Below are 120,195 nucleotides of genomic sequence, written 5' to 3'. Positions count from 1 at the left end.
GTGTATATATGTCCATGCCGCTCTTTCACTTTGTCACAGCTTACCCTTCCCCCTCCCCATATCCTCAAGTCCATTCTCTAGTAGGTCTGTGTCTTTATTCCTGTCTTACCCCTATGTTCTTCATGACATTTTTTTTTCTTAAATTCCATATATATGTGTTAGCATACAGTATTTGTCTTTCTCTTTCTGACTTACTTCACTCTGTATGACAGACTCTAGGTCTATCCACCTCATTACAAATAGCTCAATTTCATTTCTTTTTATGGCTGAGTAATATTCCATTGTATATATGTGCCACATCTTCTTTATCCATTCATCCGATGATGGACACTTAGGTTGTTTCCATCTCCGGGCTATTGTAAATAGGGCTGCTATGAACATTTTGGTACATGTCTCTTTTTGAATTATGGTTTTCTCAGGGTATATGCCCAGTAGTGGGATTGCTGGGTCATATGGTAGTTCTATTTGTAATTTTTTAAGGAACCTCCATACCGTTCTCCATAGGGGCTGTACCAATTCACATTCCCACCAGCAGTGCAAGAGTGTTCCCTTTTTTCCACACCCTCTCCAGCATTTATTGTTTCTAGATTTTTTGATGATGGCCATTCTGACTGGTGTGAGATGATATCTCATTGTAGTTTTGATTTGCATTTCTCTAATGAGTAAAGATGTTGAGCATCCTTTCATGTGTTTGTTGGCAGTCTGTATATCTTCTGTGGAGAAATGTCTATTTAGGTCTTCTGCCCATTTTTGGATTGGGTTGTTTGTTTTTTTGTTATTGAGCTGCATGAGCTGCTTATAAATTTTGGAGATTAATCCTTTGTCAGTTGCTTCATTTGCAAATATTTTCTCCCATTCTAAGGGTTGTCTTTTGGTCTTGTTTATGGTTTCCTTTGCTGTGCAAAAGCTTTTAAGTTTCATTAGGTCCCATGTGTTTATTTTTGTCTTTATTTCCATTTCTCTAGGAGGTGGGTCAAAAAGGATCTTGCTGTGATTTATGTCATAGAGTGTTCTGCCTATGTTTTCCTCTAAGAGTTTGATAGTGTCTGGCCTTACATTTAGGTCTTTAATCCATTTTGAGCTTATTTTTGTGTATGGTGTTAGGGAGTGATCTAATCTCATACTTTTACATGTCCCTATCCAGTTTTCCCAGCACCACTTATTGAAGAGACTGTCCTTTCTCCACTGTACATTCCTGCCTCCTTTATCAAAGATAAGGTGACCATATGTCCGTGCGTTTAACTCTGGGCTTTCTATCCTGTTCCATTGATCTATCTTTCTGTTTTTGTGCCAGTACCATACTGTCTTGATTACTGTAGCTTTGTAGTATAGTCTGAAGTCAGGGAGCCTGATTCCTCCAGCTCCATTTTTCGTTCTCAAGATTGCTTTGGCTATTCGGGGTCTTTTGTGTTTCCATACAAATTGTGAAATTTTTTGTTCTAGTTCTGTGAAAAATGCCAGTGGTAGTTTGATAGGGATTGCATTGAACCTGTAGATTGCTTTGGGTAGTAGAGTCATTTTCACAATGTTGATTCTTCCAATCCAAGAACATGGTACATCTCTCCATCTATTTGTATCATCTTTAATTTCTTTCATCAGTGTCTTATAATTTTCTGCATACAGGTCTTTTGTCTCCTTAGGTAGGTTTATTCCTAGATATTTTATTCTTTTTGTTGCAATGGTAAATGGGAGTGTTTCCTTGATTTCACTTTCAGATTTTTCATCATCAGTATATAGGAATGCCAGAGATTTCTGTGCATTAATTTTGTATCCTGCAACTTTACCAAATTCATTGATTAACTCTAGTAGTTTTCTGGTAGCATCTTTAGGATTCTCTATGTATAGTATCATGTCATCTGCAAACAGTGACAGCTTTACTTCTTCTTTTCCAATTTGGATTCCTTTTATTTCCTTTTCTTCTCTGATTGCTGTGGCTAAAACTTCCAAAACTAGGTTGAATAAGAGTGGTGAAAGTGGGCAACCTTGTCTAGTTCCTGATCTTAGTGGAAATGGTTTCAGTTTTTCACCATTGAGGACGATGCTGGCTGTGGGTTTGTCATATATGGCCTTTATTATGTTGAGGAAAGTTCCCTCTATGCCTACTTTCTGCAGGGTTTTTATCATAAATGGGTGTTGAATTTTGTCGAAAGCTTTCTCTGCATCTATTGAGATGATCATATGGTTTTTCTCCTTCAGTTTGTTAATATGGTGTATCACGTTGATTGATTTGCGTATATTGAAGAATCCTTGCATTCCTGGAATAAACCCCACTTGATCATGGTGTATGATCCTTTTAATGTGCTGTTGGATTCTGTTTGCTAGTATTTTGTTGAGGATTTTTGCATCTATGTTCATCAGTGATATTGGCCTGTAGTTTTCTTTCTTTGTGACATCCTTGCCTGGTTTTGGTATCAAGGTGATGGTGGCCTCGTAGAATGAGTTTGGGAGTGTTCCTCCCTCTGCTATATTTTGGAAGAGTTTCAGAAGGATAGGTGTTAGCTCTTCTCTAAATGCTTGATAGAATTCGCCTGTGAAGCCATCTGGTCCTGGGCTTTTGTTTGTTGGAAGATTTTTTATCACAGTTTCAATTTCAGTGCTTGTGATTGGTCTGTTCATATTTTCTATTTCTTCCTGATTCAGTCTTGGCAGGTTGTGCATTTCTAAGAATTTGTCCATTTCTTCCAGGTTGTCCATTTTATTGGCATAGAGTTGCTTATAGTAATCTCTCATGATCTTTTGTATTTCTGTAGTGTCAGTTGTTACTTCTCCTTTTTCATTTCTAATTCTATTGATTTGAGTCTTCTCCCTTTTTTTCTTGATGAGTCTGGCTAATGGTTTATCAATTTTGTTTATCTTCTCAAAGAACCAGCTTTTAGTTTTATTGATCTTTGCTATCATTTCCTTCATTTCTTTTTCATTTATTTCTGATCTGATTTTTATGATTTCTTTCCTTCTGCTAACTTTGGGATGTTTTTGTTCTTCTTTCTCTAATTGCTTTAGGTGCAAGGTTAGGTTGTTTATTCGAGATGTTTCCTGTTTCTTAAGGTGGGATTGTATTGCTATAAACTTCCCTCTTAGAACTGCTTTTGCTGCATCCCATAGGTTTTGGGTCGTCGTGTCTCCATTGTCATTTGTTTCTAGGTATTTTTTAATTTCCTCTTTGATTTCTTCAGTGATCATTTCGTTATTAAGTAGTGTATTGTTTAGCCTCCATGTGTTTGTATTTTTTACAGCTCTTTTCCTGTAATTGATATCTAGTCTCATAGCATTGTGGTCGGAAAAGATACTTGATACAATTTCAATTTTCTTAAATTTACCAAGGCTTGATTTGTGACCCAAGATATGATCTATCCTGGAGAATGTTCCATGAGCACTTGAGAAAAATGTGTATTCTGTTGTTTTTGGATGGAATGTCCTATAAATATCAATTAAGTCCATCTTGTTTAATGTATCATTTAAAGCTTGTGTTTCCTTATTTATTTTCATTTTGGATGATCTGTCCATTGGTGAAAGTGGGGTGTTAAAGTCCCCTACTATGATTGTGTTACTGTCGATTTCTCCTTTTATGGCTGTTAGTATTTGCCTTATGTATTGAGGTGCTCCTATGTTTGGTGCATAAATATTTACAATTGTTATATCTTCATCTTGGATTGATCCCTTGATCATTATGTAGTGTCCTTCTTTGTCTCTTCTAGTAGTCCTTATTTTAAAGTCTATTTTGTCTGATATGAGAATTGCTACTCCAGCTTTCTTTTGGTTTCCATTTGCATGGAATATCTTTTTCCATCCCCTTACTTTCAGTCTGTATGTGTCTCTAGGTCTGAAGTGGGTCTCTTGTAGACAGCATATAGATGGGTCTTGTTTTTGTATCCATTCAGCCACTCTGTGTCTTTTGGTGGGAGCATTTAGTCCATTTACATTTAAGGTAATTATCGATATGTATGTTCCTATTCCCATTTTCTTAATTGTTTTGGGTTCATTATTGTAGGTCTTTTACTTCTGTTGTGTTTCTTGCCTAGAGAAGTTCCTTTAGCATTTGTTGTAAAGCTGGTTTGGTGGTGCTGAACTCTCTCAGCTTTTGCTTGTCTGTAAACGTTTTAATTTCTCCATCAAATCTGAATGAGATCCTTGCTGGGTAGAGTAATCTTGGTTGCAGGTTTTTCTCCTTCATCACTTTCATTATGTCCTGCCACTCCCTTCTGGCTTGTAGAGTTTCTGCTGAGAGATCAGCTGTTATCCTGATGGGGATTCCCTTGTGTGTTATTTGTTGTTTTTGCCTTGCTGCTTTTAATAGGATTTCTTTGTGTTTAATTTTTGACAGTTTGATTAATATGTGTCTTGGCGTATTTCTCCTTGGATTTATTCTGTATGGGACTCTCTGTGCCTCCTGGACTTGATTAACTATTTCCTTTCCCATATTAGGGAAGTTTTCAACTATAATCTCTTCAAATATTTTCTCAGTCCCTTTCTTTTTCTCTTCTTCTTCTGGAACCCCTATAATTCGAATGTTGGTGCATTTAATGTTGTCCCAGAGGTCTCTGAGACTGTCCTCTGTTCTTTTCATTCTTTTTTCTTTATTTTGCTCTGCAGCAGTTATTTCCACTATTTTATCTTCCACCTCACTTATCCGTTCTTCTGCCTCAGTTATTCTGCTATTGATCCCATCTAGAGTATTTTTTATTTCATGTATTGTGTTTTTAATCGATGTTTGATTCATCTTTAGTTCTTCTAGGTCCTTGTTAACTGTTTCTTGCATTTTGTCTATTCTATTTCCAAGATTTTGGATCTGGGAAATAGAATCTTGGATCATCTTTACCATCATTATTCTGAATTCTTTTTCAGGTAGACTGCCTATTACCTCTTCATTTGTTAGGTCTGGTGGGTTTTTATCTTGCTCCTTCTCCTGCTGTGTGTTTTTCTGTCTTCTCATTTTGCTTATGTTACTGTGTTTGGGGTCTCCTTTTTGCAGGCTGCAGGTTCGTAGTTCCTGTTGTTTTTGGTGTCTGTCCCCAGTGGCTAAGGTTGGTTTAGTGGGTTGTGTAGGCTTCCTGGTGGAGGGGACTAGTGCCTGTGTTCTGGTGGATGAGGCTGGATCTTGTCTTTCTGGTGGGCAGGTCCACGTCTGGTGGTGTGTTTTGGGGTGTCTGTGGACTTTTTATGATTTTAGGCCACCTCTCTGCTAATGGGTGGCGTTGTGTTCCTGTCTTGCTAGTTGTTTGGCTCAGGGTGTCCAGCACTGTAGCCTGCTGGTCGTTGAGTGAAGCTGGGTGCTGGTGTTGAGATGGAGATCTCTGGAAGATTTTCGCCGTTTGATATTATGTGGAGCTGGGAGGTCTCTTGTGGACCAGTGTCCTGAAGTTGGCTCTCCCACCTCAGAGGCACAGCACTGACTCCGGGCTCCTCAATTTGGGATGATGTGTTGTCTGTTCATGTATTCCGCAGATGCAGGGTACATCAAGTTGATTGTGGAGCTTTAATCCGCTGCTTCTGAGGCTGCTGGGAGAGGTTTCCCTTTCTCTTCTTTGTTCTCACAGCTCCTGGGTCTCAGCTTTGGATTTGGCCCCGCCTCTGCGTGTAGGTCGCCGGAGGGCGTCTGTTCTTCGCTCAGATAGGACAGGGTTAAAGGAGAAGCCTCTTCGGGGACTCTGGCTCACTCAGGCCGGGCGGGAGGGAGGGGCACGGAGTGCGGGGCAAGCCTGCAGCGGCAGAGGTCGGCGTGATGTTGCACCAGCCCGAGGCGCGCCGTGCGTTCTCCCAGGGAAGCTGCCCCTGGATCCCGGGACCCCCGGCAGTGGCGGGCTGCACAGGCTCCCGGAAGGGCGGTGTGGGCAGTGACCTGCGCTCGCACACAGGCTTCTTGGCGGCGGCAGCAGCAGCCCCAGCGTCCCACGCCTGTCACTGGGCTCCGCGCTTTCAGTCGCGACTCGCGCCCGTCCGTGGAGCCCCTTTAAGCAGCGCTCTTAATCTCCTCTCCTCGCGCACCAGGAAACCAAGAGGGAAGAAAAAGTCTCTTGCCTCTTCAGCTGCTCCAGAGTTTTCCCGGACTCCCTCCCGGCTAGCTGTGGCACATTAGCCCCCTTCAGGCTGAGTTCTCGCCGCCAGCCCCAGTCCTCTCCCTGCGCTCTGACCGAAGCCCGAGCCTCAGCTTCCAGCGCTGCGCGCCCCGGCGGGCGAGCAGACAAGCCTTTCGGGCTGGTGAGTGCCGCTCGGCACCGATCCTCTGTGTGCGGATCTCTCCGCTTTGCCCTACCCAGGTATGTGGGGAGTTTCTTGCCTTTTGGGAGGTCTGGGGTCTTCTGCCAGCGTTCAGTAGGTGTTCTGTAGGAGTTGTTCCACGTGTAGCTGTATTTCTGGTGTATCCGTGGGGAGGAAGGTGATCTCCGCGTCTTACTCTTCCGCCATCTTACCCGGAAGTCTCAGTGGTGACCTTTGAACAACGCAGGAACCGGACTCCAATCCAATTCCTGTGTATAAGTTATACTTGGCCTCTGTATACAGCAGACTGTGCAGTACCGTAGTATTCACTACTGGAAAAAGTCCCTGTGTAATTGCACCTGGACCGTTCAAACCCATGTTGTTCAAGGGTCAAGTATACTACTCAAAAAATAAAATGAAGAGAACAGTATGGAGGTTCCTTTAAAAACTAGAGTTGCCGTATGATCCAGCAATCCACTCCTGGGCATGTATCTGGGGAAAACTCTAATTTGAAAAGATACATGCACCTCAATGTTCACTGCAGCACTATTCACAATAGCCAAGACGTGGAAGCCACCTAAATGTCCACTGATGGATGAAATGGATAAAGAAGATGTGGTTAATGTATACATCAAAACATTACTCAGCTATAATGAAACGTCTTTTGCAGCAACATACATGGACCCAGAGATTATTATACTAAATGAAATCAGAGAAAGACGAATATATATCACTTATATGTGGAATCTAAAAAAATTGACATAAATGAACTTACTTATTACAAAACAGAAATAGACTCAGATGTAGAAAACAAAGTTTATCCCACTGCCCACATGCTCGGGCCGGGGGATAAATTAGAGTTTGGAATTTAAAAAAAAAAAAGAAGGAAAAAAAATAAAGGCCTAAGCGAGAGACTCCAGGAAGTGTGGGCACTTAAGATCACCTAAGGACCTTACAGTCTATAGGGAGCTGGGGCTTACCCCTGGGAGCTGCCAGCCCAGCACTTGGTCTCCCTGTGCGTCTGGGTGTTGCTCACGGTCAAAGTCACAAGTGCAAACAGCTGTGCCTGCAGCGCTGCCATCGGACAGGATGCCCCCTTCCCCCAGATGCCTTCCTCGTGCTGCCCCTTTGAGACCCCCCACCCCACCCTGTCTGCAACCTGGAAACCTTAGAGGTTTCCTCTCTAAGGAAGGAAACCTTACAGTCTATATCCCAAGAGCCACAACTACTGAGCCTTCGCACCGCAACTACTGAAGCCCACATGCCTAGAGCCCTTGCTCTGCAACAAGAGAAGCCACCACAGTGAGAAGCCTGCACACTGCAACGAAGAGTAACCCCCACTTGCTGCAACTAGAGAAAGCCCGCTTGCAGCAACGAAGACCCACTGCAGCCAAAACTAACTAACTAAGTAAATAAATAATTATAAAAAAGAATAATTATTCCTACTCATAAGTTGCTTATGATCTTTTTTTAATGCACTTTTATTGCAAAATTAATACACTTTAATGATAGAAAGTTAAACAGTACAGAAGAGAAAGTCACGGCTTCTCCAAGACCTAAACTTCTCAGTGATAACTATTATTAGTAGTTTCATTTGTATCCTTCCAGAATTTAGACAATCATACACAAAAATGGCATCACAGAAAACATACACTTTTAAGTTGCTTATGGTCTTATGGTAGAGACTAGGATTGCCAGATTTAGTAAATAAAAATACAGGGAGCCCAGTTAAATTTGAATTTCAGATAAACAACAAATAAACATTTTTAGTGTGAGTGTGTCCCAACTATTGCATGGGTATACTTCTACTAAACATTTATTTGCTTATCTAAAAGTCACGTTTAATTGGACACCCTGTGTCTTATTTGTTACAACATGGTGCTGTATCTGCAGTCACGGAAGCCAAGGCACAGGTTGAGGGACCACAGAGGAGAGACTGACTGAGTCTCTCAGGCAGAATAAGGAAAAGCTTACAAATCAGGGCTTCCCTTGTGGCGCAGTGGTTGAGAGTCCGCCTGCCGATCCACGGGACATGGGTTCATGCCCCGGTCTGGGAAGATCCCACATGCTGCGGAGCGGCTAGGCCTGTGAACCATGGCCGCTGAGCCTGTGTCCGGAGCCTGTGCTCCGCAATGGTAGAGGCCACAACAGTGAGAGGCCCGCGTACCGCAAAAAAAAAAAAAAAAAAAAAAAGAAAGAAAAGCTTACAAAACAGACATTTGCACTGGGACCCAATGTATGCATACGAGTTTGACAGTTGGAATAGGAGAAAAATGGCAGGAAAGGAGATATACAAAGGACAGAGTTGTGGAAAGATTTGGGTGGGTTTGGAAAATAGGATGACCTTTAGTGTCATGGAGGCTTTAGTGCCCAAGAAGTCTGTGGGTATAAAATAGCTGGAACAGGAAGAAGCAAGACCACAGGCAGGGTCAGACAATGAAGGATCCTACACACAAGCTACCAAGAGGAGTTTTTACTCTATAGACCAACATTTGCCAGCCTCTTCCTACTTCTACCTTTAAAAAAGGAACTCTGGAACCCCTTTCACAGAAATGTATAATATTGCAGATCCTTTTCGAATCATTTTTAAAATAATTTTTATGGTATATTATAAGTGAGTGAATGAAAGCAAAAATATATAACTGTTGTGTTATAAAATTTATTTTAAATACACTCCTTAATATCAGTAATATACAAAGATAAATGTTGACTATCTCCCAATTAAAAATAAATGCATGCTGTTTGGTTTACTTTTAACTCTGTAATAAGTGTGATTTATCAACTAATAAATTAGGATATTGAGACAGGCTGGAACTTGGGACACTTTACTGCAGTGCTGCAATGCTGCACCTGGACAACCATCTCCTTGAGCAGCAAAATACAAAGAAACTATAAGGGACTAAAAATAACTGCATGCATGCCCAGTTGGGACAAATTCTGGACAGAAGATACAAAAGACCAAAAAAGCCCAACTGCTACATCTGAAGAGCTGGGAGCAAAAACAGGGTGTTGGGAGCAAAAGCAGGGCACTGCACATGCCCCCTGCGCTCAACACCACCAAAGGGGTGGGCAAACCACCTAAGCCGCGCCTCCGGTCCGACCCCTGGACACACCCCTCCCCTCACCCCATATAAGGAACCAGCTCGCCCTGCTCCCCGCTGCTGCAGCAGGGGCCCCAATAAAGCCTTGCCTGAATTTCTTGCCTGGCCTCTGATCAATTCCTATTGTTTGGGGAAGGTCAAGAACCCTGGTTGGTATCAATATGACTTATTCTGTGTTTGTCTGATGCCAAGTATACACTAAAATGTTGAAATGGAATTTAATTTTGTTCTATGGCATCAAAACGATTTGAAATTCTTTTCATGACATGATGCTTGGAATTCTTGCATTTTTGCAGTTTAAAATATCAACAGGTTTGTATTTATCTTTTTATGTTTGACTTTTTAAATGACATGATAAAAGGACTTCCCTGGTGGTGCAGTGGTGAAGAATTCACCTGCCAGTGTAGGGGACACGGGTTTGAGCCCTGGTCGGGAAGATCCCACATGCCGTGAAGCAACTAAGCCATGTGCCACAACTACTGAGCCTGCGCTCTAGAGCCCAAGAGCCACAACTACTTAGCCTGAGCTCTAGAGCCCATGAGCTATAACTACTGAGCCCGTGTGCCACAACTACTGAGCCTGTGTGCCTAGAGCCTGTGCTCCACAACAAGAGAAGCTACTGCAATGAGAAGCCCGCACACCGCAAAGAAGAGCAGCCGCCGCTCACTGCGGCTAGAGAAAGCCCGTGTGCAGCAACTAAGACCCAACACAGTCAAAAGTAAGTAAATAAAACAAATAAATGACAAAAAAAGTAAATGACATGATAAGAGACAAGGTTTCAGACTTCTCTTGGTAAATAACACACGTACATGCTGTTTATATCTAGCAAATTAGAAGCCAAACGAATATAATTGCCACTATATTCCCTCTTTTTAATACTGTTTTTGTAATTCCTTGATGTGATGTCAAAGCTTTTGGTAAGAATTATACAATTTACAGATCTACTGAAGTTCCACTTGAGGCAAATTAGTAGCAGTATTATTTATTTTCCCTCATCATCTTGTTATATTTCGATACTTTTGTTCTATGGGCTTTCCATCTTTAAGCAATGGTCCTTACAGCTTGATGAATTATTATAGGGCAAACATCCTTGAAACCACCATTCATGTCAGAAGACAGACTTTCTAACATATGTCCTGTTCAACTTCAGCTCATCCTTACCCCAAGAGTAAGCACTACCTTGACTTTACGATATTTACTTCATTTTTTTAGATGGTTTCATAGCCCAAGTGTGCTGAACTAAACTTGTTAATTTAGTTTTGCCTGCTTTTTTTTTAAAGTTTGTCTTTGAGACTCCTAACTTACAGGTTTCCTCTTCACCTCTTTTTTTCCCCTTGTAATTATTTGTTATAGAAACATGCTGATTTCTCCTGTAGTTTCCCACAGCCTGAATTTTCTGGTTATATTCCCCTTCTAACATGTTGCTCTGCCCTCTGTGTCCCTGTACATTGGTGTTGGATCTTGAGGCTTAGATTCTGATTTGATTGTTTTGGCAAGACTATTTCACAGGTAGTATGATTTCATCAGGAAACACATATGTCTGATTGTCCCTTTTTTGTTCCCAGAGAAGCTATGGATGTCTAATGCCCAGATAATTTAATTCTTTAGGGCTTGCAAAATGACAATATTCCCATTCTTACTTTCCTTCCTCATTTATTTGTTGGAAATCATTTGTAAAGAGAAACTTTGCCATATCTATTATTTATGTGGCAACATAGTTCACACAGGAAAGGCAGGATAAATAATTCTTTCCTTTTAATTACCAATTTTCAAATGAATAGCACTTCCAAGGTGACCAACTACCTGCGTGTGTGTGTGTGTGTGCGCACGTGCGCGCATGTGCAGTAATGAACTTATGGATTTAAATATATTTGATGTGTTTAGACCTCTGCCAACTAAAGAATGTCCCTCACCATGTGGTTCTACAAAGATTAAGTCATTAGTCACTGCAGTCACTGACCTTTAACACACCCTGAAAGGAGTTCAGGGTGGCGATCAGGAAGGAGACACTCTGTGCTCTGGGAAAACTGGCAGAACAGGCCTTCAGATAGTGACATATTTTCAGGAGAAAATGTTATGAACCCAATTTCTTTCATCTTCCCATATTTAGAAAAGTACTAAAAGCATTCACTAAGATATCTGCTCCTCGTGACTAGCAGAAACTTTCTACTGAGATGTGTGCTTGGTTGCACATACCCACTTGGTCAAAATAAAAAATATGCTGATCTCCTTCCTTACCTCTTCTGAGTGGTCCTTCAGAGCTCTCTGAGAGGCTGTCTCCCAGGCTACAGTCCTCAGTATGTCCCCACATAAAACTGAAACTCACAGCTCTCATGTTGTGAGTTTTTATTTCAGTTGACACACCTCTTACAGATACTACCCTTATACATACGAAAATTGTCCCATCTTTGGGACAACTCTTCAAGTTGGCTCCCAAGTCCTCAAAAGATATATTTTTAAAGTCTTTTAACAACAAGAATCTGGATGTAAAAAAAAAAAGGAAATAAGAATTTTGCAGCAGGGACTTCCCTGGTGGCGCAGTGGTTAAGAATCCACCTGCCAATGCAGGGGACACAGGTTTGAGCTCTCGTCCGGGAGGATCCCACATGCTGTGGAGCAACTAAGACCGTGCGCCACAACTACTGAGCCTGCGCTCTAGAGCCTGTGAGCCAGAACTACTGAAGCCCATGTGCCACAACTACTGAGGCCTGCGTGCCTAGAGACTGTGCTCCACAACAAGAGAAGCCACCACAATGAGAAGCCCGCGCACCACAACAAAGAGTAGCCCCCGCTCTCTGCAACTAGAGAAAGCCCACGTGCAGCAACAAAGACCCAATGCAGCCATAAATAAATAAATATATATAATTTTAAAAAAAAGAATTTTGCACCAAAACGATTTGGTTTGGCTCAATTAAGGAATTTTATTTTATAATCTATGCCTCCCATATTTTTATTGGAAACTGAATATTATTCAGTATCGTCAGTTTCATGCCTGTGTGGGTGGCAACATTTATCAAAGACAAGTGACATTAGAATGTGAGTCACAGAAATTCTACCTGACTTTAAGAGAAATTAGAAGGCTGTTTGACAGATCCAAACTATCTTTCTTGCTGGGAAATGACCATGAGTGGTCTTGAGGAGGAACTGCCCTCTACCCTCGAGGATGAACAGCCAGGCTTTGACAATAATTCACAGTCTCTGGAGCATTGGAGCTGTCTGGATCCATTTATGTCAAGACTCTTTGTCCTTAATTGCAGCGTCTCTTACTAGACCCTGGGTTGAACTGCTTTGAAAGTGCTTAGGATAGGGAAATGGTTTTTTACTGAAATATTTTAAACACACAGAGAAACAGAAAGGCTAACGTTACAAACAACTGAATGGTGGCTATCTAGACTTCACAAACTTTGTTATTTTGTTATATTTGCTTCAGACCATTTTAAAAAATTTATTTTATTGAAGTATAGTTGATTTATAATGTGTTAATTTCTACTGTACAGCAAAGTGATTCATCTACACATATATGTACATTATTTTTCATATTCTTTTCCTTTATGGTTTATCACAAGATATTGAATATAGTTCCCTGTGCTATACAGTAGGACCTTGTTGTTTATCCATTCTCTCTATAAAAGTTTGCCTGTACTAACCCCAAACTCCCAATTCATCCCTCCCCCAACCCCTCTCCCTCTTGGCAACCACAAGACTCTTCTCTGTATCTGTGAGTCTGTTTCTGTTTTGTAAACAAGTTCATCTTGTCATATATTAGATTCTAAATATAAGTGATACCATATGATATTTGTCTTTCTCTGTCTGACTTACTTCACTTCATATGATAATCTCTGGGTCCATCCATGTTATTGTAAAAATGGCATTATTTCTTTCTTTTTCATGGCTGAGTAGTATTCCATTGTATATATGTACCACATCTTTATCCATTCATCTGGGGATGGACATTTAGGTTCTTTCCATGGCTTCAGATCGTTTTAAAAAAGAAAGGAAACATTAAACATATGGTCACCTTTGTTCTCTTCACTAATCCTAGTTCCCTCCCTCATTGTAGAGGCAGCCGCTATTCCAGTGTTGTTGGACATCCTTCCTGTGCTTGTTGTTATGCTAATGTTTACAGGTACATATCTGTGAAAAATACTTAGAACTGTGTGTGTTTCAAAGTTTAGATAAAAGTTATCATATTGTATGACATCTTGTCCACTAACTTGCTTTCCTCTCTGAACATTTTGTTTTTGGAATCTATCTTTGTTGATATATCAAGTTTATTGATTTCACTGCTACATAGTATTCCATCATTTGAGTATACATGAATTTATTTATTCATTCTGTTATTAGTGTACACTTATTTTTTTCTATTACAACACAATGCTTCAAATAACATCCTTGAGTATGCATGTGGTGGAGTTTCTCTAGGGATATCTGTAGAAGCAGAATTTCTGGGACACAGAGTATCATAAATCTTTAACTTCAATAAGTATTGCCAAATTACTCTCTGATATTGTTATATTAATTTACATGCCCACAAGAAGGAGTTGAAAGTTCCTATTTCCCCATGTTTGGTGTTATCAGACTTAAAAAAATTTGCCAATCTTGTGGATATGAAATGGTACCTCATTGGTATTTTAATTTTTATTTGCCTGATTACTAATGAAGTTGAATATTTTTTCATTTATTGGCCATTTCTTCTTCTGTGGGTTGTAGGGCAGGGCTCTTCAAATTGTTGGGGTGTGATGGCTGTAATGGGATGTACTTACACACTGACAGTCCTCGTATCTTCTTCCCTGATCTACATATTTACCTTACCTTGAATCTATGTGTCTCCGCATTCTTCCGTACATTTTTGTATCAGGTATCTGAGAAGATAATATAAGGCAAATGAACTGGAATAAAGAGGAAAAATAATAAGCTCAAGGTTAACAATAAAATGAAAGATAATAGAGACAGTGAAATCTACTTGGACATAAGAATTGTAAGGCTCTCTCACTCTCTATTTTGTCCATTGGCTTGAGTAGCCCACTAGTACAATATTTCACTAAAGAACTGACAAGGGAATCACAGACTTTAGATTTTAGGCTTTGCCTATACACTCCATAACTTTGCTTTTTGAGGTCTCCACTTCCTTCTTTATAGTCTTTGAAGGTGTATCTTCATTGTCTGCTGTTTTGGGTAGACGAACTATTGTCTGAGGTGGGCTATGCAGCGGGTAAGATTGGGGCTCTGGAATCTGGTACTAGGTTCATTGCTGGTTCTCTCACTTACTAGCTTTGTCAGTTTGGAAAAGTTTCTTAACCATCCTAGATTCAGTCTCTTCAAGGTAACAATAGTACCTACTTCATAGGGTTGTAGTAATGATTTATGGAGATAATATATGTAAATACTAAGAACAGTGCCTAGGACACAATAAGTCCTTAATGTCAGTTATGATTAATCATCTAAAGAAATAACACATAAATGAAAATATACTATATAAATTCAACATTCTTATCTTGAGTGAAGAACTCTGAACGTTTATATGACTTTCCTCGAAGTACATGTGCTATTTTCTGTGATTGATAGACATACCAGTAACTTCAGGGTGATTTAAGTGGAAATGATTCAACTGATGATAGAATTTCAGCCTGGTGTTGGAGAAAAGATGATGGTATTATGAAAGCAGTCATTCATTTATTTATTCATCAAGCATTTATTGAAGACTTAATAATGTGTCGTGAATCCCCTGTATAAGACAATGGGGAAATTAAAAAGTTAAATGATACTTAGTATCTGCCATTAAGAAGTTGAGTAGGGGAAATAGCCACATAAGTAAATTAATTAATTCAACAAAATTTACAACAAGGGCACAGTGGGAGCACAAAGAGGAGGTTGCCAATTCTACATGAATGCATTAGGAAAGCTTCCACAGAGAAGCAAGAAATGAGGAAGGAGACCTCCACAGCGCCTTTCAAATTCCAAGAGGTAGCTGCTGTTGCATGGAGCCAGGGGAGAGCACCATGGTGAAGGGTGGTATTTGGAAGAGAGTCAAGTTAGGAGGGTGCTTGAACCACATAATCTACAGACTCATTGCCAGGCCAGAGATGCAAGGTAGTCATTGAGAGGAACCAAAGTCATGGCCAGGAATGTGGAAGCATGGTCAAGTTCAAACAGGGCCACACACTCTCTGGAAAGGATCAATGAAGTTGGAGGTCCAGCCCAGAGAAACAAGAGTAGATTTGTGGTCCAGAGCTAGCTGCAGATTCAGGCTTGTTCAATCAATAAGGCTCTTTAGCTTTGCGAAGCACCAGCCTTGGGATGGTGTGAAGTTATTTCAAGAAGCTATGCCAAGTTGAACAGATGCCGCCTAATTTGCCATCTCATAAGTTTGGTTTTCTGGCTATTTTTCCTCTTTATTCTAGTTCATGTGGATACTATCATCCTTAGCACAATTTTTACTAACATGTCCTAAAATGCTAAAATCCTGCTTTAAAAGTCTCTTTTCCATTGAGCCATATTCAGGTAGTAAAACACATGACTAACTTGTATTCTGTGACCTGTGTACTATGGAATTGTGTCTAGTGTGTTAGATATAAAATTACACCATCCTAGTTAAGGCTAAATGAGGGAGTCCAAGAGAAGGGGAGCAAAATGTGATGATTCAATGTGGAGAGTGGCCCCAAAGAGAGAGTTGCTTGATGTCCCAGCTACTGAATTCATGGGCCAGATTTAAATGCTGCAAGCATGTCCAGTACTGACATCTATCACCAAATGCATGACAGAATTGCGGCCCATTTGGTAAATAACGCACATAGTGTGACTTACCTTCCTACTTGTGCTATTAATTTGCTTTCCATGGATCAATTACGGTAAAGCGTGATGAGAATTCTAGCCAGATCAAGAATGACTTATCAGTCTCTACAGGAATGGTCAGCTTGCTGGCAGGGCAGTAGCACTTCTGTAACTTTGCCAGAGTTCACAACTGGGGAGAGATAATTAAACCCAGGTATGAAGCTCAGAAGTCTTTGAAAGTTTACTGTAAGGTTACTTTCTGCTTCAGGATTTGAGGCTGAATTCAAAGGTCATCCTCTGAAAAGCCAGAAACCACCCAAATCAGCACATTTAAAATAATTCTACTAATAAAACCCCCAGATAGCTTTCTTATCATTAATTCAAAGAAGACCTGTCTCTCTTACATCTTCTTAATAAATTACTTTAGCCCCTGGACAAACATATCCTCTGTCACTCTGCCAAGTCCCTACCTACATGCTGGATCCACGTTAACAGAAGAACATAGATGGTGTCAATTGCTGCCATAAGAGAGCTCAGCCTTCCTGGATATGAGGAAGTTAGCTTCTCTGTGGTTTGGGCCTTTCCTGGAATCCAAAGTCAGACATAGTACAAAGCTATACTGAATCTAAGGTATTAAACTGAACAGAAAGAACCTTGTTCACATACTAAGCATAGTCTTAAAATTCTATATTCTCAACTTCCTACCCATAGTGGAAAAGCTTAGGAGAGTGAGCCCCTTCCAACTTGTTTAAATCTCTCTGACCATACAGATGAAGGCCAGTGTGTTGTGCGTGGGGACAATGGAAGAACACGGTATGGTACTCAATGTAATTGAATGAGAATCCAAAACCAAAGACAAGGATCTATGGAAATGTGAGCAGGTATATGAGGGACATTATGGGCAAATCTTGGGAGAGGCTGTGGGCACTCGTGTGCATTCCTTTGCTCTCTGTAGGGCAATATGTAGGTAAGTCAGATCCACTTAAAGGACTGGCATTGGATGTGTTTTCTTACATGTGTTTTTGTTTTGTTTTGTTTTTGTTTTTGGCCACACTGCGTGGCTTGCAGGATCTTATTTCCTTGACCAGGGATTGAAACTGGGACCTCTACAGTGAAAGTGCAGAGTCCTAACCACTGAGCCACCAGGGAATTCCCGGATGTGTTTCCTTTGATTCCCTCTGTTCATTTGGCTTTACATGGTCTGCTATATTCCGTTTCAAAGGCGAAACGCAGAATTCCGTGATTATTCTTGCAGCCCCTCCCTTCCTAGTGACCCAAGCACTGGTTCAAGCTTTGATATTCTCGGGAGCCCACTGCATCTTTTCAGTCTTGGTTCAGTGGGTCTTGACTCTGGGGTATGAAGTGAGATAGGGTTTTTGTGGCCAGCAGAGAAGAGTGGAATTTCAGTGGAGGCATGTGGAAGGGGGATTCTGGAGTACACACAATGGGCAGACTATTTCTGTTATCCAGGAGTGTTCCCAGCAGAGGTCCTCTGGTCTTCGGCAGAGGTGGGGGTAGTAGCAGCGGGAGGAGAGTCAGATGGAAGCTACCACTTTGAGTTTCTCTATGCCTCTCTGGCATGCAGGCTTTCGTGAACTGTAGGTATGGCATCTTGGCACAGACTGGCTCCTAATTATTGTGGAGGGCCACATTCTGGGTGGAGAATTGTATCCAAATGTCATGGTAATTCGATCAGCCTTTAACTCCAGGGGTTCTGTCTCAGCAGCTGTTCAGCAACTGAGCAACTTCAGCAACTTCAGTTCTGTTCAGCAACTCTGAACCCAAATGTTGTGCTCTATTAGGTAAATGGTTTATAGAGGGTGGGAAGTGGGAAGACGGATGAATGTTTTGATATCTTTGAGTGGTATCCTACAGAATAAAAATATAATGAGGATGCTAGAGTCAGAGACTGTGTGATTGGCCATGGAGACGGATGATTTCCTTGCTGATCAAAGAGGCAGAAGCTGGAATATATGATGGAGGAAGACAATGGTGAGGAGGGGACATAGCCATTCTTTTTTTTTTTTTTTTTTTCTTTTTGCGATATGCGGGCCTCTCACTGTTGTGGCCTCTCCCGTTGCGGAGCACAGGCTCCGGATGCGCAGGCCCAGCGACCATGGCTCACGGGCCCAGCCGCTCCGCAGCATATGGGATCCTCCCAGACCGGGGCACGAACCCGTATCCCCTGCATCGGCAGGCGGACTCTCAACCACTGCGCCACCAGGGAGGCCCTAGCCATTCTTTTTGAGGATACAAGTAGGAATGTCTTTGTATGGGGGTGGGGGCAGTCTTAAGTGAAGTTTGTTGCCAAAGTGTCCCCATTTAGATTTAGAACTGGGAAAGGATATATCAGATTCTTACATCACCTTGGCCTTTTCCTTTTATGATTTTTTAAAAATTGAAGTATAGTTGATTTACAATGTTGTGTTAGCTTCTGGTGTACAGAAAAATGACTCAGATATATATATATATATGTGTGTGTGTGTGTGTGTGTATATATATATATGCATATATATGTGTGTGTGTATATATATATATATATACATATATATATATATTCTTTTCCATTGTTACAGGATACTGAATATAGTTCCCTGTGCTATGACCTTGTTGTTTATCCATTCCCTATATAATAGTTTGCATCTGCTAATCCCAAACTCCAAATCCGTCCCTCCCCTCCCCTCCCCCGTTGGCAACCACCAGTCTGTTCTCTATGTCTGTGAGTCTGTTTCTGTTTCATAGATAAGTTCATTTGTGTCCTATTTTATATTCCACATATAAGTGACATAGTATGATATTTGTCTTTCTCTTTCTGACTTACTTCACTCAGTATGATAATCTCTAGGTCCATCCATGTTGCTCCAAATGGCATTATTCCATTCTTTTTTTATGGCTGAGTAATATTCCATTGTATATATGTACCACATCTTTATCCACTCATCTATCGATGGACATTTAGGTTGCTCCATGTCTTGGCTATTATGAATAGTGCTGCTATGAACATAGGGGTGTATGTATCTTTTTGAATTATAATTTTGTTTGGATATATGACCTTGGCCTATTCCTAACTCCCAAAGTCTTTGTGATTATATTAAGGTTTTAAATGGAGTCATCCAGGGTAGTTTCTGGGTGAGAGTCTTTCAGGCTGTGAAACAGAGCAGATCATCCTACTAGATTAGAGACCTTTGAAGCCCTTGACCCCTGGGCCTCCTTTGCATAGCTCTGGAGCTCCAATAAAAGCTACCATATCTTCTTGGTCAGCTGAAAACTGCGGCTGGATGATAAAAGATTTCTTGCCCCAACACTTTCCCAAGGCCTGCAGGCATCCCATTATCATCTATTGTAGATTGAATTCTCTGCCTGGTGGGGCCAGAGCTGGGCAAGGAGAAGCCAGGGATTCCACCTCAGGCTCTTGGGCACTTATTATCTGATGTGGTCCCACAGCTGTTCTATTGTCATCAGCCAAAGAATACTCAGATCAGGGAGTTTTGTGATGTCAAGATTGATGAAGAGCTGAAACTGCCATCTGTATCCTGTGGTGCTCAAGCATAGAGAATCATCAGAATCACCTGGAGGAGTCTTTGAATGATAGAATCCCAAGCTTCTAGAACTTATTTTTTTTCTTTTAACATCTTTATTGGAGTATAATTGCTTTACAATGGTGTGTTAGTTTCTGCTTTATAACAAAGTGAATCAGTTATACATATACATATGTTCCCATATCTCTTCCCTCTTGCATCTCCCTCCCACCCTCCCTATCCCACCCCTCTAGGTGGTCACAAAGCACCGAGCTGATCTCCCTGTGCTATGTGGCTGCTTCCCACTAGCTATCTACCTTATGTTTGGTAGTGTATATGTGTCCATGCCACTCTCTCACTTTGTCACAGCTTACCCTTCCCCCTCCCCGTATCCTCAAGTCCATTCTCTAGTAGGTCTGTGTCTTTATTCCCATCTAACCCCTAGGTTCTTCATGACCTTTTTTTTTTTCTTAGATTCCATATATATGTGTTAGCATATGGTATTTGTTTTTCTCTTTCTGACTTACTTCACTCTGTAGGACAGAGTCTAGGTCCATCCACCTCACTACAAATAACTCAAGTTCGTATCTTTTTATGGCTGAGTAATCTTCCATTGTATATATGTGCCATATCTTCTTTATCCATTCATCTGTTGATGGACACTTAGGTTGCTTCCATGTCCTGGCTATTGTAAATAGAGCTGCAATGAACATTTTGGTACATGATTCTTTTTGAATTATGGTTTTCTTAGGGTGTATGCCCACTAGTGGGATTTCTGGGTCGTATGTATTTTTAGTTTTTTAAGGAACCTCCATACTGTTCTCCATAGTGGCTGTATCAATTTACATTCCCACCAACAGTACAAGAGTGTTCATTTTTCTCCACACCCTCTCCAGCATTTATTGTTTCTAGATTTTTTGATGACGGCCATTCTGACCGCTGTGAGATGATATCTCATTGTAGTTTTGATTTGCATTTCTCTAATGATTAATGATGTTGAGCATTCTTTCATATGTTTGTTGGAAATCTGTATATCTTCTTTGGAGAAATGTCTATTTAGGTCTTTTGACCATTTTTGGATTGGGTTGTTTGTTTTTTTTGTTATTGAGCTGCATGAGCTGCTTGTAAATTTTGGAGATTAATCCTTTGTCAGTTTAGAACTTGTTTTATAGAAACAAAAAATTAGCCTTCATCAAGTGGTTCTTATTATCAGCCAGGTTTAGGAACCACTGTATGCAATATCTTTTACATCCAGAATATTGAGCCAAATCCTATAATTCAGCAAATTATTGTTCTTGCTAAACTGGTCAAGCTCATTGATACCCTGGAAGCCCAGCTCTGTGTAGGTCAGGGCCACCAAAAGGGCAGGGATCAGAGACTAAGTAAGTTGAAGCAGCTGTCATGTTTTACTTACACTGCTTATTTTTCTCCTTGATATTTATGGAGGCCCTTGTTTTCTGGAGTATACCCTGGTGCTGAGAACTTTCCTTGGGATCCATCACAGTACATTTGTGATGGGCAAGTATGTTGGAGGACAGTACCTCAGCTTTCTGGTCTAATGGTGTTTCTTAGTGGTCATCAGGAGCCTGATGTTCTAAGACTCCATCCTGGTTTGGATATGGAGGTGACTACCTGTCATCCTTAGTTTCATAAGAATATATTGTAATTTAAACCTGAAGTTAGAATACAATTATGTAAAGGAAATCCCTAGCCAATTTCCTTCCTCTCTATTAACTAAACATGTGGGATCAAGTAAGTAGGGAGATTTAAAAAAAAGTGTACAATGAGTTAGTCAAGGCAGAGGAAGTAATGGTGATGGTGGAGATGTTGGTGATGGTGCTGATGTTGGTGGTGGTGGAGATGGTGGTCATCTTGGTGACACTGGTGATGGACATGATGTAGGAACGGTGGTTACAATCGATGCAAATCTAGCTGTCTGAGATGGCAGCTATTGCCTAGGGATAGCCTGGGGTTAGCCTTTATTTGATCTTTTTCACATGATGACTGGAGGTGAGTCAGCTACTTTTAAAAGGCTAGGAACAGTGAACAACATATAAATCAAAGCTTTATAAATTAAATATTTCCAATTTGACTCACCATAATTTCTGAGGCATTAAATCTTTATTTCTGAATGACTGTTCACTGTCAGTGATGGAATATTTTAGCCTTAAGTTACTCTGCCCTATTTGCCTCTGTAACATCTAGTTACTTTGTAAAGAAACTCCTAAATGATTATTGGAACTCATATTTGAAGAATCATTTTGTGATGAGTAATTGGCATAGGTACAATCTATTAAATATTTCTATTTTCCATCAGATAAAAATTTTTTACACTGAGAATTCTAAGAGAAATATACTGTACCATCCCTGAGGCTACAGAGCTCATGAGGAATAATATTTAAAAGGCTTAGAAGACAAATTATCTATATATTACATTTTTTCCCTTGGGATGTTGACAGATGATTCAGTTAGGAAATTTTAAAAAGTAGCAAAAATGTGGGACTTCCCCGGTGGTGCAGTGGTTAAGAATCCACCTGTCAATGCAGGGGACACAGTTCAAGCCCTGGTCTGGGAAGATCCCACATGCCGCGGAGCAACTAAGCCTGTGCACCATAACTACTGAGCTTGTGCTTTAGAGCCTACAAGCCACAACTACTGAGCCTGTGTGTCACAGCTACTGAAGCCCGCATGCCTAGCCCTGTGCTCTGCAACAAGAGAAGCCACTGCAATGAGAAGCCCACGTACCACAACAAAGAGCAGCCCCTGCTTGTCTCAACTAGAGAAAGTCCACACAGAGCAACAAAGACCCAACGCAGCCAAAAATAAAATAAATTAAAAAAAATTAGTATAAAAGAATAGCAGAAATGTGATAATGATATTCCAGACTTTAAAATGACTAAAATAACACTTTGTAGTGACATGAAAATTTTTTACTCTGATGTTTAAAAGTGCTGAAGATAGGATATTAGAAAAAACAGAATATTTATGTAAGAGAATAATTTCACTTAAAGTAAAAATATATTCCACCACAAACTCTCTAATATAAATTTCAATAAGATAAAGCAATTCAATAAACCTATAAAGAACTTAGTTCAATAACTAAAATTATTTTAATTTTCTTATGCTCCTTTTTAGTGTTTTTTGTCATTACTGTCATCAACCTGCATTTTTTGTTGAGCAATATTGTATGCTTGGCACCACGCTGGACATTTTACATATATGGTCCTTTTGAATGCTCATAGCAGCCCTAGGTGGTATCTGTAATTGTCTCCATTTAACAGATGAGGAAACCGAGGCTCAAGGGTTTTTAAGCAGCTCACTCAAAGACACAGGGCTTGTAAGTGAAGACAGGGATGATTCCGAATAAGATCAAGATTAAGCTCTTAACTACTATGCGATGCTTGTCCACAAAAGCATACATAATTCTTAGAGTATCTGAATTCTATTTTTTTTTTTTTTCACTTAACATTATATCGCAAACATTTGCCATGTTTGCTACATTCTTAATCCAACCCCCTGGGCACATTAGCCGTGATCCTCCCCGGGGCGCACTGCCCTCTAGTGGAATTCTGTTCACAAAGCACTGTGGCCCACTCCCCAGCCCCTGGGATGAAGAGGGGTTTTCTACTGTATTACTGTCTATCGTTACTGTATTATCTTAGGTATGGTAAAATGTTAAAAGGTCTTTTTCCTAGCTCCTTTAATGTAGAGAGAGATGATTATGTCCAATTTTCTGCACTGGGGAGTTGGAAAATAAAGTGAACCCCAGAGAAGTTCTGAAATGCCCTCCAGGGAATGAGGTAAGAATTAGTTGTTATTGGTGCCGAAATCTCCATGACTACTCTGTTCCCTAAAGTAACAGGATATTTCAAACATCTCCCTTCAAATTGCAAGGAAAGGCTCGAGGATGTGTCAAACTGTGTTAACACCAGCACTGGAAGACAAAGTAAGACTTTACTGGGATCCATAAAAAAAAACTTGTAAATATATTTAAAACAGGAAATTCAAACAGATCAGGACTTGTTTTCCTCTGAGCTCACATTAATTCTTCAGTTTTCATATTCTTCTAAAGAATCTCTTTGATATTGTTAAAAATCTTCATTGGATTAAAATGCATAATTTCATGGACTTGGTTTAATTAGGAAGGACTTGGGTTAATATTGCATTGTTTTGCAGACTCACAGACATAGACAACAGACTTGTGGTTGCCAAGGGGGGAAGGTGGGTGGGGGAGGGAAGGACTGTGAGTTTGGGATTAATAGCTGCAAACTATTACATATAGAATGGATAAACAACAAGGTTGTACTATATAACACAGGGAATTATATTCAATATCTTGGGATAAACCATAACAGAAAAGATTATGAAAAAGAATATATATATATATATATATATATATATATATAAATGAATCAGTTTGCTGTACAGCAGAAATTAACACAACATTGTAAATCAACTATATTTTAATTTAAAAAATTGTTTTGGAGAAAGCGACAGGGATGGGTTTTTGTTTTTGTTTTTAGTGAATTAGGCCATTACTTCTGCCATTGTTCATCAAAAAAAGAAGCCCTGAGCAAAATTGCTGATGCTATCACACAGGAAAGGGCTAACTGGTGAGTTGTAATTGCTTTGTGTGCCGCTGGTGGGACACACTGTGGAGAGGAGGGGGGAAACCTGCCAGTTTTATCTTTATTAGCAAGCTGGATCTTAAATATTAGATGTCTTTTTATGCTTAGTGAATGACCAATATGAAAAAGGAGAAGCAGCAAAGACAGGCTTACATGGCATGTATAGTGTTGATAAGAGTTATCCAAGTGTTCTTAAGGAACTTGTATTTCTTCATGCCCTCCCATTAAAATTGCTGATTTCTTCTGAGCTTAGATTTCAGGATAGGGAAGGGGATGGTCCGAAACCTAACAAAAAACAAACAATTTTTGAGACAAATACTCCCCCAAGTAATACACAAATAAATTACTCACACAAAGGGTAAAAAAGTCCATGACAAAAATGCTTAATGTAGAAATATATGTGAAAGTCATAGAATATACATATAGTAAACTCATTTTGTTCACTGAGAGTTCTTCTTTTCCAGCTTTATTGAGATATATTTGACATGTAACATTGTGTAAGTTTAAGTTATACATGTGTTATACCTGACATATAACATTGGGTAAGTTTAAGATGTACAGCATGTTGATTTGCTATACATATATTGCAAAATTGTTGCCTCCATAGTGCTAGCTAATTCCTCCATCACCTCACATAATTACCATTTCTTTATTTGTGGTGGGAACGTTTAAGATCTATTTTCTTAGCAATTTTCAAGTATATAATACAGTATTATTAACTATAATCACCATGTTATACATTAGATCCCCCAAACTTCCTCATAACCAAAATTTTGCACCCTTGACTAACATTTCCCCATTTTCCCCACCTCCCAGCCCCTGGTAACTACCACACTACTCTCTTTTTTAATGAGTTTGGCTTTTTCTGATTCCACATATAAATGATATCATACAGTATTTGTCTTTCTCTGACTTATTTCACACAGCTCACTGTTCTCAAGGCCCATCCATGTTGTCACAAATGTCAGGATTTCCTTCTTCTCATGGCTGAACAATATTCCACTGTATATCTATACCACATCATCTTTATCCCTTGACGGAAACTTGGGTTGTTTCTATATCTTGGCTACTGTGAATAATGTTGCAAAGAATTTGGGAGTGCAGATATCTCTTCGAGATCCTGATTTCGTTTCCTTTGAATATATACATATAAGTGGGATTGCTGGATCATATGGTAGTACTATGTGTTTTTTTTTTGAGGAACCTCCATACTGTTATCCGTAAAGAACATATATATATATAATACATATTTCATCCCACTTGCTCTTCTTATAATGTGACCTTGACATGCCTCCACTGAGAGGTGTATAGGCAAGAGAGGGGGTTTATGTCCCTTTCCCTTGAATCTGAGTGGACCTTTGTAACTGCCTCACCCAATGTAAGGTGGCAGATGTGACACCGTGTCACACTGAGGCTAGATTATAAAAGGCAACACAGCTTCCCCTTGGCTCTCTCTGTGGATACCCACCCTGGGAACCTATCCACCATGTTGTGAGGAAGCCTCAGTCACATGGAGAGGCTCTGTGTGGGGCTGCAGCTGACAACCGCAGCCAGGCCTCCACCATGGCCAGCACCAACCTCCAGACTTGTGAGTAAAAGAGCCTTAGGTGATTTCAACTCCCAGACTTTAAGTCTCCAGCTGAGGCCCCAGACAAGTAGAGCCGAGACAATCTGTCCTCGTCTGAATTCCAGATCCACAGAAACCGAGAGATAGTCAATTCTTTTTATTTTAAACCACTATGTTTTGAGGTAATTTCTTATATAGCAATAGATAACTAAAATGTGTGGGTCCATATATATATGAGGGTCTCAATCAGGAGAAAGGAGTCTCAATCTTCCTGAATTTCATTAAATACAAAACAAAACAATTAAAACAACCATACCTATCCTATAACTACCAGATTCTTCCCTATACCACCATCTTTATCAGTAGTTCACAAAAACATCATGGCATTGATTTATTATGTGGCAAGCACTGTCAAACTGAATCAATTAACATTTCTGGGGAATTTTCATTCCTACAGGCAAACCACATTCATCTGCTAGAAACACATGAACTAAAGGCCATGGGTTTAGTTTTATTTTTCAAGCCACATGGGCATCCCTACTTGCTATAAACAAGAGACCTGTAAAGGTCAGACTATAATATAAAAGCCAGCTCCAGTATAATGGCAAACTCTGAACAGTGATGTCCCCTGGAATTAAGTGACTGTAAAAGTTCTAGAGTAAGATAAATTTGTTAACTTTTTACAGTAATTTATCAGTTAAGGGAGCTATTTGGTTAAAAGTAGTAGAAAATCCAACCAACAGTGGCTTAAACAAATGCTTATTTTGTTCCTGTAATGAGAAATTTGGAGACTGGGGCTGTTGACATTGGTTCAGAGGCTTGACCATTATCAGGGCCAGAATTTCTGTGATCCCTTTTTCTTTTTTCTCATGGTCTTAAACTGTGGTCACATTATGACTATTGCAGCTCTGGACAATCTGTGATCAGGGCTGGAAGAAGGTCAAAGGGAAAAAGGTAGTGCCAACAGATTTCTCCTTACATCTCAATGGGCAAAACACATCAAGGCCATTCCTATTGTAAAGGAGACTGGAAAAAAAACAGTATTCAGCTTTCACAGCCTCTATAGTAGAGGCAGCAAGGGAGAAGTTGGTTGGGACTAGATGTTGGATGAACCCGCAGCTTCGAAAATTAATACAAAAATGACACTTTACCTTGGTCAAATATTCCTGAAAACATTGACCAATAGAATGTATAGATATATCGGGCCTTCTTTTCACTCATAAACTCATCCATCTGATTATAACCTATATACATATACATTGCAGCTTCCAAAACGGCATGGATTTTTCATCGATCAATTAGTATACACCGTATAATCCTATTTTTGTGAAAAACAAACTTGAACGAATAAGCATTCAAAATAATGTGGAAGAATAGACACACACTGAAATATTGACAGAATTATGCATCTTCTCCCTTTTATATTGTCTCACTTTTTTATAATAAAACATATTAACTATGAATAAGAAAAATGAGTAATACATGTAGACAATTGGCATTTAAAATGTTAACTTTTATGAAAAAGAATATATATATGTATAACTGAATCACTAATTTGCAGTACATTGGAAACTAACACAACTTTGTAAATCAACTATATTTTCATTAAAAAAATAAAATAAAATGTTAACTTTTTTTTTTACGCGGGCCTCTCACTGTTGTGGCCTCTCCCGTTGCGGAGCACAGGCTCCGGACGCACAGGCTCAGCGGCCATGGCTCACGGGCCCAGCCGCTCCGCGGCATATGGGATCCTCCCAGACTGGGGCACGAACCCGTATCCCCTGCATCGGCAGGCGGACTCTCAACCACTGCGCCACCAGGGAGGCCCTAAAATGTTAACTTTTAAAAATATAAATCAATGAGAGATAATCTCTATTAACATTGGTATATATCCTTTCAAATGGATGCACACACACACTCACACTTTTGAACATTTAAGATATGTCAGAATCCTAATATATATTAGTATTATCTCATTTAATCCAAAATATTATGTGATAAAGTTACTTCAGAGAATCTTCATTTCCCATGTATTTATTATCGAATGCCCAGAGCTACAAAGCTGAACATGAAAACAATGGTCATAAAAAATAATCACTATTGAACAGACCCTCGATAAACCTACTGCCTAGCCAGATATTGCCCTCACTCAAAAAAACTAGCACATATTTTTGTCTAGCATATCAAGGTCTTTGTTTCTCATTTACTACTTTTGACTTACTAAGAATTTGATCTTATGTAAGGTATTAATCTCTCTGTGCCTCCATTTTATCATCTGAAAAATGGGGATGTGGAGTTAATCTACTTCATGGAATGTGTGCACAGTTAAAATGGATTAATATCTGGCACAATTTAAGCCCTGTACAAGGGGTAACTTTTAAGTTTATTATTACATGCTTAAGTATAAAGGTCAAATAGATATTGGATACAGGAGCTCTGGGGCTGGGTAAGGGTTTGAGAGAAAAAGAAATTATTGTCAGCATACTGATGATGTTTGAAGCCAAATAACTTGAGAGAAGTCGTCTATTTCTTTTTTTTTTAAAACATCTTAATTGGAGTATAATTGCTTTACAATGGTGTGTTAGTTTCTGCTTTATAACAAAGTGAATCAGTTATACATATACATACATCCCCATATCCCTTCCCTCTTGTGTCTCCCTCCCACCCTCCCTATCCCATCCCTCCAGGTGGTCACAAAGCACCAAGCTGATCTCCCTGTGCTGTGCGGCTGCTTCCCACTAGCTATCTATTTTACATTTGGTAGTGTATATAGTCCATGCCGCTCTCTCACTTCATCCCAGCTTACCCTTTGTCCTCCCTGTGTCCTCAGGTCCATTCTCTACATCTGCGTCTTTATTCCTGTCCTGCCCCTAGGTTCTTCATAACTATTTTTTTTAGATTCCATATATATGGTATTTGTCTTTCTCTTTCTGACTTACTTCACTCTGTATGACAGACTCTAAGTTCATCCACCTCACTACAAATAACTCAATTTCTTTTCTTTTTATGGCTGAGTAATATTCCATTGTATATATGTGCCATATCTTCTTTATCCATTCATCTGTTGATGGAACTTAGGTTGCTTCCATGTCCTGGCTATTGTAAATAGAGCTGCAATGAACATTGTGGTACATGAAGAAGTCTGTTTTTCATTTTTTTATTTTCCATTATGGTTTATTACAAAATATTGAGTATAGTTCCCTATGCTATACAGTAGAACCTTGTTGTTTACCCATTCTGTATATAGTAGTTTGAGTCTACTAATCCTAAACTCCCACTCCATCCCTCATCCACCTATCCCCACCCTTCGCACCCTTGTTTTCTATATCTGTGAGTCTGCTTCTGTTTCATAGAGAAGTTCGTTTGTGACTTATTTTAGATTCCACATGTGATATCATATGGTATTTGTCTTTCTCTTTCTGACTTACTTCACTTAGTATGATGATCTCTAGGTCCATCCATGTTGTTGCAAATGGCAAGATTTCTTTTTTATGGCTGAGCAGTATTCCATTGTATATATGTACCACATCTTTATCCATTCACCTGTTGATGGACATTTAGGTTGCTTCCATGTCTTGGCTATTGTAAATCGTGCTACTATGAATATAGGGGTGCATGTATCTTTTCAAATTATAGTTTTGTCTGGATATATGCCTAGGAGTGGGGTTGCTGGATCATATGGCAACTCTATTTTTAATTTTTTGAGAAACCTCCATACTACATACTTCTCTATAGTGGCTGCACCAATTTACATTCCCACCAACAGTACAAGAGGGTTCCCTTTTCTCCACACCCTCACCAGCATTTGTTATTTGTAGACTTTTTGTTGATGGCCATTCTGACTGGTGTGAGGTGGTACTTCATTGTAGTTTTGATTTGCATTTCAGGAGAGGGAGTTTAGATGGAGATCAAGTACCTAGAAAAACAGAAGATGCTATAAGCATATTATTGAATAGGTCCCAAGTGGTAGGCACCATATTTACTGAATCATTTACCTAACTCTATAGGAAATCTTTGCTTCTGATGCTTATTTAACATGTTAACCAATGTCTTTTCTATAAAAATTCAAAGGAAAAATCCCATCCTGAAGCTGGTCTAGGGAAAAGTTTTCTTTCCCTATTAATTAGTTTATTTCCCTTTCCTGGATAATGTGACATGTGTAAACCACAAATTTAACTCTAGGGATTAGTTGCCACAATTTCAAAGCTCAATTGAAAATTCATCTGCAGTTCAATTCACTGATTCTAAGTACTAGTTCTTTGTTCTTTTATTTATTTATTTATTTACTTTTGGCTGTGTTGGGTCTTCATTGCTGTGCATGGGCTTTCTCTAGCTGCCGCGAGCGGGGGCCACACTTTGTTGTGGTGCGCAGGCTTCTCATTGTGATGGTTTCTCTTGTTTTGGAGCACGGGCTCTAGGCATGCGGGCTTCAGTAGTTGTGGCACGCAGCCTCAGTAGTTGTGGCTCACGAGCTCTACAGCACAGTCTCAGCAGCTGTGGCAAACGAGCTTAGTGGCTCTGTGGCATGTGGGATCTTCCCGGACCAGGGCTCGAACCCGTGTCCCCTGCATTGGCAGGTGGATTCCTAACCACTATGCCACCAGAGAAACCCTTCTTTGTTCTTTTAAATGAATATATATTGTTTCTGTTCTCACTGTCTGATTTAACTTTGTAGAGTCACTCCAGATCCTTTGTGGAAGAGAGTTGGTGGAGGAGCAGAAGTGGAAGAACAGTGCTGGAGTAGAGGGATGGCTCTGAGGAGTGGATTCTGTGTGCCCACCTCGCACCGTAGCTGGGTCCACTCACAGTTGCTCCCCACCCCCTACACCAGACTTCTCTTGGTTCCTTGGTTCAAAATTCTCCCATCAACAGGCTTCACTTTTACTCTTTCCTCTGCTTACAACACTTTCCCCTACTCTTTAAGTAGCCAACTGCTCATCTTCCAATTCCCAGATGAAGTGCCAACCCTTCAGGAATGTCTTCCCTGAATGCTACCCTCCCCCTGCTATATATCCTCAACAGACCCTTGTACGTTTTCTTCATAGCACTTATTATCATTAAAATCATTTTATTTTTTTGACAACTCTCATCCTCTTTTAAAAACTTTCTTTCGCTCTTGCATTCCCATCTATTCAAGAGCAAAGTTTCACCTAATTCCATATTCAAAGGAATCCAGTTTTCTGGACTCTGTCTGCCAGTCCCTTAGTGCATGAAGGGATGCAGCTCTAGGTCAGACAGCTTAGGTGTTTTTAAATAAGACCCAGAAAGTGATAGCAAAATGAAATAATTAGCGGTTTGAGAAACATTTTGGTCACTTCTTTCTATCTGAAATATTCAGTCCATATTCAGATTTCCCCAACTTTGCACCAAATGCCTTTTATGGCTATTTCTAACCCTGAATCAGGTTGAGCTTCACACATTGCATTTGAATTTTATGTAAGTTTAGAGTCTTTTGGTCTAGAAAAGTTTCTCCACTTTTTTTTTTGAAGAATCCAGGCTAACGTTCAATTTTCTAGGTTCATAAGATTGTTTCCTGATGATATGGCTTAAATTATCCCTCTATTTTATTTTTTTATAGTCTGGAAGTTAAGGCTAGAGCAGGGCTTTCTAATAAAAATATAGCCTGAACCACATATGTAATTTAGAATGATCTGGTATATACATTTTAAAAAGTAAAAGAAAATTAAATTAATTTTAATAAGATATACAAGATATTTATTTAACCTATTATTTCTAAAATATGATTTCAATGTATAATAAATATTGAAAAGGTATCAGTGAGAGTTTAAACATTTTTTTGGTATTAAGTTCTCTAAAGGCTGTGTGTTTTTCACCCTTAGAGCACATCTCAATTTGGAGTAGTCACATTTCAAATGTGTCAGATATGGCTAGTGTCTACCATATTGGACAGTGAGGTCTAGGGGCTTGATTAGATTCAGGTTAAAGATTCTTGGTAAGAATGCTTTATTGGGTAATACTGTGTACTATTAGTCATGTTACATTTGAACATGTGGATAAAGGGTTTACTGCCAGAGTTTTCCACTATAAAAGATTTATTTCTCCCCCTTTCTAATGTAGAAAGTAAACTGTAGGTATTCTTTGGGCACCATGAGTCTATCTTCTTGCCCCACAGCCTTTCACCCAATGATTTTAGAATCCATTGATGATCCTTGTGGGAACCAGTTGTTATACTGCAGGTTACAAATTGGTAATTTCCAATTCCTTTTACATCTATCATCTTGCAATCATCTACAAAAAAAAAAAAAAAAGGAAAAGACGTACTATTAACTGCAGGGTGTTGTTTACATTAGGGATTCTCTTTACTCCTTTCCCTTAGGATGCAAGCCTTGCAGAGAGTCCACGTGGACACCTCCCGGGATTGGAAGTGAGGCAAAAGCAGCTGGGGGGAGGGAGGAATGAGGAGAGGTCAGGACGATGATGAAGTGTGTGTTAAGGTAAGGCTAATGTCCGTAGCAAATAAACATCAGCATTTCACTGGCTTAACTCATGGATGTTTGCTTTTGCTTATGTAAAGGTCCTATATGGGTGCTGGTGTTTAACAGGTGGTCTTTCATCAGACAGTAATTCAGGGACACAGGCTTCTACCATTTTGTGGCTCTGGCATTACCTACAGCCTTGAAATCCCCTGCATCTAGGCTGAAGGGAAGGAGAGAGTGAAGTTCATTCCCCTAACTGCCTTGACCTAGAAGTGAAACACATAATTTCCACTTGTACTTCATAGTGAGAGCTAGTCAAATGGCCCCACTTATATTCAAGGGGTGGAATGGGGTGGAAAGTATAGTTTCTATGGTACACCTATTTTCCGGAAACATTAATTTTTTTCTGTCACTGCCACAATGCAGCTGAGAGGCTGTTGGCCAGAGAATAGAGGAGTGTTTGCTGGCTGTTTCTTCTTATTACTCTGCCAGTGGCAAGGAAATTTTATCTTTTTTTTTTTTTTTTTTTTTTTTTTTTTTTTGTAGTACGCGGGCCTCTCACTGTTGTGGCCTCTCCCACTGCGGAGCACAGGCTCCGGACGCGCAGGCTCAGCGGCCATGGCTCACGGGCCCAGCCGTTCCGCGGCATGTGGGATCTTCCCGGACCGGGGCACGAATCCGTGTCCCCTGCATCGGCAGGCGGACTCTCAACCACTGCGCCACCAGGGAAGCCCAGTGGCAAGGAAATTTTATTTTTTAATTTACTCTGAAAAAAACTAGGTGAGATTCTTTTTAAAAAATCTCCACTGGGCTTCCCTGGTGGAGCAGTGGTTGAGAGTCCGCCTGCCGATGCAGGGGACACGGATTCGTGCCCCGGTCCGGGAAGATCCCACATGCCACGGAACGGCTGGGCCCGTGAGCCATGGCCGCTGAGCCTGCGCGTCCGGAGCCTGTGCTCCGCAGTGGGAGAGGCCACAACAGTGAGAGGCCCGCGTATCGCAAAAAAAAAAAAAAAAAAAGAACATAAAAAAAACTCCACAGGTAGACATGATTGCTATTTATAAACACAAGAAAAGAAAAGAAAGGAAAGAAAACCAAGAAGCGAGTACAGAAAGCATTAAAAAATATTTCATGAGTTATTTCACAAAATGTAGTGGTGGGGAAAAAATAGATGTGGAGAAAATGCAGCAGTACTCTAAACTGAGACAGATTTATCACATTTTTACACCATGACTTCTCTATTGGAGAGATGTTTAAAGCACTTACATACATGGTAATCAGAGTCTGAAATGTAAACATAATCTTAAAATACTAACTGCTAAATAACTGTATGTGTGTGCTAATTCTTTTATTTATTTGTTTTTTTATTGAAGTATAGTTGATTTACAATGTTAGTTTCAGGTGTACAGCAAAGTGATTCAGACATATATATGTGTATATGTATACATATATATTATTTTCCATTATAGGTTATTACAAGATATGAAGTATAGTTCCCTATGCTATACAGTTGGTCCTTGTTGTTTATCTATTTTATATATACTAGTGTGTATCTGTTAATCCCAAACTCTTAATTTATCCCTCCCCCCTTTCCCCTTTGGTAACAATAAGTTTGTTTTCTATGTCTTTGAGCCTGTTTCTGTTTTGTAAATAAGTTCATTTGTATCATTTTTTTAGATACCACATATAAGTGGTATCATATGATATTTGTCTTTGTCTGTCTTACTTCACTTAGTATAATATTCTCTAGGTCCATCCATCTTGCTGCAAATGGCATTATTTCTTTTGTTTAATGGCTGAGTAATATTTGTACTAATTCACATATGTATTTTAGAACTTCCTCATCCTGGGACTCATGATCTTGTCTTTAATGGTAACATATCTGACAAGGCCACATCTATTTATTCAACAGGGATTCTACTGAATGCCTACCATGTGTCAGATACTGTCCTAGGTGTTGAAAATATCCTGGTGAATAAGAATTACAAAATCACTGTCCTCATGGAGTTTATGGTCTGGTGGGAAAACAGACATTAAGCACGTAGTTACCCTATAAAATGAAATGATTTCAATGATAAGTGCTATGAAGAAAAAGTTTAGGGTCCATGAGATTATTATATAATGGGCAGGGGGCGGTTTCAGGGAAGGCCTTCCTGAAGTGTTGGCACTTAATCTGGAACCTGAAAGATGAGCAGATTTTGTCAGGGTGGGCAGGGGTCAGATCATGCAGGGTCTTGCAGGCCAAACAAAGGATTTCTAAATTTAGTCTAAAAACAAGGGGGAGAATCTGGAAGGATGTGAGCATAGATATCTTGTAACTGTAGCTGTATTCTAAAAAAGATTACTGGAATAGTAGCCATGTTAGATGTTGATACAATTTTGTAGTGATTAAAACAGTACTCCCAGATGAATTAAATGGCAACTCAATGGACAGAAGAGAGAGTTCATCAGAAGACTCACTATATATAGGAAATTTGTATATGGTAAATATGTCATTTCAAATAACTGGAGGAAAAATGGATTACTTGTTAACATGTTTTGATATTACAGTATCCCTCTAGAGGAAAAATAAAGTTGGATCCATACTTCAGAAATTTAAAAATACAAAAAGACCCAGAAGAAATCATGGAAGGAGTATAAAAAATAATATTGTGGGTGCAGAATGCCTTTTCTGAGCAGTAGATTTCAAAATCCAGACATCATAAGAATAATGGTGGTTTGGCTTAGGCCCTGGAGAGGTGGCAGTGGGTGGCTTCAAAGCATATTTTGGAGGTGGAATCAACAAGAACAGGTGATTATTGAATGGGGTGGGTGAAAGAAGGAAAGAGTAGAAAAATGTCAAGGATGATCTAAGGACTTCCAAATCTGTAGTTTGAGGAACCCAGTGGATAGTAGTGCTGCCTACTGAAATGGGGAAGAATGGAGGAGAGGAAGTTGCTGGGATAATAAAAAAAATTCAGCTCTGGATTAAAACATTTTATGCTTCAAAGGACACCAATATAAAAGGAAAACACAGCACAGAGAAAAACTATTTGCAAATCTGATAAGGGGCTTGTATCCATAATATATAAATAAATCTTAAAACTCAATAATAAAAAGACAACAGGATTAAAAAAATGGGCAAAGGGTTTGAATAGACGTTACTTCAAAGAAGATATAAGAATGGCCAGTAAGCACGTGAAAAGATACTCAACATCATTAGTTATTAAGAAATTGCAAATAAAACCCACATGAGATACTACTTCACACCAAATAGGATGGCCATAATAAAAAAGATAAATAATAACATGTGTCAGTGAAGATGTAGAGATATTGAAACCTTTATACATTGCTGGTAGAAATGTAAAATGATGCAGCAACTTTGGCAAACAGTTTGGCAGTTTCTCAATACGTTAAACAGAGTTACCATGTGACTCCACGCTTCTGTAACTGAAAGTGGAGTCTGGCTGCTCTCCACTCAAAAGCCAATATTGGTGGAAAGGAAAGTTTGCTTTATTTTGGATGCCAGCAACTGGGGGGGAGGGCGAACTTCTGTCCAAAGGCCGACTCCTGCCATGACAGTCAGGGGGCAAGAGCTTTTATAGACAGAAGGAGGGGGCTACATGCAGAAACAGCACTGTCAGCTCTGACAGTCATCTTGGAATTGGTCATGTGGTGGTCTGACCAGCGTCATCTTGATTGCTTTAGGTACAATTAATCTTCAATTCTAGGGTTGGTTTGTTCCCAGTTCCTTGAGGCCAGTTCTTGGAATTGTGGTAGCTTAAGTCATGGCTACAGTCTGGTCATCATGTAGTTAACTTCTTCCACCTGGTGGGGGTCTCAGCATCTACAAGGCAGCTCATAGGATATGGCTCAGAATATTATCTATAGTGCTTGAGGAGGAGCTAAAGGTCCTTGACTATGCTTAATGACTAAACTATTATTATTTAGTCTTGTTGAACTGTTTTCCTTTGTTTCTGCATTTTCTCACTTCTCTGATTAAACTTATTCTTTGGCTAAAGTTTTTCCACAGACAAAAGGCAGGCAGAGGATATGGCTGGGAAGGACCATAGGGTCCTGCTCCGTTTCACTTCCACTGCTAGGTGTTTACTCAAGAGAAGTGAAAACATATGATCACAAAAAGCCTTATGCACGAATGTCCATAGCAGCATTATTAGTAATAACCAAAAAAGTGGAAACAACCCAAATGTCTATCAACTAGTGAATGATAAACAAAATGTGAAATATTCGTGCAATAGAATATTTGGCAATAAAAGGGAATGAAATACAAGCTACAACAGGGATAATCCTCAAAAACACATGAAGTGAAAGAAGTCAGTCACAAAGACCCACATGTTGTATACCATATACACAAAATGTCCAGAATAGGCAAGAAACAGAAAGTAGATTAGTGGTTGCCTAGGGCTGGGATGGGGAGAAACAATTGGCAGAATGGGGAGTGACTGCTAATAGTTACAGGGTTTCATTTTGGGGGTCAGGAAGATATTCTAAAGTTAGATTATAGGTATGATTGCACAATGCTGTAAAAAAATATATAAATCCATTGATTTGTGTATTTCAAACAGGTGAACTTTATAGTATGTAAATTATATCTCTATAAATCTCTTAAAAAATTCAACTTGGGATATATTAACTTTCCTAAGCCTGTGAATCCTCTTAAAGGACTCTGCTCTGGTGTACTTGGGTGAAGGGCATCTGAACAGGTCCTCGGGGATGTCAGAAAGCCTCAGAGTTTAGGGATTGGGTAGAAGACCTGGATGGGGAACAGACTGCTGTCAGGGAATCTCGTTTTCTTCGCCCAGGCTCAGGGAGCTCGGCCACTCCCCTCTCTTGTTTCCTAGCAACCAGCCCCGGACTCGCGCTCCTCCTCGGACCGTCACTTCCGCTCCGAGACAGGAAGTGGGGTCAGAGCCGGGAGCTTTCCTGGGAGTTCAGCGTTCGCAGTGTCTGCAGCCGCTGGAGAAGCGGGGTTTCCCTGCACCTCGCTGCCTACCTGTTTCCCGGGTTCCACCTCCCGCGGGTGAGGAGGTCCTCAAGGAGTTAGAGGGTCTAGAGGGTTCAGGCCCGCGCTAGAGGAAGGCGAGGCCCGGGAACGCGTTGCAGGCGGGGCGGAGGAGGGGGCTGGCGGGGCGACTCCCTGGGGTCTGGGATCACCTCAGCGTGGCTCGGTGTCTGCTGCGGCCCCGAGAGTTTCCCGCGTCTCCCCCGCGGACCGCCGGGGTCCTGGAGACTGGGACTCCTCTGCGTCCTCCTGCAGTATCCCCTTCTCCCCTCTTTAAAGGAGGACCCCTCGTAGAGAAGACTCGCCGGACTGCAGACTCCCTTCCCCGCCCAGACCCTGAAGTGACCTGCCATGACCTCCGTGTGAGCGAGCGATCGGCTTGTGACACTTCCCAGAGTCCCCCAGGGTAAATATTTGCACGTGTGCACGGTCGTGTGTACATGTGTGTTTTCATTTCCTGCAAAATCTGAGCTAGGAGAATCCTGGGCTGTGTTTGGCAAGTCGGTACTTTGGTTTACTTTTCTTTAGCATCTCTACCAGGGGTTCTTCCTTGTCGTTATGGGAAACCAAACGACTCTGTGTCTTCTGTTAGTTGAGTGAGAAGGCACACTGGAATTAGGCTGGGCGGGCTCAGGATATGCTGATTGGATTTTTTTTAGCCCGACCTATTTGTATCAAGCGATTCTTAGTTAGATTTAAGTTTTTTATGTGTTTGGGTTTTCTATTCAAGACTAAAGATTCTTCTTGGACAAAGACTGTGTCATATAGTACTTTTTTTTTTTTTTGGTATGCCGGCCTCTCGCTGTTGTGGCCTCTCCCGTTGCAGAGCAGAGGCTCCGGATGCACTGGCTCAGCGGCCATGGCTCACGGGCCCAGCCGCTCTGCAGCATGTGGGATCTTCCCGGACCGGGGCATGAACGCGTGTCCCCTGCATCGGCAGGCGGACTCTCAACCACTGCGCCACTAGGGAAGCCCATATAGTACTTTTGTAACTCTTATAGCCCCAGCATAATACTGAACACATTAGTAAAGGCTCATTTAGTTTTAAATTTAAATATCATAAAATACACATTCTAACATTTTCAACTTAATAGAGATGGGGCCTATTTACATATAAGTCAGCTCCTGGAAAGGACAATATAAAATAACAAGATCTTTTAAGATAAATATGTCTGAAATTTAGAAGCTGCCCAGAAGGCTAAGTACAGTGCTCTCGATGGAAGAGAAATATGGTATATCTATCTTATAGGAAGAGGCCACACAAATAATGGTATTTCATTGCTTGTTTCTTTTTCCTTTTCTCCTTCCTTCCTTTTTTCTTTTTTTTTTTTTTTTTTTTTAAATAGGTGTTGTATCCTAACTTACTGAGGTGCTTGCTGCCATTATGGGAAACCAGCTCGCCGGCATTGCTCCCTCCCAGATCCTTTCTGTGGAGAGTTATTTCTCAGACATCCATGACTTTGAATATGATAAGAGTCTGGGGAGTACTCGATTCTTTAAAGTTGCTCGAGCGAAACACCGAGAAGGCCTGGTGGTTGTGAAGGTCTTTGCAATTCAGGATCCCACGTTGCCTCTAACCAGCTATAAACAAGAGCTTGAGGAACTGAAAATCAGGCTTCATTCTGCACAGAACTGCCTGCCTTTCCAGAAAGCAGCAGAAAAAGCATCTGAGAAGGCAGCCATGCTCTTCAGGCAGTATGTGCGAGACAACCTCTATGATCGCATCAGCACCCGTCCGTTCTTAAATAACATTGAGAAGCGCTGGATCGCTTTCCAGATCCTCACAGCTGTGGACCAAGCACACAAATCTGGAGTCCGCCATGGGGACATCAAGACTGAGAATGTGATGGTCACCAGTTGGAATTGGGTCCTTCTCACTGATTTTGCCAGTTTTAAACCCACTTATCTTCCAGAGGACAACCCAGCAGATTTCAACTATTTTTTTGACACTTCACGGAGGAGAACTTGTTATATTGCTCCTGAACGTTTTGTTGATGGTGGATTGTTTGCCACTGAGTTAGAATATATGAGAGATCCTTCAACTCCACTTGTAGACTTAAATAGCAATCAGAGAACAAGAGGAGAGTTGAAGCGAGCAATGGATATCTTTTCAGCAGGTATGTGAGTTGGTCAACTTTGCTAGGGTGGGAGTGTGCATTTATTTTAACTCTTGAACATAGAAAATTAATTTTTTTTGGTAAATCCTCCTGCACTTTTCAGATAGATGCAGTATTCTTTCACTGGATGTGTTTCAGTACTTAGAAAATCCAAAGAGTGGTCTACTCATTCAGATGTTTAAGGAATATTTGAATTCTTTCTTCTGTATATGTCAGGCACTGTCTTAAGTGCTAGAGACATAGATGGGTAATTACGTTTCTCTTTTCAGGGTGCTTACACTTTAATGGGGAGATAGATATGATATTGAAAAAAGACATTTCAGTGCACTGTGGTTTGCTGTGGTGGTGATAAGCTTAGGCTGCTGTTACAGGAATGTATGGATACTTAAATGAATCTCTGTGGTGGTGATGGGTTGAGTGGCAGGATCAGGAAAGGCATCTCTATTGGAAGGAAGGTATTTAAACTGAGACCTGAAAGGTGATTGGGAGCTAGCTATGGGAAGGGTAGTTTGTTTCAGGCAGAGGGTGTTGTTTATATGAAGACTTGAAGACCAGAGCATGATGCATTGATTTATTAGGGGACTTTAAGTGCTTTAGTACATCTGGAACGTAGGGTGTGAGGTAAGCAAGGCCCAGATCAGAAGGGGTCTGGTATGCCCATGCTAGTCTACAGGGACATTATCAGATACATGTTTTAGACAAAACACTGACTGTAGCAGGAGATAGGAAAACCAGTTAGTAGTCAGCTGCCACAATTCAGGTAAGACATGGTCCTGACTGGCTTCAGGTTGTGACAGTTGGAGAAGGAGTGGAGAAAAGTAATGCTTCAGAGATAATTAGTGGGTAGAATTGTTAGGATTTGGTGATTGATTGGAGGATCAAGAACACTCCTGTTCCCCCAGCTTGGGAAACCAGGGGGATGGTGATACCAGTCACTGAGCTAGGAGACACAGGAGGAGGAACAGATAGTGGGTGGGAAGATGCTGAGGTCTGTATTAGATGTTGAGTTGAAGGTGTCAGGGGATATGCAGGAGAAGATATGTGACAGGCAGTTGTTACAAAGGTTTGGTACATAGAGATGTGGGGTGGAGATGGAGATTTGGTAGTTATCAGGAAATAGGTAGTAGTTACTGTAGCCAAGGGAATGCATTTCTAGTCAGGGAGTTTGTGGAGAAGTGATTCTTTTTTTTTTTTTTTTTTTTTTTTGTGGTACGCGGGCCTCTCACTGCTGTGGCCTCTCCCGTTGCGGAGCACAGGCTCTGGACGCACAGGCTCAGCGACCATGGCTCATGGGCCCAGCCACTCCGCGGCATGTGGGGTTTTCCCAGACCGGGGCACGAACCCGTGTCCCCTGCATCGGCAGGCGGACTCTCAACCACTGAGCCACCAGGGAAGCCCTGATTCTTTTTTTAAAAAATTTTTAAAATTTTAACCATTTGAAGTATTCTTTTATTATTATACCATTTCTGAAATGAGGATGAGTCATACAATCGCTGTGCTCATTTAAGAAGGTAGGGTTTATTTTTTCTCCTGAAAAAAAAACTGTTAACAAATTGATGATGCATCTCACAATCAGTGGTATCTTTTTTTTTTTTAACATCTTTATTGGAGTATAATTGCTTCACAATGATGTGTTAGTTTCTGCTTTATTACAAAGTGAATCAGTTATACATATACATACGTTCCCATATCTCTTCCCTCTTGCGTCTCCCTCCCTCCCACCCTTCCTATCCCACCCCTCTAGGTGGTCACAAAGCACTGAGCTGATCTCCCTGTGCTATGCGGCTGCTTCCCACTAGCTATCTGTTTGACGTTTGGTAGTGGATATATGTCCAGAGGTGATTCTTAAGTGTTTTTGGCTCCCCTTAAAGACTTTGATGAAACCAGTGACCTCCTTCTTTGGAAAAAAGTACCATACATTCATATACTTTACATACACAGACCACATGAAGCTTGGTCATGGATTGTAGGCTATCTATGAACTTCTGGAGGAGAAGTGGGCTGAGGATGGTATCCTGAGGAACACCATATGAACTCTAGCATCACTGCCATTTTTTGTAAATTTTGCAAAGGTTGGCTTTAATTTTTTTCCCACCTGTAGGTTTCCTACAAAGAAAACATAAATTGAGTTGTATTTTAGATTATTTAGGAAAAGTGACATAATTAATGAAGAAATGTATTTCATCTAGGGGAACAAATGAGCTTTGTTACACAGAATTGTACCTCTCTCTGTTGGTCTGTTCAGCTCACTAGTCTGTGTCCCAAGGTAATACTGAGGGAGGGTATTTTTGATGAGGTGGGGTAGCTTCCACATTGTGAATATAACAAGATTAGAAATGTAATCCATCAAAGTCCCAACCTGATCAGTGAATTTATCTAAATTTTTCTTGAACTATTTTTACCTTTTAAACTTACTGTTATGTAAATAGAACTCCTCCAGCTTAGAAATGTGATCACTTTCTAGCTTCAGTGGATCACTTATAGCGTTTTTAAAAATAAAATTGAGGTATAATTGACATATAACATTAGTTTCAGGTGTACAACATAATGATTTGATATTTGTATGTGTTGGGAAATGATCACCACAAGTGTAGTTAACATCTGTCACCATATGTAGTTACAATTTTTTTTTTTCTTGTGGGTGAGAACTTTTGAAATCTACCCTCTTAGCAACTGTAGTCACCTTGCTCTGCATTCCATCTCCATGACTTATTTATTTTATAGCTGGAAGTTTGTTATAGTTTTAAAATTTCAGGGATTGATGAAGAGTTTATATTTATCCTTTCTGTGTGCATTATAGTCATTATAGTTTTGTGAAGTTCAACAGAATTCTTACTCAGCATTTGTTTTTCCAGACTAAAGAGCTCTACATTGTTTTGCCTGAAGATTTCATTTCTTTCATTTCTTTGAAAGAGGTGGGTGGGATCTGTTCACCTCCCACTGCTCCTAAGATTTGATTTAGGCTCTTTGGGTTTGAATGTTACTTTTCCCCATCCTAAGGCCTATCCATGGTTCCTGGCTGCTAGTTTGGGAGAAGTGTATATATTCTCTGTCTCTGGTCATATATATGGGCAGAGCCTTGTTTGCTGGCGATCTTTCATTCATTCACTTGACAAGTATTTGAGTGCCTATTATGTGTAAGGCACTGTTGTGTAGGTGTTGGGAACGCAGCTGTGAACGATATTGATAGAGTTTCTGCACTCATGGAGCATGCATTCTAAGTGTGGGCAGGGAGAGAGAATAAAAAAGTAAGTAAGTAAGAAAGTTAATTTTGATTAGTGGTAAGTGCTGTGATGAAGTGCTGTGATTTCTAAGTGGATGACAAGGTCTGGTAGATAAAATGAAGGCCTCCCCTGAAGGTGACATTGATCTGAGATCTGAATGATAAAAGAAGGACTCAGTGATGATAAAGGCAACTTGAACAAATTGTTCTATAGAGAAATACCACCCCGTAACACCTCTTCCAGAATACCATTTTAAAAGTTGCAAGAAAGGGGACTTCCCTGGTGGGCCAATGGTTAAGACTCTGAGCTTCCACTGCAGGGAGCATGGGTTCTCTCCCTGGTCAGGGAAATAAGATCCCACGTGGTGCGTGATGCATCCAAAAAAAAAAAAAAAAAAAAAAAGTTGCAAGAAAAAAATAGCCTGTATTTACCTCTGTATTACTTTACTAGGGATAACATGACAAAATACTCCAGACTGGGTAGCTTAAACAAAAATTTATTTTCCCTCAGTTCTGGAAAGTTCCCTTAGAGCCTGTAAGTCCAAGATCAAGGTGCCAGCAGGGTTGATTTCTCTTGAGCCCTCGCTCCTTGAGTTCCAGGTGGCCACTTTTCCCCTGGTGTTCCTTCCTCTTTTAAGGACACCAGTCATAATGGATTAGGGCCCCATCTTTATGACCTCATTTAACCTTAATTACCTCTTTAAAGGCTCTGTCTCCAAATAGTCACATTCTAAGGTGTTAGGGCTTCAACATAGGAATTTAGGGGGGTGGTGAGGGATGTAGTTCAGTCTGTAAACAATCTCCATTTAGTTGTAAATAAATGTTCTTTATTTTTACGGTATTTGGAAATAATTTCAAACTTAAAAACTTGCAAAAATAAAAATAGTACATAGATCCTACGTAAATCCTTTACCCAGATTCACCTGTTGTTAACGTCTTGTTCCAATTGCTTTATCACTTATACCTTTTCTCTGCACTCCGTACCCCACACTCCCCACCATTCCTCCCCACTCCCCACCCCTCCACGGCCCTTTGCCCCAAGTACTTTAGTATTTCCTAAGACCCCAGTAGTCTCTTACATAAAGCTTATGTAACTGTATGTTGCAGTTACCAACTGCAGTGAATTTAACATTGATACAATTATTTACACTTTTTATTCTATTTTTGTATTTGACCCAGTAACGTCCTTTATAGCATTTTGCCTCCTCCAGGACACGACTCAGTCTAGGGTCAGGTATTGCATTTAGTTGTCATGTCTCTTTAGCTTCCTTTAATCTGGAACATTTTCACAGTCTTTCTTTGTCATTATGACATTGACATTTTTTGAAGAATACCTCTCCCCTTAAATTTTTAGAAATTATTTTTACACTCTTTATTTAAAGTAGTAGACTCATAGTAAGTTGCAAAAATAATGAAGAACCCTTCACACAGCTACCCCCAGTGACATCTTATATGACTGTAGTACCGTATCAGAATCAGGAGTTGACATTGGTGCATTACTGTTAACTAGACTTACACCTTATTTAGTTTTCACCAGCTTTTACCTGCACTGTGTGTACGCGCTCGACCTCACCTCTTTCTTTTTCAATAGAATGGTCCTCATTTTGTACGTATCCTCTGTTTCCTTGTGATTAGATTCAGGTTATTCATTCTCAGTAGGAATACTGTGTAGGTGGTGATGTCTTCACAGTATCGTATCTGGAGGCAAATGGTGTCTGTTGGTGATGTTAATTTTGATCACGTGGTCAAGTTCATGCCCAATTTCTCCCCTCTGTAGTTACTTTTTGTTTTTTTTTTAATCCCTTGCAACTAATAAGCAACCTGTGGGAAGAAACTTTAAGACCATGCAAATAACCTGCCAGTCATCACAGTTTCCTCTTTGATTTGGTGTCTGTTGATCATTCTTGCCTGATGCGATCTTTACTATGATGGTTGCAAAATGATGATCTTCCAACTCCAGCACTACCTCCACATTTACCAGTAGGCCCTCAGCATTCTTGTGTGCTCAGGTGTCCTGTCTTTCCCCTCATTTATTTATTATTATTGGTATGGACTCTTTAATTCCTGCACGCAGTTTGCTAATATTTCTTGGAGGATTTTTATCTATATTCAGGGATTTATATTTATCTATATTCAGGGATTGGTCTGTAGTTTGCTTTACTTGTGATGTCTTTGTCTGGTTTGCTACTAGGGTAATACTGGCCTCATAGAATGACTTGGGAGGTGTTCCTCCTCTTCTGTTTTTGGAATTTGGCAAGGATGGGTGTTAATTATTTTAATGTTTGACAGAATTCACCTGTTAAGCCATGTTGGCTTAGGTTTTTCTTTGTGAGAAGTTTTTCATTACTAATTCAGCCTCTTTAAAAGGTCTATTCAGATTTTCTTTCTTTTTAAGTCACCTTTGGTAATCTTTATCTTTCTAGGAATCTTTCCATTTCATTTAGTTTATCTGTTTTTTGGCATACATTTGTTTAAAGTATTCCCTTATTAATTCTTTTCATTTCTGTGAGGTTGGTAGTAATGTCCCCTTTTTCATACCTGATTTTCATAGTTTGAGTCATCTCTCTTCTTAGAAAAGCTTGTCAATTCTGTTGAGCTTTTCAAAGCACCAACTTTGGGCTTCCCTGGTGGTGCAGTGTTTGAGAGTCCGCCTGCCGATACAGGGGACACGGGTTCGTGCCCCAGTCCGGGAAGATACCATATGCCGCGGAGCGGCTGGGCCCGTGAGCCATGGCCGCTGAGCCTGCGCGTCTGGAGCCTGTGCTCTGCAACGGGAGAGGCCACAACAGTGAGAGGCCCACGTACCGCAAAAAAAAAAAAAAAAAAAAAAAAAGCACCAATTTTTGGTTTTGTTGATGTTCTCTATTGTACTTTATTCTCTATTTCATAAAATTTCACCCTAATATCTATTGTTCCTTTCTTTCTTTTTGCTTTGGTTTTAGTTTGCTTCTTAAGGTTAAGATTATTGTTGTTTTTTTAAAAAAATAAATTTATTTATTTTATTTATTTATTTTTGGCTGCGTTGGGTCCTCATTGCTTCGCACAGTCTTTCTCTAATTGCGGCGAGCGGGGGCTACTCTTTGTTGTGGTGCGTGGGCTTCTCATTGTGGTGGCTTCTCTTGTGGAGCACGGGCTCTAGGCGTGCGGGCTTCAGTAGTTGCAGCACACGGGTTCTAGTTGTGGCTTGCGGGCTCTAGAGCACAGACTCAGTAATTGTGGCGCACAGGCTTAGTTGCTCCGTGGCATGTGGGATCTTCCCAGGCCAGGGTTCGAACCTGTGTCTCCTGCATTGGCAGGCAGATTCTCAACCACTGCACCACCAGGGAAGCCTTTGGTTATTGTTTTGAGCTCTTATAAAATAGGTGTTTATAGTTATACATTTTCTCTAAATGCTGCTTTAGTTGCATCCCATACATTTTTGTATGTTGCTTTTGGTTCCATTCATCTCAAAGTATTTTCTAATTTTCCTTTGATCGTTGGTTATTTATGAGTGTGTTGTTTAATTTCTACATATTTGTTAATTTTTCAGATTTTCTTCTGTTACTGATTTTTTCATTCCATTGTGGTTTGAAGGATGTAATTTGTATGATTTCCTTTTAAATTCCTTTTAAATTCATTGAAGCTTGTTTTATGGTCTAGCATATAGTTTCATCTGGAGAGTGTTCCACATGTACTTGAGAAGAGTTTTGTATTCTCTTGTTAGATGGCGTGTTCCTTTGATGTCTGTTAGATCTGGTTTATAGTATTGTTCAGTTCTTCTATTTCCTTCTTGCTTAAGGTGTTCTTAATAGCTATTTTAGTTTTTTATTCTAAAACTTGACACTGTATGGATAGAAATTAAGAAATTTATTGAGTGTTTATTATGTATCAGGAGCTGTCTTAGTTGGTGGAGATTTTTCAGTGAACAAAATAGACAAAAATCCCTTATGGAGTCTGCATTCTAGTGGGTATATGGACAATAAAGAAATAAATACATAAAATATATAATGTGGCATTTGGTGATGTGGGGGAAAACAGCAGGGAAAGGGGAAGGGGAATGTGTTAGATAACGAGTGTGGGGTAGTTGTAGTGCGGGGGCTTGGAATTTTAAACTGGGCAGTCAAGAAATGCCTTACTGCTAAGATGACATTTGATTCAAGGTCTAAAGGAAGTTTAGGTGTAAGCCATGAAGGTGCTTGGGGGTATAGTATTCCAGGCAGAGGGACCAACACATGCAAAGGCTGTGACTAAGTTTGTTTAAGGATCTCCTTAAGATTTTTTAAATGCATGTCATATACAGATTCAGTGAAACTGCTTTGTCTTTTTGGGAATGTAGTTGCTTTATTTATTCTGTGTTTGAAGATTATGTAAGTGCAAAATGAAAGGTATCTCTCTTTCCCTCTCTAATCTTACAGCCACACTTCTTAGCACTTCTCATTTTATAAGTGTGTCTGTTCCCTGGTTTACTTTATTTCTTTCTTCCTAGAATGAACGCTTCATGAGGGCAGAGTTTTTATCTGTTTTATGCACTGAGTCTAGTGTGTGGTAAACACCTGATAACTTTTTGTTTAATGATGAATAAATGAGTTGTCAGATGTTACTTCTCAGTAGTTTCTTATAAACGTAATATCTATAAATTCATATTTTAAAAGAACACTTTCTTATGGCTTTTAATCTATCTTTGTATCTCTGAATGTATGTGTATATATAACATGTGTAATATATTTGTTTTCAGTTACAGAACCAGGTAGTAATTTTATTTGATTTAATTTTTTTTAAGAAGGAGAAAAATTAAATAGGCCTTTTTTGACTTCATACTTTTAGAAACTGATGATTAGGCAATAGACATTTTTCCTGTCTTGCTGGATTGTAGTTGTATGTTGCATTAAACATTTTAATTTGGTTTACTTTGAGTTTTGCATCTTGAGTTTTATGAATTCTCTGAATTCTTGATCTGTATTAATATCTTGCATTTCATTTTTAATGGAATTATATCTGCTATTTTCCAGGTTGCGTGATAGCTGAGCTTTTTACAGAAGGTGTGCCACTATTTGATCTCTCTCAACTTTTGGCTTACAGAAATGGACAGTTTTTCCCTGAACAGGTGCTGAATAAAATTGAAGATTGCAGTATCAGAGAATTGGTAACTATGCTACAAATATTTCTCACTTTTGCATTAGTCAGTTCTCTGGAATGTTCTGAATTTGGGACAAGCAGTAAAACCCCATAGACTCATACACCAGCCTATTGTTTTTACTTTGTTAGGCAGAAGTGTACAATTTTTTCCCCCTTCTTAGGCACAGAGCTCATTTGACTATATATTACACACACACACACACAAACACATGCACACACGCACGCATCTTTCCATTATAATCTTTAGCTCTGCTTTGGACAGATTTGGAAAGAAGTAAGGAGGTGTTTGGGGGTTAGAGATTGTCCAGGATAGAGCTTGCTAGTAAGAAATGAAGAGGATAAATATCTAAAATGAGGAGACAGGAAACAGCAACTTGAACGTAATACAGCAGTATAGGGGCATTTCATATAAAAGCAACTAGCTTTGTGTACCTCCCTTGACCCTGAGGGCAGGTCTGGAAGGGGAACTGTAGAATCACACATTAGTATAGCAGAACAGATGTGAGGAATTCTTTGGGAGGTCATGTAAGCCATATATCCACAGTACTGTTGGAGGGGATCTTTTCTAAGTCAATCAATACAGTAAGTGATGCATATGATGATGACTCTGAGCCACGGAAAGGTTATGTATATTTAAAATATTCTTTAGTAAGGTAGGGAAACATGCATTTTGATTTCTCTTACAAATGGCAAATATTAAGAAATAAGATGCTCCAGAGGAAGCCAATGTAGCTCACGTTCAGTGAACAGTACACTGGATTAGGAGTTGGCATACCTGGCTGTTCTAGGTGTGGCACTCATTATCATGTTGTGTTGGCTAAGTAACTTTATGAATTTGGGCCTACCTTTTCTTAACTGTGAAAGGAGTGAATCTGACTAATTTTTAAGACTAATCCTCTTTATGTGTCTGGCCCATCTGGACTATGTTAATACGTGATTTCTTGTTGCTTCATAGGATGATAGTAGAGTCACATATTACTCAGTAGTCAGGTTCTGAAAGTAGTTTGAAAGATAAAGATTAGAAAGAGTCAGAATTACCTCAAATATCCTTTAAATCATGTGTTAAGTTGCCGTTGTAGCTTTCATCTGATTGAATTTGCTGTTCTCAAATCTATTTTTTACTCCCTTTCTTGCCTTGGTATAGGTGACTCAGATGATTCACCGCGAACCAGATAAACGTTTAGAGGCAGAAGATTACTTAAAGCAGCAGCGTGGCAATGCCTTTCCTGAAATATTTTACACTTTCCTTCAGCCCTACATGGCCCAGTTTGCCAAGGAAACATTTCTTTCTGCAGATGAGCGTATTCTGGTTATAAGGAAGGATTTGGGCAACATTATCCACAATCTCTGTGGACATGATCTGCCAGAGAAAGCAGAAGGAGAGCCTAAGGAAAATGGGCTGGTTATCTTGGTGTCAGTTATAACGTCCTGCCTACAGACCCTTAAATATTGTGATTCCAAGCTTGCTGCTCTGGAACTTATTCTCCATTTGGCCCCAAGACTAAGTGTAGAAATTCTTTTGGATCGTATTACTCCATATCTTTTGCATTTCAGCAGTGACTCTGTTCCTAGAGTGAGGGCTGAAGCCTTGAGGACGTTGACCAAAGTTCTTGCTCTTGTCAAAGAGGTTCCTCGCAATGATGTTAACATCTACCCGGAATATATTCTGCCAGGCATAGCCCACTTAGCCCAGGATGATGCTACTATTGTTAGACTAGCCTATGCTGGTAAGAGCTTATTGTCCAAGTAATAACCACTCATATTTTTGAAGTTAGTGACTATAATACCTCTTGTTTCTCTGATATCTTTGGGAATTCCAAGAGTGAACTTTGGTCCTTGAACTATTTGTGTACATTTTAATAATATTTATAGCCAATCTGTTCCTGGAACTCAAGCTTTGTGTGTATCCTTATTTTTGAGGTTATCGGAATTATTAAGTGAAAAATATATAATACCAGAATCTTATGATTTTACTGGGAGTATTATTATTATTATTTTTCAGTCCAAAGCTTGGGAAGCAGAGCGGCAGTTGTTTTGTTTTTTAAATTTTATTTATTTATTTATGACTGTGTTGGGTCTTCGTTTCTGTGCAAGGGCTTTCTCCAGTTGCGGCAAGTGGGGGCCACTCTTCATCACGGTGTGCGGGCCTCTCACTATCGCGGCCTCTCTTCTTGCGGAGCACAGGCTCCAGATGCGCAGGCTCAGTAGTTGTGGCTCATAGGGCCTAGTTGCTCTGCGGCATGTGGGATCTTCCCACACCAGGGCTCGAACCCGTGTCCCCTGCAGTGGCAGGCAGATTCTCAACCACTGCACCACCAGGGAAGCCCTGGGAGTATTATATTTAATTTGGAGTAAAACTAATGTTCACAAGTATGTGCTTCTGATCTAGTGTCTTTAGGCCTTTATAAAGTTTCTCTGAACAAATACGTTTGTTTGAATATCAGTATTAGGATATAACAGTCTATTGCTGTTGAAAAAGATTAATTTTGCTGCGTAATTTGGTGTTGAAAGGACCTAGCCTGTTTGTTAAGTTACTGAATTTTAAGATCCTTTCAGTTACTATGATGCTTAAGACGTGTGGCTTCTTTGTGATGAGGTGAGTGTGTTATATAACAAACTTACCTGCTTTATTTGTAATTCTTATGAAATAAGTGATACGGATTCATATTTTTAGCTCCCCAAATTAATTTCGAATGCTTATTTCTGCATGGAAAATGTCATTGAAACATTTCCATAATTTCATCATTTAGTTTTAAAATGTAATCTGATGGAAACAGGAATTCTGAAATCTTTGTAAGTAGTACATAACATGTGTGGTGATGATATTGTCTCTTTTTTTGAAAGATACTTGCTTATTCATTATTTTATGATTTACTTGTCATTATTTTAACGAAATGTGAAAAATCGTCTTTGGACTCTGTCTTTATGGCTAGGCACATCCACAAAGTGATTGGTGGTTGTTGGCTTTGTAAAAAATACGTATTTTTAAAAATATTTATCCACCTGCCTATTTATTTATGGTTTCTGGTTTCCATAGCTTTATAGGTGTAAATTTTAGTCTTAGAAAATTCAGGATTTCTTTAAGACATATCCAAGTTTATCATTTGGAACAAAGCATGTTTACAATTCACTTGATAAATAGAAATACAGTTGACCCTTGAACAACGTGGAGGTTAGGGACGCTGACCCCGCCACACAGTTGAAAATCCCCATATAATTTATAGTTAGTCCTCTATCCATGGTTCCACATTTGTGGATTCAACCAACCATGGATTGTGTTATACTGTAGTATGTACTCTTGAAAAAAAATTCGAGTGTTGTTCAAGGATCAACTGTAATTGAACTGGATAAAATTAAATGAAAGAAAAGCTTATGATTTTTAAAAAACAAGCTGTATTTTTTAGACTATTATGACCTACTTTTGGCCCAGTGTATCTTGGTCTTTTCTCAATTGTGGTACTTAGGTAAGGTTCTGATGTGTAGGTACCATATTAACATACTTATATTCAATTTCTAGCAGTTACAGCATAAAACAATAGCTACTGTTTGTTGAAAAATCTGCTTTGTATATACTGCTCAGGGTTGAAAGGGTTAGTTGCAAAAGATATAGAGATTCTAAAATAGGTTCTAGATTCTAAGATTTTAAGATCTGTGTATCTCTTGAAACTGACACTTGGAACAACCTTGAGCAGTAGATGTTTTAGTGCCTTCATTTCCCAGCTGAGGAATTGGGGATGGGAGAGGCTAAGGGACACGACCAAAGGGTATCTGGACTAGTTCTTTCTCAGTTCTCAGAGCTGCTGGTCTAGACCTTGATTTTGAAGCAACCTGCTTTTATTTTACCCAGGCGTGCTGGGTCTTAGTGGTAAGAGTCCATGGTAACCCAGGGTCAGTGCCAGGACCTTGCAGTGCCCATGTCATCCAGCCATGGTGAACCATGGCTTAGTGCATGATAAAGCTGCCTTTTTAGATAGCATCTAAAGTCTCTTTGAACTTGTATGGTTAAGTGCAATTAAACCACACATGTCAGTAATTATAAAAGTTTAAAAATCAATTAACAAATTTCTTTTATAGCATTGTTTTTAAACTCAGAGATGCTGGTCTAGATTTGTTTCTTGTGTAAAGTGAACTGACAAGTGTGTTGTAGTTTATGAACTTAAATGGGAAGGTAAACATAGATCTGCTCAGACTTGAGAGTTGCCCAGGAAAGTAAGAGATTTTTCCTAATAAAGATATTTTCACTAAAGTGGGGATATTCATCTAGAACCATCAGAGGATGGTGTAGAATCTTCCCATCTTTAGGGTGAGCAGGCATTGCAGGGTATTAATAACTTGCTTATTTAGAGGTAAATTTTTGTTCTACTCAGAACAGTGTTGAACCTGGCAGCAGTGGGTCGTGGGACTCCAGGATGAAGGGAATCACTGTATTCAGTAGACTCAAAAATGTCAGTTATTGGGCTTCCCTGGTGGCGCAGTGGTTGAGAGTCTGCCTGCCGATGCAGGGGACACAGGTTTGTGCCCCGGTCCGGGAAGATCCCATATGCCACGGAGCAGCTGGGCCCGTGAGCCATGGCCACTGAGCCTGCGCGTCCAGAGCCTGTGTTCTGCAACGGGAGAGGTCACAGCAGTGAGAGGCCCGCGTACCACAAAAAAAAAAAAAAAAAAAAAAAAAAAAAAATGTCAGTTATTGTGGGATGCATCTCAATTTCGGAGATGTTAAAAAGTGAAGAAAAAGTGAGTCTTAGAATCGATAAAATAAGGTAGTTTATGTTCAGTGCTACTCACTGCTGAGAAGGAAAAGAGTGCAGTCTTTGCGGGTATATTAGGAAGCATGGAAGTGGGAGGTGAAGAAGGATAGAGGCACAGGAATAAATAACAGTGGAAGGAAGAGGAAAGTATAAGCAAAGAGCAGATATAGCTAACAGCATGTGTGATAGCAGAACTTAGAAGTAGATACTTTCACAGTGGTGAGGAGTATAAATAGTCTTAATAGATGATCAGAGAGAAAGAAGAAGATACAGACCACTGCAGGAGTGTGACAAACAGTCTCGCACCTTGGTTCCCTAAGAACCTCAGAGTATCACTTGTAAAACAGTCCAATAAGGGTTGATGCACTTTGCTAATGGTTCTTTGAGGTGGATGTGACTCAGTTATGTATGAGGAAACTGAGACTCAGATTGGTTAAGCAGCCAGCTAGTAAGTGCCATGGTCAAGGTTTTTTTTTTTTTTTTTAAATTAGTTAATTAATTTTTGGCTGCGTTGGGTCTTTGTTGCTGTGCACGGGCTTTATCTAGTTGCGGCGAGTGGGGACTACTCTTCGTTGCGGTACACAGGCTTCTTATTGTGGTGGCTTCTCTTGTTGCGGAGCACAGCCTCTAGGCGCACGGGCTTCAGTAGTTGTGGCACGCGGGCTCGGTAGCTGTGGCTTGAGGGCTCTAGAGCAGGCTCAGTAGTTGTGGCACACGGGCTTAGTTGCTCCGCGGCATATGGGATCTTCCCGGACCAGGGCTTGAACCAGTGTCCTCTGCATTGGCAGGAGGATTCTTAACCACTGCGCCACCAGGGAAGCCCCCAAGGTCAAGGTTTGAGCCAGGGTCTGTGTGATTCCAAAGGCCAGCTTGATCTGTGATTTTAATGTGAAAATGTGTTTCTCTGTTAGCCTACTGCGTATCTCTTACCTGATAAGAAACTGTTTAAAAGGTAGGTCTTTGTGGAAGGATTCAGCTTTTTTTGCCTCAGATGTTTTGAGTGCTATATTTTGGGCTATTTGGTATTTTTTCCCAGTTTTATTGAGATATAATTGACATACATCACTGTATAATTTTAAGGTGTAGAGCATAATGGTTTGACTTAAATATATTGTGAAATGATTACTACAGTAAGTTTAGTTAGCATCCATCATCTCACATAGATATAATAAAAAGAAAAAAAATTTTTTCCTTGTGATGAGAACTCTTAGGATTTACTCCAATAACTTTCATATATACCATACAGCAATGTTAACTGTAGTTATCATGTTGTACATTTCTGTTTTTTTTTTTTTTTTTTTTTTGCGGTACGCGGGCCTCTCACTGTTGTGGCCTCTCCTGCTGCGGAGCACAGGCTCCGGACGCGCAGGCTCAGCAGCCATGGCTCACAGGCCCAGCCGCTCCGCGGCATGTGGGATCCTCCCGGACCGGGGCACGAACCTGTGTCCCCTGCATTGGCAGGCGGACTCTCAACCACTGAGCCACCAGGGAAGCCCACATTTCTGTATTTTTAAAAGAAGCTTATGATTTATTATTAAAACAGGTAGTTTGGGTATAGTTGTAGATTATGAGATTAGTTACTAAAAGTCTGATTAGGTTAAGTGCTAAATTGAAAAGTCCTGCTTTTCTTTAGTCTTATGATTATTACTTATATGTATTAAGACTTAGGGAAGAAAAGTTATAAGTATTACACACATTTATGATTATAATTATTATGCATTTTCTCCCTTTTATAGAAAACATAGCTCTGCTGGCAGAAACAGCTTTGAGATTCCTGGAATTAGTACAGTTGAAAAATCTCAGTATGGAAAATGACCCAAATAGTGAAGAAATAGATGAAGTTACACATCCCAGTGGAAATTATGACACAGGTAGTATGATTTTCTCTTCCAGATTTTCTGTTATTTAGAATGAATTGCCGATGTGAACTTGCAACAAACTCTCACTTATAATTTTAATGTAAAATGAAAGAATACCAGGTTTATAGAGGGAAGGATTCTGCTGTCTGACTGTTCCCTTTTACTCTTATACATTGTTACCTAACCAGAAAATGGCCAACTTGTCACCACAGATTCTAAGCTCAGTAGTTTTTCAGCCAGAATTGGTTTGTGTCAACAGCAAAGCTAGCTGAATTATATAATTCTTACAGGATAAAAGAAAAAAACATTGGAAACACCATAGACAAAGAATCTAAACCTTTTCTCCTTATGTGAGTATATTTTGAGTGTCCTCATTCATAAACTGTGTTTCTTTCATACTACCTATGATTTATGTATCAGAACCCACACCTTTTACTGTAAAGGAACAATGTGATGGTAAATTCTGTGAGGTCAGAGTCCCTGCCTCAAGTTTCTCTACATCCACACAGCTTTTAAGAGGCTTTTAATGAATGTTTATTATGTTAAAGATTTAGAAGTCAAATAATGTACTTAGATCTATTTCAAGATGTTTCTAGTTCAGAAAAAGTAGAGAAGTCTACTTTTCAGATTTTTATGCTGTAGACAACTGTAGTGTCTCAGTTACTTGTTAGAATGGATCATTTTATGCAACAAATATTATTTGGAGTTGAAGACACTGGAATAATTTTAAACTTATAGAAGCATGTATCAGAAAGGAAATCCTCACTTTTTTTTCACAGAATTACTGAGAAAATAATACTGTCCTACATCCTATAACCATGTAATTGGACCTTTTAAATAATGAAGCTAGGCATTAAAACTTTTGGGGAGTTAATCTGAAGTTTTTCTTAATGTGAACATAGAATTGTGCCTTTCAGACTGCCTTTTCCCTTGACAGTGGCTGCCCTCATTCATTTAGTTGGCATATAATTGTTAAACATAAGCTTTGCATCAGGCAATTCGTGTGCTTGCTGTAAGCACTAGGGATATAGTGGTAAATAAGACAGAAAAGATCCCTGCTCTTGAGATTGTTTCAGTAAGGAAAAGACAAACAACTAAGTAAATAAATAAATGAAAAGGGGAGGGTAGGTAGGTGATAAGGTCAGAGAAGAAGGCAGTGGCTAGATCATGTAAAGCCTTGTCAGGACTTGCAATGTATTTTCTGGCTTTCTAAAATATAATTAACCGACCTTTAAAAATGCTTTCTCAAAGGATTGCCCTGTACCATCAGATTATATCCTGAACCAGTCCAGTAATTTCAAGTCCTTGATTAAGCTGATCTTATTGGGGCAGTATGATCTCCCTCTGGTGCTTCCCCATAGTTTTTCTTTGAGCCTTATAAATTAACTAGTTAGATAGTAACCATGCCTGTGGCATCTGCTTATTAGCATGTTTTTCAATCTATATTTCATTTTCCCAACTATCCTTCAGAGCTTTGAGTAGTGGAAAAACTTAGTAATTATAGACTTTCTCTGGTGGCTTTTGTAATCATTCTGTTTTCTCCAAGGAGTGAGAAAGACTGGGTCTATATGTTTGGAGAAAAGAAAATTGATCATATTTTTCCTTTCTTTTTTTTTTTTTTAGAGCTCCAAGCTTTACATGAAATGGTCCAGCAGAAAGTTGTCACTTTGCTAAGTGACCCTGAAAATATCGTGAAACAAACCTTAATGGAAAATGGAATAACACGGCTGTGTGTATTCTTTGGACGTCAGAAAGCCAATGATGTTTTATTGTCCCACATGATCACTTTCCTGAATGATAAAAATGATTGGCATCTGCGTGGAGCTTTTTTTGATAGTATAGTTGGTATGTTTTTTGTTTGTTTTTAAATTTAAGATTTGAATTATCTTCTCAAACAGATACTTTCATGCAGTCTGAAAGGTGACAGTACTACCAAATTTTATTAGTAATGAAATGAGTTCCTGGTATTTCTGTCTTCATGCTGCTTTTGGTTGATGGAAGTATCTTAGTTGATCAAGGGATTGGTTAGTAAAACTGATATACTCTTATAAAGGGGTACCATGTGGTCATTAAAAAGTATGTTTTAAAAGAAAATTTAATGACCTGGGAAAGTACCGTGAAATATTATTAAAATGACTGAACCCAGTTGTGTAAAGGTAACAATAACAAGTCTGAATATACTAAGATGTGAACAGTGATTATCTCATATCTGTCAAATTTTCTATAGTAAACATGCATCACTTTTACAATCAGAAAATAAAGTATAATTATGATTGAAAATCAATCTAATTAGAAAGAATTAAAGATTATAGGCTTTGCTTTTTGTAAACTGAAAATTTGTGAAAAATTGATCAGCTTTGGGCTTCCCTGGTGGCGCAGTGGTTGAGAGTCCGCCTGCCGATGCAGGGGACACGGGTTCGTGCCCCGGTCCGGGAAGATCCCACATGCCGTGGAGCGGCTGGGCCCGTGAGCCATGACCGCTGAGCCTGTGCGTCCGGAGCCTGTGCTCCGCAACAGGAGGGGCCACAACAGTGAGAGCCCCGCGTACCGCAAAAAAAAAAAAAAATTAATCATCTTTTTTCCTACTCTTTTTTCAAAATGTTGCAATTCTTAATTTTCAGATTTATCTAAAGAAGAGAGACATCTTGTATTTTATCTGCATATGACTCCTATTGCATTTAGATTTAAAATTAGAAAGAAATGGACTTTGGTAGATTGTCATGTTTGACACAGATTTAATATTTTTCTTTTTGGAGTAATAACTGATTATTTTCCACCTGATTGTACTGACCTTTTCAATTTTAGTTTTGGTCATTTATGAAATGTTATATGCTAAAGCCATATTATTAAAATTACCCACTAACCCTTTTTATATCATTTTACACGTGATTATAAAGCTTGTCTGTTAACTCAAAAGATTTAAAGACTGTTCTGCACACTGGAAAGCTTTGCAGGTATTCAAACTTTCTCATGTAGTAGCAGAAGGCTGTAATAGAGTTTAGATTTTGATTTCCAGTAATCTGGGAAAGTAACTGCTAGAAGGTTTGCTGTTGGATGTTTTTCCTAAAAAATAAAAAAGGAAAGAAATTCATATAGCAACAGTATTCCTATTTTTGCGAATATTATTGTGTAATGTTTTGGAGAAAAGGGTACTTTCTGTTTTTGAAAAGCCTTGAAATTGCTGTTCTTGCTTTGTTATAACTGGAGATTACTGTACCTCCTCTTTTCAGACATCTCTAGTTTGTTTTTAATTTTTGCATTAGTTTATTGATTCATGTCAGCCTTCCATCTTGGACTCCATCTAACTCAGTTCCTAAATACAGTATGGTTCTCACACCTTTCTGTCTTTCATGCTCTCTTCTTTCAAATAATCTTATTTTTATTTTTTTTTCTTGGGAAAAGGTGGTTCTTGGAACTTCATCCATTGGTTAATTCATGTGTATTTTGAAAAATGGCCTTTTTTTTTTTTTTTTTTTTTTGAGGTACACGGGCCTCTCACTGTTGTGGCCTCTCCCGTTGTGGAGCACAGGCTCCGGACGCGCAGGCTCAGCGGCCACGGCTCACGGGCCTAGCCGCTCCGCGGCATGTGGGATCTTCCTGGACGGGGCATGAACCCATGTCCCCTGCATCGGCAGGTGGACTCTCAACCACTGCGCCACCAGGGAAGCCCAAAAAATGGCCTTTATATTAGTTCTTTTTTCATTTTAAAATAATTTTCATTGATTTTTTTGTTTGTTTATAAAAGTAATATGTACTTCCTGTAGAAAAATTGGAAAATCGTGAAAACAAATCCCCTGCAATCCTCTAGCCCATGAACAGCCTCTGTTAATATTTTGTTTTTTTTTCTTCCTGTGGGTCATCCTCACCTTCCCCTTGTACCCATCGTCCCGTTCTGCCATCTGTGAGGCATGGTCGTGTGCTGGCTAAGAGCAGGCACTCTTGGCGACAGACTTCTGGGTTCAAGTTCTGGCTTTGTCACCTACTGGTTGTGGTTCTAGGGGAAATCATTTAATCTTTTGTGTGTCTTAATTTCCCTATCTGTAAAATGGGAATAATAATATTACCTAACTCACTGGTTGTTGCGAAGATAAAATGAATTAACATATGTAATAGTGCCTGGCACATAAGTGCTATGTATGTATTATATTACTTCTTAGTCTTGTTATTTTTTAAACCTTTTTCTAGGATCATATGTATATTCTAAGCATTTTCTCATGTCATTAAAAATTCTTTGAAACCATAATTTAATAGAAATATTTCATTATACAGTTTTATCAAAATTTATTTAACTCTTCTTTTGAATATTTAAATTGTTTTAACTTTCGTCAACCATATATTATACACATAATCATTTACATAAATATTTGCCTGATTATTTTCTCAGGCTAGAAGTCTGAAATTTTAATTACTGAGTTAAATAATATGAACATATTTTTAAACCTTGACACATTTTATAAGCTTTTCAAAAAGATAATATAATTTACTACTCTGATCAGCATTGTTTGATAGTACTGCACAGCCTTCCAGTGTGGAATAGGCTTCAATCAACTTTTGCTTGTTGGTAGCTAAAAGCAATGACTTGCTTTAGTGTGTATTTATTTGCTTATCAGTGAAGGTGAAAAAAATTTCTCATGTTGATTACTCATTCATGTTTCTTACTCTTTGAATTTTTAATTTATTATTTTGGCCCCTTTTTTGATGGTGTTATGCTTTTCTTATTGATTTTTTTCTGAGTCTTTTATATATACATTAAAAACAATAACTTTTGATCTTTTCTATGGCACTTTTCTTGAATAACTTGACTTATTTTTTATGTCTTTTAAAATAATTTTAGTGTTGTCAATTTATTTGATCTTTTCCTTTGTGATTTTTTTTTTTTTTTACTTTTGTGCTTAAATATTTTCCCATTTCAGAATTAGGTTAATAATCTGTTGGGCACATGTCTGTTTTGTTTCGCTTTGTTTTTTTGTTTGTTTTTTTTACATCTTTATTGGAGTATTATTTCTTAACAATGGTGTGTTAGTTTCTGCTTTAAAACAAATTTAATCAGTTATACATATACATATGTTCCCATATCCCCTCCCTTTTGCGTCTCCCTCCCACCCTCCCTGTCCCACCCCTCCAGGTGGTCACAAAGCACCGAGTTGATCTCCCTGTGCTATGCGGCTGCTTCCCATTAGCTATCTACCTTACGTTTGGTAGTGTATATATGTCCATGCCTCTCTTTCGCTTTGTCACAGCTTACCCTTCCCCCTCCCCATATCCTCAAGTCCATTCTCTAGTAGGTCTGTGTCTTTATTCCTGTCTTACCCCTATGTTCTTCATGACATTTTTTTTTCTTAAATTCCATATATATGTGTCAGCATACGGTATTTGTCTTTCTCTTTCTGACTTACTTCACTCTGTATGACAGACTCTAGGTCCATCCACCTCATTACAAATAGCTCAATTTCATTTCTTTTTATGGCTGAGTAATATTCCATTGTATATATGTGCCACATCTTCTTTTTTTTTTTTTTTTTTTTTTTTTTGCGGTACGCAGGCCTCTCACTGCCGTGGCCTCTCCCGTTGCGGAGCACAGGCTCCAGACGCACAGGCCCAGCGGCCATGGCTCACGGGCCCAGCCGCTCCGCGGCATGCGGGATCCTCCCCGACCGGGGCACGAACCCGTGTCCCCTGCATCAGCAGGCGGACTCACAACCACTGCGCCACCAGGGAAGCCCTGCCACATCTTCTTTATCCATTCATCCGATGATGGACACTTAGGTTGTTTCCATGTCCTGGCTATTGTGAATAGAGCTGCAATGAACATTTTGGTACATGTCTCTTTTTGAATTATGGTTTTCTCAGGGTATATGCCCATTAGTGGGATTGCTGGGTCATATGGTAGTTCTATTTGTAGTTTTTTAAGGAACCTCCATGCCGTTCTCCATAGTGGCTGTACCAATTCACATTCCCACCAGCAGTGCAAGAGTGTTCCCTTTTTTCCACACCCTCTCCAGCATTTATTGTTTCTAGATTTTTGGATGATGGCCATTCTGACTGGTGTGAGATGATATCTCATTGTAGTTTTGATTTGCATTTCTCTAATGAGTAAAGATGTTGAGCATCCTTTCATGTGTTTGTTGGCAGTCTGTATATCTTCTGTGGAGAAATGTCTATTTAGGTCTTCTGCCCATTTTTGGATTGGGTTGTTTGTTTTTTTGTTATTGAGCTGCATGAGCTGCTTATAAATTTTGGAGATGAATCCTTTGTCAGTTGCTTCATTTGCAAATATTTTCTCCCATTCTAAGGGTTGTGTTTTGGTCTTGTTTATGGTTTCCTTTGCTGTGCAAAAGCTTTTAAGTTTCATTAGGTCCCATTTGTTTATTTTTGTCTTTATTTCCATTTCTCTAGGAGGTGGGTCAAAAAGGATCTTGCTGTGATTTATGTCATAGAGTGTTCTGCCTATGTTTTCCTCTAAGAGTTTGATAGTTTCTGGCCTTACATTTAGGTCTTTAATCCATTTTGAGCTTATTTTTGTGTATGGTGTTAGGGAGTGATCTAATCTCATACTTTTACATGTCCCTATCCAGTTTTCCCAGCACCACTTATTGAAGAGACTGTCCTTTCTCCACTGTACATTCCTGCCTCCTTTATCAAAGATAAGGTGACCATATGTGCGTGGGTTTATCTCTGGGCTTTCTATCCTGTTCCATTCATCTATCTTTCTGTTTTTGTGCCAGTACCATACTGTCTTGATTACTGTAGCTTTGTAGTATAGTCTGAAGTCAGGGAGCCTGATTCCTCCAGCTCCATTTTTCATTCTCAGGATTGCTTTGGCTATTCGGGGTCTTTTGTGTTTCCATACAAATTGTGAAATTTTTTGTTCTAGTTCTGTGAAAAATGCCAGTGGTAGTTTGATAGGGATTGCATTGAATCTGTAGATTGCTTTGGGTAGTAGAGTCATTTTCACAATGTTGATTCTTCCAATCCAAGAACATGGTATATCTCTCCATCTATTTGTATCATCTTTAATTTCTTTCATCAGTGTCTTATAATTTTCTGCATACAGGTCTTTTGTCTCCTTAGGTAGGTTTATTCCTAGATATTTTATTCTTTTTGTTGCATTGGTAAATGGGAGTGCTTCCTTGATTCCACTTTCAGATTTTTCATCATTAGTATATAGGAATGCCAGAGATTTCTGTGCATTAATTTTGTATCCTGCAACTTTACCAAATTCCTTGATTAGCTCTAGTAGTTTTCTGGTAGCATCTTTAGGATTCTCTATGTATAGTATCATGTCATCTGCAAACAGTGACAGCTTGACTTCTTCTTTTCCGATTTGGATTCCTTTTATTTCCTTTTTTCTCTGATTGCTGTGGCTAAAACTTCCAAAACTGTTGAATAAGAGTGGTGAGAGTGGGCAACCTTGTCTTCTTCCTGATCTGAGTGGAAATGGTTTCAGTTTTTCACCATTGAGGACGATGCTGGCTGTGGGTTTGTCATATATGGCCTTTATTATGTTGAGGAAAGTTCCCTCTATGCCTACTTTCTGCAGGATTTTTATCATAAATGGGTGTTGAATTTTGTCGAAAGCTTTCTCTGCATCTATTGAGATGATCATATGGTTTTTCTCCTTCAGTTTGTTAATATGGTGTATCACGTTGATTGATATGCGTATACTGAAGAATCCTTGCATTCCTGGAATAAACCTCACTTGATCATGGTGTATGATCCTTTTAATGTGCTGTTGAATTTTGTTTGCTAGTATTTTGTTGAGGATTTTTGCATCTCTGTTCGTCAGTGATATTGGCCTGTAGTTTTCTTTCTTTGTGACATCCTTGTCTGGTTTTGGTATCAAGGTGATAGTGGCCTCATAGAATGAGTTTGGGAGTGTTCCTCCCTCTGCTATATTTTGGAAGAGTTTGAGAAGGATAGGTGTTAGTTCTTCTCTAAATGTTTGATAGAATTCGCCTGTGAAGCCATCTGGTCCTGGGCTTTTGTTTGTTGGAAGATTTTTTTTTTTTTTTTTTTTTTTTTTCGGTACGCGGGCCTCTCACTGTTGTGGCCTCTCCCGTTGCGGAGCACAGGCTCCGGACGCGCAAGCTCAGCGGCCATGGCTCACGGGCCCAGCCGCTCCGCGGCATATGGGATCCTCCCAGACCGGGGCACGAACCCGTATCCCCTGCATCGGCAGGCGGACTCTCAACCACTGCGCCACCAGGGAGGCCCTGTTGGAAGATTTTTAATCACAGTTTTAATTTCAGTGCTTGTGATTGGTCTGTTCATATTTTCTATTTCTTCCTGATTCAGTCTTGGCAGGTTGTGCATTTCTGAGAATTTGTCCATTTCTTCCAGGTTGTCCATTTTATTGGCATAGAGTTGCTTGTAGTAATCTCTCATGATCTTTTGTATTTCTGCAGTGTCAGTTGTTACTTCTCCTTTTTCATTTCTAATTCTATTGATTTGAGTCTTCTCCCTTTTTTTCTTGATGAGTCTGGCTAATGGTTTATCAATTTTTTTTATCTTCTCAAAGAACCAGCTTTTAGTTTTATTGATCTTTGCTATCGTTCCCTTCATTTCTTTTTCATTTATTTCTGATCTGATTTTTATGATTTCTTTCGTTCTGCTAACTTTGGGATGTTTTTGTTCTTCTTTCTCTAATTGCTTTAGGTGCAAGTTTAGGTTGTTTATTCGAGATGTTTCCTGTTTCTTAAGGTGGGATTGTATTGCTATAAACTTCCCTCTTAGAACTGCTTTTGCTGCATCCCATAGGTTTTGGGTCGTCGTGTCTCCATTGTCATTTGTTTCTAGGTATTTTTTAATTTCCTCTTTGATTTTTTCAGTGATCACTTCGTTATTAAGTAGTGTATTGTTTAGCCTCTATGTGTTTGTATTTTTTACAGATCTCTTCCTGTAATTGATATATAGTCTCATAGCATTGTGGTCGGAAAAGATACTTGATACCATTTCAATTTTCTTAAATTTACCAAGGCTTGATTTGTGACCCAAGATATGATCTATCCTGGAGAATGTTCCATGAGCACTTGAGAAAAATGTGTATTCTGTTGTTTTTGGATGGAATGTCCTATAAATATCAATTAATTCCATCTTGTTTAATGTATTATTTAAAACTTGTGTTTCCTTATTTATTTTCATTTTGGATGATCTGTCCCTTGGTGAAAGTGGGGTTTTAAAGTCCCCTACTATGAATGTGTTACTGTTGATTTCCCCTTTTATGGCTGTTAGTATTTGCCTTATGTATTGAGGTGCTCCTATGTTGGGTGCGTAAATATTTACAATTGTTATATCTTCTTCTTGGATCGATCCCTTGATCATTATGTAGTGTCCTTCTTTGTCTCTTCTAGTAGTCTTTATTTTAAAGTCTATTTTGTCTGATATGAGAATTGCTACTCCAGCTTTCTATTTGCATGGAATATCTTTTTTCATCCCCTTACTTTCAGTCTGTATGTGTCTCTAGGTCTGAAGTGGGTCTCTTGTAGACAGCATATATATGGGTCTTGTTTTTGTATCCATTCAGCCAATCTGTGTCTTTTGGTGGGAGCATTTAGTCCATTTACATTTAAGGTAATTATCGGTATGTATGTCCCTATTCCCATATTCTTAATTGTTTTGGGTTTGTTATTGTAGGTCTTTTCCTTCTGTTGTGTTTCTTGCCTAGAGAAGTTCCTTTAGCATTTGTTGTAAAGCTGGTTTGGTGGTGCTGAACTCTCTCAGCTTTTGCTTGTCTGTAAAGGTTTTAATTTCTTCGTCAAATCTGAAAGATCCTTGCTGGATAGAGTAATCTTGGTTGCAGGTTTTTCTCCTTCATCACTTTAAATATGTCCTGCCAGTCCCTTCTGGCTTGCAGAGTTTCTGCTGAAAGGTCAGCTATTAACCTTATGGGGATTCCCTTGTGTGTTATTTGTTGTTTTTCCCTTGCTGCTTTTAATATGTTTTCTTTGTATTTAATTTTTGACAGTTTGATTAATATGTGTCTTGGCGTATTTCTCCTTGGATTTATCCTGTATGGGACTCTCTGTGCCTCCTGAATTTGACTGACTATTTCCTTTCCCATATTAGGGAAGTTTTCAACTATAATCTCTTCAAATATTTTCTCAGTCCGTTTCTTTTTCTCTTCTTCTGGAACCCCTATAATTTGAATGTTGGTGCGTTTAATGTTGTCCCAGAGGTCTCTGAGACTGTCCTCAGTTCTTTTCATTCTTTTTTCTTTCTTCTGCTCTGCAGTAGTTATTTCCACTATTTTATCTTCCACGTCACTTATCCGTTCTTCTACCTCAGTTATTCTGCTATTGATCGCATCTAGAGTATTTTTCATTTCACTTATTGTGTTTTTAATCATTGCTTGATTCATCTTTAGTTCTTCTAGGTCCTTCTTAAATGTTTCTTGCATTTTGTCTATTCTATTTCCAAGATTTTGGATCATCTTTACTATCATTATTCTGAATTCTTTTTCAGGTAGACTGCCTATTTCCTCTTCATTTGTTAGGTCTGGTGGGTTTTTATCTTGCTCCTTCTCCTGCTGTGTGTTTTTCTGTCTTCTCATTTTGCTTATCTTACTGTGTTTGGGGTCTCCTTTTTGCAGGCTGCAGGTTCGTAGTTCCCGTTGTTTTTGGTGTCTGTCCCCAGTGGCTAAGGTTGGTTCAGTGGGATGTGTAGGCTTCCTGGTGGAGGGGACTAGTGCCTGTGTTCTGGTGGATGAGGCTGGCTCTTTTCTTTCTGGTGGGCAGGTCCACGTCTGGTGGTGTGTTTTGGGGTGTCTGTGGACTTTTTATTATTTTAGGCAGCCTCTCTGCTAATGGGTGGCATTGTGTTCCTGTCTTGCTGGTTGTTTGGCATAGGTTGTCCAGCACTGTAGCTTGCTGGTCGTTGACTGAAGCTGGGTGCTGGTGTTGAGATGGAGATCTCTGGAAGATTTTCGCCATTTGATATCATGTGGAGCTGGGAGGTCTCTTGTGGACAGTGTCCTGAAGTTGGCTCTCCCACCTCAGAGGCACAGCACTGACTCCTGGCTCCTCAATTTGGGATGATTTGTTGTCTATTCATGTATTCCACAGATGCAGGGTACATCAAGTTGATTGTGGAGCTTTAATCCGCTGCTTCTGAGGCTGCTGGGAGAGATTTCCCTTTCTCTTCTTTGTTCTCACAGCTCCCGGGTATTTTGCTTTGTTTTAATGCTTTATTTTTTCACATAAAAATATGAACTGTTTAATTGATCTTTATTTGGGGCTGTGGTATGAGGTGAAATCTAAATTTTTCTCAGAAATATAACCAATTTTCCTAACACTATTTACTAAACATTTCATTCATTTTCCATTGATTTGTGAAGCTTCTATTGTCATCTGTTGTATGCATATATCTTTTAGGGTTACTTTTCTAGATATCCTATTCCATCGATTTTTTCTACTTCTGTACTCAATATTATACTCTTTTTATAGCTATATTATATTTTAATTATTATATATTTATAAGCAACTTTAGTATCTGGTAGAATAAGCTCCCCAGATGTCATTCTTCTTTTCCAAAATATTTTGAGCTATTTTAGCTCATTATACATTTCAGTTTGTAAAGTTTTTAAATATAATCCACTGGAATTTTAGACAGCGTTTTTTCTTTTATTACAGAAAAAAATTCTAAAATTATTTCTCAATATAGTGGAAATATGCTTTTGCAAATCATTCAAAATATATGAAGTAAGTATGAAAGGCAACAGTTGCACTTTCCAGAGGCACCTACTCTGGTTTGTGGTTTTGGTTTGATATCTTCAGGTGATTATTGCCATGTCTTTAAATAGTATTTTCATATTACTCTTTTTAGGATTATCAACTTTACACTTTATCTCTTGACTTTTTTCTATGCCACATGAAGATTTAACTCAGTCATATCATACCCTTATCCCCCTTCATCTCTGTTTTGAGATTCAGATCTTTAGTTTGTTGTTTTTATATCTTTAAATAATTCAACCTGTTTCTTATTGGTCTACTTTTGAGTTGGACTACAAGGAATTTAGTGCCTGCTTTCCTCCCTTCCTCCTTTCCTCCCTTCCTTCCTCCCTTTCTTCCTCCCTTCCTTCCTCCCTTCCTCCCTTGCTCCCTTCCTTTTTTTCGCTTTTCTTCCATTCTAATTCTTTTGTGGGTTGATAATTCAACTAATTGTTAATTGACAGTTCAACTAAACAATTGCATTTTCATAGTTGATAATATTTACATTCTGTTATGTAATTGTAATAAAGTCTTTTGTGCTTGTATAGACTGATTCTGAAAAGTCAAAACAATTTACATGATTAAGAATGTGTAACTTTTTTTGACTTTACAGCCAAGTAGTGCACTATATTTATAACTGCTTCACCACAATTCTAATGCCATAACTCCTTTATCACTTGATGAGAATGTTTATAGCGTCAGGGTCAGTGGATTCTTTTTTCTATCGTCGGCAAACTACTAAATGCACATTGTAATTTATTTCATTTTTACACTATGACTTTCTTGAACAACTTTTTTGTCATGGAGTTTCAGAGTTTTCTGTTTTCCTTTTAGAGAGAAAAGTAATATACCTTCCTCACTTTATGTTATCTAGCTTCTTTCTTACCAGTTTTATCTATTGCTTGTAGTCTGTTCTATTTTTCTTCTTGATAACATTTTCAAAGTTTATTGACCTTTAGGTCTAATTTGGGCTGATTAATTTCTAGCTCTTTATTAGCTATTATCCTTTCTTCCCCATTGAATTCCTGGGTTATATCTACCATTTTGTACATTCTACATTTTCTTTATTTTTCTGGAGTACATCCCTAAGAACTTTCTTAGAAATGTTTGCATGGGAGGTAAACACATATAGTTCTGGCATGTCTCAAAATGACTTATTTTTGTTTTCTTATTTTATTGACAGTTTGGGTATAAAATTTCTTCCATAACCTTGAAGGTCTTGCCCTGTTGTGTTCTAGCCTACATTGCTGCTGAAGATCATCTGATGCCAGTCTGATTCTACTTCCTTTTTAGGGAATCTGTATTTTTCTTTCTGTAAGCTCATAGGATCTTTTTTTCCCTTGGTGTCGCAGAATTTCTTGCAGATTTGCATTGGTGTGGGTCTTTTTCATCTATTATGCTGGGTAGGAAATGCAGCGTCCCTGTCTGGATTGTTGCTCAATATATTTGACTTTTGATTAATTTTATTGTTTTACTTAATGGCATTTGTACTTTCAGGTATAAAACAATCATGTAACATTGCTTCTCTTTTTCAGGTGTTGCTGCCTATGTTGGCTGGCAAAGCTCCTCAATTCTCAAACCCCTGCTGCAACAAGGCCTTAGTGATGCTGAGGAATTTGTTATTGTGAAAGCTCTTAATGCCCTTACCTGTATGTGCCAGTTAGGGCTGCTGCAAAAACCCCATGTCTATGAATTTGCCAGCGATATTGGTAAGTTTTTGTTTCTCAAAATTAGGATGGGAAAATTAAGGAGTAGTAAGAGAAACAACAACTGATAGGGTGTTATAAAGTTTCTAGGCAATCTAGAGTGAGATTTTCAGCTTCACTGTCCCTGTTGTGTGTGTGTCTGTGTGTGCACATCCATGTGCATGCTTATGCCTGCATGCTTGTATGTATGTGAGGGACACATAGGCACACACACAGGAGCACTGGCCCTCCAGCCCAGGTTGGGAAATACACCTTTGTTTTAATCTGTAGTTAAGTCTTGATGATCCTTGAAAAATGAAGATTTTTTTTTTTTTTTAAACACAATGTGGATTAAGTCTTTAACTGCTCTGAAGTGTCAGCTTATGTTTTTGGACACTTGACCATTAATCAAGTTGAAACTGGATGTGGAGGATTGTCTGTGACTTCTGTCATTGCACTGATCGCCAGTTAAGCATTCATAGTATTGACGTTACTACTGTTGGTAATTTTATTAACCAATGAAAGGAATTAATTCCTTGACCTTTATAACAGTTATCTAGGTCCATCAACTTAAAATTCAGAATAAGAGCAAACCAGGTACATGTGACACACTGTAAAATTAAAAATATTAGAAGCTCTTAGTCTTCTTAACACTTCATTTTAAGAAAGTAACCAGTGTATTGATAAGATTGCACGTTGGCTTTGTACTGAGAAGACATGAAATCTTAGGAAATTGCCTTTTTAGATAAAATACTTTATTGCTGCTGAATGCTTTGCCAAGAAAATTTATAGAAAGCCAAAATTAGTTAGATTTGGTTAATAGGTTTTTCTTGAGTCAATCCTCAGAGAAAAAAGACAAAGGAGTTTTTATCTTGATAGTTGAAATTAGATGGTTAGATAGTAGAGAGGTATAAAATGTCTGGAAGTTTTTAGGCATGAATGTAGCTTTTTAAAAGAAAAATTTTGTGGAAATCTGAGTATATGTAGGTTTCTTATTTTGCACTCTTAATATTTAAAATCATTCGTTTAGTTTGTAACACTAATTTGGTTTGAATGTTTTTGATGATTATGTTAAAAATAATGACAAATTTATTAGAAAAGTTCTGAGTATTGGCAACATAATCATGATAAAAATCTCTATTACACTGAAATGCTTTTGATTTTTTGTGTAAGCTGCAGAGTGCTAAACCTTGAGGGAGTCATCTCTGTTTTCTTCCTAAGTTTTAAAAGAGCTAATAGCTTGGGAAACAAAAATTATTAATATAATAAAAGATGTTAGAATGTTTTTTGAATTTCTGATCCTGTGTAGTGTAAGGCAGATGTAGAAAGCACCACTTTTCATAATAATATTAAAGAGAAAATGTATCATCTTAACACACATACTTTGCTGCCTGGAATATTTTCCTGCTCATTCTCATTGTGTGAATTCTCACATCAGTGTTTTCTTTTTTTCTCCTGTGAAAGTGGCATTACCTCCTAAGGGTCGAGTTTTTCTTGCTTTCGACTTTGATCTTCTTCATTCTAATGAAAATCCTTTGTATATAAATATGTACTTGTATATTCTAATTTCACATAATACATTCCTTCTGTTGCCTAATTATTTGGAAATTATTTTTGAGATTTAATATGGCATATAATTAGCATTTTATTTATCTGCAAAATGGATGTCCATCAATTTTTAAGCAAAACTTATCATAAAAGATAGTTTTTTACCCCTCCTGTCAAATTTTGCAGAAATTTTTCTGAGTCCTATGGGTTTTAGTCATTGGTCATAGGATGAACATATGGGGGTCCTCATGTATCTTAAGTTTAGTATCAAAATAAATTATTATCTTTAGGTATAGAATAAACCCAATGTGGTATAACTTTTTGGGTGTGATGCTCCCTTAGAACTGGAACTGAATTTGGTGCTAGCTATGGGGAGAAAAAAAAAACCCTTGCTGAGAAAAATCAAGCAAATAGTCATTTGTTGGCATTTTGAACTATTTAAAAGAAGAAAGTTTTTAATAACTTACAAACACCTACTTACTTAAAACAAGTGATAAACTGTATGCACCTCTCTGTTCTGTCTTTATGTGTGGTTAGCCTGTTGTAGTGATTCTTAAAGGGAATTATTGTGGTGGTGGTGATTATCATGATTAAAAACTATACTCTTCCCACTTAGACATTATGAAAACTCACCTTTCCATCTGCTTGTCCCCAGATAATTGGAAATATAATGGATGTTCTATGGGAAATCTTCGATTCTGGTTTCTTGTATTTGGAGTCTTGGAGGTTCTTTGTATCAGTTAGCTACTGACTGATATAATAATGCTGTACAACAATCAACCACAAAATCACAGTAAATCCTTTGGTCAAGTTCTCAGCATGCATTTGCGAGCTCAGTGGGCGGCTCTGCTTTAGGCCTTGCATCTCCCAGACGCCCGTGGTGATTGTGGTTTATCTGTCTCATTCTGGGGCCCAGGTTGGAGGGGCAGCAACCACCCAGGTTATGTTCTGGGTGATCGCAGAAGCCTAGCTATGCCACACATTTCAAGCCTCTGTTTGTGTTACATCTGTTGACATTCCATTGGCTAGAGCAGGTACTGTGACTGAGACAAGAGGGAGGGACAGAGAAGTACCCTTTGTACACCATGAGCACCAGGCAAGAGTGACTGTATAACAGAGATGACGCAAAGAATCGGGACCACTAATTCAGTCTCATCTAGTGCCTAACTCCGCCAGTTCATCTTGAGTTTATTTATTTTTCGGAGGTTTTTCAATGTTTTTCCAGTCCTCATTTTCTCTGTTGTGAGAGGGAAACTACCAGCCCTCCCTTGTTGGCCCCAGAGGCTGCGGGGTGTTTATGAAATGATCAAAATCACCTCCATGTGTAGTTAGAAGAATTGGAAATGGGAGAACTTTGGAGACAGATACCTTGAACAATTTTCTTCTCTTCCCCTATTTATATAAGTAATATTAGCATGAAATAGTATTTTTTTATCATTTCTTATTTTTTAAATTTACTTTTTATTGAGGTAACATTGGTTTATAACATCATTTAAGTTTCATGTGTACAACATTATATTTCTACTTCTGTACACACTACAGTGTGCTTACCACCAAAAATTTAGTTTCTGTCCATCATCATTCAGTTGATCCCCTTTACCCATTTTGTCCTCCTCCCTGCCCCTCCCCGTCTGGTAACTATTACTCTGTCCTCTGTATCTATATGCTTGCTTTTGTTTGGTTTAGTTCATTTATTTTACCTTTTTTGTTTGTTTGTTTTTTATATTCCACATATGAGTGAAATCATATGGTGTTTTTCTTTCTCAGTCTGACATATTTAACTTAGCATAATACACCCAGGGTCCATCCACGTTGTTGCAGATGGCAAGATTTCACCTTTTTTATGGCTGAGTAATATTCCATTGCATCTTTATACCACATCTTCATCCATTGATGGGCACTTAGGTTGCTCCTATATCTTGGCTATTGTAAATAAAGCTATGTGATGAACATAGGGGTGCATATATCTTTTTGAATTAGTATTTTCTTATTCTTTGGATAAATACACCAAAATAGCTGGATCTTATGGTAGTTCTAAATGTTTCGAGGAATTTCCACTCTGTTTTCCATAGTGGCTGCACCAATTTACATTCCCACAGTATATGAGGTTTCCTTTTCTGCACATCCTTTCCAACACTTACTATTTCTCATCTTTTTGATAATAGCCATTCTGATGGATGAGAGGTGATGGCTCATTGTAGTTTTGATTTGCATTTCCCTTATAATTAGTGATGGTGAACATCTTTTCATGTGTCTGCCATCCAACTGTATGTCTTCTTTGGAAAGATGTTTGTTCAGCTCCTCTGCTCATTTTTTGTTTAGGTTGTTTGTTTTTTTTGTTGTTGAGTTGTATGAGTTCTTTATATATATTGGACTTTAACCCCTTATCAGATATATGACTTGCATATATCTTCTCCCACTCAGTAGGTTGTTTGTTTTGTTGATGGTTCCTTTTGCTGTGCAGACGCTTTTTAGTTTGGTGTAGTCCCATTTATTTATTTTTGCTTTTGTTTCTCTTGCCCGAGGAGACATAGCTAGAAAGATTTTTGCTAAGACTGATGTCAGAGAGCATGCTGCATATGTTTTCTTTTAGTGGTTGTGTGCTTTCAGGTCTTTAATTCATTTTGAGTTAATTTTTGTGTATGGTGAGAGATAGTGGTCTAGTTTCACTTTTTTGCATGTAGTTGTCCAGTTTTCCCAACACCATTTAAGAGACTGTCCTTTCTCCATTGTATGTGCTCTTTTGTTGTCCACATGTGTGGGTTTATGTCTGTCTGGATGATGATTTACCCATTGATGTAAATGGGGTGTTAAAGCCCTTACTGTTACTGTGTTGCTGTCAGTTTCTCCCTTTAGGTCTGTTAATAATTGTTTTGTATACTTTGGTGCTCCTATGTTAGGTGTATATATGTATATTAATCACTGTTATGTCTTTTCAGTGAATTGTCCTGTTTATCATTATATACTGTCCATCTTTGTCTTTTGTTACCTTTTTTTGGCTTGAAGTCTATTTTACTTGATATGAGTTTGGCTACATTCCCTCTCTTTAGGCTGTAATTTGGAGTGTCATCTTCCATCCCTTCACTTTGATCCTGTGTCTGTCTGCAGAGCTGAGGTGAATCTCCTGGAGGCAGCATATAGTTGGGTCTTGTTTTTAATCCATCTGGCCACTCTGTGTCTTTTGATTGGTGAAGTCAATCAATTTAAATTTAGGGTGATTACTGATAGATGAGGACTTAGTACTGCCATTTAATCTTTTGTTTTCTGGTTGCTCTGTATCTTCATTGTTTCTTTTTCCTTGTGTTTCTGTTTGCCATTTTGGTTTGGTGGTTTTCTGTGATATTTTTCTCAGTTTCCTCTCTTTTTTTTTTTTTTTTTTTTCGGTACGCGGGCCTCTCACTGTTGTGGCCTCTCCCGTTGCGGAGCACAGGCTCCGGACGCGCAGGCTCAGTGGCCACGGCTCACGGGCCCAACCGCTCCGCGGCATGTGGGAACCTCCCGGACTGGGGCATGAACACATATCCCCTGCATCGGCGGGCGGACTCTCAACCAGTGCACCACCAGGGAAGCCCCCCTCATTTTTTTAATGTTTCCTGTCTCTGCTCTAGATTTATGTTTTGTGGTTACCATGAGGTTTGTATAAAACATTGCATAGGTAAAATAATCCTTTTTCTACTGATGGCATCTTCATTTACCTCTGTGGGTTCTGTCCTTTTCCACTTCCCTCTTTGTCTTTTTGTTGTCTCAAACGATCCCTTTTTATGTTGTGAGTTTGTTTTCAAATTGAAGTAGCTATAGTTGTTTTTTCTGCTTTCCTCCCCCCTTTAACCTCCTTTATTATGCTATAATAAAGTGTTTAAAAACCTGTTCTCATAAAGAGTTGCTATTTTCTGAGTCTATTTATCACCTTACTCAAAGTTCTATGTACTTCTGCCTTTTTGTTTCTGGTAGATGGCAGGTCTAGTGTTGATGAACTCCCTCAGCTTTTGTTTGTCTGGGAAATTCTTTATTTCTCCTTCATATGTGAATGATAACTTTGCTGGCTAGAGTATTCTTGGGTGACAGTTTTTATCTTCAATGTTTTGAGAATGTCATTCCATTCCCTCCTGCCTGTAGAGTTTCTGCTGAGAAATCTGGTAGCCTGAGTGGGGTTCCTTTGTAGGTTACCTTTAAAATTCTTTCTTTGTCATTGATCTTTGACAATTTTAGTACAATATGTCTTGGAGAAGGTCTTTTTGCATTAAGGTAATTAGGTGTTGTTCTCTTAGCTTCATGGACTTGTATATCTGGTTTCTTCCCCAGGCTTGGGAAGTTCTCAGCTATTATTTCTTTAAATAAACTCTGTTTCCTTCTCCTTCTCTTCTCCTGGGATACCTATTAGCCTAATGTTGTCCTTCCTAAAGGAGTCTGATAGCTCTTTAAGAATTTCCTCAGTTTTTAAATATCTTATTTCTCTTTCTTCTACTTTTAGATCTCTAGTTTCTATCTTTGAGCTCACTAATTCTCTCTTCCATATGGTCTGCTCTATTTCCAGTGCTTTCTAATTGCATTCTCCAACTCGTTGATTGAGTTCTTCAGCTTCAGATTTCTGTTTGGTTCTTTTTTTGAGTTTTGGTCTCTTTGGTAATGTGTACCTTCTGTTCATTAGTTTTATTCCTGAGCTCATTGAACTGTCTCTGTGAGTTTTCTTGTAGCTCGTTGAGTTTCTTCATGACAGCTATTTGGAATTCTCTGTCAGATCTCAGTATTCTTTGACTTTAGTTTCCGGAGATTTTCATTTCCTTTTTGTGGTACAATGTTACTGTGGTTCTTCATGGTGCTTGATGAGTTGTTCCTCTTCCTGTGCCTTTGAAGTAGTAAAAACCTTTCTACTTGATTCTAATGACTCAACAGGTTGGAAGTTAGAGGTCTTTCTCTTTGTTTTCCAGTAAGTGGCCCGACAGCACAGGTTTTTAATTTCTCTTACCTGAGCTGCCTCTGGTTATATTTGAGAGTCTACAGTTTCCACCCTCCACTGCCTCTGTTAGAGGTGTCACCCTGTGACCTCATTATTGCTTTTTGTGCCTCTGGTGTTGTTGGTGCCTTGCTGCTGCCAGTGTTGCTGGCGTCATTGCCTGGGTCACCAGGACGGTGAGCTCTCCTGCCACGTCCAGGATCCTCTGAGTCCCAGGCTCCACTGTCACAGGGTGAGGGGGAGGATGGGGTGGAGCTGGGATTGCATGGGCATCTTTGCCGTGTCTGGTATTGTAAAGTTTGAGGGCTTTGCTGCTGTGGGTGGAGGTGTGGGGGGCCGGAGGTGTGGGGGGCCAGAGTTGTGGGTGCCTCTGTGGCTGGAGGGATGGGGTCCCAGGCCCCACTGCTGTTGCTGCCCATTTACCTGTGGCTTCTGCTGTGGGGGAAGGGCAGAGTCATGTGTACACCTCCCCTGCTGCTACCATGTTCTCTGGGGCTGCAGGCTCAGCTGCCGTGGTCAGAGGTCCAGGACTACAGTCACCACCTGTGCTGTTCTCCTGGTTCTACCTCCTCTGTTTGTTCCAGTCCACCCACCTCTAGATGTACAGATAAGTGGAATTCTCCTGCATCTGGTGTGTTGGGCAGAGGCACCTTTGTTGAGTTGTGGATATTTTACTGGTTGTAGATTAAAGGGGAGACACAAAGGGAGCATCTCACACCACCATGATGTTGACATCACTGTGATAATATTCTTATTTCTCTATTAGCCTGAATTTCTTATGAAATTAGTATACTCTAAATGCTGATGCTTTTACATCCTCAGAACAAATACTTTTTTTTTTGCTTTTAGAAATTTGAATTTTATTCTAAATCAGGTTAGTTTGGATGTTTGAATTTTATTCTAAATCTTACTTCAGTTAGTTGAATCATTGACTTTAGGTGTAGTACAGAAAATACTTAAAATAAAAGGTGTGAAAAGATATTCATTTAATTTTCTTATATCTTAAACTCTTTAAGAATGGGCATCATATGTTTTCTGTCTTTTAGTTTCCATTCATAACGCCTTGTGAATGAATTTATGAGTACTGTATTTGATGTCATCAAATCTTTGCATTAAAAAGAATGTCAGTCAGGCGAAATCATTCCCTTAATTTAAGCTGTGGCTTGGAGGAGAAACAACTCAGTTTCTTTGTCCTTTACGTGGTATGGTATGTCCTTGGACTTTGTGGAGGTATTGGGTGTGGGAGTAATGGTTTGCTATATACTGTTGGGACTTTTTATGTCTCTCTCCGATAGTTTTTAAACCAGTCTTGTAAATGAGTATATGCCCACTGATCTTCAGCCCTGACTAAAAATATAACAATTTAAATCCCAAGAAAAGAGGTAGCTATTTTTACTCTTCTATGGTATTGCTGATATTTATGGTAGGAAATATTATAATAGCAGTATGTTCACTTGGTTCAGTTTAAGTCCCAGGATAATTGAGTATATGAAGGCAACCTGATAGTAACATTTGGTATAATCTCTTTATCAATTGTGTTATAAGGTGAAAATTTGTTTATCTTGATAGTGTGAGACTGTTTATGAACATCGTTTAATCTATACCTTTTTTTCCCTCTTAGCCCCCTTTCTGTGTCATCCCAATCTATGGATACGCTATGGTGCTGTGGGATTTATCACAGTGGTAGCTCACCAAATAAGCACAGCTGATGTCTACTGCAAACTGATGCCTTACCTTGACCCATATATTACTCAACCAATAATACAGGTATGCATGTTCCAACTTGGAATCAATCTTCCCTCCAAACTGTGCCCCTTTAAAGAAAGGTTTAGAGAGTCCTATTTTTATTTAAAAATTTAAAGATTTAAATTGGGCTACAGCATTTTCACATTCCTTTCAAGCTAGTTAATGTTAATGGAACAAACACTTTGGAGGGTGAGAGAAGTTCAAGAGACTTACGTGTACATCATGTTGTACGTAATGCAGCACTCAGTAGTTCATCCTTTTTCCTTTTGTGCAGTGTTGTAAAGCATCTGCTATTAAGTGAAATATAGCAGAAACGTATATTAATGGACCTGCTTTTGTTATAAAAGTATAACTGATTTCAGCCCAACTCCACATTTGTAATAAATTTGAAAAAGTATGTTTCAGAAGTTTGTTTTTGGAGCACTAACTGGTTCTGTTTTTTTGTTTTGTTTTTTTTTTAAATCTAATGACTACCCCACACCTCTTGCTCCCTCCCTCCCCCCGCTTACCAAGCAGTGTAGCACTTGATGATAAACTTTGGGTCTTTGGTTTATACAAGGCAGTTATTTACCAGTTTATCAGTGTTTATACCCTTCATTTTGCTGGACAGCCAACTATCAAAATAGATATTTAAATTGAATGGACTGTTGAGAGATGATTCTGGCTGTTAAAACATCCTAAAATGTCCTATTTTTTTTTTTACTAAAACTCTAATTTTGCTTTTGCAAATTCCCATTCCTCTCTAGCTTTCTCTTGTGTAAGCCCCAGTGCGCCTTCCCTGTGGTTGGAGAAAATGGCCTTGGATATCCTCTGCAAACAAGTGGCTTTGACTGTCTTCAATCCTTACTTTTCATAATAGATTAATCCAATTTGGGAAATCATCATTCTCTATTTCATAGAGTTTGCAGATTTAAAAATATTTATCCCCCAAAAAATTTATATATCCGTGAAAGATGGCTAATATTGCTAGAAATTATGTCCCCCCTTTTTGAAGTTTATTAAGGCTTCCTTGGAAATCAGGTCTAGAGATTCCTACTACTTTGACTACTTATTGTATTTAGAAGTTTGGCTCTTAAACTCATAATGAAAGAAAGAGAAAGTGTTTCTGGGATTGAAAATTGCATGTGTTTGTAATAACTTTTAGTTGTGGCTTACTAAAATAAATCTGATATATAAGTGGTTTGTTAGAAATCACCATTCTCTTTGTTTTCTCAGAAATTATTATTATTATTACTTTTTGCTTTTATCAGTGTTTTATATTTTGAAAGGCCAGGCTCAGGAGTTGAGAGACTGATTATCTATATGCTTCATATTTTTTACCTTTCTGCAGTTTGGATTAGACAAAAGATACCTTTTTATGCTGGTTTCTACTGACCAACTTACCAGGTAGTTAAATATATCTAAAGAAAGTCCTCTTGGTTACTGTTTAGTAACGCTCATCCTTTTTATTATAAGTGCATTGGCAAGGAGAGTATTCTTGGGGATTAAAAAAGGAGGGATTTTATGAACTCTGTGGAGAGAGTAATGTTTTTTAGAAGTGGTTGAAGCTATTGGGAAAGCCTGATGACTGAAGGGTGGCCCTGTGGCTGTTGAGCATCTTCTCTGGATCAGTACTTTTGGCTACTTGACCTGTGAACTGCAGGTACTTTTTAGATCTAGGAAGTCATCTGACATTTTGGGATCTAGAAAACTTGGGATCTAAACTTTTCTAGTCTGAGTATTTATTAGTAGTATTCAAGTATGATAGACACAGATGTCTACTCAGATGCTAACAATGAATGAAGAAATACCGTAGCTCTCTAAAGGTCACTGGTATTCTTTTTTCTTCTAAGCAAAAATTGCAGATATTGATATCTCCCATTTTCTTAGAAAACGAATATCTATGTTAACTTTACACAGGTTATTTATTTATTGAATTTGAAAACAGATGTACTCTATGTTGTATCTTTGGCTGATTCTTTTTATTTTTCTAATACAGATTGAAAGGAAACTTGTTCTACTCAGTGTTTTAAAAGAGCCAGTAAGTCGTTCTATATTTGATTATGCTTTGAGGTCTAAAGATATTACTAGCTTGTTCAGACATCTTCACATGCGTCAGAAGAAACGAAATGGGTCTCTTCCTGACTGCCCTCCACCTGAGGACCCTGCCATAGCACAGCTTCTGAAGAAATTGCTCTCACAGGTTGTATCACCTTTCTGAAATCTTAACATTTAAATGCAAATTTTATAAAAACATTGAGATATCCATGTCACTCTTAAAAATATTTTGATTAAGTTGTATCATAACAAATGAATAAATAAATCTGGCAAATATGCATTTGCTTTGGTATCTAAGACATATTATGATGATAATAAGGCATTGGGTTGAGCTAAATAAGGAATCATGGGAGACCTAGTAAGTTTTTTGTGATTACTGACTATGTAAATGAGGGAAAGAGTAGGTATAACCTTAGATTTAAATAATATCCTTGATTGCATTTCATATTTCATCAAAAATATAATGAAATTCAGTTAAAAGGAACATTACAAAACACAGATGCAATGCAGAAAAATCCTGGTTTATTTCAATTCGAATTTAGAGAGTCTTCACTACGTGCAAACAGCTAAAATAACGGGTTTATAATGCGTCTTAGACTGAATAAACCAGCAGTTTACTGCTGTATTTTAAAAGTCTGTGAATTTGGATCCTTTTAACAAACCTCATTAGAACTAGGAAGTAATCATTTTATTATGCTTGGCATTAGTAAGTCCTCTTTAGAAATATTAAATCTAGATTCAGCATCCTGTTTTAGGAGGGATGTGTGGATCCTGGAGAAGACAAGGTAGGAGTGAAACTGGTTAGAAATAAAGGCTATGGTTTTTGAATAAATGTTCTATGAGCCTTAAAGTGAATACTGAGGGACACCTGACTGTCCTTAAGTCTGCAGGACGTCTTGGTTAAGAGGATGAGTATCAGTCATTGTCTTGTCTAAGAGAAAAGAAGATGAGAAAATACTTCCGTCGCAGAGAGAGAATTGGTCAGCTTTGGGCTGTAAATCCTTTCATGTATTGTACTTGTCACTGAATGTACAGTGCTGTTTGATGCCCAGACATTGGCTTGGGTGATTGAATGTTGGAGTAGGCTTCTGTGGGAGGCTGGTCAATAACCATCTTCGTTCTTTTAGGTCTAAGTTTATCTGGAAGCTAGAGCTGCCTCTGAATGTCCCTTCTAGGCCAGTGGTTCTATTTCCTATATTTCAGAGGACTTCCCTTTGATATGACTTGAATTGCCAGAGAGCTTTTTCTTTGAGTTTTCTTCTAACATTGGCTTGTACATTAGATGTATTTTCCAGTTTATGGAAAATTGTGTATTGAATCACATTTTTCAGTTGTTTCTCCTGAGTAAGTAATCCTTAACAAGATTTCAGCATGCAGTAAAAACCACCCCAATTTAGATGTTTCTTTGAGCTTGGATGCTGCGATTCTTTGTATTTCTCTCTCTCCTGCAAATCCCGTGTATTAAGTTGAAAGCTTCTATACTGGAAGTTTTCTCTTCTTTGTAAGTCATTACTTACTTCAGGGAGCCACTGCAGTTCCTAATACTTGCTTTTCACCTTGCCGCGGGTGTCAGTTTTCCATTGCCATGGGTAAAAGGAGGGAGAGGGAAGGGACAATTTCTGTAGCCCTTCTACTTCCTGCTTCCTACTGCTCTTCTCCCAAACCCTCCCACCATTGCTGCGCTCCCTTGGTGCCAACCCCCATCACTGGTGCCATAATGAAATCACTAAACCCACTGACTTGTATTCCTCTACGTGTCACTGCTTGATGTATTCATTCATCTCTCATTTGTATGAGTGGAAAAGGGGAATGTGGAATTCCCTGTTTTATGTTGTTTCTGTGAATAATAATCTTAGGAGACTCCTCAAGGGCAGGAATACTCTTTATCGAGGTGTATTGCTGCTGGTGAAAGGAACAGCAGGCCAGAGTCTCTGAGGTCCTCAGAAGTAACAGCACAACACTGGCTTCCGTTGTTTGAGGACATACAGTGAGTCTATACCTTCTATATTGTGTGACTGTCCTTGAAATAAGCTTGAACAATAGTTAGCACCATTTTATTAGATAAGAACACTGAGGCTCAGTGAGCGTAGTTAACTTCCTGTGTGCACACAGTTCAGTAAGTTTCAAAGCTAACATTGGAACCTGAACCTGTCTTTACTCCACACACCCCCCACTGTGCCATCTTGCCTCTCAGAATAAACAGAGGACAGGGAGCTAAAGGTGAAAGGCTTGCTTGAGTTTTATGTGGACTTAGGAAGAAGTCCTTGGGCGGCTCATCTCTTCCAGCCCTTTGCGAGCCCTTTCTCTGCCTTTCCTTCTTTTTGGTCCCTGCACTACCGAGTTTCTTGGGATTACTAGAAGAGGCTTGGAGCCAGGGGGCGCTTTGGAGGTAGGAATTGAATCCTTTTCCTAAAGTCAGGGATACAGAGGGAAGAGACATGTTTTTAGCCTCCGCAAGTGGGAATTCTGAAACCTCCTGCAGAATTTTTTTTACTTGGGGTTCTGTGGTGCTCTTTAGTGTAGGAGCACTTGAGGACGCTTGAGATACAGTGTGAGTAAAATAGGCCTTTCCAGAGCAGCCTAGCATTGTTTCTGTGGTATGTTCAGAGCACCAGATGATAGACTTAAAGAACACTTTTGGAACATGTGGGAGTTGGAATCTGCCTATACTCCAGATTTTCAATAGGACTTACCATCTGGAGATGACCAATGGCAGGGCTGTTTTAGGTTGATCTCATCTATGAGAGCTCCCCCCCCCTTTTTTTTTCTTATTTATTAAATCAGACACTTATACAGAGTACAAAATGATTTCACTCCTTACTTTAAAAAATGACAAATACTTTACATTTTAAACTTTAAAATATTTTTAATTAAATTTTTTTTTGACTGGGTAGTATAGACACAAGGTGTAAAATTGAAAAGGTATATAAGAAGATATATAATGAAATGTAAGTATAATAAAATGTCTGTATAATAAAATGTAAGTTTTCCTCTAACCTCTGACTCCTGGCCATCCAGTTTTCATTCTCTGTTGATTGTGCCTTTTATGCTGTTGGGTGCTGAATCCCTTTATACAGTTGGCCTTCTGTATCCATGTGTTCCACATCCATGAATTCAACCAACTGTGGATCGAAAATATTAAAAAAAAAAACTCCAGAAAGTTCCAAAAAGCAAAACTTGAATTTGCCTCATGCTGGTAACTATTTACATAGTTGTATTTACAAATGTTTACATAGCATTTACATTGTTTTAGTTATTATAAGTTATCTAGAGATGATTTAAAGTATACAAGAGGATGTGTGTAGGTTCCATGCAAATACTACGCTGCCATTTTATATAAGGGACTTGAGCATCTGTGTATTTTGTTATCCACAGGGGTCCTGGGGATGGCTGTATAGTGTTGGATTTGTTCTACAGTTAAAGTTACTTGGAATTGGTTTGATCCTGTTAAGCCTTGTTATTGAGCTTTGTTAGGGCAGATCCAGAGCAACCTTGGGTCAGTGGCCAATTTAGCTTGACTCCTAAGGACTTGTGAGGACATGATGCTCTGTCTGGTGAGGTCTCTCACCTCTGGCTGGTAGGAACATGAGTGATCCCCAGCCCTGTGTGAGCTCTGGGATTGTTTGGCTTACTGCTTTCTGGTTGCCTTTCTCTGGTCCCAGGTGATCCTGTTCACACACGTGTAGTTCAGCACTCAGGGGAAGGCTGGAGGAGCCTTGACCATAGCCCTTGCTCTGTGCCACATCCCTCTTCTCCAGGTCTCTGCCCCACACATTTAGCCTTTTGGCTTCCTGGAACTCGGATTTGTCTCTTGAACGTGGCTTTATTGAATCCTATTTGAGTTCCATGGCCTGGAAACTCTTCACAGAATAAGCTGGGACAGTCATAGGACTCATCTTTATCTTGGTGAATCACAGCCATGTGCTTCCTGTTTTCCAGTGTCTGAAAGTGTTTCATATTTTTTTCTCTGGTTTTAAAGTTGTTTAAAATGGGAGGGTAAATCTTGTCCCTGTTATACATCATGGCCGGGAGCAGAAGTCTGAGGGCATGTTAATGGACTCACGTTAGTATTGCACTTTGCTGGGCTTGACCTCTGGTTAGAGCAGAATCTCCCAGTTTGTTTTGCTTTTTCAAGATTGTCTTGGCTGTCCTTTGTCCTTTGCACTTCCATATACATTTTCCAAATCATGTGTCCAAATATCTCATCTTGTCACTTTAATTAAAAAAATTGTTGGTATGTTGATTGAGATTGCATTGGAACCTATAGGAGAGAATCAGATCTTGACAGTGAGTCTTCCAGTCCATGAACATGGTACGTGTCTTCATTTAATTAGATCTTTAATTTATCACAATAATGTTTTATGGTTTACTTTGTAGAGCTTTATGCATCTTTAATTATAAATATTTTGGGTATTTGACTTTTAATGCTATTATAATTGGTATATTAAAAAATTGTTTTTGCAGCTGGTATATAGAAAAAAGTTCGTTTACTGATCTTGTATCCAGCAACCTTGTCTGACTTAGCAATTCTAATAACTTGCTTATGTGCTTCTTTTGAGTTTGTACATTCACAGTCCTACCATGTGTGAATAGTAGTAACAATATTACTCATTTTTCTCCTGTGTGAATCCTTTTGTTTTCCTTGCCTTATTTAAATGAGGATCTTCAGTGTAGTGTAAATGGAATTTGTGATAGTGGGCATTCTTGTCTTGTTTCTCATCTCAGTGGGAAAATTCTCAACATTATACTATTTAGTGTGATGTTTGTTAATAGTTTTTTTGGTACAATCTTTTTATTAGATTAAGGAAATTCTCTTCTATTTCTGGCTTGCCAAGAGGATTATTATGGAAGAATGTTAAATTTTATCAAATGTCTTTTCTTTATTGAGATCATTGCATGGTTTTTCTTTTATATTGTTAATGTGGTTAACTATACTGATTTTCCTATGTCATATCAACCTTTTATACCTAGATTTTTGGACTAATCACAACTTAAGCATATTATATTTACATTTAAATATGTTTTTATGTAAAATACATAAAAATAATAAATATAAACTCAATTTAAATAGTATAAAGTAATATAAATATTTTGCAAAATGTTTTTATGCAGTCTGGATTTCGTTTGCTGATACTTATTTTTTTAAAAATATTTTTAAATTTACACTCATGAATGACTTGTCCTTCAGTTTTCCTTTCTTGTAATTGTCCTTTTCAGGGTTTTTTCTTTTTTTGATGGTGTACTTCTAACATTTTTTATTGAGATATAATTCACACACAATAAAATTCACTCTTTGAAAGTGTACAATTCAGTGGTTTTTAGTGTATTCACAAAGTTGTGAAACCATCACCACTGTCTAATTCCAGAGCATTTTCATCAGCCTAAAAAGAAACCCCATTCCGGTTAGTTGTCATTTCCGCATTTGCTTCTCCCCCTGGCAACCAGTAAATCTACTTTGTGTTTCTATGAATTTGCCTGTTTTGGATATTTCACATAAATGGGATCGTGCGATATGTGACTTTTGTGTCTGGCTGCTTTTGCTCTGCAAAATATGTTCAGAGCTCTTCCATGGTTGGGGTATCTCTCTACTTCAGCCTTCATTATGGCCTTATGATGGCCTTCCCTTGTGTGGACTAAAGCAGAGCCTCCTTGTGAGCTGAAACATAGACTAAAAAAAAAAAAGAGTAGAACTCTTACCACAGCTGTAAGATTGTCTAGGCAAATTTTAGGAGAAGTGTAAGTAAATGAATTTCAGGTTAATATTGGAAAATATTCAGTCAAGGATCCCTTATAATTATTGTATCACTACTTTAATGTTATTTTAAGAAACAAGGAATTTCTTAGCTTTCTGACTTTCTATAGTTTGTGTCCTCTTGTGCCAGCAGATTACGACTATTACCTTAAACTCCAGTTTTAGAGGGATTTTATATCGAGGCCTTAGGGAATTGTCATTTTATTTTTTTTCGTTTGCATAATAAAAACATTCTAGAGGACTCTGTGGATGGTTGGAAAGTTAAGAAAATGCAGAACTGTTCCATGTACCAGAATATTTAAGTTGCACATTGAATTCATTATTTAAATTAATTAGTATTCTTTAGCTGTCAGACAATTTAAAGTGTCTTGGGTGGATTAACTTATTAAAATTTGATAATAACCTTATGAGATGGGTGCTAGTAATTATCCTCATTTTATAGATAAATAGAGGTCCAGAGAAAGTGGGTAGCTTGCCCAGGGTCATACAGATTGTAAGTAATGGGGCTGGAATTTGAACTGAGGTAGCCCGACTCCAGTCATCCTGTTACCGTGGAATGCTGGTGGGTGTGTTGCTTACATTTGCCTGTCAGTCCCTGAGGTATGCCGAATGCTTTATATATCAGAGTGCCTTCACAACAGTGTCCCACTGCGTATTCTCAACACATCTAGGGACCAAGTTGAAGTACATACACTTTCTTATGCTTCATATTATATTTCCAGAATTTTTGTTTAGATACTAAATGTTTGTTTATTCAAAGTTATATATTAAAGATCTGCTAATTACCAGGCACTGTATCAAGTTCTTTGGAGATTTCAAAGATGAATTATATTTGAATGTTGCCTTTTAGAAAGAACGTTAAGATATAAATCATGATACAAGGTGGAAGATGCCACAATAGAGGGAGAGTGTTCTGGGATATCAGAGTTATGAGATGTTGTTCTTTATTGATAAATTTCTGTTTCTCTTGCCTTTGTTTGCTTCATTTTACCATTCTGACTCTGAAATTTTAAACTGTGTGGTTTGACCCTTCAGCTGTTAGTCATTTTGAGGCCTGCCTGATATTAGTTGCAAAAAAAACCCCTAGGACATATGGTTTCATTTGGTTTTAGGGAATGACGGAGGAAGAGGAAGACAAACTCTTGGCACTGAAAGACTTCATGATGAAATCTAACAAAGCAAAGGCCAATATAGTGGACCAGAGCCATCTCCATGATAGTAGTCAGAAAGGTGTAATTGACCTGGCAGCCTTAGGCATAACTGGGAGACAAGTTGATCTTGTTAAAACCAAACAGGAACCAGATGACAAGCGAGGTCAGTACATTTATGTGTGTTTATGTTTAGCTTGTTATTATTAGTTATTTCATAAGGCTAGTTTTAGCTGATTAGTAGTAAAACTAAAAAGTCACATTTCCCAGATATAGAACTTTCAAATATAGTGAGTGAGTGACTCCATTACATAGCAGGAAGATTTGGGGGAGGAAAAGTGGAGAAGTGGACTAACAGTTAAGAAATTAAGTAACCTTCCAAATTCACAGGTCTGTATGTGTCAGAGTCAGAATTCAAACCAAAGCCTGACTCCAAAGCCCTCCTCTTGCTTCTGTGGAAGTATATGATTGAAGGTGAAATTCTGTTTTTTAGTCCTTTAAACACCAACCCAAGGCCAATAGTCTATATGAAATGAGGTAAAGTTTCCTAGCTTGTTGCTAGTAGGTAATGCCCAGTGAATTGAAAAGAATAGTCTTGCAAAGGAGAGACTAGAGACACCTTCACCATTTGAAGTCTTGAGATTTAAAACTGTCGGCTCTTGGGACAGTGACATTGACTCTGATTGTGTAAGGGTTTTAAGATCTCATGCATTCTTTCTTTAACCCTTTTTGGAGATACACTCACTTCCAAGCACATGCCTTTTTTTTTTTTTGCGGTACGCGGGCCTCTCACTGTTGTGGCCTCTCCCATTGCGGGGCACAGGCTCTGGACGCGCAGGCCCAGCGGCCATGGCTCACGGGCCCAGCCGCTCCGTGGCACGTGGGATCTTCCCGGACCGGGGCACGAACCCGTGTCCCCTGCATCGGCAGGCGGACTCTCAACCACTGCGCCACCAGGGAAGCCCAAGCACATGCCTTTTAAGATCCCTCTATTCCAGTATCAGATTTTGAGGGCAGCTGACGAATTACATTTAAAAAAACTTCTAACTGCTGAACTTGGAATAAAGTATTTGCAACTTAATTATTAATGGTTTGCAGCCATAAAATGTAAAGTATTCTTACAGGTTAATAAGAAAAACTGCAAGCATCCAAAAGAAAAATAGGGAAGGACATGAGCATACAAGTGATAGAAGAATAGAAATACACATGTTTGAAAGGTCAACAATTAAATGAATGCAAATAGAAATGAGATGCCATTCTCTGCCTGTGTGATTAGCAAAGACTGATGTTGCCTGTGTTAGCAAGGGGGCAGGGAAATGGGCATTTTCACTCACTGTTGGTGAGATTATAAATTGAACATATTCTTTTTTTTTTACTATTTGACTCACCATTGGAAATTTCTCATAGAAACGCTGACAGACATGTGAAGAAATATGTATAAGAATGTTCTCAGTGAAAAAGGAAATAATTGAAATGTCCATTAATAGGAGAATGGTTAAATGTTCAGCTGTATTAAGTAAGTAGGAGAAAAAGCAAGTTGTGAAACAGTATGTATTATTTAATTTTTGCAAAATAATATAGTAATATATCATTCAACTTTATAGTTTATGAGGTTTATAAAGTTATGGGAGCGATTCACGTTACATATTGGAATGCCAAAACTTTGTTACTTAGTGTACTTTTTATAATCAAAGTTTTTGAAAAAAGCGTTTCTCATCTATCTGTAGTCAGGAGGTGACCATATTGCAATTGACTTTTTATTCTTTTTTTCCCCCCGTGTAACTGATACTGGATATAGAGAGGTCATATTTAGCAGTGTGGTCAGTGACATTTGAAAAAGTTGTTTTTGTTGTTGGTTCTTCAGATAAAGTGGTTACTTGAAATTGAGCTAGCCTTGGGAAACTAGGAAGCAATTAGGTCTAATTATTAATACTGTTGAAAGAGTGCATCTGTCCATCTGCCCCAGAGATGAAATGAGAGCTAACAAGTTTATATGTAAATATAAATAAGTTGGCCATCATAAAGAACAAATAGCACATGAAGTCCATTGCTGTCCCCCTCCCCCCACAAAGAGCAATAAAAGCACATATTTGTTGTAGATTATTCTCAATCTTTTTTCATAGCTAGAAAACATGTAAAACAAGACTCAAATGTAAATGAAGAGTGGAAAAGCATGTTTGGGTCACTGGAACCACCAAGCATCCCACAGGCCCTACCTAAAGGGAGTGACCAGGAGGTGATTCAGGCTGGGAAGCCACCTCGTTCCGAGTCCTCTGCTGGCATTTGTGTCCCTTTGTCGACTTCTCCACAGGTATCATCATCCAGGCAGTAGAGCGCCTTTTGTCTTTGGATCCCGTTCTACTGTTTTGGATGTTTAAAGGCTGTGTACTGTACTGGAAAAATCAATACAGTGACTTGTCCTTTAGGGAGGATCTGTTTCTTTCTAAGAGAGGTTTATCTTTAACTTTATAGCTAAGGGGAAATCTAGTATTGAAAGCACCAAAAAGGTCTCGTTTTAGAGTACTCACCAGAAAAGTGGTCTGAAACTGTGGGATGAAGATGTCATTATGAACTGTGATTCTAATTAGGCTGCAGTGAACCTTTAAAATCTTCTTATTCTTCTTCTAATATAACATAATTATATCTGTAAAATAGCAAAAATACTTCTGGGAAGAAAAGGCCCAAGTTTGCTCTGTGTGAGAAATGTCATCATGATTTTGATATATTTGAAGTAAGTTTGTAATTTGAGGTAACTCTTCCCTAGCCAATTATATTTTAATTGAAAAATATGAATTGAACCAACTGATAAATTAAAATTCTCTTCAGTTAAATTAATGAGAATTTTTGTTTAATGTTATTGCTACACTGATATTTTTTAAAAAATATAGAGCCCTGGAACTTGTGGTTAAACTGCATTTAAACTAGACTTTCATTGAAAAAAATGTCCTTATATTTAAATGGATTTAAAAATTGGTGCATTAATAAGGACAGAAGGCTGGTGTAATGAATAGAGAGAACATGGGTACATTTTTATCATCAAATACACTTTGTGACACAAATATGTATATTCTTTTTGTTTTGCAGGTTCCAGAAGTGACAAACGTCCAAAATAGAAAACCAACAATACAGGTTTTAAGTAGTACAATTTTACCGTCCACCTACCAGATTCGGATCACAACGTGTAAAACTGAGCTTCAGCAACTCATACAACAGAAACGGGAGCAGTGTAATGCCGAGAGGATAGCTAAGCAGATGATGGAAAATGCTGAGTGGGAGAGTAAACCGCCACCACCTGGTAAATGTGCCACTGATAGGTAGTTGTATTCCAGCCCAGGTGCCAGAGCCTGGAATCTGATGGATGAAACTGATAATCAGTTACCAGGCAAAGGAAGTGGGAACAAAACTGTCACTTTGAAAGCCCACAGGAAGAACCAATAAGTGAGAAATCCCAAGTCATTATTTGTGAAATTTGGATCTTCTTAGCTGTGGCAGTGCCTTTTAGGCCAGTAACCTACTGTTTTGTCCTGTGGTCCATGTTCCTCATTTAGAATACTAGGTTTTACCTACCTGCTTAGTGTCATGCCACTTTCTCATTGAATGTCAGGCTTCTTAGAGTAAACTCTGGCTTTTTATTTCTGAAGGGTTTAATAACTTAATTTTATTTAAACAAAAAGGTAAAAACATTTAGAAAATAATGGGTGCTTCAGAAAGAAAACAAAATCACCTATAACCATCACTCAGCAATCATCAACATTAAGATTTTGGGGAAGGCACTTCTGTATTCTGAGAAGATTTAGAAGAAACTTAGAGATATTTCAGATGAAAATTGTAGCTCACTGTGTTAACAGACATGCCTAGTGTTATGTGGTGGAGCTAGTCTTTGATATTGGATTGGCAGATTTTTAAAAACATTTTTAATGAATTTCTGTATAGATTTTAATAATAAAAATGTAGCTTGAAAACTGAGAAGAAACGTATAGTGTGCTTATGTGTAGAGACTGAAAAATCATGTGAATCCTCACGGGCTTCCATTGTGAACTCAGGGAAAATTCTGGTGGAGAGCAATGGTTTAAAGATTTTAGAAATATTATTAAGTGGTAAGTGGCATCTTTAGTCACATAAATTTTTTTTTTTATGAAAATAAATATCCTGGAATGTTTAAGTTGTTTCTGTAATACAGTTCAATATGATTTACCAGCCCTGCTTTAAAAACAAAAAAAGTTGACCACACACTATTTTACGATAGAATCTGTCTTTATAAGTGGCATTTTAAAGTGGAGCTATACATTTTATTCAGTAATCCCAGAAAAGGTGTCAGATTTTGTGGTTCAGGAAATGTGCAGTGACTGTTGGACTTCTGATTTTTTCTTTCCACACTTGAGTGGTTGTGTGAAATTGATTTTCTCTAGGGAGAAATGTTCAACCTAGCTTGCTAGATTATCTAGACTTCATGGCAAAGTGTTTTTGATTATTCTCAAATCCTGCATATCCTCCTTAGAAGTCGCATTCAGCTGTTCTTTCCACACATTTGAGCTAGAGATCCAAGGGGAAACATTTTTCTACCGTTGAGTATGCCAGGTTTGGCAGTGGTCTTGGTTTCATTTTTGTTTTAGTAAAGGAAATAAGTTGATTTTAAAATGACTTTATTATTACTTAATTAGGCACAGTGCTGCTCCCAATACAGTATAATCTTCAGCATAGCTGTCTGTTTTGTTTTATTTTAAAATTGATTAATATTAAATATTATTAAATGTTATGCCTAATATAAAAGTTTATTCATCAAACATTGAAGATTGTTATATGCAAAGACCTATGCTAGCTATTGTGAATGATTCAGAATGGATAAGACATAGTCAGTTCTCTGGCCTCAGAGTATTTATAATTTATTAGAGGAAATTAATTATACACAAAAAGAATATACATAAACAGAAGTGTATAGATGTCATAAAGAAAGTACTAGAAAATCCTTGGGCATTCTGAGGCTATAATTTATAGTACTGTTTATACCAACCTGTTGATATCACAGAATAAGTGATTGCAGGTAGAGAAGAAATAAATCAACATTTGGGTGTTTACTGTGGCCCTGGGACAGTGTTAGACTCTTTATATCTCATTTACCAATACAGTCATCCTTTGGGTTAAGTAATTTCCCCCTCATTTTACGTTTGAGTAAATTGAAGCTCATAGAGTTTAAATAAGTACACAAAGTTCACACATGAAGGTGTGGTGGGTCTTCGAGGTTTTCAGGACTGGGCTGCCTCCCTAGTGCCTGATTTCTCTAGGTCAGGGTAGTCATTACCTCTTGCTATTAAACAAATAGTCAGGGTTTTTCCGGGTAGCAGGTGACTATTGTGCCTTCTCAGACACTGGAGAAGGGCCCAGTGCAGTCTTTCTAAGGCTATGTGAACATGGGTGTCTTTCTCCATAGGCAATAGTATCTGTCGTAGTCCAGTAGGGCACTCTGAATTGGCTAGCTGTTGGGACCCTTTGTTTAGTTCTTATGATTGTTCTCCTGTTGGCTGTTGGTGCTTGTAGCTGGGGGTGAAGGAAAGATTGTGTTTGTAAACTGCAACTTAAGACACACTCCTTTGCTTTTCCTTAGGGTGGCGGCCTAAGGGGCTACTAGTTGCACATCTTCATGAACACAAATCTGCTGTGAATCGCATTAGAGTCTCTGACGAACATTCACTTTTTGCCACATGTTCAAATGATGGCACAGTGAAAATCTGGAACAGTCAGAAGATGGAGGGGAAGACCACCACCACCAGGTAACCTATGCATAGGCGGAGAGTCCTACCATCCATCCATTCAGTCAGCAAGTATTTATTGAGTGCTCATTCTGTAACAGGGGCTATTTTAGGTACCAGCGATACGGTAATGATAAATGGACACAAATATATGTTCTGTGGAGCTTTCCTTCTAATGGGAGGTGACAGACAATAAACAGTGTAAATAAGTAAAACATATAGTGTATTAGATGGTAAAATACATTATGGAGAAAAATATAGCAAAAAAAGAGAGAGAGAATGCAGTAGGTGGGGTAGAGTAGAGTTTAAAGAGCTCATCTGCTGCCTCACGGAGAAGATGTCATTTAAGGGGAGACCTGACAAATGTGAGAGAAAATGCCATGTGGATGTCTTGGGGAAGAGCATTCTAGGCAGCAGACACAGGGGCTTCAGAGGTTCTGAGGCAGAAAGATGTTTGGCATGTTTGAGGAAGAGCAGAAAGGTCTGTGTGAGTGGGAAAGAGGGTCAGAGGGCCTGAATGATACAGGGCCTTGCAGGCTTTTGTGAAGGACTTGGACTTTGACTCTGAGTGAGATGGGAGCCTTTGGACGGTCCCGAGTGGTGGAAAGACATGATCTGAATTAAACTTCCACAGAATTACTCTGGCTCTTGTGTTGAGAATAGACTGAAGAGGTGCAGGGCAGAAGTATTAGGAGGCTTTTTCTGTAATTGAGCGAGAGGGGGTAGTAGTGGGAAATGATCAGATTCTGGGTATGTTTTGATGGTGGAGCCATCAAGATTTGCTGAATGGGTTAGAGGGAGTATGAGCATGGGAAAAGTTGGAAAATGATGGAGTGGCCAGCTGTGTAAGGACAACACATATTGTAACATGACCCACTGGAGTAGTCAAGAGAGAGGTAATTATTGAAATCTTTAAGACTCTTCAAATATGCATGATGTGATTATGATAAGTGGGATTATAAGAATTATTTTAGGTTTGTACAACTTTATAGTTATCTCCCTACTTGATATTCATATTTGTTCTGTGCCTAGTTTGGTCTCGGTCTGAAAAGAAAGCTACTAGAAATCAAAATTGAATCTTACGTACATGAAAAGATGTGGGGAACCTTTGGTGCTTTTCTCCTTATCAGTTCATTGACCAGAGTTAACCACAAAATGGTCAAACAACAAAATATCTTTGATAAACTAAAATAATTCAAAGGTTTACTCTTACCAACCTGATATGATTTTGTTCTGTTTATTTTTTTAAAAGGGCTCTATATTTTTACAACATGCTTAATTCTTTTTCATGTTCATTCTGTCTTGGCATTGCATTGGTAAGAACATAAATTGAAAACCAGTAAAAGAATCCTGGCTCCATGTAGCAATTTTTTGTCCATATTTTATTACGAAATTTTCAAACCTCAAGTAAAGTTGAGTTTTGCAGTGAACAAGCATATGCTTGCTGCAAGATTCTAAATGATTAATAATTTTACTATATTTGCTATGTCATATAATTATCCATCCTCTTATCAATTCATCTTTTAAAAATGTGTTTCAAAGTGAGTTGCAGACATGAGGAGATTTCCCCTGAAAACTTCAGCATGCATATTGTTAATATTTGTTTATATTTCTCCTTTTCTTTTTTGGTATAAAATTCATACTCTGTGAAGTACGCAGATCTTAAACATTCCATGAGTTCCAGCAAATACACACACCTGTGCAGCTTAAACCACACTCAAGATACAGATGTAACCAGAACGAACCCTCATGTTCCTTTGCATGAAATCCCTGCCTCTTCCCTGCCTACGACCATTCTTTTGATTTTCCCCCACCATTATTTGCATTTTGATTAATATTTTAAAAACCTCTTCTGATAATTGTTTTCCAAATGGTTCTTTGTTACTATCATCGTTAGTTGCATTCATTATTGCTTTTATTAGGAGGGTGAGTTTAATTGACTTGAGTAAACTTAACTTTGCAAAAACCTCTCTTGTTAATTCCAAATGATCTTTAACACAGAGCCACGCCTTCTGTATCCCAGTGTCATATTTTAGGCAGTGGTATACCAGAAAATGCGGCAATTTAGTTGACAGTAACTGTAGTCTTTGGGAAGTTTGTATGATGATTAGGAGATTGGGTTCCCTCTGGCCACAGCTGCTCTCTTGCTTTGCTGTAACACCTGCTCTCTTGTTTGTGGACTGCAGTAGGCCTTGGCTTGGAGGTGCTTCATTCTAGGTCCAGGGAGGGGAAAAGGGGAAGGGAATAGAAAGTGTTGCCTTCATCACATGCTTTTGTGAACTGATGAAGGAGAAGGAGGCCATTATTATTGCTAGAACCATGTGGGGAGCAGCTCGTGGCTGGGAAAGAGCAGCAAAAGTGATATTATATTTTCTTAGGAAATCTACTAGTACATTCTGACTACTGAGGCTTTTCCCCTATGCATTATGTTGGCTGACCACCCAGTTTCCAGTTCTTACTTTCTCATTGAATTTGGATTCGTGATTTAGGCCATCTGGATCTTGGCTCTGCCATTTTCTTCTTTCTTATTTGAGTTAAACTTTTAGTTTGTCCCTTGGGGACTAATTCTTGAAAAATTTCTGTTTTTCTACACTTTTACATAGATATTTTTCAATTTAATCCTTTGTAGTATTCTAAACTGTATTTTCCATATACACTTTTTGTGCAACCCCATTTTTGGCTCATTTAGCTTCTCAATTTTAGGGAAGATTGATGCATTTGGTACTTGCCGAATTTGATGGTAAAACATCTAAGTGGAGTTTTGTCCCAATGAAGAGTTGAAACAATATGAAGCATGTGCAAGAAAGTTATCAGTGTTGAGATTACATATTTTAGAGTCACAGATAGTGTTGGAAGCTGAAATTTTTGAGCGCTATTGCTACCCTGAACTAAAGGGCTATAAAGACCTGAGGAGGCCTGAGGCCTGAATTTTACAAAATTGAATTTTGGGGACAGGAAGCGAGTAGTCCGAAAAGAAGGGAGAGGAAACCATTTAAGTTATGTCATACTGCAACAGAAGAGAGGGTTTAAGAAAGGGACTTATAAACAGCTCTCAAATGCAGTAAAAAAACCAAGTGGCATGAAAGCCTAGTAAAGCATTTGGGTGTTCTCACACAGTGCCCTTTGGTGAAGTATAGTTCATACATCCATAATCCCTGGAGGACTTTTGGACATTATATATTACAAGCCTTTATGATGTACATATCCTAAGGATACACTAAGAATAAACTCAGAGATTTAGTTTTAAGGCTGTTCAGATTGGCTTTCTTTTTAATTGTAAAAAACTGGAAGCAAACCAAAAGTTCAGCAGTAGGGGTGAAAATGGATACATAAGTGATTGTTGTGGAAATACATTTTTTGATATGGAATATATTGATATAATGTGTGGAAATATAGGTTTGAGAAGTAGGTTTAAGAACCCAGGTAGGGTTTCTGTTTTTAGAATGACAGAGTAAGGACTTTAAAAAATCTGTTCCTCTATAAAAACAATGAGAACACTGGCAAAAACTGTCGAAATTAAAGTCCTACATCAATCTGAAAATTGTTATTCAAGAAAAACAGCTGACTCTCAGAACAGTGAGCCATGTATGTGGTCCCCAGTTTCATCCCCACTACCAAGCTCTGTGATGGCTTTGAAGACTAACAGTCCCACAACTACAGTAACTATGAAAACCAACAGCTAAGTAGCCACTGGTAGGGTTGTAATGGCTTTGGAACTCCCCCAAAGCCCCATCTCCAGAGAACTGTCACTATTTGACCAGCTTGCTGAAAAACTCCGTAATCAGGGCCTATCTTTATTTGACTTGACTATTGCCTTGTTCTTTGAGAAAAACTCTACCCATAGGGCATTTGTTGAAATTATTGGTGGTATTTGTTTAACATTGCAGCTGGCTGAGGTGGCATTCCCAGTTGTAGCTCATAAGAGGCTGACAAAAAACTTTAAAGGAAAAGTGAGATATCAATAGGACCCTTTTTAAAAGTTTGGATGTATCCATGGATATCTGTAAGACCACATGCACTTGCACGGTTGTGCACAAGCCCAAGAAAGAACTGAGGAGACCGCAGGTTCTCACTTCTGGCTGACCTTGAGACTCTGTGCAAGCAGGAAATGAAGGATAAGGCCAAGTTGTAAACTGCTTTGCTGAAGGTGTGCCACAGCGAGCACAGAGAACCTCAACAAAGGCTGGAGCCCTTATCAGTTCATGAGATGCAAGGAAATGTCATTAGCTGACCTCTAATCTAACTGAACAAAGAGTTCAGTGGCCACACATGAGAAAGAATACAGACTTTGTAGAATTAGTCCAGGCAAGTCATTAAACAAACAGCAACAACATTGGTATATTATTTCCGAAGTTGATACATATCAATTAGAATGTCCAGTTTTGGACAAAAATTGCAGGTCAAGCAAAGAAATCAGAAAGTGTGTCCTATACACAGGAAAAAATGCCGGTAATAGAAACAGTACCTCACTGATCCCAGACATTGGACTTACTAGACAATGACTTTAAATTAGTGACTAAAAATATGTTCAAAGAATTAGAAGAAACCATGTCTAAAGGGTTGAAAGGAAAGTATGAGAAAAATGTCTCAACAAATAGATAATGTCAGAGGGATAGAAATGATAAGCAGAAATCCTGGAGTTGAAAAGTATAATAACTGAAATGAAAAATTCAGGGCTGAACAGCAGGTTTCAACTGGCAAGAGAAAAAACCAGGGGCTTGATGATAGATCAGTTTGACATCCATTCAGAGGTATAAAAACTAAAAAAGAATAAAGAAAACTGAACAGAGCCTCAGAGACCTGTGGAACCAACATACACATGATAGGAGTCCCAGAAGGCAAGGAGAGAGAAAAAGGAGCAGAAAGAATATGTGAAAAAGTGGTTTGAAACTCCCCCAGATTTGACAAAAAACATTAATCTGCACATCTGAGAAGCCCAACAAACTCCAAGTAGGATAAAGATCAAAAAGAGCCATACTAGGGGCTTCCCTGGTGGCGCAGTGGTTGAGAGTCTGCCTGCCGATGCAGGGGACGTGGGTTCGTGTCCCGGTCTGGGAAGATCCCACATGCCGCAGAGCGGCTGGGCCCGTGAGCCATGGCCACTGAGCCTGCGCATCCGGAGCCTGTGCTCCGCAACGGGAGAGGCCACAACAGTGAGAGGCCCGCGTACCGCAAAAAAAAAAAAAAAAAAAAAAAAAAAAGAGCCATACTAGAGACATTATAGGCAAATTGATGAAAGACACAGAGAAAATTTTGAAGCAGCAGAGAAATGTGACTCATCTTGTACAAGGGATGATGTAAGGTTAACAGCTGACATTTCATCAGAAAATGATGGAGCCCTGGAAGTCAGTGGGATGATGTATTCAGAGTCTTGAAAGAAAAAGACCGTCAGTCAATAATTCTATATCCAGCAGAATTGTCTTTCAGAAACAAAGGAGAAATTAAGACATTCCAAGTTGAATAGAAATAGGGAATTTATTGTTAGCAGATTTTCCCTAAAAGAAATACTAAAAAGAGGCTGTTGTGCTGAAAGGAAAGGACATGAGACTAACTTGAACCACATGAAGAAATAAAGAGCATGGGGTAAGGGTAAAGGCAGATACATGAGTGAATATAAGACAGTACAAATTATTTTTTTCTGTAACTCTTTTTACCTGCTGTCTGATTTGAGAGAAGACTATATAAAGAAATAATTATAAAACTGTGTTGATGGGCTTATAATATATAAAGGTGTAATTTGTATTACATTAATAGTACAGACAAGGGAGGAGAGAACAGATATATTGGAGCAAAGTTGGTATTAATCTGATTGTTTTTAGACATTAATTGTATTTCCCAGGGAAACCACTAAAAGAAACACTTAAAAACATTTAGTAAAACACAAAAACACATAGTAAAAGAAACTAGGGAATTAAAATGGTGTACTAGAAAATATCTTTTTAACACAAAAGAAGGCAGCAATGGTGGAATAGAAGAGCAACAACAACCAAAAAAAAATCATCCCCATGTAAGACACAGAGAAAACAAATAGCAAAATGTCACACATATGTCCTACCTTATTGGTAATTCCATTAAATGTAGTCAAAAAGCAGAGTTGGCAGAAAGTATGACAAAATATGATATGACTATGTGTTGTCCAAAGAGACAACACTTTAGATTCAAAGACACAGTGTGAGAGTGAAAGGACTGAAGAAAAAGATACTTCATGCAGACAGTTCCTAAAAGAGAGCTGGAGCGGCTATGCTAATATCAGACAGAATAAATTTTAACACAAAAATTGATACTAGAGACAGACAAGGACATTTTATAATGACAAAAGCGTCAGCGCATCAGGGAAACATAGCAATTACAAACAAATGCCACCAACAGCAGAGCCCCCGAATGGAGAAAAAACTGACAGAATTGAAGGGGAAAATAGACAATTCAACAGTAATAGTTGGAGACTTCAGTACTCTGCTTTCATTATAGATGGATCAACAAGGCAGTAGAAGACTTGAACAACACTGCAGACCCACCAGCTCTAACATACAACTATAGAACACTGCACCCAAGTACAGCAGAATACACATTCTTCTCAGGGGCACATGGAACACTTCCAGGTTAAATCATATCTAGGACAGAAAACAAGCTTCAATAAATTTAAAGGCACTGAGCCATATCAACATATATGTTCTTTAACCACAGTGGAATGAAACTAGGTATCAGTAACAGAAAGCAGTTTGGAAAATTCACAGGTATGTGGAGATTAAGCAACATATGGCAAAATAAGCAGTGGTTCAAAGGGAAACTAGAGAATATTTTGAGATGATTGAAAATGAAAACACAGCATACCAAAACTTAGGGATGCAGTTAAAGGAGTGTTCAAAGAGAAATTTATATCTGTACACATCTGTATTTAAAGAGAAGAAAGATCATAAATCAGTAACTTAGCCTTAACTTTAAAAATCTAGGAAAAAAAGAGCAAAGTAAACCCAAAGCAAGTAGAAGGAAGGAAATCGTAAAGACTAAAGAGGAAACAAATGTAATAGAGAATAGAAAATAAAGGTGAAAAACCAACAAAAGCAAAAGTCACTTCTTTGGGAAGATCAAAATTGGCAAAGCTTTTCTACAATAACCAATTAAAAAAAGGAGAGAACTCAAATTATTAAAATTAGGAATGGAAGAGGGGATGTTACTGTTGAGTACACTACTGTGGAGTACTGAGGAATACTACGAACAGCTGTATACCAACAAATTAAATGACCTAGGTGAAATGGGCAGATTAGATTCCTAGAGAGATACAGCCTGTCCAGAGTGAATCAAGAACAAATAGAAAATCTGGATAGACCTAAAACAAAAGATTAAATTAGTAAGTAAAAGAAAAACTTCCCACAAAGAAAAACCCAGACTGAGATGGCTTCATGGTGAATTCTACCAAATGCTTCATGAATTAACACCCATCCTTCAAAAACTTTTACAAAAAATAGATGAGGGAACATTTCCTAACTCATTCTATAAGGCCAGTGTTACCCTGATACCACAACCAGACAAATATATCACAAGAAAACAGCAGACCAAGACCCATAGTTAATATGGGCATTAAAATCCTCAGCAAAATACTAGTGAACTGAATTCAACATAATAAAGGATTATATACCATGACCAAGTGCAGTTTATCCCAAGAAGGCAAACCTTTTTCAACATATGAAAATCAATCAATGAATATATCATATTAATAGAGTAAAGGATGAAGACCACATATGATCTCAAAAGACTCTCAGAAAACATTTGATAAAATCTAACACCCTTTTATGATTAAAAACAATTCAACAAACTAGTTATAGATGAGTACTGATAAGGACATCTATGAAAAGCCCACTAACATCATACTTGATGGTGAAAGACTGAAAGCTTTCCCCTAAGGTGAGCCAGATAAGAATGTCCACTCTCACTGCTTTCATTCAGCACTGTACTGGAGGTTCTCGGTGGGACAGTTAAATAAGGAAAAGAAATATAAGGCATGCAGATTGGAAAGGAAGAAGTAAAACTATTAGCTGACAGTATGATCCTGTATATAGACTGTCTTAAGCAATAAAAAGAAAAAATGGAGGGACCTTCAAGATGGCAGAGAGGAGTAAGACGTGGAGATCACCTTCCTCCCCACAAATAAGTCAAAGATACATCTACATGTGGAACAACTCCTACAGAACACCTACTGAACGCTGACAGAAGACCTCAGGCTTCCCAAAAGGCAAGAAAATCCCCATGTACCTGCATAGGGCAAAAGAAAAAAGAAAAAACAGGACAAAAGAATAGGGTCCGGACCTGCACCACTGGGAGGGAGCTGTGAAGGAGGAAAAGTTGCTACACACTAGGAAGCCCCTTCACTGGTGGAGATGGGGGCTGGGCGGGGGTGGGGAAGCTTCGTAACTGTGGAGGAGAGTGCAGCAATAGGGGTGCAGACGTCAAAGCGGAGAGATTCCGCACAGAGGATTGGTGCCGACCAGCGCTCACCAGCCTGAGAGGCTTGTTTGCTCACCTGCTGGGGCGGGTGGGGCTGGGAGCTGAGGCTCTGGCTTTGGAGGTCAGATACCAGGGAGAGGACTGGGGTTGGCTGCGTGAAGACAGCCTAAAGGGGGCTAGTGTGCCACAGCTAGCCAGGAGGGAGTCCGGGGAAAAGTCTAGACCTGCCTAAGAGGTAAGAGACCATTGTTCCGGGGTGCAGGAGGAGAGGGGATTCCTTCCCTGTCTGCCCACAGAAGGCAGAGAGCACCGCTTAAATGAGCTCCAGAGATGGGCATGAGCCACAGCTATCAGCTGGGACCCCAGAGACAGGCATGAAATGCTAACGCTGCTGCTGCAGCCACCAGGAATCCTGTGTGCAAGCACAGGTCGCTATCCACACCCTCTGGGGAGTCTGTGCAGCATGCCACTGCCAGGGTCCCGTGATCCAGGGACAACTTCCCCAGGAGAACACATGGTGTGCCTCAGGCTATTGCAACGTCATGCTGGTCTCTGTTGCCACAGGCTCGCCCCGCATTCCAATTATAACCACTGTACCCCTCCCTCCCCCTGGCCTGAATGAGCAAGTGTTCCCTAATCAGCCACTGCTTTAATCCCCTTCTCTCTGAGTGGGAACACATGCCTGAGGGCGACCTACACAGAGAGGTGGGGAAGAAACCAAAGCTGAACCCCAGGAGTTGTGCAAACAAATAAGAGAAAGGGAAATTTCTCTGTGCAGCCTCAGGAGCAGTGGATTAAATGACCACAATCAACTTGATATACCCTGCATCTGTGGAATACCTGAATAGACAACAAATCATCCCAAAGTTGGTGGACTTTGTGAGCAACTGTAGACTTGGGGTTTGCTGTCTGTGAGTGATTTGTTTCTGATCCTTATGTTTATCGTAGTTTAGTCTTTAGCGCTTGTTATCATAGGTGGATTTGTTTATTGTTTTGGTTGCTCTATTTTTTGTATTTTAAAAAATATTTTAATTTTAATAATTTTTTTATTTATTACTTTTTAATTCTTTTTCTTTTTTTTTTTCTCCCTTTTCTTCTAAGCCATGTGGCTGACAGGGTTTTGGTGCTACAGCCTGGTGTCAGACCTTAGCCTCTGAGGTGGGAGAGCTGATTTCAGGACATTAGACCACCACACACCTCCCAGCCCCATGTAATATCAATTGGCGAGAGCTCTCCCAGAAATCTCCATCTCAATGCTAAGACCCAGCTCCACCCAGTGGCCAGTAAGCTCCAGTGCTGGATGCCCCATGTCAAACAACTAGTAAGACAGGAACACAACTCCACCCATTAGCAGAGAGGCTGCCTAAAATCATACTAAGTTCACAGACACCCCAAAACGCACCACTGGATGTAGCCCTGCCCACCAGAAAGACAAGATTCAGCCCTATCCACCAGAACACAGGCACCAGTCCCCTCCACCAGGAGGCCTACACAAGCCACTGAACCAACCTCACCCACTGGGGGCAGACACCAAAAACAATGGGAACTAGAAACCTGCAGCCTGCGGAAAGGTAACCGCAAACACAGTAAGTAAGACAAAATGAGAAGACAGACAAATATGCAGTAGGTGAAGGAGCAAGGTAAAAACCCACCAGACCAAACAAATGAAAACGAAATAGGCAGTCTACCTGAAAAATAATTCAGAGTAATGATAGTAAAGATGATCCAAAATCTTGGAAATAGAATGGAGAAAATACAAGAAATGTTTAACAAGGACCTAGAAGAACTAAAGAGCAAACAAACAATGATGAGCAACACAATACATGAAATTTAAAATTCTCTACAAGGACTCAGTAGCAGAATAACTGAGGCAGAAGAACGCATTAGTGACCTAGAAGATAAAAGAGTGGAAATAACTACTGAAAAGCAGAATAAAGAAAAAAGAATGAAAAGAATTGAGGACAGTCTCAGAGACCTCTGGGACAACATTAAATACACCAACATTCAAATACTAGGGGTCCCAGAAGAAGAAGAGAAAAAGAAAGAAACAAAATATTTGAAGAGATTATAGTTGCAAACTTCCCTAACATGGGAAAGAAAATAGTCAAGTCCAGGAAGAACAGAGAGTCCCATACTTCCCCTTGGATAAATCCAAGGAGAAACATGCCAAGACATATTAATCAAACTATCAAAAATTCAATACAAAGAAAAATATTAAAAGCAGTAAGGGAAAAGCAACAAATAACGTACAAGGGGGAATCCCCATAAAGTTAATAGCTGATCTGTCAGTCAAAACTCTGCAAGCCAGAAGGGAGTGTCAGGACATATTTAAAATGATGAAATGGAAAAACCTACAACCAAGATTATCCAGCAAGGATCTCATTCAGATTCGTTGGAGAAATTAAAAGCTTTACAGACAAGCAAACGTTAAGAGAATACAGCACCACCAAACCAGCTTTACAGCAAATGCTAAAGGAAGTTCTCTAGGCAGGAAACACAAGAGAAGGAAAAGACCTACAAATAGAAACCCAGAACAATTATGAAAATGGTAATAGGAACATACATATTGATAATTACCTTAAATATAAATGGATTAAATGCTCCAACCAAAAGACAGGGTGGCTGAATGGATACAAAAACATGACCCATATATATGCTGTCTGCAAGAGACCCACTTCAGAACTATGAACACATACAGACTGAAAGTGAGGGGATGGGAAGAGACATTCCATGCAAATGGAAATCAAAAGAAAGCTGGAGTAGCAATTCTCATATCAGACAAAACAGACTTTAAAATAAAGACTACTACAAAAGACAAGGACACTACATGATGATCAAGGGATCAATCCAAGAAGAATATATAACAATTGTAAATATTTATGCACCCAACAGAGGAGCACCTCAATACATAAGGCAAATGCTAACAGCCGTAAAAGGGGAAATAAACAGTAATACAATCATAGTAGTGGACTTTAACACCCCACTTTCACCAATGGACAGATCATCCAAAATGAAAATAAATAAGGAAACACAAGCTTTAAATGATACATTAAACAAGGTGGACTTCGTTGATATTTTTAGGACATTCCATCGAAAAACAACAGAATACACTTTCTTCTCAAGTGCTCATGGAACATTTTCCAGGATAGATCATATCTTGGGTCACAAATCAACCCTTGGTAAATTTAAGAAAATTGAAATCATATCAAGTATTGCACAATGCAATGAGACTAGATATCGGTTACAGGAAAATATCTGTAAAAAATACAAACACATGGAGGCTAAAAAATACACTACTAAATAACCAAGAGATCACTGAAGAACTCAAAGAGGAAATCAAAAAACAACTAGAAACAAATGACAATGAAAACACAACCACCCAAAACCTATGGGTTGCAGCAAAAGCAGTTCTAAGAGAGACGTTTATAGCAATACAATCCTACCTCAGGAAACAAGAAACATCTCAAATAAACAACCTAACCTTACATCTAGAGAAACTAGAGAAAGAAGAACACAAAAACCCCAAAGTTAGCAGAAGGAAAGAAATCATAAAGATCAGTTCAGAAATAAATGAAAAAGAAATGAAGGAAACAGCAAAGATCAGTAAAACTAAACGCTGGTTCTTTGAGAAGATAAACCAAATTGATATACCATTAGCCAGACTCATCAAGAAAAAAAGGGAGAGGACTCAAATCAACAGAATTTGAAACGAAAAAGGAGAAGTAACAACTGACACTGCAGAAATACAAAGGGGCATGAGAGATTACTATAAGCAACTATATGCCAATAAAATGGATAACCTGGAATAAATGGACAAATTCTTAAAAAAGCACAACCTTCCTAGACTGAACCAGGAAGAAATAGAAAATATCAACAGACCAATCTCAAGCACTGAAATTGAAACTGTGATTAAAAATCTTCCAACAAACAAAAGCCCAGGACCAGATGACTTCACAGGCGAATTCTATCAAACATTTAGAGAAGAGCTAACACCTGTCCTCCTCAAACTCTTCCAAAATATAGCAGAGGGAGGAGCACTCCCAAACTCATTCTAGGAGGCCACCATCACCCTGATACCAAAACCAGACCAAGATTCCAGAAAGAAAGAAAACTATAGGCCGATATCACTGATGAACACAGGCGCAAAAATCCTCAACAAAATACTAGCAAACAGAATCCAACAGCACGTTAAAAGGATCATACACCATGATCAAGTGGGGTTTATCATCCCAGGAATATAAGGATTCTTCAGTATATGAAAATCAATCAATGTGATAAACCATATTAACAAATTGAACGAGCAAAACTATATGATAATCTCAGTAGGTGAAGAAAAAGCTTTTGACAAAATTCAACACCCATTTATGATAAAAAAACTCTCCAGAAAGTAGGTATAAAGGGAACGTGCCTCAACATAATAAAGGCCGTATATTACAAACCCACAGCCAACATTGTTCTCAATGGTGAAAAACTGAAACCATTTCCTCTAAGATCAAGAACAAGACAAGGTTGCCCACTCTCACCACTATTATTCAACATAGTTTTGGAAGTTTTAGCCACAACAATCAGAGAAGAAAAAGAAATAAAAGGAATCCAAATTGGAATAGAAGAAGTAAAACTGTCACTGTTTGCAGATGACATGATACTATACATAGAGAATCCTAAAGATGCCACCAGAAAACTACTATAGCTAATCAATGAATTTGGTAAAGTAGCAGAATACAAAGTTAAAGCACAGAAATCTCTTGCATTCCTATACACTAATGATGAAAAATCTGAAAGAGAAATTAAGGAAACACTCCCATTTACCATTGCAACAAAAAGAATAAAATACCTGGGAATAAACCTACCTACGGAGACAAAAGACCTGTATGCAGAAAACTATAAGACACTGATGAAAGAAATTAAAGATGATACAAACAGATGGAGAGATATACCATGTTCTTGGATTGGAAGAATCAACATTGTGAAAATGACTCTACTACCCAAAGCAATCTACACATTCAATGCAGTCCCTATCAAAGTACCAATGGCATTTTTTACAGAATTAGAACAAAAAATTTCACAAGTTGTATGGAAACACAAAAGACCCCTAATAGTCAAAGCAATCTTGAGAAAGAAAAACGGAGCTGGAGGAATCAGGCTCCCTGACTTCAGACTATAGTACAAAGCTAAAGTAATCAAGGCAATATGGTACTGGCACAAAAATAGATATATAGATCAATGGAAGAGGATAGAAAGCCCAGAGATAAACCCATGCACTTGGTCACCTTATCTTTGATAAAGGAGGTAAGAATGTACAATGGAGAAAAGACAGCCTCTTCAATAAGTTGTGCTGGGAAAACTGGACAGCTACATGTAAAAGAATGAAGTTAGAACACTCCCTAACATCGTATAGAAAAATAAACTCAAAAAAGATTAAAGATCTAAATGTAAGTCCAGACACTATCAAACTCTTAGAGGAAAACATAGGCAGAACACCCTATGACATAAATCACAGCAAGATCATTTCTGACCCACCTCCTAGAGAAATGGAAATAAAAACAAAAATAAACAAATGGGGCCTAATGAAAGTTAAAAGCTTTTGCACAGGAAAGGAAACCATAAACAAGACCAAAAGACAGCCCTCAGAATGGGAGAAGATATTTGAAAATGAAGCAACTGACAAAGGATTAATCTCCAAAATGTATAAGCAGCTCATGCAGCTCAATAGCAAAAAAACAAAAAACCCAATCCAACAATGGGCAGAAGACCTAAATAAACATTTCTCCAAAGAAGATATATGGACTGCCAACAAACACATGAAAGAATGCTCAACATCATTAATCATTAGAGAAATGCAAATCAAAACTACAATGAGATATCACTTCACTGAAACCAGTCAGAATGGCCATCATCAAAAAAATCTGCAAACAATAAATGCTGGAGAGAGTGTGGAGAAAAGGGAACCCTCTTGCAATGTTGGTGGGAATGTAAATTGATATAGCCACTATGGAGAACAGTATGGAGGTTTCTTAAAAAACTAAAAGTAGAACTACCATATGACCCAGCAATGCCTCTACTGGGCATATACCCTGAGAAAACCATAATCCAAAGCACAGTGTTCGTTCCAGCACTATTTACAATAGCCAGGACATGGAAGCAACCTAAGTGTCCATCGACGGATGGATAAAGAAGATGTGGCACATATATACAGCGGAATATTACTCAGCCATAAAAAGAAATGAAATTGTGGTATTTGTAGTGAGGTGAATGGACCTAGAGTCTGTCATACAGAGTGAAGTAAGTCAGAAAGAAAAACAAATACCGTATGCTAACATATATGTGAAATCTAAAAAAAAAAATGGTTCTGAAGAACCTAGGGTCATGACAGGAATGAAGATGCAGATGTGGAGAATAGTCTTGAGGACATGGGGAGGGTGAAGGGTAAGCTGGGACGAAGTGAGAGAGTAGCATTGACATATATACAGTACCAAATGTAAAATAGATAGCTAGTGGGAAGCAGCTGCATAGTACAGGGAAATGAGCTCCGTGCTTTGTGACCACCTACTGGGGTGGAATACGGAGGGTGGGAGGGAGACGCAAGAGGGAGAGGATATGGGGACATATGTATACATATAGCTGATTCACTTTGTTATACAGCAGAAACTAACACAACATTGTAAAGCAATTACACTCCAATAAATATGTTAAAAAAAAGAAAAACCTGTTTGAACTACCATGAATTCCATAAAGTTGCAGGATAGCAGATTATGTTGTATTTATGTGTACAAAACTCAGTTGGATTTCTGTTTGCTAACAGTGAACAATCCAAAGATGAAATAAAGGAAACAAGTCCATTTACTCTAGCATCAGAAAGAATAAAGTACTGAGGAACCAATTTAACAAAATAGCGCAAGACTTGAATAGTGAAAGCTGCAAAACATCATTGAAAGAAGTGATATAAAAAAAAGAAATTATAGAAGACCTAAATAAGTGGAAAGACATCCCAGTTGGTCTTCAGATTCTATGAAATCCGTATGAAATTTCCAGCTGCCTCGTTCTGCAGAAATTGACATTCTGATCCTACAATTCATAAAGAAATGCAAAGGACTTAAATAGCCAAAACAGTCTGAAAATTTAGGAAAGAACCAAGTTTGAGGACTCACACTTCCAGATTTGTTATGAAGCTACAGCAGTCAGGACACTATTACTGGCATAAGGATAAATATATTAATCAGTGGGCTAGAACTGACATGCAGAAGTGCATTTATGGTCACTGTTTTGTGAGAAGGGTGCCAGGACAGTTGAATGGGGGATAGAATAACCTGAAAAGATGGTGCAGGGATTACCGGGCAGCCACATGCAAAAGAATGAGTTTGCGGAGAATTTTTCAAAATGGATCATAGACCTAAATGTAAGAGCTAAACTATAAAACTGAAGAAAACATAAGCATGTAGTTCTTCATGACCTTGGATTAGGCAAGAGTTTCTGAAATATACCATCAAAAAGCACAAGTGACAAAAAATAGATGTGACTTCATCAAAATTATAAACATTTGTGCTTCAAAGGACACTGTCAAGAAAGCAAAAGGAAAACCCACAGAATGAGATAAGTATTTTAAAATCATATGTTTAAGTACCCTGAGTGTATAAAGAACTCTTAATAATAAAAAAAAACAACTCAATTAAAAAGCAGAGAATTCAGACAGTGTCGGTCCTTCATACCTGTGGGTTCTGTAGATTCAGTCAGCCATGGATAGAATATTTTCTCTAGATATGGAACCCTTGGATACAGAGGGCTGACTGTAAGGGACTGGAGCATTCACTGATTTTGGAATCCACTGGGGGTCCTAGAACCACTCCCCCAAGAATATGAAGGGGTAATTGTAGATTTCTCTCCAAATAGGACCAATATGTATACAAAAAAGATATTCCACATCATTAGGGAAATGTAAGTCAAAACCACAGCGAGTTATCACGTCACACCCGCTAGAATGCTATAATCAAAAAGACAATTAACAATGCTGGAGAGGATGTGGAGAAATTGGTACCTTTGTACATTGCTGGTAGGAATGTAAAATGATGGAGCAACTTTGGAAAAAAGTTGGCAGTTTCTCAAATGCTAAACATAGATTTACCTTATGACCCTGCAGTTTCATTCCTAGGTGTAAACCCAAGAGAGTTGAAAACATTTGTTCACATGAAAATCTATAAACGAGTGTTCATAGTAGCATTATTCATAAAAGCCAAAATGTGGAAACCAGAATGTCTATCAGCTATTGAGCAGATAAACAAATGTGGTGTATCCATACACTGGAATATTATTTAGCCACAAAAAAGGATGAAATACTGATGAATGCTACACCAGTCACTGAATTATGCACTTTAAAATGTTATACTTTATGGTATACAAATAGTATTTCAGCAAAGCTGCTATTAACAAAAAGTGAACTAGAAAGGCATGATTAATTAAAAAAATATAAAATATGATTCCATATTAATTTGAAAAGCAAATATGAATATATTGTAATATGAATAGGAAACTTTGGAAGGATATATAAGAAAATGTTAATAGTGTTCCTCTCTGGGTGGTAGAATTATGGTTTTACTTTTCTGTATTCTCTTCTGTATTTCAATAATTTTTGTATATTTAATATGTTAATTTGTATAATAAAAATAAATTACAAAAGATAGAGATGAATAAATTTGGTGATTAGGGGCTTGTGACCTTTTAGGGGAATGGCCCCTTAGAAGGCTGAGTATGCAGCCCTTGCGGAGGGCAGTGAAGGAGGGACTTTGTGGTGATGGAGGCAGGCACCTTGTGTAGGTCATGGTCAGTAAGTTTGGCAGTGAACTTAGAAGGAGGATAGGCAGCTTGAGAGGTCAACGTGTGTGAGAGAGACTGAACATTAAAATAATATTGTGCGTTAATGTTTTATGACTTATATATTATTTACACTATGTCCCAGTTGCATAAATTGGGCAGTCTTTGTTTTGTAAATGAGTAAACTGAGATGCAGAACAGGTTAATGGCTTGACCTAGATCATATGGGTCGTCAGAGTGGAACTCAGCCCTTTGATTCCAAAGCCAGTGCCTTTCCTGCTGTGCCAGGCTGCATCTGAGGGATTATAGAATAACTGCAGGGGTAAGAGTAGGGCTTAGGAATTGCAGAGAGGAAGGAGAACTGGGTCAGGGCCACAAGTATGAGAGTTCCAGCTGGAAACGAGGATGGACAGTCTTTCTGTGATTGGAGAGAAGTGTGTGAAGATGGCCATTAAAAAATATCAGAAGAGAAGGTGATTTTGTACCAGTGCTTTTGAGGGGGATTATTGTTTTTGTTATGAGGTCAAGGAGTGAAACAGATCTCAGAGTAGTACTTTTTGTTTGTTAATAGTCATGTGGCTATTTGATATCAACAATAATAATACTCTTGAGGCTTTTCAGAAACGCAGTCTTACTTTTCTTTTGTGCAGGTCTATTCTTACGTATAGCCGAATTGGGGGACGTGTCAAGACACTCACATTCTGCCAGGGTTCCCACTACTTAGCCATAGCGTCTGATAATGGTGCTGTCCAGCTTCTTGGAATTGAGGCCTCTAAGCTGCCCAAGTCTCCTAAAATTCATCCTCTACAAAACAGGTATCTGTCCAACTTTTGTGTTTTTTAAACTGCATTTAGTATGATAATTTAACCCTCCCTCTCTAATACAGTTTGGATCAACTGAGGACCTTTGAGAATTTACTTCTTTTTTTAAGCACATGAAATAAATAAAATTGTGTTTCCAACTCAAATCTATCACACATAGTTTCAGGAAACTATGTCTGCCTATTACTTTCTGCCAATTTGCCAGAAGGTCAGAAGGGCAGCTTTGAACTTGTGGCCCATCCCAGTCTGGAATCTGTCTGAATGACCTAATTATCAGTTACATCTTCTGTCTCAACTGGCTGGCTGATTTGAAAATATGAGTGTTCTTCATTAAAGAAAATTCAAGTATTGTCAGCATTTTGTTACTTGGCATTAAAACCTCTGAAAGTGATGGGAACACAGAGCAGAGGTTTTAGTCAGATGATTTGCTTATCATTTTAAAAACAAGGTCCTGACTGGTTTTATCTGAGAATTTCCTCCATTTCTTATAAATTGTGGTTGCCTGTAGATTAAACACATGCAAGGTAAGATATTTAAGATCAGGCAGAATAATTTTTCAACTGACTAGTATGTGCTGCACAATGAAACTTCCAGAAACGAATAAGATGTGTTGTACTCTCTAAGAAACCACAGTCTAGTGGGAGAGACGGACCAATGAACAGATGATTTCAGTGCAGTGTGACAGTGTGCCCTGTGACAAGGATGGGGGGCCAGCTTGCAGGTGGATAAGGAAGAAGGCCTGGAGAGGGTGACACCAGATGTAGCCAAAGCAGAGTAGTTGAGTAGGGTGGGGCAGATAAGTCAGACCTATATGCTATTCTGGAAAACATCAAGTTATAGGGAGGAAAACAGATCCATGGTTACCACAGCTTGGGGATAGGGGTAGGGGGTGACTACAAAGGGGCTGCACAAGATACATTTTGGGGTGTGGAGTTGTACTCTATGGTTCTGTGGTAGGAGATACATGAAATGTATTTGTCATAATGCATAGAACTGTATACCACAAAATGAATTTTACTGTATACAAGATTAAAAAAAACCACCAAAGCAACCAGGATATTGAGGGAGAGGTAGAGTGCAGCCTATGGCAGTCAGTCTAACTGTTGTACAGATGAATCACATAGTCACGTGGAAGAGTAAGGGGAATAAAGGAGGCAGGTGAACAACTTGGGAGAACTGCAGGCTAATGACAAAAGGAGCTGAGCTCAAACGTTGTATTTTAGTTGGTTTTCACAGGGGTATGGTTTAATAATTCCAAAATGACTTTATTTGTACACTAGGGTTGAATAAATAAGTAAATGTACTATAGATAATGAGAGCCAGGTTTCTCACTGGAGGAAGGAAATTACAAACAAGGAAAGGGGGCTGGCTAGAATGAAGCCTGGTGCTGGATAGATATCGGTATGGACTCGATATCAGTATGACATATGACATACATCTTTGTGTATGTGTATACACACATGTATATACACACACACGTACATGTAGACACACACAAATAGATACAGAAATAGAGATGGGTCTGTGTGCATGAGGGTAGTATACAGAATATATTTCCTAGCTCTGGCCGTTGTGAGGTACTAGACACAGGGGCACCCCCATAGCGATGAGCACTTAGCTCACAGACCTGGGTTTTAAATGCCACTCTCTGATAAAAGGGACCAGGACTCCTTGAAAAACTGGTTGATTCCAGAGCCTGGGCAGGGAAAACACAAGATGCATCTGGAGCATCCTGTGATGCCAGAAGGTTAGGAAGTGGTCAGTAAGAGCACATTGCAAGGGCGTTTGAGCCAGCCTGACAGAATGTCCCATGGCCAGACTTGGAGCAAGCTGAGCAACAGGAGGCAACGACTGTGTTCGGTCATAACTCAGAGGATAAAATAAACGTCCACAAGTCCATACTGACAGAGACGAGTTGACAGAGAAGTGGCAGCTTTTCCGTACAGAAGAATTCTAATAAGCGTAGAAGGACCAAGGGAAATAGAACACCACAGGCATGATTTGTCCACAGGTCCTAAAATTAGTGGACAAAAGTTTACACAGAAACAGGTTTTTGCATAGTCTGAAAAGCATTTCCCCTAAGTATAGAGTAGTTATAAATGGAAAAGTAAAAAATAATAAGTTTACAGTGGAGGGTCCTGCCAGGCGCCACCTTAGCCGCATGATCCAGGTGGACATCACCGGCATCACGTGCTGATGTCAGGTGCTCCCGTCTGTGCACTGAGATGGGCGCGTCACACATGTGGGCTCCCTCCCAGTAAGGTACCAACTCTTGTTTGTGAGAACACATGACATGACATTCAGAAATGTCAAGGTCGTGAAAGGACATACTGAGGCGCTGTCGTAGGTGGAGGAGACGCAGGAAATGCGGCAGCTAGATGCCGGGAGGTGTCTTGGTCTGGAGCGGTTAGGTCACCAGTGGGAAAACTGGTGAAATCCAACCATGTTTCGTACCTTATGGGTACTGTACCAAGGTCAATTTCTTAGTTTTGATAAATGGTCTATGTTTATGTAAAGTGTTAGCATGAGGGGAAGGTGAGCGAAGGATATACGGAAGTCTGTGTACTATTTTTGCAACTCTTCTGTAGTTCTAAAATAATTTTTTAAAAATGGTCAGCTATCATTGTCTAATGGGTCACAGAGTTTTTATTTCTTGACCATGGTTAGAATATAGATTCATCTTCAGTGGAGAAGGGTACTGTGTTTTTACTGACTGGAAAAGTCTTTGCCTTTTGATGTGTGTCTCCTTAGAGTCCTAGACCAGAAGGAGGACGGCTGTGTGGTGGACATGCATCACTTCAACTCTGGGGCGCAGTCTGTGCTGGCCTACGCCACTGTGAACGGCGCTCTGGTGGGCTGGGACCTCAGGTCTTCCAGCAATGCCTGGACGCTGAGGCACGATCTTAAGTCAGGCCTCATCACTTCCTTTGCTGTGGACATCCACCAGTGCTGGCTCTGCATAGGTGAGCTGCCTTTCAAGTCCTTGACTGGGTCTGGATGCTACTGTCTGGAGTGGCCTTCTTAGGAAAGCTCTTTCCTTTTTCTTCATTGGTAATTTTCCCCCGTGTCCTTTTTTCTCCCCATAATTATTATGTTATAATCACTTGCATTTTATTTTTTTCATTAAAAAACAGATTTGAAAGAATGAAATCAATATTCCAACACATAAAACAGTTTCCTCTTTTTCTTCATTCTTAAATGAGCCTCTTTATAATCATTATAGTGATCAGATTTGCTGGCATTTTCTTATTCTGCCAGGGAAGCATCAGGCTTAGTTTATGGATGAAAGCATTTGAATTTGGGCACACTCGGTTTTAAATTCCATTAACCACTGGCAAGCTGCTTATTAACTCTTTTGGGTCTTAGTATCCTCATCTTCAAATGGGGCTCATCCTTTCAAGGGCTGCTTTGAGGAGTCAGTGAGGTAAAAGCATCCAGCACAGGAGAAGAGCTAAACAGTGGTTTCTTGTCTTGTGATTCCTCCCCACCCGCCTTTCCTCAAATGCTGAAGATGTACCCTGTGCTCTTGCTGCTTTCTTCTGTTTTAGTTTCACCTTTTTCTCTCCTAGGGCTTTGAACCTGCCCCTTTAGAAGGTACTAGAGTTTATTCATTCCCACTTGGCACTCTTTTTCAGAAGAATTATAATGTGCTGCACTTGAATATTGGTTTCTAGATTCCCTAACTTGCATTTGTGACATTAAGTATCTTTATTTTTATATAGTTTATATGAAGTGCGTTATTTTTTTGCCTTTTGTGTGACTAAACTGTACTGGTTTAGGAATATGTAATGCCAGGCCTAGAAGAGTAGCTATTACACATGTAGCAAATTAGCAAATGGCACTGGTGGCTCTCAGGGGGGCAGCCAGTACTGCTGTGGCTATTTGAGCCATTGTCCTGGAGAGGGGCAGGGTGACAGAGGGACCCGCTGCCCCTTTTGTCTTTTCCCACCCCCATCTCTCCACTGGAACTGGAGACCAATCTTGGTGTTGGGGGGGGCATTATTCTTTGGGATGGGGGGCCTTCTCTCTATGGGGTTTAAGGTGCCATGGGCAGATATACATGCATTCACCCCAGTTTCTACTGTGATTGGACACCCGTGCCTGTCTCCAGAATGTTTTGGAGAAAAGGGCACATGGAAATGATTGAAACTGATGATAGCTGCAAAGCTGCTACCACTTTGGGATTGGTAAAGTGATCGCTGAATGCCAGTAAACCACCTCTGGTTATTTAAGGCAGCCTGAACATTTTGAGTTATCAGATTCACTTTATGTCTTCTCTTGTCCTTCTGGGTTTTTTGTGGGCACTTTTGGCAGTTAGTAAGTGTCAGTAATTAATGAATCACTCGTTTTCACTTCACATCTGTTAGGCCGTTTTGTAGTAGCATCGTGCCAGTGCTTTGTATCTTAGGCGTAAGGCACTGTTTGACACTGGGGTTGGGGAGGGCAGCTTAGTGAAAACAAAGCCTTGTCTCCAAGTGGCTAAGCCAGGTTGAACGCGCATCCGTACAAAGCTCGCAAATTACCACTTGATGACTGTAGCCTGCTGTGCTTTGCCATGGGTGGTCACCTTCTGGACTTCTCCTCCCCTCAGGGACAAGCAGTGGCACCATGGCGTGTTGGGACATGCGGTTCCAGCTGCCCATTTCCAGTCACTGCCACCCTTCCAGGGCCCGCATCCGGCGCCTCTCCATGCACCCGCTGTACCAGTCCTGGGTGATCGCAGGTAAGAGGGAGGGCTGGCTCTCGGGGTTGGGGGCCTTTCTTGGAAAGTGCAGAACCCCCTGCTGCTTAGACTCATGTTCTTAGAGTTTTATTTTACATATGAGCCAAATGCTTGCTTTGGTTCAGTTCTGATTATGGAAGAAGTTCCCACCACTGATATCTCATTGTCATTTCTTATTTATCATGTTTCAGAATGATCTCATCAATCACACTACCACCTTCCATTCCTGTCTACCACCATTTCCTTTCCATTTATTTTCTTTCTCCTGTGTCCCCTATTTTTGCTAAAGTTGTCACCGTCTTCCTGGAAATCTTAAGTTAGAAGCCTTGAGTCATCCTTCTCAGCTGCCATTTCTGTTGAGTTTCTTGCAAGCTTCCCTCCCTTTCTCTTGTTGGCATTCAAATTTTCTTGTATGGATTCTCTGGCAAGACACTTGGGCAAGTCTTTGAAACTCATTTTCCTCAACGGTAAAATGTGGTTAAAAATACTTAGCTAGCAGAGGTTGTAAGAATTTCAGAAAACACATGTAACGCACATAGCCTGGCATGCAAGGAGTGCTTGATAAGTGGTAGCTCTCGTTACTCTTATGTTCCCTTGCTGGTCCCCGTGCCTCTGGGCTCTTCCTGGTCCCTTCTCATCCACACAGTGCACCTCATGCGCTGCTGCTGTCAAGGTCATCGTGCTGCCAGGTTCAATGGCCATGACTCAGTCTGCGTCTTACGGATTTGTCACTTGGTTGCTTGATCACTTCCCCTGTCTGAAACACTTTCCTCACCTGACTTTGAGGACATCACTCTCTTGGTTCTTCTGTTGATTGATTTGCTGGTTCTTCCTCCTCTTCCTACTTCTAAGCTGTAGCCAGCCTCAGGGCTCAGTCTTGGTCTGAACCTCTTCTCCTTCTGCACTGGCTCCCTGTGTGAGCACATCCAGTCCCCCGCAAAATAGTACCAAATTTATTCAGATTTTTATATGTGCCTGTGTAAAGTCTTCCCTAAGATGTCTGATAGCCGACTGAAACCTGACCTGTCCTGTCCACGCTGAACACTTGGCTCCTCTCCACCAGCTGCCCGCCCCGTACCACCTCCTTGAGGACCAGCCTGCTCTCCCTGCAGTGTTGTCCCAGGGAGTGGCAGCATTCAGGCTCAAAGCTCAGGAGGAAGCCTGGCGTCATCCTTTGTTCTTCTTTCTCTCTCATCCCACTTCCAGTCCATCAGCCAGTTGTACATGTTCTGTCTTAAAATATGTCCAGAATTGAGCACCTTTTACTATTTCCATCACTGTCCCCCTAGTCCAAACAGCCATAATCTCTTGTCCCTATTAGTGCAACATCCTTGTAACTCCCTGCTTTTATTCTTACCAAAGACTGTTCTTTCTTCTGCTCAGTACCTTCCAGTGGCTCTCAAGTAACAGCCAAACTCCTCACCATGGCACAGAGACTTTATGGGATCTGTCCTTGCTATCTCACTGACGCTCTTGATCAGTCAGGGTTCCAACAGGAAGCACATGGCATACCCAAGGTAGGATAATTTGAGGAGGACTTATTGTCAGAGGAACTATTTACAAAGGTGTGGGTGTGAGACACAGTAAAGCACAGTGCAATAAAATAGGGCTCCAGCCACAGGGGCTTCCTGGCCTTTTCCTTGAACTAAGCACATTCCTGCTTTGGGGCCTCTGCATTTTTGGGGGGTTGTTGTCACCACTAGGATGTAAGTTCTGTGAAAAAGTGTTTTTTTTTTTTGCATTATTTGCCTTCTTTTCCTCAGTGCCTAGGACAGTGACTGGTTCATAGTAAACATTGTTGGTTCAATAAATATTAATGAAGGAGTGAAGCCTGGGGTATTATCACTCTCTTGCTCAAAATTACTTTCGAGAAAGCCTCTCTCAGGCCTGCAGCTTCCATTCCCTAGAATCTTCCTTCCACTCTTCCTGTCAGATGTGCTCCAGTCAGACCACAGTACCCAGACATGGGCGTGTGTGCTTTACTCCTTCCATCCTTTCTGCCTGAAGTGATCCATGTGCCACCTGTGTCTCCAGCCTCACTTGCTCTTTCCGTCCCAGTGATGACACCTCCACGAGGTGGCCTTGATTCTCACCCACTGGATGTGACCTTTGCCTTCCTGAGTGCAGGTGGAACTCTGCATTCTCTCTTTTTGTGCTCATTGTCTTATACTTTATATTTTTTTCTTTCCTTCTAGACTGTAGGTTTCTTTTTCTTTAAAATAAATTTATTTATTTTATTTATTTATTTTTGGCTGTGTTGGGTCTTCGTTGCTGCGCGCGGGCTCTCTCTAGTTGTGGCGAGCGGGGGCTACTCTTCGTTGTGGTGCATGGGCTTCTCATTGCAGTGGCTTCTCTTGTTGCAGAGCATGGGCTCTAGGCACACGGGCTTCAGTAGTTGTGGCACGTGGGCTCAGTAGTTGTGGTTTGTGGGCTCTAGAGCACAGGCTCAGTAGTTGTGGCACGTAAGCTTAGTTGCTCTGTGGCATATGGGATCTTCCCGGACCGGGGCTCGAACCTGTGTCTCCCGCATTGGCAGGCGGATTCTTAACCACTACGCCACCAGGGAAGTCCTAGACTGTAGGTTTCTTGAGGGCAGAGTCTGTTTATGCTTTGCCTTTGAACCCTACACTTCTCTCCACTTGGCTGGACACCAATAAATATTGACTAGTAGGCTATAAAAAACATTTCTTTTTTGCACTCCAGTGTGGTGGCAGGGTCACAGTATTATTTAAAAGTATTCGTGAGTGTTTCTTGCAGGATGGGAAAAAATGGAAATGGCTGTAGGCTGACTACCTCTACCAAGACATGAATCCCTAAGAGCGGAGACCTTGTCTGAGTAACGTTCTGGCCTGTTTCCCTCAGCTGTCCAGGGCAACAATGAAGTATCCATGTGGGACATGGAGACGGGCGACAGAAGGTTCACGCTCTGGGCCAGTGGTGCACCACCACTGTCTGAGTTACAGGTTTGCTCCAGTTTTTATTATAAAGGCCAACATAATCTCCCACAGCCCAAGCACTTTCAGGCATTTTGCCAAACATGATATTTGTTGGGCTTTTGGGTTATGTTTTAAATTTGGGTTTTTACTAAGTATTAGGTGGTCATTGCTACCGTGGGCTTTCCAGTTCCCGCTTACTGGTGTCTGCTTCTGTGGGTGTTTTGTTTGCCAGCTCCATAAGGTTTGTGATGTCTCTTTGGAACCCCAGTAAAATATGGGTTCATTAGGAAAAGCACAGATTAAAGCTTAGATCATTAAAAAAATGGAACATGACCGCTCATACACACTTTTTTAAGGGTGCTTTGTTGGGGCAGAAGGTAGGAAAGATTTTTTTCTCCTTTAGTTGGGGTCCTTCTCATCCCAAATAGAGAATTTTGGGAAGCTGAACAGCCTTTGCTTCTTTATTCAGGATGATATAGAGCAAACGCATTTTAAATTCCCAAAGAAAGAAGATCTAAGACATACATGATCTGTCTCTGGTCTCTTCAGTTAACCACAGACAGCTGACTTGTCTCTAGAAACGGCTACATCCTGTATGGGCTACACTGGTGTCTGTTATTTGACTCTTTATTTCTTTATTTCCTTTAAGCCTTCTCCTCACAGTGTCCACGGTCTCTACTGTAGTCCTGCAGATGGGAACCCCATCCTGCTAACAGCTGGCTCAGACATGAAAATAAGGTACAGTAAAGACACTTGATATCCAGTGCTTGAAAGGAGAAAGGTAGCAAAATGTGGATGGATACTGCGGTTACCACTAGGTGTTGCTTATTATAGATACCAGCAGCAGTGTGATGTTTAACGTCATCTGCTTCTTCAGGGACAGCTGTTAATACTTCATTTGTAACTAATTTTAGGCTCTTCTAGAAGATTGTCTTTTCCTAATGCAGAAGAGAACAAGCTAGCACTGATGAGTGTCAGCCAGTAATCATTAGTCCCTCCCCTCCTTCGAGATTATCACCAATTGTTTCCTTTACCCCAGGTTTTGGGACCTGGCTTACCCAGAGAGGTCCTATGTCATTGCAGGAAGCACTAGTTCTTCATCTGTGTCCTACTACAGGAAAATCATTGAAGGCACCGAAGTCGTCCAGGTATAAGCAGTCTTTCTTTCTTTCAACATTTGTAGGAACAAAAACGGCTTTCATAAATATCATGTTGATTCAAATAAATGGCTTGGCCAAGAGTGGCACTATTTCTTTGAATTTAAAATTATGTTTTATTTTCTCTTGACTTTTCTGTATTTTTAAAATTAACCTTTATTAAAGTAGAATGAACATAGAAAGTGCATGTGTAAGTACACTGCTCAAAATAAGCACTTCAAACACTTGCCAAGTCCTTAAAACAACTTTATAAGGAAGTGCCTTTATTATTTTCCTTCTGCAAATGAGAAAGTTAAGCACAGCGAAATTGAACATGTCTAAGGTCACCCAGCTAGTACAGCAGCGCTGGGACTCACACCTGGCTGGTGGGGCTCAAGAGCTTGTGTTCTTGAGTCAGGCAGAGGCTGCAGAGGAGATGACGTACTTGCCAGTGCTGGGCCGGGTATGTGCTCAGTAAATGAGGGGCTTCCTTTGTCACAAGTAACAGTGAGCTTCAGAAGGGCTGGAGTGTCTGACGGGTGTTTACATCCACATCCCGGTTGTCTCTGCCTCTCTGTTCTTTCCCTTTGTTCTTTGATGTTGACAGGGGTAATATGCACAGATTATTGGCCTATTTGTAAGTTTTCCGTATTTGTAAGTGGCAACTTGTGGAGTCCAGTGACCAGAAACCTAGAACATCACTTTGAACTCTCTCTGCTCAGTGTCTTTGTGAAAGTGTGACTCCTTCACGGGAGGGCTAGCCTAAACAAGAACAGTATTCCTCAGAAGCAGGAGGACAGACAGGCAGTAGAATGTGCTACAGCCTTTAACTTCTGGCTTTCTCCTTGACTTTTAACCACGAAACAGGAAATTCAGAATAAGCAGAAAGTGGGACCGAGTGATGATGCCCCTCGGAAGGGCCCAGAATCTCTGCCTGTAGGTCACCACGACATCATCACGGATGTCGCCACGTTCCAGACGACACAGGGCTTCATCGTGACTGCTTCTAGAGATGGGATTGTTAAGGTTTGGAAATGAAAACTGGGTGATTTGTATAATTTGTAAAAATATATAAATATACTATAACTCAAGAGAAAAAGTATTTTTAGAGAACAGAGTGAACACAGATTCATTTGCTTAATTTTCAGAATCATGTCTGTTTCATGATTAAACAAATCCCATGCAAGGTGGTTAAGGAAGTTGCTGGCATACTTGTGTATATCTCAGCTGGAATTAGCCAGACAATAGTATCTGGGACTTTCTTATTGTATATATCACAGAGGTGAGGAATTTAAAATGCTAAGACTTAGGTGATCTCAGTTTACTTTGTATTAAAAAAGATGACTGAAAGTTGGTTGTAAGCTATTATAATGTAAACACATTTTTTGCTATTAAAAATGCTATTCAAACCAGCAAATAAACTGTATTCAAGTATCTTAAGGGGTTTTTGTTTGTTTTTGTTGGTGTTTTTAACAGTAAACATTAGCAGAAGAATAACCTCTCCAGCAGCACGTGTTCTGAAGACATGGACCCGGTGTTGCAGGGACTCAGTGAAAGAACTAGGCCTTGTGTCCAGGTCTCTGGATTCTCAGTATCATGCTTCCTTCTCTAGCCCATCTATCTTTCTTCCAGTTTTAGAGCTGGCCTTATTAGATGTTTAACCCTGTAGACTTGATCTCCTGTGTGTCAGCTCCAGAGTAGTGTGTCTCTTCTTGGTCATCATTACTGTTTTTTATAGGCTCTACTATAAATTCTGAAACTTGGCCCATCAGCTTGCTTTTATCCAGTGTATATTATTTATTAAATGTGTGAAAAGAGAAAAATAAAAAGATTAAGCTGTTAAAAACATGCCCCAAATTTATATTTTTAAGAGACCAAAATTTGGTCTTTCCCACTAAAATAAACCCTTCAAAATTATTGATTATTGTTCACACAGGAGCTTCTCCATCCACATTTAATTGTCATCCACTTGCAGAAGGGTTTATGGTGTTCAAAATATTTTAGTTTGAAATTAGCTACAGGAGTCTGTAAAACCAAGAAGTTGAACAGATAATCTGAGTCTAGGGAAAATACTCCAAAAATTTAATTTGTATAATTATATAACTTAGTATGGGACATAACAGTTGCAGTGCATAGGATTCAACACACTTAATGTTTAGACAAGTAAACAATAAAACGATCAGAAAACCCCACCATTCAGAGAGGTCCAGGTCAGGAGTGATGGACTCTGATGGGCCGGGGAGCTCAGTGGATCCATAGAATATGCAAATTTGACATTGGCGTTGTCATGTTGTAGTGCCTCTGTTTCCTTTAATGTGTGCTAAGACCATATTTATAGAGGTTCTAGCTACTAGATCAGATTTAGAGTCTGCAGAGGTTGGAGGAAGTTTTTTGAGACATAAACTTGTTCTGAAAATGGGCCCCAAGCCTGGAGCCATTAGATAAGCCACAGACTGATAAACTTGGGGAATGCTGAGGGAAGAGATGGAGTATGCTGATGGAGCTGTAATCCTTTTCCCCGCTACCTTCCTACCACTCATTCTCCCCACTTAAAAATCTGCCCCCCACCCAGCTTTATAAAGGTCATTTGGTTGAATTGTTACTGAGTATTACAATCTGATGCCACATTGAGTTTGCATTTCTTTTTGACTTCCAGGGGTTTTCTTTAACACGTTTGATTCATAGTTCAGTGTGGAGATAATAGAAGAAATTGTCCTTTATAGTCAGTT

The 120,195-nt window shown here is 39.2% G+C and overlaps 1 protein-coding gene across 2 annotated transcripts; it reads left to right on the top strand.

Moving 5' to 3' along the window:
* Nucleotides 1-37,010: 37,010 nt before the first annotated feature.
* Nucleotides 37,011-118,648, top strand: PIK3R4 (phosphoinositide-3-kinase regulatory subunit 4). 2 transcript variants are annotated; one of them, XM_082624751.1, is made up of 21 exons: nt 37,011-37,237; nt 37,499-37,625; nt 38,566-39,336; nt 47,548-47,681; nt 48,819-49,401; nt 54,159-54,293; nt 55,905-56,126; nt 67,522-67,695; nt 75,795-75,940; nt 77,898-78,101; nt 84,821-85,022; nt 86,980-87,167; nt 87,941-88,151; nt 90,459-90,624; nt 108,501-108,665; nt 111,423-111,634; nt 113,263-113,394; nt 116,257-116,357; nt 116,980-117,068; nt 117,370-117,478; nt 118,334-118,648. In XM_082624751.1, exons 3-21 carry the CDS (start codon nt 38,604-38,606, stop codon nt 118,502-118,504), a joined length of 4,077 nt encoding a protein of 1,358 aa, XP_082480877.1. In that variant the 5' UTR covers nt 37,011-37,237; nt 37,499-37,625; nt 38,566-38,603; the 3' UTR covers nt 118,505-118,648. The 2 variants fall into 2 exon arrangements, with proteins under 2 accessions (XP_082480877.1, XP_082480878.1); XM_082624752.1 differs by lacking the exon at nt 37,011-37,237 and having other exon boundaries at nt 37,272-37,625.
* Nucleotides 118,649-120,195: the final 1,547 nt, after the last annotated feature.

Source organism: Mesoplodon mirus, assembly GCF_964341445.2.
Source record: "Mesoplodon mirus genome assembly, chromosome: 6".
Classification (NCBI taxonomy): Eukaryota; Metazoa; Chordata; class Mammalia; order Artiodactyla; family Ziphiidae; genus Mesoplodon; species Mesoplodon mirus.
This window is presented reverse-complemented; position numbering and strand designations above follow the sequence as displayed.

Bases quoted from the DNA above. Each gene is read 5' to 3' on its own strand.
- PIK3R4 (XM_082624751.1), top strand. From the start codon at position 38,604: ATGGGAAACCAGCTCGCCGGCATTGCTCCCTCCCAGATCCTTTCTGTG. The intron at 85,023-86,979 runs GTCAGTACATTT...CTTTTTTCATAG, and splicing joins GGAACCAGATGACAAGCGAG to CTAGAAAACATGTAAAACAA. The intron at 113,395-116,256 runs GTAAGAGGGAGG...TGTTTCCCTCAG, and splicing joins CCAGTCCTGGGTGATCGCAG to CTGTCCAGGGCAACAATGAA.